The sequence below is a fragment of the Equus przewalskii genome, chromosome X (assembly GCF_037783145.1).
Source record: "Equus przewalskii isolate Varuska chromosome X, EquPr2, whole genome shotgun sequence".
In the NCBI taxonomy this organism is placed as follows: Eukaryota; Metazoa; Chordata; class Mammalia; order Perissodactyla; family Equidae; genus Equus; species Equus przewalskii.
In genome coordinates, this window is record NC_091863.1 from 82575449 (window position 1) to 82719627 (window position 144179).

The 144179-nt window shown below is 39.4% G+C and overlaps 2 protein-coding genes, 1 non-coding gene and 1 pseudogene across 8 annotated transcripts; all 4 read left to right on the forward strand.

The window, feature by feature from the left end:
- Window positions 1–29017: 29017 nt before the first annotated feature.
- On the forward strand, window positions 29018–33285 carry LOC103566147 (uncharacterized). The gene is made up of 2 exons (XR_011535947.1): window positions 29018–29075; window positions 29224–33285. It is a non-coding gene; the product is annotated as an uncharacterized protein (transcript).
- A 1903-nt stretch (window positions 33286–35188) lies between these two features.
- On the forward strand, window positions 35189–36120 carry LOC103566140 (AMMECR1-like protein; annotated as a pseudogene).
- A 20378-nt stretch (window positions 36121–56498) lies between these two features.
- GPRASP1 (G protein-coupled receptor associated sorting protein 1) lies at window positions 56499–102697 on the forward strand. Of its 6 annotated transcripts, none has more exons than XM_070605030.1 (5): window positions 56499–56568; window positions 58334–58390; window positions 97037–97104; window positions 97460–97536; window positions 97849–102697. In XM_070605030.1, exon 5 carries the CDS (start codon window positions 98170–98172, stop codon window positions 102337–102339), a length of 4170 nt encoding a protein of 1389 aa, XP_070461131.1. In that variant the 5' UTR covers window positions 56499–56568; window positions 58334–58390; window positions 97037–97104; window positions 97460–97536; window positions 97849–98169; the 3' UTR covers window positions 102340–102697. The 6 variants fall into 6 exon arrangements, with proteins under 6 accessions (XP_070461131.1, XP_070461135.1, XP_070461133.1 ...); XM_070605032.1 differs by lacking the exons at window positions 56499–56568; window positions 58334–58390 and adding exons at window positions 95615–95872; window positions 96403–96489; XM_070605033.1 differs by lacking the exons at window positions 56499–56568; window positions 58334–58390 and adding exons at window positions 95866–96015; window positions 96403–96489.
- ARMCX5 (armadillo repeat containing X-linked 5) lies at window positions 56562–61192 on the forward strand. The gene is made up of 2 exons (XM_008542434.2): window positions 56562–58390; window positions 60376–61192. The coding sequence occupies exons 1-2, from the start codon at window positions 56945–56947 to the stop codon at window positions 60382–60384; spliced, it is 1455 nt and encodes a 484-aa protein (XP_008540656.2). The 5' UTR covers window positions 56562–56944; the 3' UTR covers window positions 60385–61192.
- Window positions 102698–144179: the final 41482 nt, after the last annotated feature.

Below are 144179 nucleotides of genomic sequence, written 5' to 3' on the forward strand. Positions count from 1 at the left end.
GCAGACTAAAAAAGTAAAATCATATAATTATTTCAACAAAAGCAGTAAAAGCAGTCAACAAATTCCCACATGCAATCCTGACAAAAATTCTCAGTAGGTTAGGAACACAAGGGACCTTCCTTAACTTGATTAAGGGCCTCTATGAAAAACCTATAGCTAATACCATACTTAATAGTGAAAGAGTGAATACTTTCCCCTCTAAGGCTGGGAATGAAGAAAATATATCCATTCTCACCACTTCTACTTAGCATTGTATTGGAGATAAAATCCTGTGTAACAAGGCAAGAAGAAGAAATAAAATGTACCCAGATTTGAAGGAAAAAATATAATTGCATTTATTCAAAGATGATATGTTCATATATGTACAGAATTTTGATTAAGTCAAGACAAGCTCTACTATTCTTAATAAGTGAATTTTAACAAAATTTAAAGATACAAGACCAATATTTAAAATTCACCTGTATTTCTTTATACAAGCAATGAACAATTTGTAACTGAAATAAAAAATCACCTACAATCACATCAAAAATACGAAATGCTTGGGGATAAATCTGACAGACGGTGGGAAAAACAAAGTATGAATCATTGCTGACAGAAATTTAAAAGAACTAAGTAAATGAAGAGTTATACTGTGCTCATAGATCTGAAGATTCAATTTAAGATATCATTTCTCTCCAAATTGATATAAAGATCCAATGCAATCCCAATAAAAAATCTCAGCAGGCCTTTCAATAGAAATTGAGAGCTGATTTTATAGTTTGTACAGAAATGCAAGTAACCTAAAATAGCCCAAAAGACTTGGAAAAAAATTTTGGAGGATGTATACCACCCAATTTCAAGGCTTATTATAAAGCTATAGTAATTAAGACAGTGTGGCACAGGTGTCAACATAGACAAATAGATAAATGGAACAGAATAGGAAGTCCCAAAATATACCCACTAATTGGGTAAATTGATTTTTGATATAATTGAAAAGGCACATTCAACAAATGGTGCTGGAACAATTGCATATCCATAAGAAAAGAAAGGACTCTGATCCATATCTCACACTATATACAGAAATGAACTCAAAATGGATTACAGATCTAAATGTAAACAGTAAACTTTCTAGAAAAGAAACAAAAATATTTTTTGTTTGGATTTGGTTTAGGCAAATATTTCTAAATATGGTTTCAAAACCTCAATCCATAAAAGAAAAAATTGATAAATTGGACCTCATCAATTTTAAGAGCTTAAGCTTTTCAAAAGACAAGCCAGGCTAGGAGAAAATATTTGTAAATAACATATCTGATAAGGGACTGGTATCTAAAATATATGAAGAAATCCCAAAACTCAATAATAAACAAAATAATAAAAATACCAAAGTATTTGAACAGTCACTTCATCAGATATATGGATGGCATAAAAGCACATGAAAAGATGTACAATACTATTATTATTATGGAAACAAAATTAAAACCACAATGAAATACCAGTGCACACCCACAAATGGCTATAATCCAAAAGAGAGATGATACCAAGTATTGATGAGAATGTGGGGAAACTGGGACTCATATACCGCTGGTGGGAAAAAAAATCATACAGAAACTTTGGGAAATAGTGTGGCAGTTTCTTTAAAAGCTAAACATAAACTTACTGGATGACCAGTAATTCTACTCATAGGAATCTATCCAAAATAACTGAAAACATACATCCACACAAAAATTTGCACTCAAATGTTCATAGCAGCACTATTCACAACAGACAAAATTTGGAAAGAATCAAAATGTCCATAAACAGGTGAATGGATAAACAAAATATGGTATAAACATACAATGGAATATTAGTCACCAACAAATGAAATGAAATACTGATACATATTACAAAATAGATGAACCTCAAAAACATTGAGTTGTACAATGACAGTGGGTGAATTTTATGGTTTGTAAATTAAATCTCAAAAGACTGGATTTTTTTAAAGAAAACAAGTTTCCCACATATCGTTCCCTTCCCACATCCCCCTAATCTTCAGCATGCAATTGCCACGAACTATCTTGATATGCTCATCATCTTTTGAATGTTATTGCTTATTCAGGCCTCCAAGCCTTTGTTCAAGTAATACATACTTCTTCCCACACCTCATCCTCCTGCCTATCAAAACTCAAACTCCTGAAAACTTATAGCTAATTTATAAATTTAAAAATAGCTGACATTTATTGACTTCTTCGTATTAGCCAAGTCCTGTTCTCAGAAATTTATATTTGTTAATTTATTTTATTTAATCTTCACATCATCTCCATGAATTGGGTAACATTATTACCCTCATTTTACATATGAGAAAACTGAGACACAGAAAGTCTAAGAATGCTACCCAGGGTTTCACTGCTGACAGGAGTTATCACTGATATTTGAACCCAGTCTGGTTGAAAGCCTCTATCCTTACTTCCAAGACTACTCATCCTACAACGCCTAGTTCCACAACCTTTGAAAATATTGCCTTCTCAACTTGATTGTGAGCTTCTAGGGTGTAGGGACTGTCCTCCTTGTTGTCATTACCACGCTTGGGTAGAAGACAACCCTCTCAACAGAACTTATTAAATGAAAAATGAATTGTCAGGAATTTCCTGTGCAGGAAATAGCAAGGATGCTTGTTGAGCCTTGGATACTCTCTCACAGGAGAATGGGAAGCAGTAGTGGAGAGAAGCTGTCAGCCCTGTGGCAGTGGTTAGAGGACAGGAATTAGAATCAGGCAGACCCAAATTTGATGACCAGCTGCATCACTTACTAGCTGTGTCACTTTAGGCAAGCTGTGTGCCCTCATAGAGCCTCAAGTTACTTCTCTGTAAACAGGGTATGATAAAACTCATATACGAGACTGTTATAAAGCTCAATAAAGGTAATGCACAGGAAAAGTCCAAATTAAAGAAGCATAGTAAATGGTTATTCCTTTTAACTAGGGACCATGAAGCATCCCAAGACTGGCCTCCAATTACCCAAGGCCAGTATAAATGCCCCTAGCCCCACAACACCTACAAGTTATAAGCTTCATTGTCACAGAGGCCCCCACATGTACTTCTACCCTTCTTTCTATGGTTACCCTACTCAGCCTTCATGGTTCCACTTTAATTCCATATCCAGACCTAACCTTCCCTAACTTCTCTGCTTCATGGTCCCTTCTTGCCTCTTTAGACTTCCTCCCACACTTACGTTGTCACTTATGCTCTTTTATATGTCATTATCTACTTCCTAGGATTGTTCTCTGGATGTTTACTGTGAACCCAGATCACTGGCCACACAGTTCCCAATTAACTGGTTAATTTGACTTTGATCATGATAGGCAGGCGCAATCTCAAAGAAGGCCCAGCTTGACTCTGAGCCAAGTAGGTACTAATCAGCTGGCCATTCAGGAGTGACACCCTCATTCTAAGCCACCCCCAATTTTTTCCCCAATCTGGTATCCCAGGGCTTGAACTTCCTATCATAATGGAGATGTTCCTTCTAATTATTCTTACCTTCAAGTGGTTCCTTTGTTAAAATGCAAGTAAGTCCTGGGAGGAGGTCACCTGTGCCAAGATTCTTACCTCTTGTCACTTCCTCCAGGGTCTTACCTATCAACCGTCAACAAATCCCATGGCTGTTGTGCCATACATGTCTCCAAATGATGTAGAGCAGCATATCTGAAAGCGATTTGAACTTTTCAAAGATAAATGTAAAAATAAAGGATTGTTATAATTCATTGCTAGGGGCATTTTGAATTATACCCTCCATGTTATTGCAAATGGCTCTTAAGAAAAATAAAAGACTTTGTAGATCCCAAAGAAATGCATCACTAATGGTGAAATTTCAGATTCCAAGATAACATGAAAGGTGTTTAAGGTGTGAGGGGATGATGCTTTCCCAGAGCCTCTCAAATCCTACTTCAAAGTAGGCTTCAAAGCCCACTTAACCAATTCCTAGGCCAGCTCTGACCACTGGAAACTTGGGGAAAACGTTGGCATGACTGAGATGTAGACTTCCAGAATCTGAGAACCAGGAGACATCGTGGAATTTCCTCATTCTACAGGTGAGAAAACAGAAACCAGAGAGGAAATTGCTCTCCCATTCAAAGTCAAAGAGCCCAAGTAAAATATTAAGGTGTGGTGGGGCTGAGGGTCAGGCAGGATCAGAATGTGGCAGAAGGGAACCTATATTAAGATTCTGCTCTCTTGGCAGCATTGGCTCCTCTCAGGGAACTGCCACTGCACAAGCCCAACCCAATCAGACAGAAATGGCTATTTATCCTCTCAGCCAGCTGTTATATACCCTCCTCACCTGGCGCCACTCCATTCAGGAGAGGCCTCTCCATCCCAGTCCCTTGACCCCGTGAGAGAAAGTCTAGAAACAATACCTCTAAACTGAAAACATTTTTTTCTTCATAAAACAGTAGCCATTAAAAGCCATGAAACTGGAGCAGAAATGAAATGTGAACCCCAAGGTCTTGGAAGCCTAGAGAGGGCATCGAGTGGGAAGAGAATTGAGGAAGAGGCAAGAAGTCTGGGGGGAACCTCTTCCCAAAATCCCCCTCTGTTTTCTAACACTCTACCTTCCTTGCTTACCCTCCTCCCAGGGGCATGAGAAGGAAGTATCTACTTTCTCCATTTGAACCCAACATCATCTCCACTTTATCCTCTCAAGGGATTGCCAAGGGACGATAACTGTAACCTGCTAAATTGATCTACTTTATTTTTGATTTGTGGCATTATGCTGATTTTTAAGACATTTTTATCATGAACTAAATATTCTTAATTCTACCCTAACACATTTTTAGTGCAATAGGATAATAATGAATTTTGTTCAACACCACATTTAACCATTTTACTAAATATTAATTTCCATTAGTTATTTTTATAAGATCCTAATATTCATAACCAACAGCTCTTTTCAGAAGCACCTACATTTTCGTAATAAGAACTGTAGCCTGCTAAATTTTTACCTATTTTATTATTCAGCCTTGTGGCATTACAGTTAAAAAGGTGAGAAGAATACAAAAGAGATTTTATGTGGGTTATATCTCCCAATATTTATTTTATTAATTATTGAAGCTGAAAAGTTTTAATATTTTTGTTAATTCATTTAAAAATTACAATAAAATGTCCATTGTATCATGTAAAAATAAATTTAAAATTTACATGAAAAATATATTTCCTAAAAATAATGAGGAAATAAGCATTTCTTTATGTACTTGAAAGTCTTTTTAATATCTGTACTTATAGAAGCCCACTGCATTCCTATATTTGCTTCTGCACTAAATCCCAGCCATATATGAAAATGCCCACTTTGTAGAAAATGAGAATTAAAAAAGGTAAATAAATTTATTATGGAAATAGTTTATACCTTATAGACCCTTCAAAAAGCTGACCTAGAAAAATATCATAACTGACCATTTAGAAAATCACTATTTAGCAAATCAATTCTTGAGCAAACCCACTATTTCCTTTTGGGCAAATTGAACTACAGATACATTAAAGTTGATAATATTTAGTTCATTGTAAAAGATATTTTTAAAGATATTTTGAAATCATCAAGCCATCATGAGTCCAAAAAATGAAGTATATAAAACTCTACTGGGCTACAGTTCTTATTAGAAAAACTTAGGTGGCTCCAAAAGATTCTTTGGTTTCTGATGCTCAGATCCCTCTGAAGCCAGCTCACTTGCAGCTTTTCTTCTTGGCATTGGACATTTTGCCCTCAGAACCGATGTGGTTGGCCAGTTCTCTGGACTTTAGCAGATGTTCCTCTGCATGGACCTCCTTGAAGGTGATGGTCAACAGCCTTTTGTAATGGGCCAAGTGGAAGGACTTGCCTGAGCTATGCTGAAAGATACCATTAAGGAAAGAGTTCATTATACACATGGACTTTTATAAAATGCTGATGTCAGGGCGTACATGCCTCAGAGCCTTGTAGACATGGATGGAATTAACTGTCTCCATGACATCTCCTTTGCTTCTACTCCTTCAGGGTTTTGGAAGCATTTTCCTTGGAGCCCTTATTGCTATACTGAGAAATTTTAGCAGAAGGTTCAGGCATCATGGAAAAACCTTTTCAGTACGTTGGAAAGACAGAACAGTGGCTGGTGACAGGGTAGGGCCCATTTACAGGCCTTTTATTCAAATGAAGTCTTGGGTAAACTCAATATCGCATTAGATAAAATGCAATGCAAGAAAGCTTGTCAATAAACCACATTATGTTAAATGTTATTGGATAGTCCTCCCATTTGGTATAAGCCAATTAAAAGGCAAGGAATAATCAGACTTCTTGAAGCTTCTTGTGGTCTCCACGAAGGGCACTTTGAATTGACTTCCACCTACAGTACCAAATTAATGCAGACATATCACTAGCTCTATACCTTGTCTGGAGGCTGCATTGCATTGCTGGTCTGCGTGAACCTTCTCCCAGCATTCTTGTGTAAAGGTTCCTCCTCTGAACTGCATTTTTCTTTCCTCTCTTTCTACAAGGCTGCCCATTTCTCAGTGGTAAGCCCATGAGAATGGGAGCATGTGTTTCCTCCATGGACTGCTTATTTCATTGCATCCTCCCAACAACCCTTTGTGGTATAGAATCTTTTTAGCTTCACTTTTTGGATGAGGTAGGAGACAAGACATAGAGAAACTATGTAACCTGTCCAAAGATGATACAGCTAGTAAATGGAAAACCATGTATTCAAATCCAGGTCAGTCTGAGTCCAAAGCCCAAGCACTTGAACAATGCTCTCTGCCATCCTCTCTCAGACTATTGTGATGTCATGGATACCCAGGCAGTCTGAAGTGAACCCTTTACGGCAAGCCCTTCCATAGCTTGATCTTTTCTTTGAAGGCTTTATGATGAGCTCAGAGGTGTAAAAGCAACAGCATCAAGTCAGCCTTCCTGAAAAAGTATACAGTAAACCTGATTTTCTTGTGCAACCACTGGAGAAGTTTTTTAAGCAGCAGTTAGCAAGTTCAACACTTTCTGTGCTCAATTATGCATTGCAATAGCTGTCTCAAGTATATGCAAAGCCATTCCATGTGCCATAATTGTGTCCATTATACTGTGTTGCAAATTGGTGGGGGAAAGGATGAGAAGCAGAGAATGGGAAAAGATTTCATGTTGGGATAAAACAGCCATTACTCGATGATTCACATGCAGCTCTCTATATGTAAACATTGCTGCAGAAACCTAAATACTGCTCCCACATGTAGAATATCCAGTTATACGTCAGAGGAATTGGTGATCTCATCAATCAATGCTCTTATCTCTAATTAGTTTCCACACAATTCTGCCTGCATTCTTTTCTGGCTCTTTAGAGATGTTTCCTTACCATTTGGCATTACTGGGGAGAACAAAATATTCAGTGAAGGGCTTAATTATAACTATTATTACTGAAAATAACAATTTCTTGAACATTGGTAATCCATGTGGCACCTATTAACCAGAAGATTGAATGAACTGGAACTTACTCTACCTCTAACATTGCAGTTTATTGGACTCCCTTTCCTCACCATCCTTATAGCTGACACTCCTGTGTCAGTTGGTATTGTTTAAACCAGGCATTTTTGAAGTACTAAGAGTCACCATCGACTAAATGGCAACTGTGCAAGGCACTGTGTTAAGCACTAAATGGAGAATATCTCAATTACCTTTCATGACACCCCTGTGAAATAAATAGTATTATCTCCATTTTTATGAGTGAGGAAACCGAACCACAAAATATCATCGTTTGCTCAAGATCATACAGATAGGGAGTTGGAGAGCCAATAATCAAATATATTTTAATGCATTTAAGAGACCAGGGCAAGATATTCCTGTTAGGTGTGAATGTGCATTAGTTAAACTCTAGGGTATTTATAAAACTCACGTGCCTGTGCCATTTCATAGAGATTTTAAGTCATGATACTAAACGAGATTTTTTGATCTTTTACAAAGATGAAGCAGACATGAAATTGTTTGATTGCTTTTTCTCCTTTGGTTAACTTCCAGAATATTATTTCTTTAAGACATTTTACCCTTTTATGTTCTTGGTAACTAAGTCCAGTTCTCTCAGTGTAAACTGATGGGATAAATGTGTAAAATCACTGCTCAAGTAATTCAGCTACCTTTGCAAAGGACGCAGATGAGAAGATAAGCATTTAAGCTGTGGAAGTTGCTATCAATTACAAGGCAGACCACAGAAATAGAGGTGGTGAGCTGAAGCCTGGCAAACGTACTGTGCACAGATACAGTCTGAGCTGGGCTGAGGGAAGGAGACTGGATTCCAATCGTTGCTCCAATGCTGTCTCTAGGTTCACAGAAAACTAGACCTAAACTGTCATGTGTGCAACAGGATGATCAGAGTGAATTAGGTTCAGGCCACTGGGACAGCCAAGTACCAATAAAAAGCCTTTACATCCACGGGCAATTCTAACAAAACCTACTTCAGAGTGGGAAACATAGGGCTCTGAAGTAGGTAGAAAAGCTCAGGGCTTGATTCAGAAGACAGAACCACATCATTCCTGCCTGGCCCCACCCTTCATGTAAAGCAAAGAGATCAAAGGAAGGAATGTTCATATTCTTTTTGTTTATGTAATAATAATGATGATGATGATGCAGCTCCTTTCTATTCTCCCCCACATCTATTTCTGCCTCCGCTAGTTCTCTGTTTACCTATTCCTTGTCCCCTTACAATTCAGGTCCAGCCTTTGTGAAAATACATCTGAGTTCGAAAACCTAGCTGTATAGAAACTCGTGACAGTTGAAGCATGTGCAATACACATTTTCCCTCTGATGACCCACTAAAGAGTTTATTAATTTTTACTTCACTTCTCCCCTCTAACAAGGGTACTCTGCCCGTGGATCGTTCTAGGTCAGTGCACCTTGTAGGATCAGGAGAACATTACAGCACAAGGACCTGCAAAGGCTGAAGGCACACCCCAAAATGTGGCTCTCCCTCCTTTGAGCCCACTTTCCTTAAGATCTTCACACACTCTTTTTGATCACTAAGTCACTCATTTGCATTCTTATTTTATCCCTTCTGTGAGACTTTAGGTCCCTGAAGGACAAGATCTCGCTCTTATTTATCTCCCATGTTCCCTACACAGACCCTTAGATTTAATAGGCTCTTGACAAATGTGAGCTGAATTGAAGAATCCTTTCCCAAGAGTCTGTCCTATCCTAGTCCTGAAAGCATATTCAGTGGTGAATAATTTATCTGCAGCAGTGATTCTTAAATTTGAATGTGCATCACAATCATCTGGAAGGCATGTTAAAACACAGGTTACTGGGCCGCTCCTCCAGTTTCTAATTTAGCAGATCTAGGGTGGGGCCAGAGAGTTTGTATTTATAACAAGTTTCCTGGTGACGCTGATGCTGCTAGTCCAGAGACCACATCTGGAAATTAAGTGATCTAAGGTAAAGGCCTGCAGACTAATTACTCCATCAGTTTCCTCTCAAGACATCAATAATATTTGCCAATTTCCAGGAAGCAAAGATTCTACATGAAAGAGACTCAGAACATAGATGTTGGAAACAAAACATTGAGTCACACATCGTAAAAGGAGACAAGTGGTCATATATACACCATCACTTTGCAAGACTATGACACAAGGACATCCCTCGGCCTCACTGAATCTAAATCTCTGGGGGTGAGGCCCAGGAATACTCATTAATCACTAGGAGTGATTCTCATGCTCATGGCTCAGGGACCACACTTTAAAAAGTTCTACTACATATATTCGCAAATAATAATCAAACACCTGAGTGAAGTCTTGTACATTGTCCTAAATTACCTTCTTTTCCTATTGAGTGGCAACTTTCCCTGTGTGATCTCAAAAAATGTCTCTTTTCCTCTCTGGGTCTTAAGTTTATTCACTTAGCAAGTGTAGCTCCTCCATGCAGCATGCTCTAGTTCTGCTCTAGGCTCTGCCATCAAGTTAACTTTTTTCTTTCCCATAAATGTAAGTGCTACAATGAGGCCTTAGTAATGTCAGTTCTGCAATTTTTCCAAGTTTATTGAGATATAATTGACATAAAATATTGTGTAAGTTTAAGGTTTACAATATAATGATCTGATATATGTATATATAGTGAAATGATTACCACCGTACTGTTAGTTAACACAACCATCACCTTGCATAGTTACATTTTTTCCTGGTGAGAAGTTTTAAGTTCTACATTCTTAGCAACTTTCAAATGTACAATACAGTATTTTTAACTAGAGTTACCATGTTGTACATTAAATCTTCAGAACTCATTCATCTTATAAATGGAAGTTTGTACCCTTTGACCACCTTTACTCATTTCTCCCACATGCCACCCCAACCTGGCCCCTGGAATCATCAATCCATTGTTTTTGTATGAGTTTAGTTTTTTTAGATTCCACATCTAGGTGAGATCATACAGTATTTGCCTTTCTCTGTCTGACTTATTTCACTTAGCATAATGCCCTCAAGATTCATCCATGTTGCTACAAATGGCAGGATTTCCTTGTTTTTATGGCTAAATAATATACTATTGGGTATCACATTTTCTTTATCCATCCATCTATCGATGGACACAGGTCGTTTTCAGGTCTTGGTTATTATAAGTAATGCTGCAATGAACATAGCGGTGCACATATCTCTTCGAGATTGTGATTTCATTCTCTTTGGATATATGCCAAGAAATGGAATTGCTGGATCATATGGTATTTCTGTTTTTAATTTTTTGAGAAACCTCTATGCTATTTTCCATAGTGGCTGTACCAATTTACCTTCCTACCAACATGAGCAAGGGTTCCCTTTTCTAGACATCCTTGCCAATACTTGTTATCACTTGTCCTTTTGATAATAGCCCTTTTAATGGGTATGAGGTAATATTGTGGTTTTGATTTGCATTTCCCTAATAATTAGTGATGTTGAGCACCTTTTCATGTACCTATTGACCATTTGATTATGTTTTTTGGAAAAATGTCAATTCAGGTCCTTTGCCCATTTTTTTTCAGTGGATTATTTGCTTTTATGCTATTGAGTTGTATGAGTTCTTTATACATTTTGGACACTAACCCCTTATCACATATGCACTTTAAAAATATTTTTTCCAGGGGCTGGCCCCGTGGCCGAGTGGTTAAGTTCGCGCGCTCCGCTGCAGGCGGCCCAGTGTTTCGTTAGTTCGAATCCTGGGCGCGGACATGGCACTACTCATCAGACCACGCTGAGGCAGCGTCCCACATGCCACAACTAGAAGAACCCACAACGAAGAATACACAACTATGTACCGGGGGGCTTTGGGGAGAAAAAGGAAAAACTAAAATCTTTAAAAAAATATATATTTTTTCCAGTTCTCCAGTTCTGTATGTTATCTTTTCATTTCGTTGACCATTTCTTTTGTTCTTCAGAAACGTTTTAGTTTGATGTAGTCCTACTTGTTCTCTTTTGTTTTTGTTGCTTGTGCTTTGGTGTCATATCTAGGAAATCTTTGCCAAGATCAATGTGAATAATATTGCTCCCTATATCTTCTAGAAGATTTACGGTTTCAGATTTTACATTGTCTTTAATTCATTTCAAGTTAGTTTTTGTAAGTGACATAAGATAGGGATGTAATTTCATTCATTTCCACAGGATTATCCATTTTTGTTAATGTCATTTATTGTAGAGACTACCTATTTCTTATTTTATATTCTTGGCTCCCTTGTCAAATATTAGTTCACAGTACATGCATGGGTTTTTTTCTTGTATCTCATTCTGTTCCATTGGTCTATGTGTCTGTATTTGTGTCAATACCAACTGTTTTGATTACATAGTTTTGTAATATACTGTGAGATCAGAAAGTGTGACGCCTACAGCTTTGTTCTTTCTCAGGATTGCTTTCATTATTTGGGGTCTTTTGTGGCTCCACATGAATTTTAGAATTGTTTTTTCTATTTCTGAGTAAAATGTCATTGGAATATTGATACAGATTGAATTGAATCTATAGATGGCTTTGGGTAGTATCAACATTTTAATAATATTGATTCTTACAATCCACGAACACATGACATCTTTCCATTTATTTGTGTCTTTGATTTCTTTCATCACTGTATTTTAGTGTTAACTGTATAGATTTTTCATTTCCTTGTTTAAATTTAAGTATTTTATTGTTTTTGATGCTATTGTAAATGTGATTGTTTTCTTTTTTTCAGATATTTCATTGTTAGTGTATAGAAAAACAATTGATTTTTGTTGTTGATTTTGTATCCTGAAACTTCACTGAATTTGTTGATTAGTTCTAACAAGTTTTTTTTTTTTTTTTTGGTGGAGTTTTTTGGGTTTTCTATGCGTAAGATCATGTCATCTGCAAACAGAGATAATTTTACTACTTCCTTTCCAATTTGGATGCCTTTTATTTCTTTTTCATGACTAATTGCTCTGGCTAGGACTTCCAGTACTATGTTGAATAGGAGTGATAAGAGTGGGAACCCTTGTCTTTTTCCCCAATCCTAGAGGAAAACCTTTCAACCTTTCACCATTGAATATGATGCTATCTGTGGGCTTGTAATATATTTGACCTTTATTATGTTGAGGTACTTTTCTTCTATACCAAATTTGTTGAGAGTTTTTATCATGAATGGATGTTAAATTTTGTCAAATGCTTTCTGTGCATGTATTGTGATGATCAAGTGATTTTTATCTTTCATTCTATTAATGTGATGCATTACATTTATTTATTTGCATATATTGAACCATCCTTACATCCCACGGAAGAATCACACTTGATCACGGTGTGTGATCCTTTCAATGTGCTGTTGAATTCAGTTTACTAGTATTTTGTGGAGTATGTCTGCATCTATATTCATGAGGGATGTTGGTCTGAGGTTTATTTTCTTGTAATGTCCTTATCTGGCTTTGGTATCAGGATGCTGGCCTCATAAAATGAATGTGAGAGTGACCATCCTCTTCTATTTTTTGGAAGAGTTTGAAAATAATTGGCATTCATTTTTATTTAAATGTTTAGTAGAATTAACCAGCGAAACCATCTGTTCCTGGGATTTCTTTTTTAAAGAGGTTTTTAATTACTTATTTATTCCCCTTACTCATTGTTGGTCTGTTCAGATTTTCTACTTCTTCATGATTCAGTATTGGTAGGTTGTATGTTTCTAGGAATTTTACCATTTCCTCTAAATTGTCCAATTTTCTGGCATATAATTACTCATAGTAATCTCTTATGAACATTTGTATTTCAGTGATATCAGATATATTGTCTTCCCTCTAATTTATAATTTTATTTATTTGAGTTCTCTCTCTTTTTCTCTTGGTTAGTCTAGCTAAAGGTTTGTCAAATTTGTGCATACTTTCAAATAACAAATTCTAAGTTTTGTTAATCTTTTCTATTGTTTTCCTATTCTCTATTTTACTTATTTCTGCCTAATCTTTATTTCCTTCTGCTAACTTTGGACTTAGTTTGTTTTTCTTTTTCTAATTCCTTGAGGTTTAAAGTTAGGTTGTTCATTTGAGATCTTGCTTTCTTCTTGATGTATGCATTTATTGCTATAAAGTTCCCTCTTAGAACTCCTTTTGCTGCATCCTATAAGTTTTGGTATGTTGGATTTCCATTTTTGTTTAAGTTTTTTTTAAATTTTACTGTTGATTTCTTTTTTGATCTGTTGGTTGTTCAGGAATGTGATATTTAATTTCCATGTATTTGTGAATTTTACAGCTTTACTCCTGTTATGCATTTCTAGTTTCATACCATTGTAGCTGAAAAACTTACTTCATATAATTTGTTTTTTCTTGAATTTGTTGAGACTTATTTTGTGGCCTAACATATGATCTAACCTAGAAAATGTTTCATGTGCAGTTGAGAAGAATGTATATTCTACTGCTGTTGGATGGAATGTTCTGTATATGTCTATTAGGCCTGTTTGGTCTTTAGTGTTCAAATCCCCTGTGTCCTTATTGACATTCTGTCTGGATGATCTGTCCATTGTTGAGAATGAGGTATTAAATTCTCCAGCTATTATTGTATTGCTACTTATTTCTCCTTTTAGTTCTGTTAGCATTTGCTTTATATATTTAGGTGCTCGTATGTTAGGTGTATAAATGTTTAGAATTGTTATATCTTCTTGACAAATTGATCATTTTATCCTTATATAATGCCCTTCCTTTTCTCTTTTGACCATTTTTGGCCTGAAGTTTATTTCATCTTATATAACTATGCTTGCTTTCTTTTGGTTGCCATTTGCTTGAAATATCTTTTTCCATTCCTTCACTTTCAGTCTATGCGTCCTTAAAGCTAAGGTGAATCTCTTGTAGGCAGCATATCATTGGATCTTGTATTTGTTGTTCTTGCTGTTGTTGTTTGCTTTTGTTTTTGTTTTTGCTGAGGAAGATTCACCCTGAGCTAACATCCACTGCCAATCTTCCTCTATTTGTATGTGAGCTGCCACCACAGCATGACCACTAATAGATGAGTGGTGTAGGTCCATACCTGGGAACTGAACCCAGGCTGCTGAAGTGGAGCATGCCAGACTTAACCACTAAGCCACTGGGGCTGGCTCACTGGATCTTGTTTTTTATCCATTCAGCCATTCTATGTCTTTTGATTAGAGAATTTAATCATTTAAATTTAAAATAACTATTAATAAGTAAAGACATACTATTGTTGTTGGTGGTGCCATTGAATCAATTCTCATTCCTAGCAACCCTGTGCACAGCAGAGCAAAACCCTGCCAAGTCTTTTTGTGCCATCCATTCATCTTCCGGTGCTGTACCAGACATGCTCCACTGCTATTCCTAGGGTTTTCATGGCCAATTTTTTGGAAGCAGTAGCCAGGCCCTTCTTCCTAGTCTGTTTTAATCTGGAAGCTCCACTGAAACCTGTCCACCATGGATGACCCTGCTGTTATTTGAAATACCAGTGACATAGCTGTCAGCATCACAGCAACATGCAACCACTACAGTATGACAACTGACAAATGGGTGGTGTAGTTCTCCAACTGAGAAACAAACTCAGGCTGCAGTGGTGAGAACACTGAATCTTAACCACTTGACCACCAGGGTTGACTAAGGATGTACTATTATCATTTTGTTAATTGTTTTCTGACTGCTTTGTAGATCCTTTGTTCCTTGCTACCTCTCTTGCTGTCTTCCCTGGTGATTTGATGACTTTGTGCAACATTATGCTTTGATTCCTTTATCATAATCTTTTGTGTATCTACTGCATGTTTTCCATTTGTTGTTACCATGAGGCTTTCATAAAATATCTGCTGATATTCATAACATCCTATTATAAGTTGATAACAACTTAACTTCAATAGCATACAGAAACTTTCTACTTTTACTTCTCCTCCCTTCACATTTTAGTTTATTGATGATACAATTTACATCTTTTTATACTATGTGTCAAATAAAAATTATTGAAGTTACAGTTATGTTTAATATGTTTGTTTTTTAACTTTTAAACTATAGTTGTAAGTGAATTACAAATCACTCTCACAATATTGGAGAATCTGACTTTGACTGTATATTTACCATTACCAGTGAGTTTTGCACATTCATGTGTTTTTATGATGTTAATTAGTATCCTTTTATTTCAGCTTGAAAAACATCCTTTAGCATTTCTTGTAAAGCAGATGTAGTGGTGATGACCTCCCTCAGCTTTTGTTTGTTTGGGAAAATTTTTCTCTCTCCTTCATCTCTGAACTACAGCTTTACCAGGTGTAGTATTTTTGGTTGACAGTTTTTTCCTTTCAATATTTTGAATATATCATCCCATTCTCTCCTGGTCTGCAAAGTTTCTGTTGATCTGCTCATAGTCTTATAGGGGCTCCCTTGTATGTGATAAGTCTTTTTTCTCTTGCTTTTTCAGGATTCTTTCTGTTTTTGACTTTGACAAGTTAATTATAATGTGTCTCAGTGTAGCTCTTTTTGAGTTCAACCTTTTTGGGATCTTTTGGGCTTCATGAATCTGAACGTCCATTTCTCTTCTCAAGTTTGGAAAGCTTTCAGCCATTACTGCTTTACATAGACTGTCTGTACTTTGTCTTTCTCTTCTCCTTTTGCAAACCCCATAATGCATATATTGTTTCCCTTGATGGTGTCCCATAAGGCCCATAGGTATCTCCATTCTTTTTTTATTCTTTTTTCTTTATGCTTCTCTGATGGGTTAATTTCAAGTGGCTTATCTTCTGGTTCACTGATTCTTTCTTTGGCTTGGTAAAGTCTGTTGTTGAAGCTCTCTATTCAATTTTACAGTTCAATTATTGTATTCTTTTGTTTGATTTTTTTGATGGTTTCTATTTTTGTTGTTGTTGTTGAACTTTTCATTTTCTTCATTCATTGTTTTTCCTAATGTCACTTAGTTGTCTGTCTAGGTGTTCTAATAATTCACTGAATTTTTTAAAGAGGATTATTCTGAATTCTTTGTCAGATAGTTCATAGTTCTTCATTTCTTTTGGGTCACTTATTGGAGCTTTATTAGTTTCCTTTGGCAGTGTCATGTTTACATGATTCTCTGTGATGCTTGATTCTTTTCACAAGTATCTGCACATTTTGGTAAGCTATCTTCTCTTCCAGAATTTACAGTTCACTTTGGCAGAGAAAGACCTTCACCAGTCAGCCAACTTGGGGCACTGGATGGGTCAGCTGGCAGCATCCATGAGAAGGTGAGTCTTGCTATCAGGGTCTCTAGTTGGGTGAGGCCACTGCTCTTGCACTGAGGCCAGGAAAGGTGTTGCTGCCTGGGCTCCACATTTGGTTGAGACTGCTTGCTGGGCTCCACATTCAAGCAGTGCCACTGGGTGGACTTCCTGGTTGGGTAAGAATGCTGACTGTGCTCTGCAGTCAGGTAGGGCCACAGGCTGAGCTCCGCAATCACCTCTGGTTGGGTGAGGCCACAGGCTGTGTTCCCTGACACAGGTTGTGGTGCCACTGGTTGGACTCTGCAATTAGGTGGGGCTACAGGCTGGACTCCACAATCACTCCTGGTTGGGTGGAGTCTCAGGCTATCCATTCATGCTTCTTGACCGGATGGTGCCACTGGCTGAACTCTGTGTTTAGGAATAGCCACAGGCAGGGCTTCATGGTCAGACAGGGCCTCTGGCTGTGCTCTGTGATCAGTCTGGGCTGCAGGCTGTGTCCCAAAGTTAGGTGGGGCTGCAGGATGGGCTTCATGACCAGGAAGGCTGCTGGTGTGCTCCACTGTTGGGTAAGGTCACTGGCTTGGCTCCCTGCCTGGTTGAGGCTGCAAGCTGTGTTCAAAAATTGGGCAGGACCATAGGCTGGGCTCTGACGTAGGGCAGGACTGTAGGCTGGGCTCTGCACCTGGGCAGTACCACAGGCTGGGCTCCAAGACTGCCCAGGTTAATTGTTCTGGTTTTGTGAGACCAGAGGCTATATTTAGCAATTGGGCAGGGCTGCTGGCTTGACTCCTCAATCAAGCAAGGCTGTAGGATGGGCTCTACTGCTGTCCAGCTTCTCTAGCCAGGCCTCTTGGTCAGATGGGACTAGAGGCTACACTCAGCAGTTGTCTAGGGCTGCAAATTTTCTTTCCTGCCCAGGAAAGGCTATAAAAGGGCCTCCACATCCCATATGGCTCATTGGCTGAGGACTCAAATCAGGCAGAACTGCCAACCAAGCTCCTTGGCCAGAAATGGCCACCAGCTCAGCTCTACAGATGAGCAGAGGCACTGGCTAGGATCTCTACTCAGGCACCACTGTAAGCAGGAATGCAGTCTGCCTAGAGCTGAGCACCCGTTGTTGTAAGCCCTGCTTCCCTTCTCTGTCTCTATCTGCCCTTGAGTGGTGCAGCCCTGCAGATTTCACCAGTGATCCTTATGAGGTGAGACCCATGTTGGCCTCCTAGGAAGTGTTCCCTGACACTGGGGAAGCTGGATGTCCATCTTTGGCTCTCTTTTTCCCTGAAGGGAAACTGTAAGCCCAGATGGTCCCTCTTGGTGTAGCACTTTACCAACCTGGGGGAGGGACTCTGCAATCAGAGTGTAGCTGCTCCTCTTACCCTTCTAATGCAGTCCTTTTTGGTCACTGTGGCCCAGGTGTGGCTTCAGCCTCATCCCCAGTTCTGGGATTTTTCACACTGGTGTCTTGTCTGTGGATAGTTGCTAGTTGGTCTTCTTATGAGGGGGATTGATGATGACATTGCTCCTCCAGGTTTGCAATTCATAAATTGATTCAGGACCCTAAATCTCAATGCTTATAGTGGGCTTATTGGTAAAAAATCCACCCCTTGTTGGACAGACAAGTGAATCTAGTGATTAGAAGAGCATCCCTATATTATATATTTAGGAAATGCAGGGTAAATATTTCTTCAAGTGGGTAATTATTTCTCTCATCTTATATCTGTACGAGTACTCACTTAGCAGCTACAAGTCTTTCATCTCCTGCCATGTATCTCTCGTCTGCTCCGACTCAGTTTAGCACTTACACCACTCAGGGTGGATTAATCAATACATTAATGAAAAGAATGGTTACCAGATGCAACTGAACAACAGGAGTTACTGTCCAACCTCAGGATGGTTCCCCATGTGTGTAACCTGGGTCCAAAGGATTGGAGAAATGTCATCAGAAGACTTAAAAAGGTGTCGGAGCAGGCATTCAACAGTTAACTTCAAATACTGGAGGAGGGATTAACTATGCTGTGTGAGTTTCCAGCATACAGTTGTAGGACTATTAAATAGAAGCTACAAGGAGGCAAGTTTGGGCACAGTCACTGCAGGTCACTGCAAGGGGCTAAGTAACTACTGGACAATTATTTCAAGCAAGAGGTAAGTATTGGTGACCAACATTATTCCAAATCTCAAATCCTTTAGCTACACTAAGCCCTGTAATTGTGTCACCTCATTGACAATTGATCAGAGTTGTCCCACCTACTGTTTTGCTTGTGGAAGTTTATGCTCTAGCAAAGAAAACAGCCTCCACTTCCTGTGGTTACCTAAATATGTAAGTCATTAGATAGGGGGTAGTAAGATAATATTTAAGGTTCCAAATAGGTACAAACAGCATTTAACTCCTTTTGTAGGAAAAGATATGTATATTAATAGATCACAGTCTGGATGGTTATACATACAAAATGCTAACACTTCTAATTGGTGGGCTTATAGGTGATTGATTTTTATAAATTGAAATTGATAAAAGTATTATTTAAGGGCAAGGATGGAGACACTCCCATTTATATGTGTTCCTTGTGCTCACCATGAACTCCAAAAGTAAATTGGTTCATAAGACAGTGAACTCTGTTCAGGAGAAGAACAAAACAAGAGGTTCAGTACTGCAGCTCATTAGCAGATATTAGATATCTGAGTTTATTATGTTCAACAGAAGATGTGATGTGCTTAGTACAGTGTGTGTTAGCAAGTGCCTCCTGGGCCCTTCCCTATCCAACCCCAGCCTTGGGTGTCTCCTCCCGTTAAGTTGAAAACACTTTCCAGAAAACAAGAGAGCCCAGATTAAATTCCAGACCTTATTCACCTTAGAAGATAACTTCAGACCCTGTGTTTTCATTTCCTCATTTCTGAGGTAAGGTCCACATTACCTCCTCTCCCAAGGTTCTCTAATTCTATGATTCCATCATTACAGAAAAAGCACCTAGCATACCCAAGTCAGAACCCACTGGACCTAGACAGAGGGGAGCCTTTCCCATGTGACTAATCTGCTAAAGTGGCTTTCCTGCAACCCTTTTGTTTGGCTGAAAAGAGTTCCCTTGTGTACTTTCATTCCTTAGAAGACCAAGAATGGACCACAGGAGTCTCAATGTAATGATTATATTTATTATTTTATTTCTATATTAGAAATGAAAATAAACTGTGAGAAACTGCAAATACATGCCACTCCATGAAGATTATGAACAATGGATACATGCACTGTAGAAATTTTAAAGTGGCTAATCCTTTGGGGATTCAAGGACTACACAAACAAAGGTCATCGATGGTGAGAATATTGACAGCATCTTCCAGCTGCAATTTATGCACCAATGGAAAGTTTTAAAATGAACTTAAGGGAACACTAGCTACCCCTGACCTCTTAGCCAGGGAGTATAGGTGAGAAGACAACAGAAAAGTTCACAAAAAAATAAGCTTAAAACCAAGACACTCAAGCAATGTTGAAATTTGACCTTGGGAGATGCCCATTTTATGATGTCTGAACACACTTTTTCTCCTGCTGGATAGCTGGGAAAAAAACAAACATAACAAATCATTAAGAGGGTATTTTACTAAGATTAAACTCAGTTTCTTCCAAAGGAGCTCTTTGCCAGTTCATCGAAGGCTGCCATAACTGCTTTAACTTTCAAATGCCAAAGCACTAACCATAAATCCTCCATCGGGTGTGTGTGTGCATGTTAACCAACTGAACATTCACTAGAATCTACATCAACTGTGTTTTTTCCCATTTGAGACATAGAGATATGCTGTTGCCATTTTTTCCATAAATTATTCTGGGACTGGGGAGCAAGAGAAGTATTTTCTTCATATTTATCTATAACTATATAATTAGGAAGTTACACTCTTTCCATTTTGACTAACTTTGGAACTCTCAAATAACACTGACATGACAAAAGCTGCCCCTCGGTTTGGTGAATATGCTTGGAGTTTCTCCCTCAGGCTGTAACTCCCAAAGGCAAAACTCATCTTCTGAGTGAGGGAGCCTTGAACACACCCAAGATCTAAACTTTTTCTCTGCTTTATCTTGTTATGAGGTAGAGAAAGCCAAAACTTCAGTTTATGTGGTTCTTTAGGAATGAAATCATGGACCCAAATTGCTAGATGCAGAAAATGCCAAATAACCATAAAAAAGGACAAAATTAAGATTTTTCTAAGGCTAAATCCAATATTCCAAAATTGGTTGTAATGTGAATTTTAGTTATTTTCCAACAAGAAACTAATTTTTCATTCCCCCGTTACTTCTTGGGTCTATCATGTGAGAACCATTTATATAATCTAAGAAGTCAAGTTTTTGATATTTTTAACTGTTGCACTAAATACAGTGGTACCGTAATTATTGCTTACTTTGTGTCATAATTCACTAGAAGAGTTAATGTACTGAACCTATGAATGTTCACCATCGTTTTTCTCCACTAGAAACTCCTTGTCCCAGGACTGACTTTCTTTCAAGGGGAGAGCATTTTTTCCTTCAGTATTAGCTTTTTTCAGTTTTGACCTGTCAAACTTCTCCACTTCAGACAAGTCTGGCTTAGCACTAATCTTGACTAAAAGAAAGACTGAAAAAAAATTTTTTTTAACTTAACTGGCAGAATAGTTGACATACTAAGGGATCATAGGCAAAAATTCTCACATTTAATAACAATGTGTATTTTACCTGCTGATTTTCATCAAGAAAACAGTACACATATTAGAAAAGTTATGTTTTTATTAGAATACTTTGAATTCCACATCATTACCCCATTTCTGATAGGTAGTAAAAGCCATTGAATTAGGATGCACTAGAAACCAAGATGCTCCAAAACCCAGTCAATATGTCCGATTCTTTTAAAATCACAGCAAAAGTCAAATGAAGGTGATAGAAGCACAAGAACAGATAAGATAGGCAAAAAAACAAGGACTGGGTTGAAGCAGCTAATGAATTTGTAACAGTAGATAGCATTATTTGAGCACCTTCACGTTGTATTCAACTACTTTTTGGAAGCATTTTTCTTGGGGGGGTTGGGAGCAGCACACAAAAAAGGGTGGCATAAGTTGTACTACTTTCTTTGCATTTCATCAGCCGAAAGACAGTAGATCAAGGAGCTACAATAGGAGAGAGAGGGATTTAATCTGGTATTAGCTCCCATGGCACTTACAGGTTTGTAAACGCCGTTAAGATGGCACAGCTAATTAGTATCAGACCAAGGACTTCAGCAGAAAGGGATAAACCAAATAGAGTTGAGTTTTATTTCACCATGTTTTCTCTGCAAGGGGAGAGGACAGAAGATGAGGAGCCCTATGACCATTTCCGGGTTTGTCCAGAGGAGCCAATGGGAGACCCAAGAGATTGGAAAGCAGGGCTCTCACGCGCGCGCCTGGCCCCACCCTGGCGGGCTAAGACACTTCTAGCGCTCAGAGTATAACAGAGAGGCCCCCTAAAGCAGCCAGAAGTCCCCAATATGCACCCCTTCCGTCGAGGTCACCCTAAAACCCTCCTCTGACAAGAGATCGGACGCCGACCTCCAGAGGTGGGGAAACCGGGACTAATAAACAATAACACGGTTGGGTGCAGAGGCCGGTTTTCTCAACGTTGTAAAATAAGCATCATCGTTGACCGGCGCGCAGCTTAACCTATCGGCCCAGGGGGAGAGCGCGCAGGGCAGCCCCAGAGGGCCCACTCCGGGCGGCTGCCCCACTCCCCATCCTCGCAGCCTCAGACCAGCAGCCACCGCCGACGGGCCGCTCCGGGGGCCGCGCCCTCGGGCCTTCCGGGGACCGACCCGGGAGCCCCGGCGTGGCGCGCAGAAGGCGGCGCCCCGCAGACAAAGGGGCCGACTGGCCAGGAGGCGCCGCTACGAAACGCCAGTCCCCAACCGGCCCTTCCAGTTCCTGAAGGCGCGACACCCCCGCCCCGCGGCCGCCGCGCCCTCCCGTCCCCACAGTCCTCTGGCTCGGGCGGCGCCGCCTGTCCTCACCCGAAGGCCTGAAGACGCGCGACAGGCAGACGGCCGGGCTGAGAACGCTCTGCACACTGGACGAGTTCGCTTTCCCGCGCGGTACCTCTAGGGCTCCGCCGCGCAGCAGGGCCCCCCCCCAGGCCCCGCCCCAGCCCCTCCGATTGGCCGAGGGGCCTCAGGCCCGCCTCCTCGCCCTCCCTCCGTTGTAGCCTTGTCGGCCCGAGTCACTGTCTCCCTCTATTCGGGAAGTCAATGGCTGCGGCAGGGTCTTGATGACGTCACACCAGACCCGCCTCCCCAAGACTCCATCCCAGCCTTCCCTGATTCGCCGAGGGATCCATCTGCAGCATGTCTCCCCTGCCAAGGTACATTTGTCTCACACAGAGAGAGCCCTTGTAAAGTAGTGTTTGGCCGCTAGGTTTGTAACTGGACTCTTTCATAGCAGTGTAACCTTGGGAAACTACCTCAACTTTCTTCATCTGTAACATGGGGACATTAATGAAGTACCTAATTCATAGGATAATTATAAGGATTAAAGGAATTTATGAATGACACTTAAAATAGTGCCTGGTGTGTTAGCTATTATTATTCTCTTAACTGTTTCTTCATCTCAACTGGACCTCTTTGAGAGGACTATCTAAACTTGACTCTGGCTACCATTTTTAATGTTAATTTTTGTGTGTATTGGGTTATCCAAAGCAACTCAGGAGTTCTGTGTTGGAAAGAATTTAAGATGGGCTTAGATTAAGAATTTAGACTGAGGGGGCCAGCCCTGTGGTGTAGTGGTTAAGTTCACACACTCTGCTTCAGCAGCCCTGGGTTTGTGGATTCGGATCCCAGGCACGGACTTATAAACTGCTCATTAAGCCATGCTGTGGTGGTGTCCTACATACAAAGTAGAGGAAGACTGGCACAGATATTAGCTCAGGGACAACCTTCCTCAAATAAAAAAGAAGAAGATGGACAACAGATGTTAGCTCAGGATCAATCTTCCTCATCAAAAAAAAAAAAGAATTTAGACTGAGGACAAATAAGAATTTTCATTAAAACTACAACTAAAATTCATAGAACATTGGATTTCATTCCTTACACTAGGCTGAGGTGAAGAGGGTTAGTGAATTTTTATCATTACATTTTAATCATTAAATGATAAATGATAACATTTTATCAGCTAGAAACATTTCACCAATATCGTGAACCTAGGTTAAAAATGCCAAAGGCACACTCCTTTAAAGATGCTTTACTCCATGGATTAGGTACAGATGGTCCCTGACTTACAATGGGTCAAGTTTTTGACTATACAATGGTGTGAAAGCAATACACATTCAGTAGAAACCTTACTTTGAATTTTGAAATTTGATCTTTTCCCAGGCTAGCAATATCCAGTATGATACTCTCTCATGATGGTGGACAGTGGCAGTGAGCTACAGTTCACAGCCATGTGATCACGAGGGTAAACAACCGATACACTTACAGCCAATCTGTATCCATACAACCATTCTGTTTTTCACTTTCAATATAGTATTCAATAAATTACATGAGATATTCAACACTTTTTTATAAAATAGGCTTTGCGTTGGATGATTTTGCCTAACGTAGGCTAATATAAATGTTCTGAGCACGTTTAAGATAGACTTGGCTAAGCTATGATGTGCAGTAGGTTAGGTGTATTAAATGCATTTTCGACTTGTGATATTTCCATCTTAAGATGGGTTTATTGTAACATAACTCCATCATAAGTCTAGGGAGATCTGTACAACTTAGAGCTTTGATGAATACTGAAGGCATAAATGAATACCTTGAAATGAATTTCTAAAGGACAGATTAAGGTTTTATTTACTGCTAATATCATTAAAAAGCTTAATCTCTTAATAAAACTTCATTCACTTTAAATAAAGAAATTTTAGAACCCAAAGTCACCTTTGAGATAATTATTTACTCACTTAATAGGCAAGGACTTGTTGGTAATTAGGTCAGAGGTATAAGCAAGTTCTGAACTAGCCCATGGAATTTTCTCAAATGTTCTTAGGCTTTCAGCTTTTCCCTCCATCAAGTGAGTTTTCTGAATGGATTTTTTAAATTTGCTGAAAATTCCTGCTAAGCACACTCTGAACAAAGGGAGACTTAGTGAACAGGAAAACAAAGGAAAAATAAAGGAAGATTATTTCTAAATTACCATCATTGGACCAGCTTGGAAATGCCCTCCTGCAGCAACATAGCTTATGAAATTCATGTAGGATTCAACTTCAAAGCAAGTTGTGGTCAGCGTTAAGTGATAATGAAAGATCCAGCTTGTATAGATGATCCACCATCCCACAGCTCTTTTAGACTGAAAACTGTTTACAGTGGAAGAAACAGGATAAAATTACTGTATAGGCTAGTAAACACTGTAGCAATTGTACTACCGGACTTGGACATTTTACTCTGTGATTTATAAATCAGGATTTTCATCTTCTTAAAAGTATTTTTAAATTCCAAAAATGCTGTGAAATATCAGGGAGAGAAAGGAAGAGAACCAACATTTTTTTAAAGTTCTTATTGTGGGTAGTAATTTCCATATGTTCTCATATGAAGCCTCATGACAACTATGGAAGTTAGGTTTCATAATTAATTAAAGTCTTAGGATTAATACTTCATGAAACTGTTTTACATACTTCGATCTGACTCCAAAATTCTTGGCCAATATTATTAGACTCATGCTGCAGATGAAAATTCAGGATGAATGCAGTATTTCTATAAGGGCATTACCTATTTAGGTATCTGCCTTGTGCATGCTTTTGTAAGCTCCACCAACAGTAGAAATCACATCATATTCATCTTGATGTCTATCACTAAGCATTATCCCCTGAAACATAAATGTGCTTGTAATAGGTCTGTTGACAGAACTAGTGGCATCAAAGGAAAGCTTTAGGTCTGGAGTAACCAGAAATATTCTGACATTATGATATGATTATATAATTATAAGCCCTATCAGGCTTTCAAAAACTGGATTTTCAAAACTCATACCAAGTTAAGTAAAAGTTAATATACTGCACCATCTCAGCACTTAGTAGGTGCAAAATAAGTGCTAGTTTCTTTATGGTGGGTGTTTTACACTTAAAACACATCTCAATCTAGATAAGATAAATTTCAAATACTCAATACCCACATGTTACCAGCGGCTACCTTATTGGATAGTGTAGTTCATATTATTTGGTGCATATTAAATTGTTCACAACATTTTTATTAATAAAATTCAGAAAATAAGAATTTACATATGATGTCCCAGAAATGTTTCTGCAAGTGTGGAGGTTTGTAAATTATATAAAGTTTAAGTAGTGGGATATTTTTCAAGTATAATTGATATCATGAAATTGAAATACAACAAACTTGTAAAATTTATAAGGCAAATAAAAACATAAAGAAGCCAATCATGATTACTCCCCTACTCAGCAATATCTGCAATTTTCTACATCTTTATTCCTAAACACACGCACACAAATATAGTAGTATGTCTTGCCTATCCTATGTAAGCCTGGAAGGCACGAGAGGAAAAGAGATCTACCCAATGCTCTATAAAAAGGGATAGGTCTAGCTTTCATTCCAGTGCTCTCTCTATAAGACTCACATTTATTATTTATTCTGCTGAATACTTTTCTTAATCATCCTCTAGAGAAATAAAGACATTATTTTGCTTGACATTGCCAATGTTCTTCATAGGGTCAAAGAATGGGAAAAAGCCAATGAAAACACCAACGAAATGCAAAAGAAAGAGGAGAGATTTGTCTCCAAGGTCCTAGATGGTCACCATCACTCTAACTCTTCTTCCCCAAAAGCTGTTGTCCTTGAACTTGTGCAACAACAAACTGTACCAGCTGGATGGCCTGTCTGACATTATACAGAAGGCCCCGACAATCAAGATCCTGAACCTCTCCAAAAATGAGGTGGGAAGAGGGAGCCAACCAAAGTTGGTTGAGAGTGGGTGGTGATGCTCATCAGAGTGATGACAGGAGGCAGGTGAAGGTACCTGTGGGGGAGGGTGGAGGCTGGGGATGCAGGGGCCCAAATGTCTCTCTTTCCCTGAGAATCCTTTTCCAGTTTCCTCCCCATATGTCTCAGCTGAAGTCAGCACAGGAGTTGGGCAAGATGAAAGGGCTGAAACGTGAAGAGCTGTGGCTGGAAGGAAACCCCTTGTGTGACACCTTTTGGGACCAGTCCACCTACATAAGGTCGGTGTGAACCCCTGTCACCCTTCTTGGGGACTTTCACGCATGGGAGCCTGAACAACCCCTGACAATGCCCCTCTGCAGTAAGCGGCAGCCCAGGTCCTCTGGGAGGACCACAGGCCCTGCCTTCTCTTTTCTGTGTCCCTCATCTGTGCTTAGAGGGCTACTTTCCTTCCTCTGACCAGCTCACCTCTTCAGGTGCTCTGGGCTCTGTTTCCAGACTCTGCACCTAGCTTGCTCTAGCGTGCTGTCACAAGAGTGTGTTCCAGGTGGCAGGGCTCCCCCTACTCACCAGGACCAGGACTCACCAGCCTTGAGCCAGATGCTGGTGCCCTGGACTGAGAGGGGCCCTCCGGACCAAGGTCTCATGCTGAGACAGGCCTTCTTGCTTCTGAGCCAATATGGAGTTTCCCTCTCGTGCCCTGAGAGGGATCCTCTTTCCCTTGGTTCAAATGGGTCTCCCCTCCAATCCCAGGCTGCCATGGGAGCTTTCTTGCCCCATGCTGAAGTCCGAGGAACTGGGTGGCTGTCATCATGACATCCGTTCCTCTGGCACAATGCCAGGAGCTGGGCACTCCTTGGGAGAAAGCTGGGTTCCCTGAGTCAAGGGGCCAGAAGTGAGCTACTGCCACTGGGAGGGCTTCCTGAGGCAGGAGTGGAAGGCAGAGGGCAGAGATGGCTGAGGAGAGAGAAGGAAAGGCCTCTCGCGGGCACGGCCCCTCCCTCCATCCACATGTCACATCATCCTGCTTGGACCTTCAGAGTATCCCTGGATCATCCAAGATGGGTGTGATTCCTCAGACAAGGACTCGACTAAGACAGGCACAGGTGCACAGGGGCCATCAGGAGAGAAGTTGGTGGTCATAGAGGGGGCCACAGACCCTCAACCTCATGCTGAGCTGGGGCCTGACCATTTACTCTTTCTAAGGAAGGTCTCCTGCCCCTGTGGCTGCTCCATTTCCCATTCCCAGCTCAGACTGAGCTCACACAGGTTACAAAGTGTCAACCAGCATCCAGTGGGCCCCCAGCCCAACAACTGCATGTTTTCCACTCCTACCTCAGGTCCAGGGCCAGCCAGAGCGGATGAAGGAATGGGCTGCAGCAGGGAAGTCATTGCCCCTTTCTTCTCTCTTCTTCCCGGACCCCCACCAGCAGGGCAGAGCTTCTTTCTCTTCCCTTTGGTTTGCTTCCTGTCTCTCTCCCTTGTCTCTACTCCCCTATGTCTCTCTCATCTCTGTCCTCCTACCTTCACTCCCTCTCTGTCCTCATCCCTTCCTTTTCCCTCCCTGCCTCCTAAGCCCAGTGTCACTCACCTCCATGCCTCAGCATCATGGGTCGTCTCTGGGGGTGTCCGGGTCCTCGCAGAATGCTGGACCCCAGTGAGGTAGCAGAGCCCTGGGCTCCCACCCCATTCCCTCTCCGCTCTGGAGCCTTCAGTGGGGTCTTGGAGGAAGGAAGGGTGAGGAAGGAAGCCCTGGAGCCTGGGCTCCAAATGTTATGTTGTGGCACTGGAGAAGGGAGTAAGAGCAGTCTAGGTGGGGGCCACCCAGGAGGAAAAAGGAGGGGAGAAAGAGGGAGAAACAGAGTGAGAGAGGCTTCACAACTCTGAACTGTCAATCACTTCTATTTTTGGTTTCGGGCAGTGCCATCCGGGATTGTTTTCCCACATTGTTATGCCTGGTAATTGCCTACATTCATCATTGTCTCATCTTACTATCATTGACGACCTCCACACCAGCTCTGAAGCTTTTTTGGACTTGTCTATGTTATGCTTTTGTACGTAACCCTTAGCCAATTAGAGTACATAGACTTCTGACAAAAGCATGGCTGTTCTTCCTGGAAAAAAAATGCCCATAAACACAAACTCATACACACACACCCCCTCACTAATTCACTCACTCCTTTACCCAAAAGTTGCATTTAATAATACAGGCTCCAGGACACTCTGTCGAAGACTCCTACTGTAGTCTTGCTGATAGAATTTCAAGGGCCATTTCACACCTGATCTCTGACCATTGTTTCCCCTGGACTTACTCATCTCCCTATTTATCCAGTGCCTGGATAACCTCCAGTGCCTTGTTTAACCTCCCTGGTATGCACTGCTGACTTCCTTTTCCCTTCCCCAAGATGGCCAGGAGTTACTACCACCAAATGTAATTGACACTGAAGCCCCTGAGATAATAAAACCTTGTAAGGTGAGGACAGACCAAGCAAGATTTGGAGTATTTCAAGGGAGGCTTTGTCTACCATATAGTTTCAAGGTGTCTTTTGATTTCAGGAAAGCTATAAAGGATCTGAGACCCTAAAGGATCTAGTCCTTCAATTCCTGCTTCAGTAAGTACCCCTGGGAATATGAGGCAGATGAGGGCCAGGACAGGACAGATCACCAAAGCACAGATCTGCTCATGGGTTGAGGGGAGCTTTCAAGACCCGTTGCAGGCCAAAACTACAGAGATAGTCTGTCCCCTTTGCCCCACCACAGGTATTACTTCATCTACGACTCTGGTGACCAACAGGGCCTTTTTGGTGCTTACCACGATGAGGCCTGCTTCTCCCTGAGCATTCTCTTCACCCTCAAGGACACAGCCACGTGAGTATCACAGCTGAGACTCTGCTCCATGGCCATGTGCCTGCCCAGCAAATACAGGCCAGCTCCTGGAAATACCACACAGGACGGACCACCAGCTCCTGTTCCTCTTTCTCTCCTAGAAGCAGCTTGTGAGAGTACTTCCAAGATAACAAGAATATAAAGAACCTCAAAGATCTTGGTAAATTCGTGATGCAAGATGATAAGCATGGGAAAGGGGGTGAGAAGAGGTCAATCTAGGGATCAAGGGCCAGCCCTTCCCTTTTTCTCTTGCCACAGACCTGCAGGTTCAGCTGCTGAAGTATACAAAGTGTAACACTGTAGACTCCCTCAATATGTTGCCTAAAACTCAGCATGACTTTAACTCCTATGTGATAGACCTGTGTATTCAGACAGTTCGCACCTGCTTCCTCCCTCAGGCAAACCAAGAAAGTCAAGAGGTCAGCAGGAGGTTTAGAAGGATACTGAGAACTCTAGTAACTCTTCTCCCCTTTCGGGAAAGGATGCTCTGTTTTTCGGTCAATGGGGGTCTCTAGGAGGGTAAGTGTCTGTGAGTCCCTTCCCCAGGTCCCGCAGTACTCCTGTCTTCTGGTGGGCTCCCTCCCAAACCCTCCCATCTTCCCAGGTTGCTTCCTTTCCTTCCCTTCCCTTCCCTTCCTTTTTGATTCCCTTTGTGTTCTCCCATCCCCTCAAACTATGCTGGTCTGATGTACAGTCATGTCTTTCTGTCCCAAAACAGCTCATATGTTAGGGACACAGGCTGTGAAGTTTTATAGCTCTCATCTCAGTTTCATATTCTATGACCTTGGGCCCATTATCTAATCTTTTAGTTTCCTAATTTGTAAAATAGGCTGGTAATACCGTTGTCTTGGGCTGCTTTAAAAAATTAATCAAGTGAACATGTATGTGCCAGAGGACCTGACACATGTTAGGGATCTGGAAGCCAGACAAGGAAAAATTTTTACTGGAAGTCAGGAGTGGGTTTCAAGGACTGAAAGGGCATTAATAGGGATAATCAACTCCCAGTGATAGGATCCCTAACGTGTCATTTTTAAAGCAGCCCAAGAGAAATGACGTATTTCTCTGAATCTGTGGGTTGTCTTTTCTCTTTATTGTTAGTGCTTTTGGCATCATATATCAGAAACAGTTGCTGAGAGGGAGGGCGAGCCAGCCTGTCTGCCCAGTGCCTTTCTCAGGGAGCTGAAACTGGGTGCTCCAGGTCCGTGTGTTTGAGGGGGTTCAGTCGTTTATTTTCACTTCCAAACAACAATAGCACGTATGTCACATTCTGGTGAGTTCTGTAGGACCTTTCTCATCTACTAGCAATTAATAGTTCAGAATTGCAGGCAAGAGTTGAAAGAGACACTTACACAATTTATTTTCCACACTTCTGTGATGTTTGCACTTTAGAAGGCAAAGAGGCATAGTTTTTGAAATTAAAATAACAGCAGTACCAAATTTCAACTTACAATCCTATAAATGATGACATAGATGAGGTGCCACCTGTAAACAAATTATGCTTCTATTTTTGGGTCTCACACACAGTATTTCCTACCACTTACCACTTTTCTGTTCTTTATGTATATTTACATGAGGGATCCATATATTGGCATGCACATGTCTTAAAAATATGAACTAAGGGGATAATTGCCATTACATAAGGAATAATTCCACGTTATTCCATGTAGTGCCTCAGTGATCAAAGTCTAGTCTCGGCCTTCTCACCTAGAGTACAGAGACCGCAGTGCACACTTCTCAGCTGCACCCTGAGGAATAGAGACAGTCTCACGCATTAGCGAACAGTCGCAGTATCTGGCTCAACCCAGGCTCTCCGAGCTGTCTGAGTTCCCTCATGGGCAGGGGCATTGGAAACCATTGCATGGCCCGTCTACTTCGTCTCTTTACATCCTCAGGCTTCCACATCCTCAGATTCCTTCCCTAGCCAGTTCAGATGTCATGGTCTTCCAATTCTCTCAATTCCCTTTGGTCCCAGGCTCCTGGGAAAATGCGAATCCTGAAGTCTTCCTCTTACACGTCTGTATGCCCAAGGTTACACAGTTTCTAAGTAGCAGAACTGGGATATGAAACCAGACACTGAGGCCCCAGAGCCTGAGCATGGAATGACTGCATTTAACCACTAGTTCTTACTTTAATCTTCAAGGCAACATGTTGCATGAGCATTAGTGTGATTTTCATTTGAAAGAAGAGAAAAACTGGCTCAGAGGAGTTAAATAGTTAATAAAACTCAGGATTTTGGTAAGTAGTCACCTCCCCTGTGCCACTCTCAACTCTAACACAGATTCACATTCAATATTAAAACTATAGTTAAAGCTGAAGGCAAGTGACTCAACCACGTTTCTGTGGTCAGGGATGGGTCTGCTCTTAGGACACACCTTTCCTTACTCTGATCTTCACTTCCTCTGTACTGTCTCTTCACTCCTGGACACATCTCTTCACTCCTGGACACAATAGGAAAACTTCTGCTTTGATTTTCAACTATAGGGTGAAGTAGCAGAGAGAGGAAAGAACATAGAATGAAATGAAGGTTTCCAGATAGACAGATTTTGCCAAGATTAATTCTGTTCCCGTGGTTTTTCACGTTTCATTTAATTATTAATGCTGCCACACTAACCTCCTATCCCTTCATCCCTCTAATTTTCTCCCATTTTCAGGCCTTCTGACATCTTCTTTCCCTTCCAAACTTGACTGCAAGCTCCATATTTTCATGCATACTCTAGGCAAAATTCCCAACTTCCTTGAAATGTCTGCAGGGTCACTAAATTTTCTTCATGGCATGCCCTGGGCAATCAGTGTGTGATAAGTGAACACTGGTGCTGGTTCAATTTTTCCTACAGTGAATTGCTTTGAGTTTAATTGGAAATATTAAAGTTCAAAAGATATGTCCTATCCCCACCAAAAACCAACCAGAAATTAATAGCAAGTGAAAAATTGGAAAAAAATATTTGCAACATGTTTTAGTGACAGAAGATTAATGTGCTTGACATATAAATAATTTTGACTGCAAGAGTGATGTCTGTAGCCAGGCGTTATATATTTCAAATAAATATTAGCAACACTAACTCAAACATACAAAAATTTTAAAAGTATATGTAAAAATTGAGATAAATGAAAACAAGTTCAGAAAAATATGTATAATGAAATCCAACTAATTAATAAGAATACTTATTTACACATTAACATGCACATATAATATTAAACACACAACTATATCTGTGGGATATAAACTAAACTCTTGAGTGAACATCTTGGCAACGTGAGGGATACTAGTACTGATGGAACTTCTCTGTATCTTTACTATATCAATGTCAACATACTGCTTGTGATAACATACTAAAGTTCTGCAAGATATTACCATTGGGGCAAACTGGGTAAAGGGTATAAGACATGTCTCTGCATTATTAATTACAACTACATGTAAATTTACAATTAGCTTAATACAAAATGTTTAATTTAAAAAAGTGAAAGGAAAATAAACATGTTTTTACATTTTTAAAAAAACACAGAGTGAACATCTTGTGGTGGGAATGGGATGAGAGAGAGATAAATGATGCTTTTCTTTTATGAATACCTATTTATTGCATGAGGGGTTATATCTGGAACAAATATATGAATTTTGAAATCAGAAAAAGTAAAAGAGATTATATTTTGACAATCCTGGATACTCCTGCTTGGAAATCACATCCCTAAAATGATTTTAGCTATGTATTTGTTAATTAAAAAAAAATATGGCAATAAGCTTATCCAGACTATATATCTGTATATATGAATTATATATATATATATCCTTGTATATAATACTATATACACCTTTAACATTATAGAAGATGTCCTAAGTAACCAGTACTTTCCATAGATGACTTTTTTCCTTACTACGACCTGTTAATCAGGTATTGTATTTAATTGCTCCCTCATTAACAATAAATCCATTCCTTTGTATTTATTGCATATTTTTGAATTTATTATGTTACAAATATACATACGTACATTTCATTTTTCTTGGACAGATTCCTAGGAGTGGCATTGTAGGGTCATACGATAAGTTTATATTTCACTTTTCATTTATCTTTTCAATACTTTTATTTTTAAATATATAAATAATTTAATAAAAGTGGTATCTATTGTTTTACTTTGGATTTTTGAAAAGTTTCTAACAAGGTTAAGGTTTTTCTCATTTGTTAACTTGTAATAATTTCTCTTTAGTAAATTGTCTATTCACATCCTTTGTCTAGTGCAGACTTCATATTTTTAATTATCAATCTATACTAGCTCTTTATTCTGACTACTTTTATATTGTTTTCCCAGTTTATTTTCCTTTTATTTTACTTTATTTTTTGAGGAAGATTAGCCCTGAGCTAACTGCTGCCAATCCTCCTATTTTTGTTGAGGAAGACTGGCCCTGAGCTAACATCTGTGCCCATCTTCCTCTACTTTATACGTGGGATGCCTAGCACGGCATGGCTTTTTGCCAAGTGGTGCCATGTCTGCACCCAGGTTCTGAACCGCTGAACTGCGGGCCACCGAGGAACAGAACATGCAAACTTAACCACTGTGCCACTGCGCCAGCCCCTGTTATTTCCCTTTTAAATTTGCTTTTATTTTTGATGTACCAGAAAGTAAGAATTTTAAGAAATAGTAATCTTTGCCTTTGTGGATTTTTTCACTTTTTTCAATCTTAAAAATTTTTCATCCCTCTAGATATTTAATACATATTCACTGTTATTTAATTCTACAATTTTATCATTTAAATTTAACTCTTAAATTCACTTGGTATGTGTTTTGTGAAATGTCATGAGCAAAGGATTATAAGCAACAGTCCTACCGCCTCAAAATAATCAATTGCCCAAAATCTTTTACTGAATAGTTATGTATCTTAATATTTGAATAAATATTTTCCCATTTCAAAACTCACTGCAAAGCTACATTAATCAAGACTGTTGGTACCGGCATAAGAATAGACATATAGATCAATGAAATAGAATTGAGAATTCAGAAAAAAATCTATACATTTATGGTTATTTGATATGAGAGAGGAGTGCCAAGACAACTCAATGAGGGAAATCATTGTCTTTTCTTCAAGTGGTCCAGGGACAACAGGATATCCACATGCAAAAGAATGAAGTTGGACCTCTGCTTCACATCACATACAAAACTTAACTCAAAATGATCAAAGTTCCAAATATAAGAGCTAAAACTATAAAACTCTTAGAAGAAAACATAGGATCCTCTCTTCAATATTTCTGCACAGTTTTCCTAAGGTAGAGTTCTGATCTCGTTATCTGAACACTCTGAGGCAGTCCCCTTCCTACCAACAGAAGTACAAACTCCTTGCCTTGCAACTTTTTGGTGTCTTGAACCCTTTCTCTATTTTATATGTAAACTATATGTAAAATATAGTGAAAGTGAAAGTTAAATTTTGCCTTAACTTGTCCAAGCAGTATTGTGTTGTGATACAACTCACTAAGTTGATAAAAGGAGTTGAGGCAACAAAGGAGGAAAAATGCCTCAGTGAATAATTTCTGGTAGGATACAGAGATGAAACAAATGAAAGTATAGAGCTAGCGCTAACACATGAGGAAAGTGCTCATGTGGTTAAGAATGTGACTCCAGGGGAGCCCCCACCCATGCACATGGCTCCATGAAGCAGGAGGAGAGAGAGCTCGAGAGGTTTTGACTGCCCTGGCTGCAGCTGGGCCAGGAAAAAAGGTGCAGGAAGAAGGAATAGAATTGGAAGGAAGAAAATTCATTTCAGAGACAAAATAGCTCCCCTCAGTTGTAGCTGTTCCCCTGGCAATACAAACTTTCCGATTGCAGGCTCTGCAGCATTCCAGACCTTGAGCACTGAATAGGGATGGGAAAAAGACATCGTGTTTCTCCACTCAAGCCCAAGTTGGCAGAATGCTGTTGTGGGGTCAAGAAGCTTAAATTACCTGGAAATAGAACACACAGTCACAGGAACCAGTCCACAACTGTCCCCGGCTCTAGTTCAGGACATTTTCAAAACCACAAGCACGTGGGTGGCAGCAGTGGTCAGGAGAATGTGTTGGACTTAACTCTGGGATCCAGAAATTCTCCCTATTATACAAATGAATCCCTCATCAGGAGCACTGAGCCCTCTCCTCGGGCCCAATGGAACTACCAACAACACCAAAAATTTGGTGGTGACTGCAGAGATGTGCTGCTACTGCTTTGACATCTTCTATTGTCACCTTTATGGCTTCCCACAGTCACAACTTCCTAGATTCACCAGTGATCCCTATCTGCCTTTGGTGACATGGAAGACAGGGTAAGACAAGAAGTTTTCTGGCTATACTAGGACCTTCTCAGCCATAAATCTTTATTCAGGACTCAGGGAATATATGTTAACCAGTGCACTTAAGGACAGTTGATCTCCCCCTTGACCTGAGAGGAGCTGCCTAAACTTTTCTGCTCTATCTCCTTACTAACTTCGAAGACGCCAGTGATTACTTGAACTGGGAGGTAGGGGTCCATGGGATTTGAACTGAATTCATCAATGAAAAAGGCATCAAACATAAAGTTACATATTTACCTGAGGTTGCTAAGGAAAAACTTTGATCAGATTCAGACAATAGACTCCTTGCTCTGGAAAGGTAGCTTTAAGGCTTCAATTACCAGTGAATTCAGAAAAACCATCAAACTCACCAGGTACCGAAGTGAGGTGACAATCAGTTATGCAGGATATATTGCTTCTCGACAGCATTGTTTCCAGAATGGCCTGCCTCGTGTCATGCCCCACCCCTATACAATCATTAGTCTTGACACATGGGCTGCAGGACCAGTCCCACCCCACTGTGGCCACCAATGGCTATGACATCATTGGAGAAGATGCTTCCTCTTCCTGGTCCAGTTATTTCTATTACCGTACCATTTTATGACTTCTGTTGCCAAGTTGGCCTCCAGCTGACTAAGGTGGGGCAGGGTTATATTGAATGAAACAGAACTCGAGGGGCCCAAGCCTTATCTCAGCCTTTCCTCAATATGGAGTTCCATTGGATTGGGCCTCCTCCATGACTAGTGAGAATTACTGCGTGGGATCAGAAGACCCTTAGCGTGCAGGTGCCACGGGTGATTTGCTGCCTGTGTGTCTGCCATACAATGGACGCTGGAATCTAAGACATATAAAAGCTTACACCATATACATTCCTACAGCCTCCCCAGATCAAGTAGGTATATTCCCCCTGGTAGTCTGAGCAATGGGGACCAACAAACATTTTTAGGTTGCTTTAAGTTCCTTTTTTACAAGTCCAGTTTATTGCCTACCAAGAATTAATCACAACCTCCATGTTTCATAAGTAGAAGCCACGTTACAGTTGAATGTGGGCACCATGAGTCCTTCAGGGCTCCTGGACAGAGACCCACATCAAGGTCAGAAGCCCTTTGGAGGGTGTTGCAGATCTCATTGCTCAATAAGCCTCAAAAGTTTTAATTCTCATCCCACTATCAGTTGGATTTTCTTACACTCTTCTTGCATTGAGTTTCCCGATATTGAACAGAACTCTGTGGTATGGCCTGCTGAGGAATGGACAGGGATGCCCACAGGAGGTCCTGAGGTCATTGCTGCATGCAGCATGAGAGACTTCTTCCATGCCACCCAACTACTTCAATCCTCTACTGGTAGCGGTGCCTATAGCTAGATCTAGGTTATCGGAAGGCAAAGATGTTCAAACAAGTACTTGGGTTGGGCTTTAGAAGGACACGTTCTCATAGGAGAGAATCCAGGCTCTCCAAACTGTTTTTCTTTTCAGGCATACATCCTGAGGGACCTTTAAGCAGAGGAGTTCCTTTTTCTAGTTTTCTTGTAGCAGTGAAAAGACCGTTAATGTTTCAGTCCTTTACAGGACTTTAGAACAAGGCTGTGTAATTAAACAAGGTAAATCTTTGTCTTGCCTAACATGCTGGGAATCGCCACTCTACCAAGGCAAAGTTCCAAATAGCTCATTTTATTCTAGGTCATTCAGACTTTCATGTGGCATATCTCCAGTTCTCTTTTTTGCTGATTCCAAATAGCTGTCAGCAAGTTTCTCCTTCCTTTTGCCTATTCTTCACTCATTTGGTGGCAAAGTTCATAGAAGTTGGAGTCTTGGAAGATGTTTTGAAAACATTGTCATGAAGGCACTGCTGAAACGATTCACAGGGAGAGGTAGCTAGTTGGGAAAAAGGACCCTAAGAGTGATACACTGGCTTTCAACAACATGCTTAGAGAACTCTTGAAGTGGAATGGGTATCAACCTGGTGAACACAATGTTTTGATTTCATTTATTTTTTAAGATTTATGTGGTGATGGTGTGGCTTTCCTAAATGGGCAAATATTCAAGTCAAAAGATCTTTTGAGTTTTCTTCTGCCAGGAATGGGGGAGGAAGAGCAGGGACACATTCTAAGAAACAACACACATACTATTCTAGGCATTGCTGTCTCATTTCTTGGAAAAAAATGTTTAAGATTTGCTTGGCATGATCTTCTGCTGTTCATGAGGATATGGAATGTGCAAGGGAAGTGTGGGGCTGACATCAGCACGTCCAGGCCAGGACACATTATCTCATCTCACTGTTGTGTCACTTTTCCCTCACAAAGTTAATGAAAAAAAGCTTTTGAGGGGGAAGAGATTGTTTAATGATTTTCTGATGCTGAGAATAATGAATGTTTTCTTACAAATAAATGTGACAACAGTTACTCTTAGCTACCATGGATTGACATCAGGGTGGTCAGCTCTGGATTAAACCACCCACTTCCAATTTGTGCAACAATATTGACACATAGGCCTATACTCATTACTGTTCAAGTGTTGTATGTTAAAAGTTGTGTTTTTTAAAGATTAAAAAAAGCAAAAAAAAATCGGTGCTAAACTTTCACTCCTAAGCATGCTCAATGAGACTCATCATGCAAGCATTTACAATGCCATGCTTTTCAAGGCTAGTTTTTCTTGTAGAAGTGTTGCCCTATTTGTCTTCCTCAATGAATAGTATGTTTTTAAATTTTATTGTATTGAGTAAGGTGTAGGACATCTGCCATTTAAGAAAATGAGCATAAATTTTAAAAACCCATGAAATATACAGGCAGAAGCAGAGAGAGAATAAACAGATGGAAAATACAGACAATAGCATAAAAGCCAAGTTAAGATATTATAATATATGGGTAATTGGAGTCACAGAAGACTGGGGAGGGGATGGAGATTGAATGGAACAGAAGCAATATTTGAAAAGATATTTGATAAGGAGTTTTCAAACCTGATAAAAAATATTAAGCCACATATTCAAGAATCTCTATGAAATCTATGTAGGATACACACACACAAAAACACATGGGATAATCATCTTAATAAAACTGCTAAAAAATAAATTAAAAAGAAAATCTTAAAATCAGCCAGAGGAAAAAAGTCCAATACTATTACAAGAATAACCAATAAAACTGATAGAGATTTTTTTCAACAAAAAACAAAGGAGGTCAAGAGATAATAGAGTGACATTTTTAAGTGGTGAAAAGAAATGAGTACCAACATAGAATCTGTGCAGAGCAAAAATAATCTTTATATGCTATGGTAAATGAAAGGTTTTCAGACAAACAAAACAAGAATTGATTTCCCACAGATCCACATCAAAAGACAAGAATTATTCAAGCACAATAAAAATGATCCCAGACAGAAGCAGGAATAGATGAACAGTACTACAACAGGTAAAAGTGTAGGCAAATCTAAATGAATACTGATTGTATAGAACAATAATAATAATGTTTTCAGGGGTTTAAATAATATATAGAGATAAACTTCATTGAAACAGTAGCAGAAAAGACCAGAGGGATGTAGTGTTAAAATGTCCTAAGGTCTTGACATTGAGAGAGGAGTGCTTAAAAAACACTCATTTATCATAAACTCCAGTAGACCAAAGATGCATGTTGTAAAATATAGGATAACCTAAAAGAATGATAAAACAATGTATAATTAACAACCTAGTAGAGGGAGAAATTGAATAATAATTTTAAAAATAATCAATTTACCCAAAATAATAAAGCAAATGAGAGAAAAATGGACCACACAACAAGTGGGACAAATAGAAAATAAATACAAAAATGGTAGATTTAAAACCAATTACATCAGTAATCACATTAAATGAAAAGGAACTCAAAGGAATGATTGTGAGGCTGAATTTAAAAAGAAACTATTAGGCTGCATCAAAAGACATAACACAAAAATTAAAACAGAAATTTTGAAAGTTAAAGGGGAAAAAAGGAATGTACCATGCAAACACTAACCAAAGGGTAACTGATGAAGCTATAATAATATTAAAAATGTAGACATACAGGGAATAAGCATGAATAGAAATAGATAGGGAGCTTTCATAATGATTAAGGGTCAATCCACCATGATATTACAATCCTAAATCTGCATATTCCAAATAACATACTTCCAAAAGATATGAAGGATAAATTGTAGAACTAAAACGACAAATACAAAACACACAGAGTAGGAGGCATTAACGTAAGTCTCTTGGTAACTGTTAGAACAAACAGAAAAATCCAGTTGAGATATAGAAAATTTGAACAAAATGACTAATAAACTTAACCTCATTGATATAGACAGAATACTAAGATGAACAAAGTATATGCATTCTTTATTATATACATTTATATATAATATTATATGCATTTTTTCCAAGTGAACATGGAACACAGAATGTTTACAAAAATTAAAATAAATTTCTCAATACATTTCAAGCAATTGAAATCAGCAATATATTCTCCAATAACAGTGGAATTATGCTAAAAATTCAAAGAAAAATACTACTAGAAAATCTCCAAATAATTTTGACATTAAACAATACTATTTTGACTTTTAGAACAAGCTTACCAAATACAATGCCCTCCAGCCAAAGAACACCAGGAATATACTTGTAGTTGAATAAGTTGGATCTATTACTCACGGTAGTGAGATAGAATGTACATCATGGGGAACCATGGACTGTCTTAGTTAAAGGGCATTAAAAAGATTTATTGTTGAATTTGGTGTGGTGTTAATTATTTTATGGAAAGTTTAAGGAAGTTAAGAGTTTTCTCTGGATCGGATGCCATCAGGAAACAGGGGTAATTCTATTATTGGATATCTTAGTAAATCTACCAAGGCTAAAGCTATAATTGGTCAAGAAGCAACAATCTTATCTTTGCCAGGAGAGGGGACTGTTTGGTAGTTTGTGGCTTAGACAATATTCATATCCTGTCTCTTGCCACACATGATTACATAGTGGTCTTGTTTTGATTCACTATGGGCACTCAGTGACCTTATCTGATATTGGTGTTCTATGAAATTGTTTGTGTTTAACAGGAGAACACCAAGGTGTATATGTAAGGACTAGGCCACTGGTAGCAACACCAATGTCTAGCTAATAGTACTTGGCAACCTCCGAGAGGTCAGGACCTGCTTTTCTCTTTCTAGGGGAATTGCAATGAAACTATACATCAATTTAGGGAGAAGTGATATGTTTACAATACTGAGTTTTCCAATTCATGAACAAAGGTATAGCCCTCCATTTATTCAGCTCTTCTTTAATTTTTCTCAATATTTTTTTTCTTTTTGTCTTTTTTCATAGAGAAGTCCTGTTCATATTTTGTTAGATGTGCTTCTGAAAATATGACTTTGTGTGATTCTATTATAAATGGTTTCATTTTAAAATTTTCATTGAAATGTTTCTTGCTGTATATAGAAATAAAATGGTTTTTTAAAATCTACCTTGGATCAGCAAATGTTCTAATTTAACTTTTCAAGAAGTCAAATTCATTGAGGTACAATTTATATCCAATAAAATGCAAGCATTTTAAGTATACAGCTAAATGAGTTTGGCAAAGATATATATCCATATGACCACCATCAAAATCAAAATATAGAACATTTCCATTATCTGAGACAGTTCCTTCATGCCTCTTTGCATTCACACTTCCTCCATTCCATGCTCAGAAAAACACTGATCTGTTTTCTGTCACTGCAGATGAGTTCTAAGCTTTCTTTTTATATATTCTGCATACAAGTCCTTTGTTAGATATCTCTGACAAGTCTTTTTATTATCATATTGTTGTCTTTCTAAGAGCAGAACTTTTTAAGATGTCTAATTTAATTTTTGTTCTCTATGGTTCATGCCTTTTTGTCCTAAGAAATCTTTGTCTACCTAAAGATTACAAAGAATTTATCCTATGTTTTCTTGTAGATACTTTCTAGTTTGAGCTCTTATGTTTAGGTCTATGATAAATTTCAAGTTAATTTTTGTGTAATATGTGAGGTAAAGGTCTAGGTTCATTTTTTTTCCCCAAAATGCATATCCAGTAGTAGCAGCACCATTTTTTTGGAAGGACTATCACTTCCCTTGATCCCTCAAATTATCTGAATACCTGTTTCAAAAATCAATTGACCACTTATTTATAAGTCTATTTCTAGACTCTATTCTGCTTTATTAATCTATATTTATGTCCTTACACCAGCGCCTCACTTGTAGCTTGAAATCAGTAGTATAAGTCCTCCAAAATTGTTTGTCCCTTTCAAAGTTGTAATTGCTATTCCAGGTGCTTCGAATTGTAAACAAATTCGAGAATCTGGTTCTCTATTTATATGAAAAATACATCTAATAAGGAACTTGGATCCAGAATATATAAAGAATTCTTACAATTCAACAGCAAAAAGACAAAAAAATCCAATTAAAAATGGACAAAGGACTTGAATAGGCACTTCTACAAAGAAATATATAAATGACCAATAAGCATATGAAAATACGATCAACATCAGTAATCATTAGGGAAATGCAAACTAAAAAATACAATGAGATACTATTCCCTATCCATTAGGATAGCTGTATTCAAAACAAAAACAAAAACAGAACATAGCAAGTATCGGAGAAGATGTGTAAAAACCCTTTGTGAATTGCTGGTTGGAATGTAAAAATGGTGTAGCCACTCTGGAAAATAGTATGGTGGTTCCTCAAAAAATTTAAGATAGGATTACCATATAATCCAGAAATTCTACTTCTAGGTATATCTCCAAAAGAAAAGACAGCAAGGACTCAGATATCTGTACACCAATGTTCACTGCAACATTATTCACAATAGCCAAAAGGTGGAAACAACCCAAATGTCCACTGACAGATGAATGGATAAACAAAATATAGTATATATATGAGGTGGAATATTATTTAGCCATAAAAAGGAATGGAGTACTGATACATGCTACAACATGGATGAACCTTGAATACATGCTAAGTGAAAGAAGTCAGTCACAAAAGACCACATATTGTAAGATTCCATTTAAATGAAACATCCAGAATATGAAAATCCATAGGTATAGAAAGTAGATTAGTGTTTGCCAGGGGCTGGGGCAAGGGGGAAATGAGGCATGACTGCTTAGTAGATGTGGGGACACCTTTGGGAGTGATGAAAATGTTCTGGAACTAGATAGTGGTGATAGTTGTACAAAATTTGATTGCACTAAATGCCGCTGAATTGTACACTCTAAAATGGTTAAAAAGGTGAATTTTATGTTATGTAACTTTTTCCATAATAAAAAATAGCTAAAGCATGGATGAACCTTGAAAACATTTTGCTAAGTGAGAAAAGTCATTTACATGAAATATCCAGAATAGGTAAACCACAGTGACAGAAAGCAGATTAGTGGTTGCCAGGGGCTGGGTGGAGGGTGAATGGGAGTGAATGGTTAAGAGTATGAGGATTTTGAATAATTTCTGAAAATAGATAATGATGATGGTTATACAACACTGTGGATGTACTTATTGCCACCGAATTTTACATTTTAAAATGGTAAATTTTACACTATCTGTATCTTTCCATAATTTTTAAAAATCCACAGTAGGGGGAGTGATGTCAGCATCATGGCAGAATGGGCAATTCCCTTAGTCTCTTTCTCCTAAGATACAACATAAAGGACATTCATAAACCAACAGAGGACATTCACACAACACAATAGATGTCAGAGAGATCCACACAGCCATACATGTGAAGGTGGGGGTGCTGGACTCCCCGGGAGGCAGTGGAAGGAGGTAAGTGGATCTCATCTCCCTCCCTAGTGGTGGTGATCTAGGGTGCAGGACCTTCTGCAGCAGCCAGAGTGTGACTCTGAGAGAAGGGGGAAAAGGTAGCCCTCCGCAGGAACACTTTCACTCTTGGAGTTGCCTCCCAGCCCACAGGAATGCTCCACACTGAGGTGGCTAAGAAACCATGGGGGTGTCCCCAGCAAGATGAGCAGCACAGGTGAACAGACAGTGACTGCAGAGTGGGAGCACACGTAGGAAAGAAGGTGCCCCCCATCCTGCACCTATGTGTGTAAAGCAGCAGTGGCCAGCAGGCAAATGCAGATGGAGCCTATCAGCACAGCTTCCAATGGACGGGCACAACAGCCAGGGGTCACAGCAGGCTCAGAAAACACAGCTCCTGCCCCTCCCCTAGGGGTGGCAGGTAGAATCTGTGACCAGAAACTACCACTATGTGATGGCAAAAGTCAACTGCATCAAACAGCCTGGAGAATTATATTAACATTCAAGACCAAAAGGAAATGAAAAGTACCCAGAAACCAATCCTGAAGTCACAAAAATTTACAATCTAAATGACAGAGAATTCAAAATAGACATCATAAAGAAACTCAACAAGTTACAATAAAACTCAGAGAGACACTTCAATGAACTCAGGAATAAAATTAATGAACAGAGAGAATTCTCCACAAAAGAGATTAAAACTATATATAAAAAAAATCAGAGGGGCTGGCCCCGTGGCCGAGTGGTTAAGTTCACGCGCTCCGCTGCAAGCGGCCCAGTGTTTCGTTGGTTTGAATCCTGGGCATGGACATGGCACTGCTCATCAAGCCACGCTGGGGCGGCGTCCCACCTGCCACAACTAGAAGGACCCACAACGAAGAATATACAACTATGTACTGGGGGGCTTCGGGGAGAAAAAGGAAAAAATAAAATCTTTAATAAAAAAATAAAAAATAAATCAGAAATGTTAGAGATGAAGGACACAATGAATGAGGTAAAGAAAAATCTGGAATCCTTAAAAAGCAGAGCTGATATTATGGAGGACGTAATTAGTAATTTAGAGAACAGAAATGTAGACATGCCTCAGATGGAGGAAGAGAGAGAAGGAAGACTAAAAAGAAATGAAGAAATTCTCTGAGAAATATCCAACTCAAGCAGGAAATGCAGCACAAGGATTATAGGTATTCTAGAGGGAGAAAGGAGCAGCGAGTTTGTTCAAAGAAATAATAGCTCAGAACTTCCTAAACCTGGGGAAAGAGCTGGAATTACATGTAAATTAACTAATAGAACTCCTAATTACATCAATGTAAAGAGACCTCCTAGGCACATTTTAGTAAAACTGGCAAAAGTTAATGACAAAGAAAAAATATTTGGGGCAGCAAGGCAGAAGAAAATAAACTACAAAGGAACCCCCATCAGCCTGTCAACAGATTTCTCAGCAGAAACCTTACAGGCTAGGAATGATATATTCAAAATTCCAAAAGACAAAAACTTTCAACCAAGAATACTCCATCCTTCAAAAATATCCATCAGATACAATGGAGAAATAAAAACATTCCCAAACAAACAAAACCTGAGGAGTTCATCACCACAAGACCTCCCCACACACAAGAAATTATCTAGAAGGCCCTCATACCTGGAAAAAAAAGACAGAGTTTACAAAGCTTTGCTCAAGGAGATAAATAGATACAAAATAAGAAAATTGCAGTTCTCTATCAGAACAAGTTAGCAAACAATTATAACATTAAAGATAAAGGGAAGGAATGCATCAAAAATAACTATAACCACTTCACTTTAATCACAACCTCACAACACAAAATGAATGAGTTGTGATAACAATAACTTAGGGAAGAGGAAAGGGGTGGAACCTGCTTATACTAAGGAAATAAGAGGCTATCAGAAAATGGACTGTCTCATGCATAATATCTTTTATACAAATCTCATAATAACATAAAACAAAAAATCAGAACAGAGACACAAATGATAAGTAAAGAGAAAACTGAGAAAACCATCATAGAGAATCACCAAACTGAATTGGCAGTCAGAAATACATGGGACAAGAAACAAGGGAAATATAGAACAAGCCGAAAACAAGTGACAAAAATGGCAGTATTAAGCCCTCATATATTAATAATCACTCTAAATGTAAATGGATTGAATTGTCCAAACAAAAGACTCAGAGTGGCTGGATGGATTAAAAAAAAACAAGACCCAACCATATGCTGACTCCAGGAAACACATCTCAGCTCTAAAGACAAACACAAGCTCAGACTGAAGTGATGGAAGATGATACTACAAGCTAATGGCAAACAAAAGGAAGCAGGTATTGCCATACTTATATCAGACAAAGTAGACTTCAAGATAAAAAAGGAGATGAGAGACAAAGGGGGGCAGTATATAATGATAACAGGGACACTCCACCAAGAGGACATAACACTTATAAATATATATGCACTTAACGCAGGAGCAACAAAGCACACAAAGCAAATATAAACAGACCCAAAGGAGAAATTTAAAGCAGCACAATAAGAGTAGGGGACCTCAACACCCCAGTTACATAAATGGATAGATCATCCATACAGAAAGACAACAAGGAAATAGTGAAATTAAACAAAAAGCTAGACGAGATGGACTTAATAGAAATATATAGAACACTCCATCCAAAAACGACAGAATACACATTCTTCTCAAGTGCACATGGAACATTCCGAAAGATACACCATATGTTGGGAAGCAAGGCAAGCCTCAATAAATTTAAGAAGATTGAAATCCTATCAAGTATCTTTTCCAATCAAAATGCTATGAAACCGGAAATCAACTACAAGATGTAAGCTGGGAAAGTGACAAATATGTGGAGAATACGCAACATGCTACTGAACAACCAATGTATCAGTGAAGAAATTAAAGGAGAAATCAAAAAATATCTGGAGATGAATGAAAATACACCATACCAACTCATATGCAATGCAGCAAAATGGGTCCAAAGAGGGAAATTCCTACCAACACAGGTCCACCAGAACAAACAAGAAAAATATCAAATAAGTAATCCTAAACTACACCTAACGGAACTACAAAAAGAAGGACAAACAAAGACCAAAGTCAGCAGAAGGAAGGAAATAATAAAAATTAGAACAGAAGTAAATGACATAGAATCCGAAAAAAACAGTAGAAAGGATCAATGAAACTAAGAGCTGGGTCTTTGAAAAGATAAATAAAATTGACAAACCCTTAGCCAGACTCACTAAAAGAAAAAGAGAGAAGATTCAAATAAATAAAAATAGGAAAGAAATAGGAGAAATTACAATGGATATCACAGAAATACAAATTGTTATAAGAGAATACTATGAAAAACTATATGCCAAGAAAATGGACAATCTAGAAGAGATGGATAAATTCTTAGACTCATACAACCTCCCAAAATTGAATCAAGAAGAAATAGAGAACCTGAATAGACAAATCACAAGAGATTGAAACAGTAACCAAAAACCTCTCAAAAAATAAAAGTCCAGGACCAGATGGCTTCTCTTGAGAATTCTACCAAACATTCAAAAAATATTTAGTACCTATCCTTCTCAAATTAGTCCAAAAAACTGAAGAAAAGGGAACACTTCCTAAGTCATTCTACCAGGCCAACATCATCCTGATCCCAAAGACAGACAAGGACAACACAAATAAAGAAAATTACAGGCCAATATTGCTGATGAACATAGATGCAAAAATCCTCAACAAATTATTGGCAAACTGAATACAGAAATATATTAAAAGGACCATACAGCATGATCAAATGTGATTTATACCAGGAATGAAGGAATGGTTCAACATCTGCAAATCAATCAATGTGATACACCACATTAACAAAATGAGGAATAAAATCCACACCATCATTTCAATAGAAGCAGAGAAAGCATTTGACAAGATCCAACATCCATTTATGATAAAATCTCTCAATAAAATGAGTATAGAAGGAAAGTACCTCAACATAATACAGGCCATATATGACAAACCCACAGCAAACATCATTCTTAATGGTGAAAAACTGAAAGCCATCCCTCTGAGAATGGGAGTAAGGCAAGGGTGCCCACTCTAGCCACTCCTGGTCAAACCTCCTGGAGGTTTTGACCAAAGCAATTAGGCAAAAAAAAGAAATAAAAGGAATCCAAATGGGAAAGGAAGAAGTGAAACTTCTGCTATTTGCAGGTGACATGATTCTCTATATAGAAAACCCTAAAGAAACCACCAGAAAAGTATTAGAAATAATCAACAACTACAAGAAAGTTGCAGGGTACAAAATGAATTTTTATAAATCAGTTGCATTTCTAAACACTAACAATGAAATAGCAGAAAGAGAAATCAAGTATACAATCAAATTTACAATCACAACAAAAAGAATAAAATATCTAAGAATAAAATTCACCAAAGAAGTGAAAGACTTGTACACTGAAAACTATAAGACATTATTGAAAGAAATTGAAGAAGACATAAAGAAATGGAAGGGTATACCATGTTCATGGGTCAGAAGAATAAACATAGTTAAAATGTCCATACTACCTAAAGTAATGTACAGATTCAATGCAATCCCAATCAGAATACCAATGACATTCTTCACAGAAATAGAACAAAGAATCCAAAAATTTACATGGAACAACAAAAGACCCTGAATAGCCAAAGCAATCCTGAGAAAAAAGAACAAAGCTGGAGGAATCGCAATCCCTGACTTCAAAACACATTACAAAGCTATAGTAATCAAAACAGCATGGTACTACACAAAAACAGACAAACATATCAATGGAACAGAACTGAAAGTCTAGAAATAAAACCACACATCTATGGACAGCTAATCTTCAAAAAAGGAGCCAAGAACATACAATGGAGAAAGGAGAGTCTCTTCAATAAACGGTGTTGGGAAAACTGGACAGCCATGGCAAAAAAATGAAAATAGACCATTATCTTTCACCATACACAATAACTAACTCAAAATGGATTAAATATTTGAACGTAAGACCTGAAACCATAAAACTCTTAGAAGAAAATATAGGCAGTACACTCTTTGACATTGGTCTTAGCAACATCTTTTCAAATACCATGTCCTTGGGCAAGGGAAACAAAAGAAAAAGTTAACAAATGGGATTACATCAGACTAAAAAGCTTCTGCAAAGCAAAGGAATCCATGAACAAAACGAAAAGACAACCCACCAACTGGGACAAAATATTTGCAAATCATTTACCTGACCAGGGATTCAACTCCAAAATATATAAAGAACTCATACAACTCAACAACAACAACAACGAAAAAACAAACAACCCGATCAAAATATGGGCAAAGGATATGAACAGACATTTTTCCAAAGAAGATACACAGATGACCAACAGACACATGAAACAATGTTCAACATTACTAATTATTAGGGAAATGCAAATCAAAACTACACGAAGATATCACCTGACACCTTTTAGAATGGCTATAATTACCAAGAGAAAAAACAACAAATGTTGGAGATGATGTGGGGAAAAGGGAACCCTCATACACTACTGGTGGGAATGCAAACTGGTGCAGCCACTATGGAAAACACTACGGAGTTTTATCAAAAAAGTAAAAATAGAAATACCACATGACCCACCTATCCCCCTACTGGATATTTATCCAAAGAACTTGAAATCAACAATTCAGAGACTTATGCACCCCTATGTTCATTGCAGCATTATTCACAATAGCTAAGATGTGGAAGCAACCTAAGTGCCCTTCTACCAATGAATGGATAAAGAAGATGTGGTATATATACACAATGGAATACTACTCAGCCATAAAAAAGACAAAATCATCCCACTTGCAACAACATGGATGGACCTGGAGGGTATGATGTTATGCAAAAGAAGCCAGACAGAGAAAGGCAAACACCACCTGATTTTACTCATACGTGGAATATAAACAAACACCCCGACAAGGAGAACAGATTAGTGGTTACCAGATGGGAAGCAGGTTGGGGGCTGAGCATAAGGGGTAAAGGGTCACATTTATATGGTGACTGACAAATAATAATGTACAACTGAATTTTCACAATGTTATAAACTATTATGACCTCAATAAAATAATTTTAAAAATCCACAGTGGGGTCCTTTAAAAAATCATTCTGAATTCTTCATGAATATAATACACTTGCTATAGAAATGTGGAAAATACAGAAGAGTATAAAACCATAAGGGAAAAATCTCACATAATCCAAATCATAAGCATAATCACTATTACTAATTTTTGCTTTTCTTTGCACAAACTCTTTCCTTACATAACTTATAGTCTGGATAAAACTGTTTTAGAGAATATATTTTTTCACTTGGCATCACTTCATGGGAATTTCCCCTATGTCACTAAAATCTTCCCAAACATTTATTTTAAAAAAGAAAATGCAAAATACTATAAATAAACAAATAGAAAAATCATTGAAGCAAGAAATGGCAGGGGCAGAAGCTTTTAGGGGAAGAGATGTCAAGAGAGTACATCTTTAAAATGGGAGAAATAAAAGCATGCTGTATGCTGGAAAGATAACTGATTACAATGAAATAAGTATAATGAAATATTTTTGTGAAGCTTTTTTTGTGAAACTATACATTTTGTGAAAAATATATATATATTTTGTGAAGATGTGTGTGTGTGTTCTACTGTGAATATATATAACTTAGGTAATAAAAATAAGTTAAAGGATGGGGAAAATAGACATTCCCAGCAATTTCAATGGAAGAAATTGCAATAGAAAAGAAGCCGAACCATTTTCAGAACAAGGGACATTTTTAAAGCACCATATGAATTCAGTTAAGAGCATGATCACGAGACTATCTCACTGTTCTGCTTCCTCCAATGGAAAGGTCAAAATCTGGGCCCTCTCCCAAAACAATAAAGATGCCTAAGAAATAGAAAGCATGTCTCCCATAATCTTTATTTTCAATGGCTACTCATTCTTTCTTTCTTTCTTTTTTTTTTGGTGAGGAAGATTGGCCCTGAGCTAACATCTGTTGCCAAGCTTCTTTTTTTTCTCCCCAAAGCCCCAGCACATAGGTGTATATCCTAGTTGTAAGTCCTTCTAGTTATTCTATGTGTGATGCCGCCACAGCATGACTTGAAGAGCTGTGCGTAGGTCTGTGCGCAGGATCTGAACCCGCAAACCCTGGGCCGCCAAAGTGGAGTGTGTGAACTTAACCACTACGCCACCAGGCCAGCCCCCAACAATGGCTACCCTTTCTACTCTTTGGGTGTTTTATGAGTATCAATAGTGCTGTTTCACATCACACTTCTGTATGGATTCAAATGCAGTCTCCTGAATGGATTATCTTTAATGGCAGTAGTAGTACTAGTACAGCATTTATTGTGGACTTACCTAGTAAACTAGACTGTGAATCACAAAGGAGAAACGTGTAGTTAAGGAACTCTTGAAAGCTTGTCCTTCAAATCTGGAGGGTAAGCTATCTACCCTCATTAATGCCATTTCAGAATTGTAAACACTCCTAAACCAATAAAAGGGCCTCTCTCTCTGACTTTTACTACCATGGTGGCCCAGCTCAGAGTCCAGGTGTTTAGCCCTGAGGAGTTGGAGCATTTTGAAGAACATGTGGTGTAAACGTTTTTTGGTTTTGTTTTGTTTTGTTTCGAGGAAGACTGGCCATGAGCTAACATCTGTGCCCATCTTCCTCTGCTTTATATGTGGGATGCCTACCACAGCATGGCTTGCCAAGCGGTGCCATGTCCACACCGGGATCCATACCGGCAGACCCCAGGCCACCGAAGCGGAACGTGTGAACTTAACTGCTGCGCCACTGGGCCAGCCCCAGTGTAAATGTTTTAAATATCCTCTGATTCTAAGGCTTATTTTATCTAAATTAAAATTTATTTTTGAATAGTTATTACAAACATGAGGTTCAAAACTCAAAAAGTACAAAAGTTCATACAAGTAAGTCTCTAAGTCTCCTTCTCGTCTTTGACTGTCTGGCAATAGGTTACCCTCCCAAAAAGGCAAGGCTTATTACCAGTTATCTATTGATGTTAACAAAGATATTGATATATACATATATGTAATAAATTATTATTAAGCAAATGATAGCTCACTAAACATTGTTCTGCACTTTGCTTTCTTCACTTAAAAATGTGTTTTGGAGATCGTTCTATATCAGTATCTATAGATAGAGCTGCTCTTTGTAACAGCTGCATATTGCATGGAGATACACCATAATTTATTTAATCTGCTCCTACTAATGATTACTTAGAATCTTTCCAATCTTCTACTATTAAAAACAATGAGTATCCTTGTACACACAGCATTTTTCAATGTACAAATATTACTTTAGTATAGATTATTAAAGTACAATTGCTGGTTAATGGCTATGTGCATTTGCATTTTGATAAATATTGCCAAATAACCTTCACAGAGGGTGTAACAATTTATGCTCCCACTAATAATGTATAAGAACGCCAGTTTTCCCATCCCTTCTCCAATACAATTTGTTTTCAAACTTTTTGTTCTTTGCCAATATGATAGATGAAAAACAATATATCATTGTAATTATAATTTATACTCTATTATCAGTGAGATGAAACATTTTCTCATATATTTAAGAAACAGTGATTTGTCTTTTTTGTGAATAATCTGTTCATATAGTTGTCTATTTTTGTACTGGATTGTTAGTCATTGGTCTTTTCTTCATGAATTCATACGAGTTTGCTACGTATTAAGGAGCTTAGTAAGGTATAGTTTTAAGCATAAATAGAAGACAGGAAAAAAAACCCAAATCATTAATATCAAATCCAAATTACAAATAGCTCCCAAAATGTTCTTTACAATAGGAGATATTAAGATACCCTAGGTTTCTTGCCAAAACATATTTTTAAAAATCCTTGCTTCCTTTCTCTATGGAAAAATTATATAGAGAGCATCTCCTGTGTGGAAGACTCTGGGCTAAGCCCTGGGGTTACAGACATCAAAGACAAAGACACACCTATAGGTAGACATTGATCTGCAACCAACAGAATGGATCATAGAATTCTCATGATTCAATGGCCCCTCACTTCTTTCAGCTACTCACAGACCACTCTGTCTTCTATGTGTGGCACTGAGGACACAGTGGTGAACAAGATTGAGAAAAGAGCCCTTCCTTCATGGAACTTACAGTCTAATTCAAACTCCCTCCTGCCACTACTTCAAGTGGAAAGTCAAAAGATTTTATATATTCAGGGAGAAAGAGAATTCGTTAGGTAGAATTTAATGGTGAGAGAAAAGGAGTAAGGAGAGCAGCCAGGATCTGCCTTGAGAAGTGTAGGGATAGTGCTCCTTTTCCTTAGAGAGAACAGCGGATGAGGAGCCAGGAGAAGCCCTATCTGGTGCCTGACACTTGGCTGTGGGGCAACAGAGAAAGAAGCTTGTACGACCCGGTGTGGGTCCTGTCAGGGAAAGGCCTCTTTCTTGGGCAACTGTGGGGACCGTGAAATCGTCCAGTGTGTTACCATTTCGAATGAGAAAGAAAGCAGTGTGGCAGAAAGAATGAGTGACTGTGGGCGCAGACCAGCGGTTTGTTCGTTCGGGTTAAGGGTCAGGGTCTGCCTTCTTCTGGAAGTGGGCAATGGTGAGGCCTCCAAGGGACCCCCTTCCACCTCTCTCCAGAAGCAATGAAAGAATAACTTGGGAGGGCATCCCCCGCCGAACCTCGGGGGGCGGTCTGGCTTTAAATCACCTTTCCTCTCCCTGCCTGCTTTCCTGACACCTCCTCTACCCACCTGACTTTTCGTGCAGAAAATATGGTAGGTCATGCCTGGAAGGGGCTCGCAACAGGATAGTTTGGCGTTTAATCCGTTCTCACTTTAGTGATGCTTTCCTAACGCTGTTCCTCTTCATCCTCCATTTTAGGGGGTAGTGGAGACAGAGCGGGAGGTGATTCACGGGTACAAAGATATTTGAGTACTAATCCTCTCCCATGAGCACGGAGATTTTTCCTCATGTCTACGCTCAGGCCTCTGCATATTTAGGTGAGGAAAATATCGTGGGCATCAGCAGGGGAAGCAGGGCCTAAGAAAGGGTCACGTACACACAGGGGTAGTTTGGTATTAACATGTGTCTCTCCATCCATCTCTGCTTTCCCTATTTCCTTATCCCACATTACCTTCGATTATTTCAGTGCAACAAATATGGTAGGCAATAAGGACAAGACACTTTGAGGAGAGGAACAAGAAAACACCACGGTGTTTAATATTGACCAACAAGTCAAATTAGAGCCGCTTTCCAGACGCCCCGCGCCAACACTGCCCATTTCGTGTAGAAAACTGAGTGCTTGGAAGGCGGCTTGGAGGGGCTTCTCTCAGAGAGAGGACACATAATTTTGGAGATAGATTAAAATTTATCCTCCTCTCTCAGTCTTGTGCCTCTTTCCTGACCTTCTTACCTGGGCGCCTTCCTCCAACCCGCCCATTACGCTGGGCCTAAGGCTTTGGAGAGGGGAGTGTGTAAGCGAAACGCTTTGGTATCCGTCCGCCTAGTCAGACAAGCCGATTCACTGCCGCCACCGCCTGAAGCTCGTAAACACGTCAGGGGGAAAAATCCTGTAGGCTTGGTGGGGGGAGATCCTAAAAGAGGGGAACTAATACCTTTGTTATTAGTCTGCTTCTCTCGGTCCAGCCCTGCTTCCTCTATATCCAGATCCCGCCCCTGCCCATTCAGTATACTAGAAACAGCCAGGGTGGGCGGGGCGGAGTTCAGCGACGGAGGGAAAAGCGGTGCTATGCGAAGCGCGGTATCACTCCGCTTCCAGGAGGCCGGATCCCCTTAAACCACACTCTAGCTCCTCCCGCTGTCGATTTTGGTACTGGGGACGTGGCAAGGCAGAGTCTGCGGAGCAAAAGGTAGCTGTTAGTCACCAGGAGCAGGTCCCTAAGGAGCCCTGGGAACGTAAAGAAGGGAATATCAAAAAGTGACAATCGTTTGCCAGTTACGGCCCTTAAACTGATAAAGCGGGTATCTCGTCCTAAATCTCAGGTGCCGGGCCAATCCCTAAACACAGTCGCCGCCATTGTCTCGTGTCCTTCTGCCCATCTGACTGTCCGTCCCTCTTTCTGTAGGGCACGGCACCCCTTGAGGCAAGGAAATGAGAAAACTGCCTCTGATCCAAGCAGAGCAGGTCAGTGAGAAGGCGGGCATTGCTTGGGAGTGTGGATATGGGTATCAGAGATGAACGTGGGATAGAGGACCTGGTCATGGGGCGCGGACGGTGAGAGGGAGAGAGGGACGGGGGTGATTTGAGTGGCATACAACGATGAATTTAAAATGATCTGCCTTTCGCCAGCTTGATTTCCAGACACTCGCCCCACCTCCGACCATGTTTGGGAAGGGAAAGGAGTATAGTAGCGGCTTCTAGCGGAGAAATGGCGGATTATATAATAGGAGGAGGGGCTGCTTCTTTCCGGGAGAATAGTTGTCTGGAGAGCTCTGAGAGGGAGGTTGTAAGTGTTTGATAGTCAAGGCTGTGGATTAGAAAAGGGTCTCGTCCTGGTTACTAGTCTGACCATTAATAACCAAGTCTCTCCCTCTGTCTTTTCATTTGGTCTTTTGGGTGTGTATCATGCGTTAATTTGTGTAGGTATGTTCCTAAATTTGCGGTACTCCACGTTTCTGTAAAGATCTGCAGGGGGCAGCGGACATCAAGGGGAGGGGATAAGAAAAAGGAAGTTAGCCTAATTTCTGTAGAGTGGGCAGTGCTTGGAGATGGTAAATAGCTAAGAATAGAGCAGGTAAGGGTCTAGGGGGAACTTCAAATCTTTTTGCCAGCTTTCCAAACAGTCCTCCCTTACTCCCCTTGTGTTGCAGAGAATGATAGGTTTTGGGAAGAGGAAGGAAACATAAGGAATTAGATGAAATTTGGAAATAATACTTTCTAGTGATTTCCCAGCTCGCTTCCATGGCTTGTCTGAGCGTTCCATCCTTACTAACACCACCACTATTTTGCAGGGATATTTGAGTTGTCTCTGCAGGGGAATTGTCAGACTTTGGGAATGGAGCAGAGGAACTTGGAGATTGGGGGGGAAGGGAAGGTAGAAAATTTTGGCATAAAGCTACGTGTATCTACAAAGGATCGGTGTCCTAGGTGCTGATCTCCACCAGGGACTCCGTCTCCGTTGTCTCCTGTGTCTCTGTTTATTTATCTCTGTGTTTGTAAATCTCTCTCTAGATCTGTCCCTAGGTCTGTGCAACTCTCAGGTGTTGTGAAGGTTTGTAAGTGGCAATCCAAATTGAAGCTAGGAAATAGTAAAGAAGAGAAAAATGCCCTGTGTCTAAGTTTGGTGTGAGGGTAGAGGGATGAGGGATAATTGACACTAGAGAGTTCTATCTCCTCTTTTGCCAGTTTATTAACACATGTTTGATCCCCTCCTGATTTAGTTTGGAGTCTTTGTAAGCTTTAGGGGTATAGAAGGGTGACACCTGCTTTTCTCACTTGCCACTTGCTTTTCCTATTCTTATGCTTTACCCCAGTCCAATTCTGAACTAAGCAAGAGAGGACGAGGAGCAGCCTTGAAGCAGGGCAATGGGGCAAAGCTACCAGAAGGAAGGAAACACCAGACAAACTACAAATATAGGGACCAGGGACCAAGGTCTGTCTATCAAGAAATCAGTTTCCATATCCTCCTGTTTATTTCTCCATAGATCTGCCTGTAGGTTGCCATAGGGCTTGTCATCATTGGAAGCAAGGAAGGGAGAAGAAAATTACTCCAGATTAGTTCAGGTTGGTATGAATGAGTGTGGAGACTTCCTCAGTAGACCTGTAGAATGAGTTAGTGGAAATATGCTTGGGTCCAGCAGGGGTACAGAGCCAGACGAAGGATTCCTCAGTCTCTCTCATTCCCATTCGGCTTTCCCCCTTTCCATACTCCTATTTTATGTCTGGAAAGAAGATTAGTAGTACCTGGAGTTGTAGGGAGCTGAAATGAAGGGAGAATTTGCTAAGTGTCTACCTCTCCCACTTAGCACTGAATTTCTATACTCTCTTGCCTCTCTGTGCTAATCAAAATGAGAAAAAAATTGGAAGAGACTCAAAGCCCCATTTTCTTTCTCTACCCCTAGGTCCAACTTCAGTGGCAGATCTGGTGGCCTTGGAGTGGCTGAAGACCACCACCCTCCACAGAGCTGCACTCAGGCCCACAGCTATTCTTCCCTTCCCTGAGTGAGCTTCTTCTGCACGTTGTTTATATTATTGGCAGAGCCTATAGTTGAAAAGAGAGCTGAGTGACTACGGGACTTTGTAGGAAAACATCAACCTGGCACAGACCTTCAGTCAAAGCTGAGACAGGGGTTGGGGTATATAACTTGCCTTTAACTTGGATCATGACTGGCTCCAAGACTATGGCAGTGGCAGAGGAGGGACTAGGGCTGGCTTGAAATCTAGAATCAGTGGCCCTGCCAACACTAGAGCCAAGGCTAAGATCCAGGACAAGGCAGTGGCTGAGGCAGAACCGAAAACACAACCAGTGACCCAGGCCAAGGCTAGAAATGGAGCAGTGGCCAGGACACAAACAGTGACCTACACTGAGGCTGTGGCTATGACAAAGGAAGTGAGCAAGATGGAAGCTATGACTAAGACTAGAGTGATGGCTGAGGCTAAGGCAAAACCCCTGGCAGAACCTGATATAGTTCCCCAAACCAAGTCAAAGTTCACGCCCATGTCCAGTGCTGTGACCAAGTGTGAAGTTAAGGCTGGTGTTGGAAGTGAAGCCAATATCAGGTCCTTTGCCAAAGCTGGTGATAAGGCCAATAATGAGTCCAGGCCCCAGAGAAGGAGAGAGGCCAGCCTCAAGTTCAGGGCTGGGGACGGAGCTGATGTTGTAATCAAGTCCGGTGATGAGGATGAAGAAAACGTCTGCTCCTGGTTCTGGAGTGGAGAAGAGCCTAGTGTAGGATCCTGGTTCTGGCCTGAGGAAGAGACCCCTTCTCAAGTTTATAAGCCTCTACCTAAGATCCAGGAAAAGCCCAAGCCCACACCCAAACCCGAACTTACTATAAAGCAAAAAGCTGCAGCGTGGTCAAGAGCCAGGTATAGTGTCCTGGTCCCAATAGAGGGAGGGGAGCGATCCTTACCTCCAGAAGGAAATTGGACTCTGGTTGAGACTTTGATTGAAACTCCTCTGGGGATTCGGCCTCTGACTAAGATCCCACCCTATAATGGGCCTTACTTCCAGACCTTAGCTGAGATAAAAAAACAGGTTAGGTATAGGGAAAAATATGGGCCCAATCCAAGAGCCTGCCGCTGTAAATCACGTGACTTTAGTTTAGAGCCTAAAGAGTTTGATAAACTCGTTGCCCTACTTAAGTTAACTAAGGATCCTTTCATTCATGAAATAGCTACGATGATAATGGGCATCAGTCCTGCTTATCCATTTACCCAAGATATAATTCATGATGTAGGTATTACTGTTATGATTGAAAATTTTGTCAATAATCCAAATGTTAAAGAACGCCCTAGAGCTTTAAATATGGTGGATGACAGCTCTGAGTCTTCTGAAGAACCAAACACAGAAAAGTCATACATACGTCAAGTTTGTAAGGACATAATCTCTTATCCATTGAACTCCCCTGTGCAACTGGCTGGACTAAAATTATTAGTGCACCTGAGTGTGAAATTTGAGGACCACCATTTGATTGCCAATTACATTCCAGATTTCCTCATCTTGTTAAACAAGGGGAGTGTCAAAACCAAGTTTTATGTTTTAAAAGTGTTTTTGCGCTTGTCTAAAAATCAAGCCAATACAAGAGAACTGATCAGTGCCAAAGTACTGTCATCGTTGGTTGCACCATTTAACAAGAATGAGTCAAAGGCCAATATTCTTAACATCATTGAAATATTTGAGAATATAAATTTCCAGTTCAAAAAGAAGGTGAAGCTATTTACCAAGGAAGAGTTCACTAAATCTGAGCTTATTTCCATATTCCAGGAAGCAAAAGAGTTTGGTCGGAAACTCCAAGACTTAGCAGAGCACAGTGATCCTGAGGTGAGAGATAAAGTTATACGATTAATACTCAAACTCTGAATAGCTGTATGTTCTCACAAAGGCTGGAACAATTTTTTGGTGTTGTAATATGAAACCAATGCATATTGTAACTGTAAGTTCAATATTCATGTTATCTGTGTTGATTGAAGGAGTCACTTTTATGGATACCAAATGATCTTGAGAGCTTAAATATTTGTTGATATTTATTGTGCTATATAAATTGGGGTATTTTTAGTATTTCTGCAACATGACCTGATAATGAACATATTCGTCCTGAGAAAGCTATATTTGTCCTTTTTATTGACATGTGTATTCATTTGAGACTTCATTTAAATGTTAATAAAGTTGCATGCTAAAATTGTTGAAAACATTGTCCTAGTTCTTCAGTTGAAATCTAGTCAGAGAGATAAAGCACAAATAACACAAAGATGATAAAGAGCCCTGTCTGTCTGTAGAAGGGTACAAACAAACAAGTTCACATTGATGGTTCCTTTAGTTTCAACATGTTCAAGGAGTAGAATCACTCTGTGTACAAGAAGACAGGACTGTGCTACTAGCTGACATCTGGGCAGATCTGGGGAAAGGGGTGAGGACACAGACTTAGGAGTAAGAGAACACAGATGCTTTCATTCCAGTTTGAGTTCCAGAACTTGTGCTCAGCCTTTCACATAGGATGTCTCATCAGGATACCTTGAATCTTTTTAACCTCCAAGAGGATTCCTAGTTCTCATCCCTATTAAGCAAAGCCATGGAAGTGTGATTCTGAAAGGACCCAGCCCCACGGTGCCCTCAACATCCAGGGTAGATGGTTTACTGCTTCATCTGAGGTTCCCTCCCCCATAGACGTGGGCCTCAGAGGATGGTCTTTCTGGGAGCCAACTGCAGAAACTACGTCATGGATAGTCTCATTTATCCTGCTTTGGTGACCATTTACTCTCATACTTGCTTTTGTTTGCTGGACAATGCTTTGGACTTGGTGTCTAAAGGATAGGTGCCACCTATCCTTGGTGGCAGCCCCTTGTTTATGCTGTTCCCTTCTGGTCAGAGATCAGTTCTGTGAGACAGCCACAGGATACCAAAGTTCTTTAGGAGTGTGTGATTTGGAAGGAATTAATTCCCCTAATCCCACTATCCTGACTATTTATTTTACAGAACTGAAGCCATGTTGTCTATACTACCTCAGCTGCTCCTGTTTATACTTAACGAAAGCTAGATTCTGGTCATGGGTTTCTGCCATAGAATGCCAGAGTATAGATTGGGATCTGGGTCACCTCTGCATCTCCTATCCTCTTCCTACTTTGCTGTAATTATCCTCTTTCCTTTACTGCCCAGAATTGGTAAATATGGATATTAGAATCGGTATACAAATACAGGTCTTTCTATTGAAATTCCTCTCTCCTAACTTTTTATGTATTTAGGGGAAGGCCTAAAACTGAAAAATCCCAACAAGGTGTCATGTACCCCTAATTTTAGCAGCTCTCCCTAGTTTAATTTCTATTAAGGCTGGGTCTGAACCTATCTTTCATGCATATAGGAGTTAAAATGAAGGACAACCAGCCACACTTGTGTATTAAGGGTAAAAAAAAGCAGGTAGACTTTTTGCAAAATGAAGTTACAACTTAGATGACTTTTGAAGTTCTTTATGACTTATTTTGTAATCCACAGAACTCCCATAGCCTCGCATTCAGCTGTGGGTACTGCTTTCAGAGTTGGGGATCATCACAATACAATTGAACCAGCCCCTTTGGAAATATTCTGTGTCTCAAATGCCCTACGGAGCACACAATCAGTTGATGGCTATGGAATTTTCTGTCAGCTAAAGAAAAGAGTGATTTTGGAGTATGTAGGTATTTTTGTCAAAGCAAGAAGCTGATGGTCTCTCCTTGGGTAGGAATTATGGGAGACAGAGTCATTTGTCAAATTGTTCCTGGGGTGTGCTTGAAGTCAAAACCCTGTTACTCATCTCTTGTTTCATCTCTTTTCAGGAAAAGTAATCAAGATAAGCCCATGCAGTATCAGGGCTCATCCAGATGTTACTTGTCTTAAAATCTTGCTGCCTGGGGGTAAAAATCATTGTGGATTTCTCATCTTTCCTGTCGTGAAGCAAAGCAAGTGATCTTCCTACAGCACAGCTGAACTATTAGCACCCACTGACCCTCTACCATGCCCTCAATTTTGAAAGAGGAACTTTCAGTGGGAGTTCATCTATAAAATATTACCAGATTCCCTAGCAAGGCTTTCAAGGCTCTGTACCCTTCAGCACCTTTCCATTTTCCCCCTTGTATCCCACCATGTGACCTATGTTCAAGCCACACTGGACTGTTTGTTGTTTCCTGACTATTTTATGCACTTCTTTACTTTTGTGCATTTTCTCATGCTGTTCACTCGTCCTGCAATGCCTTTGAAATCCTTTTCCCGCCTGTAGGAAAACTATTCATTCTTTTAGGCTCAGCTCAAATGCTGGGTCCCTTTGAAGTCTTCCCTCACACCCTTATCTTCCCTGTCCATATGTTGGAATTAATAGCTCTTTCTTCATTTCCATAGTTTTTTATTTACTCCTCTGTTTTATCATTTGTCTTTATACCACACCTTGGAGTCTTATTAGTAAGTTAGAGCTTGTGTTTAGGGACAGTTAGCATAGAAGAGGAAGCTTGGGTTTTGAGAGTGTCTGACTTCAAATCTGAACTTTTTATTATGTATGGTAATAATAATTATTAACATTTATACATTTATTAAGTGCTCACTATGTACCAGATACTGTTCCATGTGCTTTACTTGTATTAACTATTTAATTTCTGAAACATCCCCATGGAGTAGGTACCGTTATCCACTATTTCTCACTTTTTACATGTGAGAAAGCTGAGATACTGATTGGTTAAATAACTTGGCCAAGCTCATTGAGTTGGTTAGTAGCAGAGCTGAGATTCACACCTTTGCAATTTGAATCAGGAGCTAGCATATGTAACCATTTTGTAACTCTGTACCCCCGCACAACTTCTACTAAAGTACATTGCCCATCCCCAACTTAAATTTGAGTGTTATTAGTCACCCCTGTCCCTTACTTCTTCTGCTTTTTCCCTTTGTGTTGGCCACTTCCTGCTTTATCTTCATTCCCTACCCAACTAAGCATTCATGGTCCATCACTTTCAACATGTTTTTAAGTATTTTTTATTGTGGTAAAATATATATAACATGAAAGTGGTAATTTTAATGATTTTTAAGTATACAATTCAGTGACATTAATTGTATTCACAGTGTTGTGCAGCCATCACTACTATCTATTTCCAAAACTTTTTCATTACCCAAAGGAGAAACTGTGTAACCATTAAGAAATAACTCCCCATTCCCCTACTCCCTCCAGCCCCTAGTAATCCAGTCTACTTTCTCCGTGAACATGCCTATTCTAAATATTTCTTTTAAGTGCAATCATACAATATTTGTCCATTTGTGTCTGGTTTATTTCACTTAGCATAATGTTTTCAAAGTTTATCCACGTTGCAGTATGTATCTGAGCTTCATTCCTTTTTATAGCTGAATAATATTCCACTGTGTGTGTGTGTGTGTGTGTGTGTGTGTATACACCACATTTTGTCTACCCATTCATCTGTTTATAGACACTTGAGTTGTTTTCACTTTTTGGCTATTTTGAATAATACTGCAATGAACATTGATGTACAAGTGTCTGTTCAAGTCCTTGCTTTCAATTCTTTTGAATATATACCTAGAAGTACAATTGCTGGGCCATATGGTAATTCTATGTTTAGCTTTTTGAGGAACTGCCAAACTGTTTTCCACAGCAGCTGCAGTATTTTATGTTCCCACCAGCAACGTACAAGGGTTCCAGTTTCTCCACATCCTTACCAACACTTGTTATTTTCCATTTTTTAAATAGCTATTCCTAGTAGGTGTGAAGTGGTATCTCATTGTGGTTTTGATTTGCGTTTCCATAATGACTAATGGTGTTGAGCATTTTTTTATGTGCTTATTGTCTATTTGCATAGAAGATCTTTGGAGTAATGTCTATTCAAGTTCTTTGCCCATTTTTTAATTGAATTGTTTGTCTTTATGTTGTTGCATTGTAGTAGATCTTTATATATTCTGGATGCAAATCCCTTATCAGCCATATAATTTATAAACGTTTTCTCCTATTCTGTAGGGGTTTTTTTATGATATTATTGATGTCCTTTGATGCATGAAAGTTTTTAATTTGGATCATGTCCATTTTATCTATTTTTTCTTTTGTTCCTTGTGCTTTTGGTATCATATCTAAAAATCCATTGCCAAATTCAAAGCCAGAAAGATTGATTCCTGTTTTTTTCTGAGTTTTTTTCTTTTTTAAGATTGGCACCTTAGCTAACAACTATTGCCAATCTTCTTTTTTTTTTTTATTCTTCTCCCCAAAACCCCACAGTAGATAGTTGCATATTGTACTTGTGAGTGCCTCTGGTTGTGCTATGTGGGACGCCACCTCAGCATGGCCTGATGAGTGGTGCAATGTCCGTGCCCAGGATCTGAACTGGTGAAACCCCGGGCCACCAAAGCAGAGCACGCGAACTTAACCACTTGGCCATGGGGCCGGCCCAAGAATTTTATTTTATAGTTTTAACTTATATTTAGGTTGCTGATCCATTTTGAGTTGATTTTTGCATATGGTATGAGGAAAGGGTCCAACTTCATTTTTTGCATATAGGAATCCTGTTTCCTCAGCACCGTTTGTTGAATAGTCTATTCTTGGCACCCTTGGCAAAATCAATTGGTGATAAACATGTTGGTTTATTTCTGGACCCTCAATTCTATTCCGTTCATCTCTATGTCTATTTTTATGCCAGTACTACAGGGTTTTAATTACTGTAGCTTTGTGGTAAGTTTAGAAATCAGGAGGTGTAAGTGCTCCAACTTTTTCTTCTTTTTCCAGATTGTTTTTGTTAACCTGCATCCCTTTCCATTCCACATGAATTTTAGGATTAGCTTTTCCATTTATACAAAAACATCCACTGAGATCTTGATAGAGATTGCACTCACTCTGTAGACTGCTTTGGGGATATTGCCATCGGAACAATATGAAGTCTTGCAATCTATGAACACAGAATACCTTTCCATTTATGTAAATCTTTAGTTTCTTTTAGCAATATTTTGTAGTTTGTGTACAAGTCTTTCACACCTCCTTGGTTAAATTTATTCATAGATGTTTTATTCTTGTAGATACTATTTTAAGTAGAATTGCTTTCTTAATTTCCTTTTTACATTATTCATTGCTGGTATATAGAAACATGACTGATTTTTGTGTGTTGATCTTGGAACCTGCAACTTTGCTGAATTTATTAACTCTACCAGCTTTTTTTATGGATTCTTTGGGAATTTCTATATATAAGATCATGTCATCTACAAATAGAAATACTTTTCTTTCTTCCTTTCCTATTTGAATACCTTTTATTTCTTTTTCCTGTCTAATTGCTCTGGCTAGAGCTTCCAGAACAATGTTGAATAACAGTGGTGAAAATGGGTATGCTTGTCTTGTTCCTGATCTTAGAGAGAAAGATTTCAGTCTTTCACTATTGAGTATGATGTTAGCTGTGGGTTTTCGTAAATGCCCTTTATCGTGTTAAGGAAGTTTCCTTCTCTGCCTAATTTTCTGAATGTTTTTATCATGAAAGAGTGTCAGATTTTGTCAGATGCCTTCTTCTGCATCAAATGAGGTTATCATGTGGGGGTATTTTGTTGTTGTTTTTCTATTAAAGTGATGTATTACATTGTTGTATTAAAGTGGTATTTTACATTGATTGACTTTCATATGTTGACCACCCTTGCATTCCTTGGATAAATCTCACTTGGTCAAGGTGTATAATCCTATAAATATGCTATTGGATTGGATATGCTAGTGTTTTCTTGACAATTTTTGCATCTAGGTTTATAAGGAATATTGATCTCTAATGTTCTTTCCTTCTGATATCTTTTTCTGGCTTTGGTATCAGGGTAATGCTGGCTTCACAGAATTTGTTGGAAAATGTTCCCTCCTTTATTTTTGGGAAAAGTTTGAGGATTGGTGTTAATTCTTCTTTAAATGTTTGGTAGAATTCTCTAGTGAAGCCATCTGGTCCTGAACTTTTCTTTGTTAGAAGGTTTTTGATGACCGATTCAATCTCTTTACTGTTTATGGTTCTGTTGAAATTTTCTATTTCTTTTTGAGTCAGTTTAGGTAATTTGTGTGTACTTAGGAATTTGTCGATTTTGTCTAATTTGTTGGCACACAGTTATTCATAGCGTTCTCTTTTAATCTTTTTTTATTTCTATATAATTGGTAGTAATGTCCCCACTTTCATTTCGGATTTTAGTTATTTGTGTCTTCTCTCTCTTTTCCTTTGTTAGTCTAGCTAAAGGTTTGTCAATTTTGTTGACTCTTTTCAAAGAACCAACGTTTGGTTTTATTGATTCTCTCTACTCTTTTTCTAGTATGTATTTTGTTTATCTTTACACTAATCTTTATTATTTCCTTCCTTCTGCTAGGTATGAGTTTAGTTTTCTCTTCTTTCTCTAGTTTCTCAAGATGTAAAGTTAGGTAATTGATTTGAGATCTTTATTTTTTTTTTCTTTTTTTGGTGAGGAAGATTGGCCCTGAGCTAACATCTGTGCCAGTCTTCCTCTATTTTGTATGTCAGTTTCTGCTACAGCATGGCTTGATGAGTGGTATAGGTCTGTGCCTGGAATTTGAACCTGCAAACCCAGGCCACCAAAGCAGAGTGCACCAAACTTAACCACTACCCCACCAGGCCAGCCTGAGATCTTTCTTATTTTTTTTTTAGGAAGATTAGCCCTGAGCTAACATTCATGCCCATCTTCCTCTATTTTATATGTGGGACGCCTGCCACCGCATGGCTTAATAAGTAGTGCATAGGTCCGCACCCATGATCCGCACCTGGGATCCAAACCAGCAAACCCTGGGCCACGAAGCAAAACATGTGAACTTAACCACTTCGCCATTGAGCTGGCCCCGATCTTTCTTATTTTTTAATTCAGACATTTACAGTTACAAATTTCCCCCTGAGCACTGCCTTGGCTGCATCCCATAAAATTTGATATATTATGTTTTTGTTTTCTTTCATCTCTAAGTGTTTTCTGATTTCCCTTGTGACTTCTTCTCCAACCCATTGGTTGTTTAAGAGTATGTTGTTTAATTTCTGCATTTCTTAATTTTCCAGTTTTCCTTCTGGCGTTGGTTCCTAGCTTTATCTACTGTGGTCGGTGAAGATACTTCATGTGATTTCAGTCATTTTAAGTTCACTGAGACTTGTTTTGTGCCCTAACATGTCTGGAGAATGTTCCACATGCACTTGAGAAAATGTGTATTCTGCTGTTGTTTGGTGGCGTGTTCTATATATGTCTGTTATGTCTAGGTGATTTATAACACTGTTCAAGTCCTCTATTTTCTTTTTGATCTTATGTCCAAATGTTCTACCTATTATTCAGTGTGACGTTGGAAGTCTCCGACTGTTACTGTAGAACAGTCTATTTCTCCTGTCAGTTCTGTCAATGTTTGCTTCTTCTTAGAGACTTTGCCTTCCTGATTATCCCCACTCTATTTTTAACTCCACTCTATCTATAGGTTCCTCCGTATCTGCGTGGGAAATATACTTATTTTTCCCATTAGAAGGAAAATAATCATTTCCCCAACTCTATCTCCACAAAGTTTTCTAACTACCACCCTATCTTTCTCTACCCTTTCACAACAATGCTTTCTACTTTTCCACATTTGTTTTTCTGCTTTCTCATGTTTTTCTCAGTCCTCATACAATTGCAATCTAGTTTCTTTCTCTACTACTCTACTGAAACTCTGCTCTCAAGGTAACCAAAACCCCCATCTTCCCTAAGGAAAAAGGACAATTTAAATTTTCTAAATATTTTATTTACACATGTTCTTACAGAATAATGCTCCTTTTCTACTTTTGATGTATTCTTCCATGCATTGGGAACCTTCATTAGAATAACAACTCTGACATTTCTGTGCCTTCACCCTTACTCTTGTCTTTCCCTCTTCTGTTTCTCTTTGGAAGAATGTCTTCCCACTAAGGATTGTGTCCTACTCTGCTTCTCTATAACATAAGTTTTCAAGTGTAGGTTGGAATAGGTGCACAGTTTCTAATTGGGTAGGATATTTTATCAAATTCTGGGATTTATTTTGAGGAACACTATTGCCCGAAATTCTAAGTCACATTCATCTGTATCAGATTTGTCAGTAACAAAGATTATATGTTTATCTCTCATCTGCTTTATTATTATTCCCCCAGATTTATGGAGATATGATTTACATATTACATATGTAAGTTTAAGGTGTACATGACGATTTGATACACGTATATATTATGAAATGATTACCAAAATAAGGTTAGTTAACACCTGCATCCCCTGACATGATTACCATTTTTTTGTGTTGATAATATTTAAAATTTACTCTCTTAACAACTTTTATATTGTTAATTATAGTCACAATGATGTATTTTAGATCCCCAGAATATATTCATCTCATAACAGGAAATTTGTGCCTATTGAGCAATATCTCCCAATTTCACCCACCCCCAGTTCCTGACAACTACCATTCTACTCTATTACTATGACTTCAGTTTTTTTAGATTCCACACATAAATGAGAACATACATTGTTTTTCTCTATCTTATTTCTCTTAGCATAATGCCTTCAAGGTCCATCCTTCTTGTTCCAAAAGGTGGGATTTCCATTTTTATGGTTGAATAATATTCCATAGTATATATACCACATTTGTGTTATCCATTCATCTGTTGATGGACACTTAGGTTGTTTTCATGTCTTGGCTATTGTGAATAATGCTGCAGTGAACTTGGAGATACAGATGTTTCTTCAAGATAATGATGTCATCTCCTTCAGATATATACCCAGATGTAGGATTGCTGGATCATGTGATAGTTGTATTTTTAATTTTTTGAGGAACATCTCTACTGTTTTCCATAGTGGCTGAACCAATTTACATTCCTACAAACAGTGCACAAGGGTTTATCACTACAAATTTCCCTCTGAGACATGCTTTTGTCATATCCATAAGTTTCAGCAGGTTGTGCTTCCATTTTCATTTGTTTCAAGATATTGTTTTGATTTCATCTTTGTTCTATTGGTTGTTCAGGAGTGTGTTGCTTAATTTCCACATATTTGTGCAATTTCAAGTTTACCTCCTATTATCTTCAGCTTGAAGAACTCCTTTCATTATTTCTTTTAAGGCAGGTGTAGTGGTGATGAACTGCCTCATCTTTTGTTTTTTGGGAAAATTCTTTATCTCTCTTTCATTTCTGAAAGACAACTATGCTGAGTAATGTATTCTTGGTTGGCAAGTTTTTTTTCTTTCAGCACTTTGAATATATCATCCCACTCTCTCAAGGCCTGCTAGATTTCTACCAAGAAATCCTCTAGTAAGTATTTCCCTTCAAGAGTCCCCTTATAAGTTACAACCTTCTTATCTCTGCTGCTTTTAAGATTCTCTCTTTATCTTTGACAAAGACAAAACATCTTTGACTTTAGACAGTTTTGTTATAATGTGTCTTAGAAAAGCTCATTTTAGGTTTGAATTTTGAGTTGACCTATGAGGTTCATGAACTTGTATATCCTAATCTCTCCTCAGATTTGGTAAATTCTTAGCCATTATTTCTTTAAACAAGCTTTTTACCTCTTTCTTCCTCTCTTCTTTTTCTGGGACTCCAGTAATGCAGCGATTTTTTTCTTTTAATGGTGTCTCATAATTCATGTAGTCTCTTCATTCTTTTTCATGGTTTTTTCTTTTTACTCTTCCCAATGGAAGATTTCAAATGACCTGTCTTCTAGTTCTCTAATTCTTTCTTCTGCTTGGTTGAGTGTGTCATTGAAGCTCTCTTTTGAATTCTTCAGTGCATTCAATATCTTCCTCAATTCTAGGATTTCTTCTTTTTATTTTAATGGTGTCTATATCTTTTTTGAGCTTCCCATTTTGTTTATGCATTTTTTTCCTAATTCCATTTACTTGTCTATGTGTTTTTGTGTAGTTCACTGAATTTTTTTAAGAGGATTATTCTGAATTCTTTGTCAGACAGTTCATAGATCTCCATTTCTGTAGGGTCAGTCATTGGTGTTTTATTAGTTTCTCTTGGTGAAGTCAAGTTTTCTTGATTATTCATGATCCTCATGGCCTTGATTTGGTGCCTGTGCATTTGAGGAATTAGAACCGCTTCCAATCTTTATAGACTGCTTCTGCAAGCAAAGCCCATCACCAATCAGCCTGCTCAGAGATTCTAGGTGGGCCATCTGGTGGTGTCCATAGGAGGGCTTTCTGCTGGATTCTTTGAGTGGGTGGGTCTGGTGCCTGGGTCAGCAAGTGGGCAGGCCTGGTGCTTGGGTACATGGGGACCAGTCTGCTGTCTGGGTCCAGACCCAGGCATGGAGCCTGGGTTCACTGGGACCTGCTAGGTGCCAGGAACCACTGGAGTGAGCCAAGTGTCTCAGTCCATGGGGGCTAGTCCTGTATTAGGAGGAACCATGAGCCTGGTTTCATAGGAACCAGCCTGGAGGCTGGGCCAATGTTTACTGCTCTGGTGCTGGGGCAAGACAGGTGCTTGAGTCTGTGGGAGCTGTCCTTGAGGCTGGGCCAGAGAGGCTGGCCTGGTGCTGGGGCAGGCTAAGAGCCTGGCTCTGTAGGAGCTGGTCTGGAGTCTAGGTCTGTGGGGGCTGACCTGGCCCTGGGGTGGACTGGGGGACTGGGGTTGCAGGAGCTAGTCTGGTGCTGGGTAGGTCAAAAGTCTGGGTCTGCAGTAGTCAGCCTGGCACTGGGCCCAGCCAGGAGCCTGGGTTCACAGTGTCTGATTGGGAGCCTCAAGTGGTAGGAGCCACTGAGGGCTGCAGGAGCTGGCAAGCACAGGGATGTGTTGAGACCCTGGGTTCACAGGAGTCTCTTAGGAGCCTGGGCCGTGTAAGCCACTCGGGGCCACAGGAGCTGGCCTGCACTGAGGTGAGCCAGGAACCCAGGTTTGCAGGAGCCTGCCATGAGCATGGGTCTACAGGTGCTGCCCCGGGCCATTGAAGCTTGCTATCACTGGGGTGGAACAGGAGCCTAGGTTCATGGAAGCCCTATGGAAGCCTTGTGCCACAGGAGCCACCTAGGGCTGTGGGAGTTGACAGGCATCAGGGTGAGTCAGGGGCCTGTGTTCATAGGAGCCTGATGCTTTTGAAGCTGCCTGTGGCCATGGGAGCCACTTGGGGCCACTGTTGCCAGCAAGCACTGGGTTTGCAGGAGTTGCCTGGAAGTCTGGTATCATGGGAGATGCCTGGAGCTGTGGATCTGGTAGGTGCCACAGTGATCTGGGGGCCTGGGTTTGTGGGAACCTGCAGAGAGCCACCTAGAGACACAAGAGTCAGCCTTGTGCTGGAGCAGTCTGACTCTGGAGTCTATAGTGAAGTCAGATACCTTCCATGGGGAGGGTGTCTTTCTTCATGTTGGGCTGACGGGTCTTGAGGGGAGAGGTGATGGGAGTAATATAAATCTACCTTTTCTACCCTCCTCAATATGCCTTTTTTTTATTTCTGTGCTTCACCCAGGTGTTGTAGCCTTTCACCTGGAATCCTTGGGTCTTATAAAGGTACTTTTGTGCATGGATAGTTATTCAAATTGATATTTCTGAAGGGGTCAAGCACTAGAAATTTCTATGCTACTATGTTGTTGACATCACTGCCTGCTTTATTCTTTTTCCTCATTTTGGCCAGAACATGGGTGGGAGAAGAGAATTGATATTTATTTGGCCTCTCAAGTCGAAACTAATATAATAACTTAATATGTTCTGATTTCAAAAAAAAATGAACATCATAAATATAGTTAAAGACCCCTTTGAATGCAATTCCTATCCCAGTTGCCTTCTTAGAGGCAACCCATATTGCCAATTTCCATAGAAAAGTTCTATGCTTTGCCTACATACAAATATATTCAAGTGTTCTGAGGGTTTTTTAAAATTTTAAATTTTATCACAGTATATGTGTTATTCTGCAACATTTTTTCTTAAAAGTATGTCTTAGACATTTTCTCATCTAAGTATATATATCTCTTTCTTTCTTCTTAGTGCTGTATTGTATTTCACAGTATTGCAATATCGTTTTTGTTTCTGTCGGTGGTTCTGAGAAATAGACTCCTGGGTCATAGGGATTTTTCATTTTAATAGATATTTGAAATCTCCTTACAAAAGGATTATATTATTTTATGTTCTATCAGTATATCAGAGTTCTTGGTTCCCCACACATCCACGAATAGTTCTGAGTATTTGCATATTTAAACATATCTGCTATCCTGATGGATGAAAAATGGTATCTCTTTGTTTTAATTTACCTTTTACTAATGTTGAAGAACATATATAAGCTCCCTTAACTCACCGAAAAAAATCAGATCAGGAATATGAATTTCTCCTTTAAGAATGCAAATCAATTTGTAGGCAGCTAAATGCATGTTATCAATCTGTGGAGGCTAAGGAAAAGTCTGAAGAGAAAAGCATGTTTTTTTGCATGAACTTAATATTCACAAATCCCTGATATGTAAAGAAAAGATAAGAATTCTCACAGTGCAAATAAATTTGAGTTTACTATTACAAGATCTTATAGTCTTTTGTTTCAAATATGTTAAGACACTGTTCAGATTATATAAATCATCAATAATTAGTGTGATAATGAATGATAATTTAAAATTCTGTTAGATGATTAAATTCAGTTGTAAGTTTACCAAGCTTTTCTTAAAAGCTCAATTTATCTTTGTGATGTTAAGAACAACTTAGTTGATCATCTTCATACTACAGGATAATTCCTTAGAAAAATGAAATTTCACAGTTTATTTTCTAAAAATATACTCAACACATTTTTTGTTGATGTACTCATTCGTAATTAGTGGTATCTTATCATTACCAACACAATTGAGGACCCGCAGCTCTGGGAGCAGGCTCTTTAAGTATGAAATTTCATTTTCTTGGGTAAGAAAATTTCTTCTCTCTCTTTAAAGTGAGATTTGAAGAATTTTCAAACATGTCTAGACCTGGCTAGTGTTAATGTCATTTTGGGGGGTTGATTTATTCACCAGAGAAGAAAGTCGGGCACACAGAACTCCAGGTTGAAAAGGGAGAAAATGGATGAGTGCAAACATGTGATCTGATCTCTAGATATTAGAACTATATGGTGCTACATCAAATTCCACAATCTGATTGCACTAAGATGACCCTATGTTAAATTAGAAATTCTACAACAGTAGTTTTTATTCTCCAGGACAGATTTATTTCGCTGAGATAACACAGTTTAAGTGACTTATACTCTCTGAAGCACCTTACGTGAGAAATCCTTGTCCAGAGCTAATGATTCATTCCTCAGTGAGCCAGTGACCAAGTACAAAAAAGCTCCTAGAGAGGGGCACACTATCATCCTTCAATTTTCCTAAATAGATAGTAATTTCTTCTGAGTCAAAACCTGTCTGAGATGAAAAACAAAAACTTACTTGAATGTCATTCCTTGGTGTGTAAATCCCTACTGGGTAAGAAACAGGAAATGGCTCAAAGGTCGTGCCTTTTTCATTTGAGACTCCTTTTAAAATAATGTGATTTTTCTGGTATACGAAGAATGATGGAACTTTTATGATTTACATAAGTCCATTAATGTCATTATTTTGGTGTATATATAAATTGTAAAGTCTTGAAATATATCATTAAAATTTCCAAAGATAGCCTAGGTGAACAACTCTATTGATTAAATAACTTTACAATTACAATCTCTCTCCCTTTCTCTTCATTCTACAAGAAACAGTTCTATGCCTGTATTGTGCAGAAAAGAATATTTTCTTCTGGGGACTGTTGTGGCCACCCCTCTGAGACAGAATACACTATCACCCAAAATTTGATTCAGATGTCAGACTGATTATGGCACACATACACACACCAAGACAGTATGAAAAGTTTTATTACTCACATAATGAGACTTTCTGGGTAGAGCAGAATGGCTTTCAGACAGATCCAAAAATGGCTTGAGGGGCTGGCCCCGTGGCCGAGTGGTTAAGTTCACGCACTCCGCTGCAGGCGGCCCAGTGTTTCGTTGGTTCCAATCCTGGGAGCGGACATGGCACTGCTCATCAAACCACGCTGAGGCAGCGTCCCACATGCCACAACTAGAAGGACCTACAATGAAGAATATACAACTATGTACCGGGGGGCTTTGGGGAGAAAAAGGAAAAAAATAAAATCTTTAAAAAAAAATGGCTTGAAAGAGTGGGACAAGGAGGCATCCTTGCGGTTTTATGGTGGCTAGCAGATGGGTCCAGGGTGAGGGTTCCTCCATGTGGTTTAAACTTCCCACCAGTGCCTAAGGAGGGGGAACATTGGTTTTATGTTCTGCTTGCCCATTTGTGGGGCAGAAGGGAAAGTTATCAACTTACTTATATGTGGGACAGAGGAGAAGGAGGGGTAAGGCTTAAAAGCTTCAAAGATCAAAAAGTAGTCAAAGATCAAAAAATGGAGTCAGCCTCTTTATTCCAGAGTCTTTAAAATATCTGCTTCATTTACCAGTCTAGAAGCATATGCAGATAGGTTTCCATTGTGACTGAAGCAAAAAGTCAATTTTGATCAATCAAATTTCTGTGAAATATATAATTTTGTTCTGGAATCTTTGACCCAAAAGCTGAATCTACCGGCATACCTTAGAGTTGCAGGGATTCACTCAACCAATGGCATGGATATCTTGAGTAACCTAAGTTTTGGTTCCGTTACATCAATAACAGGGTTTGACGATTAATATAATGAATAACAAGTATTTTCCTTCAGTGCTTCTCAGAGCAAAAACATTAGGCTTACTCAATTTGGCTTTATAATTAGCAACATGGTTCAAATGATATCATCAATAAAGGGAAAAGACAACTCACAGCATAGGAGAAAATGTTTGCAAATCAGACAAATGTTACAGATTCCGTATCCAGAATATATAATAAACTCTTACCACTCAATAAAAAGGCAAATAGAACAATAAAAAAATAGGGAAAGGATTTGAATACACATTTCTCCAAAGAAGATATGCAAATGACTGATGAACACATGGAAAGATTCTCAACATCATTAGTCTTCAGAGTAATGCAAATCGAAACCACAATTATACCACTTCACACTCACTAGATGTCTATAGTTCTTTATAAATACGGATAATAGTGTTAGCAAGGATGTAGAGAAACTGGAACCCTTGCACGTTGCTGGTGGGAATGTAAACTGGTACAGCCATTATGCAAAACAATTTGGCATTTTATCTAGTGTACCATTTTAATTTACTTGTTTCCTTTTCTGTATGTATTTTAGTTTTCTCTCTTAGTGGCTACTCTAGGGATTATATGTAATATCTTAAGTATATAACACTCAAGTTTGAATTAATGTCAACTTAATTTCAATAGTATACAAAACTCTGCTCCTTTACAACTCTGCTTTCCTGTTTATGTTGCTACTGTCACAAATTCGATCTTTATACATTGTGTGTTCGTTAACATGCATTTATAATTATAGTTTTATGCATTTGGCCTTTAAAATACAGCAGAAAAAACAAGGTTTAACAAAACAAAAATGCAGTAATACTGGCTTTTAAAAGAATTATTTGACTTTATGTTTTAGAGCAGTCTAGATTTACAGAAAAATTGAGTAAAAAGTACAGTGAACTCCCATATACTACTTCTTCTCCCCCACCACCCGCCTTCCCCGCTCACAGCTTTCCATATTATTAGCATCTTGCATTAGTGTGGTATATTTGTTAAAATTGATGTATGAATATTGATACATTATTATTAACTAAAGTCCCTAGTTACATTAGGGTTCACCCTTTGTGTTGTACATTTCTATGTTTTTTTAAATTGTGCTAAAATACACATAACATAAAATTTGCCATCTTAACTAATTTTATGTGTACAATTCAGTGACATTAAGTACACACATTGTCATTCAACCATCACCACTATCCATCTCCAGAACTTTTTTATCATCTCAAACTGAAACATTATATCCGTTAAACAATAACTTGGCACTCCCCACAGCCCTTTGTGAGCACTATCCTAATTTTATCTCTATAAATTTGACAACTCTAAATACATCATATAAGTGGAATCTTGCAGTATTTATTTTGTGACTGGCTGTTTCACATAGCATAATGTTTTCAAAGTTTATTCTTATTGTAGCATGTATCAAAATTTCATTTCTTTTTAAGACGGAATAATATTTCTGTAATATGTCTGTATATACCATATTTTGTTTATTCATTCATCTATCAATGGATATTTTGGTTGTTTCATTTTGGCTATTGCGAGTAATGCCACTAAGAACACTGGTTGTACAAATATCTGTTCAAGTCCCAGCTTTCAATTATTTTGGGTGTATAACTAGAAGTGGAAGTGTTACAACATATAGTATTCTATGTTTAATTCTTTGAGGAACCCCCATACTGTTTTCCAAAGCAGCTCCATCATTTTACATTCCCACCAGCAATGCACATGGGTTTCAATTTCTCCACATCCTTCCCAACATTTGATATTTTCTGTGTTTTCATAATAGCCATCTTAGTGTGTGTGAAGTTGTATCTCATGTTTTTGCTTTGTATTTCCCTAAAGTCTAGGGATGTTCAGCATCTTTTCATGTGCGTATTGACCATTTGTATATCTTCTTTGAAAAAATGTCTATTCAAGGCCTTTACCCTTAAAAATAGGGTTGTTTGGGGCCAGCCAGGTGGCACAGCAGTTAAGTTCACACATTCCACTTCGGCGGTCCAGGGTTCACCAGTTCAGATCCAGGTGCGGACATGGTACCGCTTGTGAAGCCATGCTGTGGTAGGCATCCCACATATAAAGCAGAGGAAGATGGGCATGGATGTTAGCTCAGGGCCAGTCTTCCTCAGCAAAAAAGAGGAGGATTGGCAGCAGATGTTAACTCAGGGCTAATCTTCCTCAAAAAAAAATAGGGTTGTTTGGTCTTTTGTTGTTGTTTTTAGGCATTCTTTATATAGTCTTGATATTAGCTGTTTATCATATATATGATTTTCAAGTATTTTCTCCCATTCTTTGAGTTGCCTTTTCACTCCCTTGAAAGGATCTGTTGATGTACAAAAGTGTTTTTTTTGTTTGTTCATTTTAAAAGTTAAAGGTGTACAGCATGATGGTTTGATTTACATGTATTGTGAAATGATTACCACAATAGGTTCAGCTAACATCCATCTTCTCATATAGATACACTAAGAAGAAAAGACAGAAGGAAAGAAAAAAGGAAAAAAAATTCTCCCTGTGATGAGAACTCTTAGGATTTACTCTCATAACAAAGTTCCTATATATCATACAGCAGTGTTAACTATAGTCATCATGTTGTACATTACATCCCTAGTACTTATCTTATAACTGGAACTTTGTATCTTTTGACCATCTTCCTCCAATTTCCCCTTCCCCAACTCTCTGCCTCTGGTAACCACAAGTCTGATCTCTTTTTTATGAGTCTGTTTGTTTGTTTTTTAGATTTTACATATAAATGAGATCATCCAGTATTTGTCTTTCTCAGTTTTACTTATTTCACTTAACATAATGCATTCAAAGTCCATCCATGTTGTCACAAATGGTAGGATTTCCTCATTTTTTATGGCTGAATAATATTCCATTGTGTATATATATATACACAACAACTTCTTTACCCATTCATCCATTGATGGACACAGATTGTTTCCATGTCTTGGCCATTGTAAATAATCCTGCCATGAACAAGGGGGTGCCAGTATCTTTTTGAATTTGTTTTTGTTTCCTTTGGATATATTCCCAGAAGTGGAATTGCTGGATCATATAGTAGTTATATTTTTTAATTTTTTTAGTTTCTCCATACTGTTTTCCGTGGCTGTACCAATTTACAATCCTGCCAGCTGTGCACAAAGTTTGCCTTTTCTCCACATCCATGCCAGCTTTTGATGATGATGATGACCATTCTAACAGGCATGAGGTGATATTTCATTGTAGATTTGTTTCTTTTTCTCTTGAGGAAGATTGACCCTCAGCTAACATCTGTGCCAACCTTCCTCTATTTTGTATGTGGTACCCCGCCACAGCATGGCTTGATGGGCAGTGTGTAAGTCTGCCCCCAGGATCCAAATCCCCGAACCCCAGGCCACTGAAATGGAGTGCACGAACTTAACCACTACTCCGCCAGGCTGGCCCCATTCCATTGTAGTTTTAATTTGCATTTCCCTAATGACTAGTGATGTTGAGCACCTTTTCATGTACTTGTTGGCATTTGGTATATCTTCTTCGGAGAAATGTCTGTTCAGATCTTTTGTGCATTTTTTAATTGGGTTACTTGGTTTTTTGCTGTTGAGTTGTATGAGTTCTTTATACATTTTGGATATTAACTCCTTATCAGATATATGGTTTGCAAATATTTTTCCCATTCTGTAGGTTGTCTTTTCACTTTGTTGATGGTTTCTTTTGCTGTGCAGAAGATTTTTAGTTTGATCTAGTCCCACTTGTTTATTTTTTGTTTTGTTGCTTGTGCTTTAGATGTCATATTCAAAAAATCATTACCAAGATCTATGTCAAGGAACTTTACTCCTATATTTTCTTCTGGGAGTTTCATGGTTTCAAGTCTTACACTTAAGTCTTTAATTCATTTTGAGTTTATTTTTCTAAGTAGTGTAAGATAGGTGTCTAGTTTCATTCTTTTGCATGTGAATATCCAATTTTTCTCGCACCATTTATTGAGGAGACTGTCTTTTCTCCATTGAGTATTCTTGGCTCCCTTGTCAAATATTAGTTAACCAAAAGTTTTTAATTTTGACAAGTCCAATTTATCTATTTTTTTTATGTTTTAGGGTTTTATCCAAGAAATAATTGCCAAACCCAATGCCATAAAGTTCTTGCCCATATTTTCTTCTACAAGTTTCAAAGTTTTAGTTCTTAAGTTTGTCTTTGATCCCTTTTGAGTTAATTTTTGTACATGGTTTAAGGTAAGGCCAAAATTCATTCTTTTGCATGTGGATATCCAGTTTTCCCAGTACCATATCTCGAAAAGACTGTGTTCCCCACTAAATGGTCTTGGTACCTTTGTCAAAAATCATTTGGCCATATATGCAAGGGTTTTTTTCTTGGCTTTCTATTCCATTTCACTACTTCATATGTCTATCTTTATGCCAGGGCCATACTGTTTAGATTACTGTAGTTATTGTAGCAAGCTTTGTATGATATTGTGATTTATAAGAAATATAAATATTCAGATGACCAAAATATATTTCTCATGTATATTTTGTCTTTGTCCACAATTCCTTCACAGCTCCCAAAACCCTTGAAATTTCCTCAGTGATAAGAGCAATGGGAGCATGTTTTGTCATAATATTTGGTCTCTTGTACTCAGTTCCTAAAATCTACCTCAGAGCCATTAAGGTGAAATAGATGTCTTGTTATTTATAACAAGCCCCTTCCCATCCCAACTGGATTTATGTTAATGAGGTGACTTCTCAAAAGCACCTAAGGATGGTAGCTGGTTGCCAGGGCAACCAACCATGTGGTTAGAGGGTTGGAACTTTCAATCCAACCTCTCACCACCTCCCAGAAGGGGAGAGGTGCTGGAAGTTGAATCAATTGCCAATGGCCAATGATTTTATCAATCATGCCTATGTAGTGAAGCCTCCATAAAAACCCAAAAGGTTTGGGTTCACAGTGCTTCTGGGTTGGCAAACACATGGAGATTCTGTGAGATTGGAGCTCTGGGAGAGAGCATGGGAGCTCTGCACCCTTTCTCCATACCTTGCCCTATGTATCTCTTCCATCTGGCTGTTCCTGAGTTATATCTTTTTGTAAAAAGCCAGTAAACTAGTAAGGAAAATGTTTCTCTGAGTTTTGTGAGCTGCTCTAGCAAATTAATCTAACCTAAGGAGAGGGTCATTGGAAACTCCCATCTACAGCTGGTAGATTAGAAGCACAGGTAATAACTTGGATTTGACATCTTAACAATGTTCAATCTTCCAATTGATGAACAGGAATAGAGTTCTTGTAAGCAAGTGATGTTAAGTTGGTATAAATTCAAATTAAATTTTTATAGATTTATGATGTTATATGTAATCCCCATGGTAAGCAAAAGAAAAATAATCTATAGAATATACAAAAAGGAAATGAGACTGGAATCAAAATGTGTCCATGCACAAAATCAACTAAACACAAAAGAAGATAGTAATGGAGGGAATGAGGGACCAAAAAAAGTGATAAAACATATATTTAAAAAATCAAAATCACGAAAGTAAGTCCATCTTTATCAGTAATTTCATTAAATGTAAATGGATTAAATTCCACAATCAAAAGGCATTGATTGGCAGAAGGAATAAACAAACATGAGTGAACTATATGCTACCAGCCTGAGATTTACTTTAAATCTAAAGAAACAAATAGGTTTAAGGTAAAAGGATGGAAATAAATATTCCATTTAAATAGTTGCCAAAGAGAGTTGGTATGGCTATATTAATATCAGAAGAACAGACTTAAAAGTCAAAAATTGTTAGAAGAGACAAAGTACGTTATATATTGAGAAAAGGGTCAATTCACCAAGAAGATATTAACAATTATAAACATACACATGAAACATCAGCTTTTCAATATATGTGAAGCAAAAATTTACAGAATTGACAGGAGAAATGGATGGTTCTACACTAACAGAGATATTAGTACCGCAATTTTAATAACGGATAGAAAATCAGACAGAAGAGCAATAAGGAAATAGAGGACTTGAACAACACTATAGTCCAATTGGATCTAATAGACATATACAAAGCATGCGACTCAATGACAAAAGAATACACATTTTTCTCAAGTGCACAATGAACGTTCTCCAGAATAGAGCACATGTTAGACCATAAAACAAGCCTTGATATTTTTTGAAAGGATGAAATCATACAAAGTACCATTTCTGATCACATTGAAATGAAGCTAAAGATCAATAGGACAAGGAAAATTGGAAACTTCACAAATACATGAAAATTAAATAATACACTCTTCATTTTTGTTTATTTTCCTTAGACTTGGTCATTTCAATTGTGCTGCCTTTAAGTTCACTGATTCTTTTTTCTGCCTGATCAGATCTGCTGTTGTGGCCCTCTAGTGACTTTTTAAATTCAGTTTGTTTTTCAGCTTCAGAATTTCTGTTAGGTTCCTTTTTATAATTTCTATCTCTTTGTCAATATTCTCATTTGTGCTTATAGTATTTTCCTTAGTTATTTGTCCATGCATTCTTTTAGCTCTTTGAGCATATTTAAAATACTGTTTTAAAGTCTTAGTCTGGTAATCCAGTGTCTGTGTTCCCTCATGGATGGTTTCTGCAAGTTTATTTTGTTCCTTTGAATGGATCATGTTTTCCTGTTTTTTTTTTTTTATGACTTTTTGTCATTGAAAATTTGGCATTTGAATAAACAGCTACCTCCCCAGACTTTGCAGACTGGCTCCATGCTTCAGAAGTCTTTCACTGATTACTGGGTTTGCTTTGAGCCTAGCCATCAGAACAAGGTGAAAATATATGGTTTTCTCATGTCTTTTCTATGTTTGAATCTTGTCTTGGCCTGCATGTGGCTTTCTTGATTTCCTGGTATACATAGCTGCTTTTAAAAGTTTTAATTTCCCCAAAATTCATACCCATATCTTCTTAAGGCATTATATGATATATTGTATGTCTCCACTGCGACCTCTTGTCCCAGGTGTCTGTTGGTCTGCAGTCTCCCTGTGGCTTGTATGAGCAGTTCCCACTGATTTTTCCTATTTGGGATCCAAGTTAGATGAGGCAGAGTCTAATCAGTCCTTCAGGCAGCCCTCATACAGGTTTGAACATTAAAAATAAATTCTGCTCTGCTCCCTCCAGTTTGATGGAGGGAGCTAGGAACTGGACTGCTTACTCTTACAGATCAAGACCACACTATGTTGGATAGCGTATTGAGCATGGACAAGTAAAAATGCCACAAAATTTCCTAATATTTTGAAGGTGAATTTTTGTTGCTTGAATGTTTTCTTGGTGCTGTAGAATTTGGACTGCTTTTCAGAGCTCTTATAAGGTTAGTTCAGCCAGATTTTGGTTGGTTTTTGATATTTCCATAGCAAAAAGAGAACTTTGAGCTTCCTAGTCTGGTATTTTGCTGACATCACATCACATATTTGGAATTATATAGTACATGGCCTTTCAGAATGGCTTCTTAAATTTAGCAGTATACATTTAAGGTCCCTCCATGTTACTTTGTGTCTTGATAACTCATTTCTTTTGATCACTGAATAATATTCCAATATATGTATGTACCACCATTTGCTTATCCATTGACCTTTTGAAGGACATCATAGTTCCTTCCAGGTTTTGGTAATTAGGAATAAAACTATTATAAACTTTATGTGCAGGTTTTTCTGTAGACATGTTTTCAACACATTTAGATAAGCAGGAGCACAATCCTGGATCCTATGGTTAAGACTATGTTTACCTTTGTCAGGACTGCCAAACTGTCTTCCACAGTTACTGTACCATTTTGCATTCCCATCAGCAATGAATGAGAGTTTTTGTTGCTCCATATTCTCACCAACATTAAGTGTTGTCAATGTTTTAGATTTTAACCATTCTTATAGGTGTGTAGTGGAATCTCATTATTTTAGTATGTAATTCCCTAATGGCATATGATGTTGAGCATTTTTTCATATGCTTATTTACTATCTGTATATCTTCTTTGGTTGGGTGTCTAATCAGATTTTTTGCCCATTTTTTAAGTGGATTGTTTGTTCTCTCATTGTTGAGTTTTAAGACTTCCTTGCAGACGCAAAGAAATGGAAAGATATTTGTTGCTCATGGATTGGAAGAATTAACATAGTTAAAATGTCCATATTTCCATAAGCAATCTACAAATTCACTGCAATTCCTATCAAAGTTCCAATGACATTTTTCAGAGAAATAGAACAAAGAATCCTAAAATTTATATGGAACAATAAAGGACCCTAAATACCCAGAGGAATCCTGAGAAAGAAGAACAAAGCTGGAGGTATCACACTCCCTGACTTCCAAATATACTACAAGCCTATAGTAATCAAAACATCATCGTACTGGCACAAAAACAGACACACAGACCAATGAAAAAGAATTGAAGGCCCAGAAATAAAACCACACATCTATGGATAGCTAATTTTTGACAAAGGAGCCAAGAACATACAATGGAGAAAGGAAAGTCTCTTTAACAAATGGTGTTGGGAAAACTGGGCAGCCACATGCAAAAGAATGAAAGTAGACCATTATCTTTTGCCATACACAAAAATTAACTCAAAATGGATTAAAGTCTTGGATGTAAGACCTGAAACCATAAACTTCTAGAAGAAAACTAGGCAGTGTGCTCTTTGACATTGGTTTTGGCGTCATCTTTTTGAATACCTTGTCTCACCAGGCAAGGGAAACAAAAGAAAAAATAAACAAATGAGACTGCATCAAACTAAAAATCTTCTGCCTGGCAAGGGAAATTATCAACAAAATGAAAAGACAACCTAACAATTGGAAGAAGATATTTTCAAACCGTATATCTGATAAGGGGTTAATATCCAAAATATATAAAGGACTCATATATCTCAATAACAACAACAACAACAAAAACAAACTAAAAAATGAGCAAAAGGTCTGAACACACATTTTTCCAAAGAAGATACACAGATGGCCAAAAGGCACATGAAAAGATGTTCAACATCACTAATTATTAGGGAAATAGAAATCAAAACTACAATGAGATGGGCCCAACGCTGTGACCTAGTGGTTAAGTTCAGTGCGCTCCACTTCTGTGGCCCAGGTTCAGTTTCCGGGGGCAGACCTACACCACTCATCAGCAGCCATGCTGAGGCAGAAACCCACATACGAAATAGAGGAAGATTGGCACAGATGTTAGCTCAGGGAAAATCTTCCTCAAGCAAGAAGAGGAAAATTGGCAACAGATATTAGCTCAGAGAGAATCTTCCTTAGTAGGAAAAAAAAAACTACAATGAGATATCACCTCATGCCCATCATAATGGTTATTACTAACAAGGCAAGAAATAACAAGTGCTGGAGAGGATGTGGAGAAAATGGAACTCTCATACACTGCTGGTGGGGATGTATACTGGTGCAGCCACTATGGAAAATAGGATGGAGATTACTCAAAAAATTAAAAATAGAACTACCATATGATCCAGCTATTCCACTTCTGCGTAGTTATCCAAAGAACACAAATGTGTAAAGATACATGCACCCCTATGTTCATTGGAGCATTATTCACAATAGTCAAGACTTGGAAACAGCTTAAGTCCCCATCAATGGATGAATGGATAAAAAGATATGGTATATACACAGTGGAATACTACTCAGCTATAAAAAAGATGAAATCATGCCATTTGTGACAACATTGATGGGCCTTGAGGGTATTATGCTAAACAAAATAAGTCAGATGGAGAAAGTCAAATACCATATGATTTCTCTCATAAGTAGAAGAAAAAACCAACAACCACCACAAACAATCATATAGATAAAGAGATTAGGTTGATGGTCACCAGAGGAGAAGGGGTGAGGGAGGTGGGTGAAGGGCACATGTGTACGGTGATGGCTGATAATTAGACTTTGGTTGGTGAACATGATGTAATCTACACAGAAATCTAAATATAATGATGTACACCTAAAATTTATATAATGTTATAAACTAGTGTTACTGCAATAAAAAATAAAAATTAAAAAATGTAAAATAAAAGAATTCCTTGTATATTTTGGATATCAGTCCTTTATCATATACGTATTTTACAAAGATTTAGTCCCAGTCTGTGGTTTTGTTTTTTATTATCTTAAATGTATTTTTTGGATAGCATAAGTTTTTAATTCTAATGAAGTCCCACTTAACAGATTTTTCTTTTATGGATCATGCTTTTTGTGTTGTGTCTAAAAACTCATTGCCAGAAGTGATGTTAGCAAAATGGCCAAATAAGATATCCCTCAAATATATCCCCCACTTAACAATAACAATTTGGCATCCATCCACAGACAAAATACCTTTGTGGGAGTTGTGGGACCCAACATTATATGCCAAGGGACCAGGGAGGAGTCTCGTCCATTCATGACTCAGGCAATAACCATATAGACATCTCGGTCCCAGCTGTAGACCCTGCAGTGACTCATGCACTGGCTCCAGACCCTCTCAGCCGTGGTCTGGGATCCCCTGGAGAACACTGTCAATCACCCGTGGATGAGACAATCAGCCATGGTCAAAAGACCTTTTGTGGAAGTCCACGTTTGCAACAGAGAAGTTCCAGCACACCATTAGAGCAAAACAATATGAGTTTGGATGCATTAGGGAGAGAAAGAGTAACATTTTGACTTTACCTGCATCACCCCTGCCCCAAAGCAGTACTCCTCAATTCCAAGAGAGGCCTTCTTGGCCAGTCATTTCTCCTGTAGGGGAAAGTGAGAGGATGTTAATGAGTGCCTGGCTTCCCCAGCTTTGTGAGACACTGCCAAAGCTGGCTTCTCTCTTGTCCCATCCAGAATACTGAGTCATGAGCTGGATGACTGGGAGGTGGGAAGAGATTGGGAGAGCCACACATAGGACTCTTGGAGGGCATGAAAGGGACATAGATCCTACTAACTACTTCATGGACTCCATCAAGAAGACAACCCACAAGCTACTTGGGACATCTCACCTGAAGATCCCCACAACTGGCCCACTGACACTGCAGCACTCTGCTTGCTTCACCCACACAAACCCCACCCTGTGGCCCACTCTCTTTGTGCTGCCAAAGGTGGCGAGAGTGAACTCTGGCAGATGGCTATTGAGCATACACAAAAAGCCAGCCTGAATCTGTGGGCCAGGGAGAGACCACAAACTTGAGATTTAGCTTTGTCCTTAGGAAAGCAAAAGGGAGACTGTCTGGTGCATTGCAGGACTGAGAAAAGACATACAAACTTATGAATTCTGCCACAAGAGGGAGCAAGAAGTGAGGAGCAGGTGTATCCGTAGAAGGTCAGAAAGTTTCAGAATCCCTAGGAGGACTCACAGAAAGTGTTCCTCCCTGAAGTCAGTTAGTAAAGACTGAAGGAGGTGACTATTACTTTAAATACAAAGACAGCAATGCAAGACTTCAAGGAACATAAAAAAATCAAGGAAACATGATGCCAGCAAAGGAAACATGACACCACCAAAGGAAAGAGATTGAATCAATAAACAAAAAATCTGCTCATAAAGAAAAGCCCAGGACCAGATGGTTTCCCTGGTGAATTCTACCAAACATTTTAAAAAGAATTAATGCCAATCCTTCTCAAACTCTTCCAAAAAAATAGAAGAGGAGGGGACATTTTCAAACTCATTTTATAAGACCAGCATTGCCTTGATACCAAAGTCAGACAAGGATACTGCAAGAAAAGAAAACTACAGACCAATATCCCTGATAAATATAGATGCAAAAATTCTCAACAAAACTTTAACAAACCAAATTCAATACCAACTAAAAGGCTCATAAACCACAATCAAGTGGGATTTATCCCTGAGGTGCAAGAATAGTTCAACCTATGCAAATCAATAAATGTGATACACCACATTAATAGAATGAAAGATACAAATTATATGATCATCTCAATAGATGCAGAAAAAGCATTTGACAAAATTCAACTTCCATTCATATTAAAAACTCTCAACAAATTGAGTACAAAATGAACATACATCAACATAATAGGAGAAACCCAGGGCATCCTACTCCATGATGAAAGGTTTTCCTCTACGATTAGGAACAAAATGAAAGTGTCCACTCCTATGCAACACAGCACTGGAAGTCCTGGCCCAAGCAATTAGGCAAGAAAAAGAAATAAACTCATCCAAATTGGAAAGAAAGAAGTAAAACTGTCTCTGTTTGCAGATGATATCATCTTATATATAAAAAATCCTAAAGACTCCACCAAAAAACTGTTAGAACTAGTCAACAAATTCAGTAAAGTTGCAGAATACAAAATCAACATACAGAAATCAGTTGCATTTCTATACACTAACAAGAAAGTATCTGAAAATGAAAGAAAGAAAATAATTCCCTTCTCAATAGCAGAAAAAAAATTAAATACTTGGCAATAAATTTAACCTAGGAGGTGAAAAATCTGTACACTGAAAAACTCTTAAGACTTGATGAAAGAAACTGAAGAAGACACAAATAAATGGAAAAATATCCCATGCTCATGGAGTGGAAGAATTGATATTGTTAAAATGTTGATACTACCCAAAGCCGTCTATAGATTCAGTGCAATCTCTATCAAAATTCCAATGTCATTTTTCACAGAAATAGAAAAAATTATTCTAAAACTTGTATGGAACCACAAACAGCCAAAACAGTCCTGAGAAAGAAGAACAAAGCTGGAGGCATCACATTTCCTGATTTCAAACTTTATTATAAGGCTATAGTAATCAAAACAGTATGGTCCTGGCATAAAAATAGATACATAGACCAATGAACAGAATTGAGAGCCCAGAAATAAACCCATGAATATAAGGTCAACTGATATTTGACAAGGAAGCCAAGAATATTCAATGGAGAAAGGATAGTCTTTTCAATAAATGCTGCTTGGAAAACTGGATATCCATATGCAAAAGAATGAAATTGGAGCTCTATTTTTCACCACTTGCAAAAATTGCTTTGAAACGGATTAAAGGCTTAAACATAAGACCTGAAACTGTAAAACTCCTTGAAGAAAACATAAAGAAAAAGCTCCTTGACATTGGCTGGGCAATGATTTTTTAGCTATGACACCAATAGCAAAAGCAACAAAAGCAAAAATAAGCAGTGGAACTACTTCAAACTAAAAAGCTTCTGCACAGCAAAAGAAACAATCAATAAAATGAAAAGGCAGGGGCCGGCCCTGTAGTTGAGGGGTTAAGTTTGTGCACTCCACCTCCACGGCCCAGAGTTTCGCTGGTTCGGCTCCTGCGCGGACCTAACACTGCTCATCAAGCCATGCTGAGGCGGTGTCCCACATAGCAGAGCAGTAGCATACAGCTAGAATATACAACTATGTACTGGGAGGCTTTGGGGAGAAGAAGAAAAAAAAAGAAGCAGATTGGCAACAGATGTTAGCTCAGGTGCCAACCTTTAAAAAAAAAAATGAAAACGCCTACAGAATGGGAGAAAATATTTGCAAACCATATATCTGATAAAGGATTAATATCCAAAATATATAAAGAACTCATACAACTCAATAGCAAAAACAAAACAAAACAAATAATCCAATTTAAAAAGGGGCAAAGAAACTGAACAGACATTTTCCAGAGAAAACATACTAATGGCCAACAGTTATGTGGGAAGATGCTCAGCACCACTAATCATCAGGGAAATGCAAATCAAAACCACAAGGAGCTATCACCTTACACCTGTTAGAATGGCTATCATCAAAGCAATGAGATAACATGTCTTGATGAAGATGTAGAGAAAAGGGAAGCCTTGTGCATTTTTGTTGGGAATGTAAATTGGTATAGCTACTATTGTATGGGGATTCGTCAAAAAATTAAAAATTGAACCGCCATATGATCCAGCAATCCCACTAAAAATGTATATATCTAAAGGAAATGAAATCAAGATCTTGAAGAGATCCTGCACCCATATGCACCCTCATGTTCATGGCAGCATTATGCAAAATAGCCAAGATAGAGAAACAACCTAAGAATCTATTGATGGGTGAATGGACAAAGAAAATGTGAGAAAGAAGGAAATCCTGCCATTTGTGACAACATGAATGGACCTTGAGGGCATATGCTAAGTGAAATAAGTCAGACAGAGAAAGGCTAATACTATACAATCTCACTTATATGTGGAATTTTAAAAGTTGAACTCATAGAAACAGTGAGTAGATTTGTGGTTGCAAGGGGCTAGGGGTTTGGGGAAATGGAGCGATGTCAGTCAAAGGATACAAACTTCCAATTATAAGATTAGCAAGTCCTGAGAATCTAATGTACTGCATGGTGACTATTGTTAACAATACTGTATTGTATACTTGAAAGTTGCTAAGAGAGTAGATCTTAAATGTTCTCACCACAAAAATGAAATGGTAATTATGTGAGGTGATAGAGGTGTTAACTGACTCCACTATGCTAATCATTTCACAATATATGCATATCAAATTATCACATTTTACATCTTAAACTTACACAAGATTGCATGTCAATTATATCTCAATAAAGCTTGAAAAAAAATCTCAAAACCTAAAGTGATCCAGATTTTCTCTTACATTGTCCTCTAAAAGTTTGTACTTTTATTTACATTTAGGTCTATGATCCATTTTGAGTTCATTTTTGTGAAATGTGTAAGCTCTGTATATAGATTCACTTTCTTTACATATAGATGTCCCTTTGTTACACACAATTGTTGGAAAGAACATCCTTTCTCCATTGAATTGTCTTTTCACCTTTGTTGAAGATCAGTTTCCCATATTGTGTATGTATATTTCTGGGCTCTCAAAATGTTCTATTGATTTGTTTGTCTATTCTTTCACCAATACCACACTATCTTGATGATTGTAGCTTTGTACTAAGTCTTGATGTCAGGTAGTGTCAGTTTCCGACTTTATTCTTGTCCTTCAGTATTGTGTTCGCTATTTTGTAGGGGTTAGTTTGCCATTCCATATAAACTTTTGAATAAGTTTTTCAGTATCCACAAAATAATTTGCTTGGATTTTTTGTTGGAATTGTGTTGAATCTATGCATCGAGTTGGGAGGAACTGATGTCTTAACAATACTGAGTCTACTTATTCATGAACATGGAATGTCTTGGTTACCGTAACTTTATAGTAAGTATTGAAGTTAGGTAATATAAGTCCTCTGACTCTGTTCTTCTTCTTCAATATTGAGTTGGCTATTCTGGGTCTTTTGCCTCTTCATATAAACTTTAGTATCAGTTTGTTAATATCTACAAAATAAATCACTGGGATTTTGATTGTGATTGCATTGAATCTGTAGATCAGATTGGGAAGAACTGATATCTTGACAATATTGAGTCTTTCCATGAACATAGAATATCTCTCTATGTATTTAGTTCTTCTGTGATTTCTTTCATCAAAGTTTTGTAGTTTTCCTCATATAGATCTTGTACATATTTGTGAGATTTATACCTATGTACTTCATTTTCAGGGGTGCTAATATGAAGGGTATTGTGTTACTAATTTCAAAGTTCACTTGTTGATTGCTGGTATATAGGAAAGCAATTGACTTTTGTATATTAACCTTAGCCTCTAACCTTGCTGAAATCACTTACTAGTTCCAGGAGTTTTCTGGTCTATTCTTTCAGATTTTCTACATAGACAATTATATCATCTGTGAACAAAGACAGTTTTATTTCTTCTTCCCAATCTGTATCCCTTTTATATTCTTTTCTGATCTTAATGCATTAGCTAGGAACTCCAGTACAATGTTGAAAAGAAATAGTGAGAGGGGATATTCTTGACTTTTTCCTGACCTTAACATAAAGCTTCTAGTTTCTAACCATTAAATATGATGATAGCTGTTGGGTTTTTGTAGATGTTCTTTATCAAGTCAAGGAAGTTCTGCTCTATTCCTAGTATGCTAAGATGACTTTATTCTTTTGCATGTGGATATCCAGTTGTCCTAGTATAGCTTGTGAACAGATAGGATTTTCAATAAGTGGTGATTGAATTCCAGTCAGTGGAATGTGAGTGGAAATAATAACTTTTCTTGACCAAGGATTTTAAGAAGCAGGCAGACTACCTCTACTCTTTTCTTCCAATTTTGCTGGCTGGACACAGGCTATGATGATGCCCCATCCATCATAGTGAGGGAGTAAGTGATGGTTAAGTAATGAGAAACATAAAAAAAGGTACTCTGGACTTCTCATTTTTTTTCTATTTTGAAAAGCAGTTTGACATTCAATTAGTGGTCAGTATTTGCTGGAATTGTGGAAATTCAAGATTTCTTCTCCCTGCAAGGCTAATAATCTTACCTCAACAGTCTTTTTAGTTCTAGAAATCCTCAAGGGGTATTTCCCAAGTCCTGAGTTTTGATAGTTTTCACATTATTTTTCTGGGTATTGTTGCCATACTAAGCTTTACTGTCAAGCACTTAAGTCTTTCCAACTGCTCCCTCTAATTTTCCCAACCACTACCCATACTCAGAGTCTTCATGATGTCAGAGATGAGTATAGTCCAAACTTTAAAGCCCAAACTTTAAAGTACAAACTTTAAACTTAAAGTGGGATCTGCATGCCAGAGAGTTACAGAATTTATTTGCAAATAGTTCTTTCTGGGATTCTTTATGAACGTGCCTTTGCTGCGAGAGACATACAGTTGAGGGCACGTGTTAGAACAGGAAAAAACAGGAGTCCTAATCCCACTGCTGCCATTAGAATAGTTATATTCCTCTAAAGACAAAGCATTGTTCCTGGGCTGAGGTCATTGCACTTGGCTCTTTTTTCCCTCAGGATGAATTTACTTAAAGCAGAACCCACTCCAAATGTGACTTGAGAATATTCTTGTGTCATGCCTCCCCATGAGTTCTCCAGATGTGCCTTGTCTCAAGTAGTAGACACAGGTTGCAATCTTTCCCAGAGGCTCTTCAGCCTCTACTGAAAGTAGACATCTGTTGAGCCAATTTTCATGAGTTAGTTCACAAGAACCCAACCAGCCTACCTGGTCCCAACTGCAAGAGACTTGAGTTACTGTGTAAAGCTCCTGACACTCAGGGATAGGAGAATGAATACATTCTAAGAATGCACAGAGTTTGGCTCAACCTTGGACAAAAAGGAGATCCCAGAAGGAAAGTTTGCCTGAGGCATATGAAAGAGAGGAGAGAGGCAAATTAAGCTAAATGGGCAAAAACAGGTCCATGACCAGGGTGACTGAGGTAGACAAGAGGAGAACATTCAAGCTGCACAGGCAAGGGATATGCCAGTGTGAAAGTTCATGTACATGTATGTGGGAGGTGGGAGTGGGGTTGGGGCAGAGCTGTAGGTATGATGAAGGAGCATAGCTGTTTCTGTATCCCAGGCTTAATGATTAGGGGTTATTTGGTTCTGAAACTGTTCCATAGGTCCCGAGTTTATTGATGGTAATGCCCTCAGTTAGGAATGCCTGTTAGGGGGGTTAGGGAGAAAAGGAACCTGAGGCTCTGCCTTTATTAGGGTCCAAGGGTAGGGAGCCTAGAATTCCACAGATTCACTCTTTATTGGCTAATTTAAAGCATAAAAGCTGGAAGTAGGGTGCAGGAAGGAAAAAGCAAGTGGAGTCACCCAAGGGCTCAGTTATTTAGGTTATGCAGGGCTTTCTGAAAGAGGGAACTTCATGGGTGGGGGTGGCCTAGTTCTTTATCTGGTTGTTTTGCTAGTAGCTATGTCTTACAGCTGGCAATATGTCTATTCAAGATGGATGTCTTTTGAAATGGATGCCTTGGTAATCAAAAGCTTAATGTCAGGCAAAAGCTTAATCTACAGAAATGTAGATTTCAGAGATTACTCAGGGTTACACAGGTGCTAGTGGAGACACTGGGGAATGGAACTATGGCTGTTGCAATCATACAGGAATCCATTTTAGGATGAAATAAATAGACTATTTCTTAGCGGTCAGACAGACATAGGTCAGCATCCTCTTTTAATATTTTATTTGCTTTCTGAATTTAAAGATGACACTTAACCTATCTGATATATACAGTTAACACATAAAGAGCTTAAAATAGGATTTTCTCCATTCAATGAATGTTAATCAGTAATAGTGCCTGTTCTGTAAATGAATTGAGAACAAATTATTCAACAGATATTTCAAAGTCTCACAGTAAAATCAGTCAACTTTTAGTAGGTCCACTCCCCTGTCAGCAAATATCTTGGAATCAATATCCCAGTACTTCAAGAATTACCAAAGAAGCTTGAGTTGGTAAGACTGTAAACTTTTAGGATAGGAAATTTTAAAAAATAGAAACCATAAGTGAATGTAAGCTCCACAAGAATAGAAATTTCTTTCTGTTTTGTTTCTACTGCATCCTCAGTGCCTAGAACAAAACAGGTACTAAATATATACTTGTTGAATGAATGAAAAACACAAGTAACTTTAAGAAAGAGAAGGAGCAGTTCAGGGAGCCAAAGAGATTCACTCACCACAGATCCCAGCAGTGCTCAGACTCCGTTCTTCAAGCCTGGCATTCACCCAAGAGAGTATACTGTGGAATAGAGAAAAAAAAAAGTCAACAATTCAGCTAAGGCTACTTAAGCAGCACAGTAAAAGAGGTCTTCCTCTGAAAATTGACATCCATTCTCACCACATATTGTGTAGAGTCATCTCCAGATGGTGTTTTTTCCTGTCAGCTAAATATTGCACAGTTATAATAAATACCTAAAACTAATAATGCTGATATGAAAATTCATGGTAAGAATATGATTCCCTTTTCATCTGGAAAACATCAGTGATTTTCAGGTAATAGAGATGATACCAGCTCAACACAAGGTTGACATAAGGGAAGCCATATTGTAGAAAAGAAACCATATTGTAAATTTGAATGACCTCTGACTAACTAACCCAGACATGCTCCATAGATTTTACGGTCCCTCCCAGCTGCTATAAGTTGGTGACTTTGTTCTTTTGAGTTCCTTAGGAATGTGATGACCCCTAGGCAGAGAGTCTATGCTGATAGCCATCAACAATGACAACTGAAAGATCAGGGTGTAGGGCATTGCTCTGGTCTCTGATGCATATCCAGTAAAACAAAAGACTATCAGGAACTGAGACCAGATGTCTGCCCCCACCTGGAGACCAGATGGAGGCCCCACTGGGTTTAGGTCTATTTTTCATGGACTGTTAAAATTTGGGTTGTCTATACTTCTTATCCTTGTGGTCCAATACTTGATTATAAAATGTGACTTTAGATGTTCTTCCAAAACTGTTGACCAAGGTACAAAATTCTGATAACACAAAATGGCAATCTGAAGCCGGGAACAAGAGAATATTTCAAAATGAGTGCTAGACAGTTTCATTCCTCTAACCAAAATCTATGCCCCAATTCAGCAGGAAGCAGCTAGATAGGTCATCACCCTGAATCCCTCAAGAATCAGAAATGACCAAAGAATAGGAGGGATTGAAACCAGCAAACCAGTTAGCTATTGCTGATCAAGTAGGTAATAAATAAAGTTTTTTTCCTTTTTGCAATTACTGATTACAACTTTTAATTGTTCCCCCACCCATTATTAACTGTGCTGTTTAGGCACTATGCTATCTGATTCCCACTAGGTTCCTATAGATAATGTCTCCCTGGAGCCTGGGTCACCATGGTAACGGGTGTGTAAGCTGTTTTTTTCAGGAATTAGAACCCCTTTGTCCACTTCAGGCCGGTTGAGACCACCAACTCATCAACTGAGCCCGTGCAGATGTCCAATAGGCGACCTTTTGACATCAAGAGGCTAAAAACTCCACACTCGGATCATGCTAACACTGACATTTTGTGAACTTGCATCCTATGAAGAGGCATGAAGTCTGCTTGCACACATCATTAGTTACCTCACCTCTCCTCACCTCCACATCTCCTATCTCCACATTTCAGACAACCTTGCCCCCCCATCCCATAAATATCCCTGAGTCCCTATTTTCAGGGAAGCAGATTTGAGACTCATGCTCTCACTTCCTTACATGGCTGCCTTGTGATTAATACCCTCTCACTGCTATAATCTCAGCGTCTCAGTGTTTGGCCTTCCAGGCAGCAGGCAAAAACAAACCTGGTACGGTAACAGAGACTTTCTCCAAGTAAGCCTCAAAAACCACTGCAAAAATCACCCTTCTTTGGAAAACAGAGAGAAGAGGATTGCTGGAGAGGGTGGTCATAGTGGTGAGAGATGAACCCCAAAATTGATCCACCCAGGGGCTGAAGCCCCAGTAAATAAAGCCAAGGGGAATGGACTTTATGAGGATGGTGAGTGAATTCGGTCCTGGAGGTTGGACATCTGAAAAAGGGTCTCACTGGTCTAAAATAAAGGTGATGGCAGGGCTTCATTCCTCTGAGGGGGTCTGGGAAGAATGTGTCTCCTTGCTTTTTCCAGCTTCTGGGGCTGCCCGCATTCCTTGGCCTCTGGCTTCCTTCCATCTTCAAAACCAGCAAGGGGCCTGTGGGCCTGTGAAGTCTTTATCATGCTGCTTCACTGTGACACTGATTATTCTGCCTGCCTCTTCCACATTTAAAGTACCCTTGCAATTGTGTTGGCCAGGAAAAGCAAGTGCATTCTTATTTTAAATTCAGCTCATTAGCAATGTTAATTCCTTCTGCAACCTTCATTCTCCTTTGCCACCAAACATCACATATTTACAGCTTCTGGACAACAGGACAAGAACATCTTTGGGGGAGCTTTATTCAGCCTACCTCAGTGAGAGGGCCATTTACTTGGGTTTGAAAACAGGCAACAGTGCCAGCAGGTTTGTACTCATCCACAGTTGTGCTTAACCACCTTTGCTCTGTTTGCCCCATGGAGCACAGAAAGGAGGGGTCCAAGACTAGAGGAAGGATGTAGGGGTGAAGGAATCAGGATTCAAGAACCACCAGGTTTCTGTCTTGGGGAAGTGGGTGCATGATGGGGCCTTCTCCAGGAATGATTGGGGAAACTACACAGGTGTGTAGGGCAGGTGGCTGAGATCCAAGCTAGTTGTAAGCTCTGCCCCATTTCCACACTGCCAAAGATCAGGAGAGCTAGGATGTGACTGCCACAGAAGACCTGACAGAACAGTGGAAGAGGAGACAGGCGCAGCCCTACCTGGTGCCTGACAACGGGGTTGTGGGGCAACAGAGAAAGAGGCTTGTATGACCCAGTGCAGGTCCTGACAGGGAAAGGCCTCTTTCTTGAGCAACTGTGGGTGATGCGGGGTCAGTGAGCCAAGGAGTCGAACGAAAGATTTCTTGGACCCTCAAGATGTGGCAGTAGTGCTCTTTAGAGAATAGTGTGGAATAGCATGGGGACAGGACCCATGGGCAGGCAGAGCTGGTGCTGGCATGCTGCTGCTGCTGCCTCTGCTGCTGGCATGGGGAGCTGCTGCTGCTGCCAGCATGGGGACAGGACCCATGGGCAGTCAGAGCTGCTGCGTGGGGACAGGACCCCCGGGCAGGAGGGGCAGCTACTGCTGCCACTTCTGCTGCCAACACGGGTGGAGAGTAAGGCTAAATTTAAGGCATAGGTACGTGAGTTATCTCTTTACAAGACAAAGGAAAGAATATGTAAAAAAGTTAAAATGGTATCAGTGCCCATAGGGTCTGCCCATTGAGCGGTCCCACAACTTTTAGATAAGAATCAAACTGGATTGCATAAATGGCAGAAGTCACGGCTTAAATATTATATTCAGCTAAAAACAATGGGAGGGGGTGCAGTTACATGAGGTTGCCAGACAGTAAACAACTTAAGTCCTTGCCTTCCCCATTAAGAGTTTCCAGAGATAAGGCCATCCCGCCTTCTTCCTGGCACAGAGAGGGAGGCATCTTTACAGATGGAGGTTTCCCTTACAGATGTAAATGTTTCTCAACAAAGAGCAAGCAAACTCTGCTCCTCGGAGCCTGCTTCTCATCTGCAGTTTTAATTAACCAGCCTAAAAATCCTCATCACGGGGACCGCGAAATGGTCCAGTGTGTTACCATTTCGAATGAGAAAGAAAGCAGTGTGGCAGAAAGAATGAATGACTGTGGGCGCAGACCAACAGTTTCTTCGCTGGAGTCAGAGGTCTAGGTGTGCCTTCCTCGGGAAGAGGGGCAGTGGTGAGGCCTCCATGGGACCCCCTCCCACCTCCCTCCTCTCCGCAGCCGCCAGAAGCAATGAAAGAACTTGGGAGGGGCCCCCAGAACCTCGGGGGGCGGTCTGGCCTTAAATGGCCTCTCGCCTCCCCACCTGCGGTCCTCAGAGCCCCTCTCCCATCAGCATCCCAGAAGGATGGCGGGCGCGAGGGGAGGGGGAGGTGGGCAGCCAGAAAGCAGGCTGGGGGATCACACACACACACACACACACCCACTCCCACACCCCCCCCCCCCGAGGGGCTGTTTGTGTCCATCCGCTGCTCCCTGCGGCGCGGCGCCTCCCTACCTCCCCATCCTGGCCCCCAGCGCCACCCACCCGCCGGTCCCCTCTATTGTAGTGGTGGAAAGGAGGGGGTGGTCGCCACTTAGGTGGCCCTGGAGGTGTAGTGAGGCGGGTTAGCCTCGGCCCGCCCCTTGGCGGGAGCGCCTCCCGGCCCCGCCCTCTCTGGGTCGGAACTATGGTGGGCCTGGGAGGGGCGTCGAGTCCGTTGGTGCCATATCCCTCCGCCCCCTTACCCGACACCCCTCCCCGCGAGCGGTTCGTGCCGCTGCCTGCGCAGCCCCCTCCCATTTTGGGGCAGCGGCGCAGGGGGCAGGCAGCCTGTGTGCGAGTCGGCCACACGGAGGGCGGTGGGCAGGTGCGCGAGGCGCTCGGAGAGGAGGGCAGGCCGGCGTCCTGCGCCGGAGTCGAGAGAGGCAAGTGGGGGTGTGGTGGGGGCGCGGGGGTGTGGTGGGGGCGCGGGGGTGGCCCCGCCGTTACTCGGCGTGCAGCCCGCCCTCCAGCCCCCGGCAGCCTGGCGAGGAGCCGCCGAGGCGGTCGGAGCCGGTCGCGGAGAGCGGTGCGCAGCGCGCCAGCGCTGGGGGAGCCGTGGCGCTGCGGCGGCGGCGGCGAGTGGCGCGGGCCGGGGCGCGGGGGCGCCGGAGAGGCTGCCGAGAGGCTCCCGGGGCTCCTCTGGAGTCGCCTCGCGCCAGCGCCCCGCCCTCGGCGGTGTCTGTGCGGGGAGAGGGCTGGGGGGCTGCTGCGGGAGAACGGCGGGGCGGGGGCGGGGGGCGCGGGGAGGCCGCGGGGCCGGGGTGGGGGGCGCGCGAGCTCGGCGCCATGCCGGCGAGAGCGGGCCAGTGGCGCTGGGTCTTCTGGGCCGGGATCGTGGAAAGGGCCGCGTCCGGGGTCCTGTCGCTTCCCACTGGCGCCTCGTTAATGCCGAAGTCTCCTGTTTGCACGGTAGGTCTGGCGACTTGAGGCTGCAGGGTGCATCTCTAGAGGAGAGGCTTGCGACAAAGGAGGAGCAGGAAAATAGCCTGGATTTGTGGAGGTGTGTGGGGATTGGACGGTGGGCAGATGCCATTGACTGGAGACCCGAATGGGGGTGGGCTGACTGCGACCAGAGCAGGTCAGGCATCCAGGAATACCTCCTAGAAGTTCTCTCTCTACCAGATTTCTAGGCACTTCCATTGCCTTCCTTCCCCTCTCTCCTCAAGTTGGAGGCGTGAAAAGATGGTTTTGGAAGTTGATGTGACAAGGGAGTCATAATTACAAATACCAGTTCAAAATCTGTTTTCTAGAATATGCTGGGTATTCCCCCCAATTTATGTTGTGCAGCACAAGGGATTGTGAACACCTAGTGGTGAATCCTCAGAATTGGAGAAGAGGGTGATGAGAAGAGTGTGATGTGAAGAGGAGGAGTTATCCAGAAACCTGAAACAGAGGGCCTACGTTAAAGAACATTCTACCAACTGGACACTAAATGTTAAAAAATCGATAATATGAGTAGTCCTGTTCTTTCTGTTGGTCTATCTACCAAGCAGTCAGTTGCTGCTGTTATTTCCTGTCTGTCTTATTTTTCGCTTCTTTGTCCATAGGCCTGCTTTAAGGCTCATCGCCGCTGCAGGGAAAGAAAGGAGGAAGAGACTGGCTCAAATCGCTGGAGGTTGGTGTGAAGAGGGGCAATGCAGGGGACAGCTACAGAGTAAGATCGTGGCAGGTGTCTTTGATCCAGTTTGGTGGCTTTGATTCTCCTCTCCTGCTGTGTGGTAGATTTGCACAATGCTGCAGCATCCCTTGTCCATTTCCTGCAGGAGGTATTAGGAATATTGGGGTGGGTGTGGATTGGGCTGTGAATGGGAGCAGAAAACCTGAGAGCAGGAACCAGGAGACAGGAAACATTAGACAAACTGGACCCTTAAACTGAAAGGGAGATGTTTACAAATGTCAGGGGTCAGGGTGTCTGCCTGTCAACCAAGCATTCAGCCTCCATTTTTTCCTGTGTGTTTATGTGTCTGTAGGGTGGCCTGCTGTCTGCTGTAGAGCTTAATATCACTGGAACAAGGCAAGGAGGGGGAATTGCCCCACATCAGTGCAGGTTGGTATGAGAGTGGGTACAACTTTGGGCCAGGAGTGGAGACCAACGCAGGCCCCGGAGTGATTAGGCTCTAGTCTGGAGGTTCTCAGCCTCTCCCATTGCCCATTTCTCTCCAACCTCACACATGTTTTGTAGCAGGCAAAGTACTGTGGCAGCTCTAGGGGTGAAGAGTGTAGGCCAAATAAGGGTGACAGAAAAACTTTGTTATAGTCTGACTGTCTCACCAAGCATTCAAGGTCCAGTCTCTGAGTCTCTGCATGGAGTGACACAATTGGAAGAGACTCAAAGTCTCATGTCATTCTGTCTCCCCAGATCCACCTCCAGTGGCAGCTCTGGTGGTGTTGGAATTGCTGCTGACTACCGTCCTCCAGAGGTCTGCACCCACCTGGGAACCATCCATCCTCCCCCAGCTTGGTTGTGCTTCTGCTGCACTGTCTGTAATATTGGCTGAGGCTGGGCTTGAGGAGGAGGCTGGTTGACGGCTGGACTGGTTTGACTCTAACTCGTTTCCTACTGTATCATTTCCTGAATCGCTGAAGGATCAGAGTGTGAAGATACAAAACTCACAGATCTGTGGTAGAGGCTGAGACTGGGGTAGGAGTATTTAACTGAGCCTTTTCTGTAACTTGTACTATGACTGGGGCCGAGATTGAGCCTGGTGCCCAGGCCAAGCCTGGAAAGAAGGCTGGAGAAGAGGTTGGGGGTGGGCCTGAGAGAGAGAATGAAATCCCACTGGTGGTCAGACCCAAGGTTAGGACCCAGGCCCAGGTGATGCCTGGGGAAAAGCCCAAAACTGAGTCCAAGGGTATGTCTGGGGCAAGGCCAAAAACTGTGGCCATAACAGGAGGTGGGACACATCCTAAAACTGAGGCTGGGGCAATGCCCAAGCATGAAGCTCATTCACACATCCAGGCTGAGTTTGATGCTGAGGCAATGTTGAAGACAGAGGGAGTGTCCCAGACCAACGCCATAGCCTGTGCATTCGTCAGTACTGAGTCTGAGTCAGTTGCTACAACTAAGACCTTGTCTATGGATAGGGAATTGTTTAATGTGGATACTGAGTCGTTTCCCGGCACTAAGGTCAAGTGCCAGTCAGGAATCCAGCCTTTGTTCGGGTCAGAGGAGACCAATGTCGGGTCCTGGTGCTGTCCTAGGCCTACATACAAACAAGAGGCCTCTCACAATTGTAATTTCAGATGGGTGGATGGATCTTCTCTGAGTTCCTGGTTCTGGAGTGGAGAAGATGTGAGTACAAGGTTTCATCCTAGGGACAGGATAAAGGCCAGTACCAGGTCGAGGCACATGGCCAAAAAAGAGGTTTTGTCTAGGCCCAAAACCAATCAGGAGCTCTATGTTGTGTCCAGTTCTGGTTCTGAGGATGAATCTTTTAAGACATCCTTGTTCTGGGCCAGAGGAAAGACCAGTATCTCGTCCAGGCCCAGGGAAGAGACCAATAGCAGGTCCAGGTTTAGGTCCAAGAAAGAAGACTCTGAGTTCGGTTCTGGGTCTGAATGTGAGAACAATTTGAAGTACTGGTTCTGGCCTGGAGAAGAGGCCAAATCCGGGTCCAAACCCAGAGCTAGGAAAGGGGCCAATGTGAGGGTCAGGCACAAGGCCAAGCGAGAAGCTTCTGTTAATTTCATGCCTGAGTCTATAGATGTCATCAAAAAAGAGTCCTGGTTCTGGCCTGGAGAAGAGGCTAGTAACTTGTCAAGGCCGAAGTCCAAGAAAGAGGCCAGGACCAGAGCAATGGCAAAGGAAGAGGCCAAAACCAAGGCCAGAGCCAGGGACAAGCAAGAAGCCGGGTCAGAGGATCAGTTCCTCATTGGGACCTGGTTCTGGGCTGCAGAAGAATCCAGCATAGTGGGTGGGGCCAGCGTCAAGTCCAGTTTTCAAGTGGAGGATGAGTCCATTGTTGGCAGTTGGTTCTGGGCTGAAAAAGAGACCAATATGGGGACTGAGGCCAGCAGTAAATCCAGACCAAGAACTGAGCAGGAACCTATTGGCAATTCTATGCTTGGGGCTGGGGAAAAGACCAGTATGGAGACTGGGGTTGAGGCCACTTCCAAATCTCTGCTAGCAGATGAGAAAACAAAGGTCATTGCCAGTTCCTGCTTTTGGGCTAGTGAAGAAACCAACCTAGAGGCTGAGGAAGAGACCATTTTTGGGTCATGGTTTTGGGTCAATGATGAGGACAGTGTGAAAGCTGCTGTTGGGACTAGGTGTGGGTCCAGGCCTAGGTCTGAGGAAGAAGAGGTCACTGGTCCCTGCTTCTGGGCTAGAGAAGAAGTCACTATAGAAGCTGAGTTTAGAGAAGAGGCCAGTCCAGGAGCTGAAGAAGAGACAATATTTGGGTCCTGGTTTTGGGCTGGAAACCAGGCCCAGGTGGATTCTGGGGCTGAAGTCAGCAGTGACGCCATGTCAGGGGCTGAGGAGGAGGAACCCATGATTGGATCTTGGTTCTGGGCTGGAGTAGACACTTGTGTGGAGGCTGAAGTCAGCAATAAGTCTAGCCTGGAGGACAAGGAAGAAATTATTTCATCATCTTGGTTGGGGACCACAGAAGAGGTCAGTGTGAAGTATGGGGCTGGTACCAGATGCAAATTTATGACAGAGCCTGAAGAGATCAATATTGAGTCTTGCATCTGGGCGGAAGAAAATCCCTGTATGTATCCTGCCAATGGAGGCAGGTGGAAGTCTAGGTCAGAGGAGGAACAGGACACTGTTGAGTCATGGTTCTGCTCCAGAAAATACACAAGGCCAGAGACCATTATAGGACCCTGGTTATGGGCTACAGAAGAGGATAGTATAGATGATTGGACTGGAGAAGAGGCCAAGCCGCTGACCAAGGGAGAGACCATGATTACGTCCTCGTTCTGGAAAGGGGATGAAGCCATTATAGAGGCTATAGACAGAGAAGAATCCAGGTCGTATGCTGAGGAGGAAGACATTGATTCTTGGTTCTGGCCTAGGGAAGAGGACAAGCTCAGGATGGCAGCTGAGGCTAGAGAACAGGACAGGCTCACAGCTGAGGAGGAAGCTATTGTTGGGTCTTGGTTCTGGGCCAGGGAAGGGGCCCTTAGAAAGGAGCCTGGCTTTTGCAGCAAATCCAGTCCAGAAGCTGAAGAGGAGGAAGTCATCTTTGGGCCCTGGTTCTGGGCTGAAGAAGAGGCGAGTCTGGAGGCAGGGGCCAGTTTTGAGTCCAAGCCTGGAACCGAGGTGGAGGAAATCATTGTTGGGTCTTGGTTCTGGGCTGAAGAAGAAGACAGTATAGAGGTTGGGCCTCAGGCAATAGAAGACACCAGGTCAAGGACTGAAAAGGAAACCGTTTTTGGATCCTGGTTCTGGCCTGCAAAAGAAGCCATTGTAGAAGCAGAGACATACTGTGCATCCAAGCCAGAGGATGATGAAGAGATGATTGTTGAGTCCTGGTTCTGGTCTGGAGACGAGGCTGTTAACAAAACAGGAACTGTGGCCACCTGTGAGTCCAGGCCAGAAAATGAGGAAGGGGCAGTTGTTGGATCTGGGTTTGGAGCTAAAGATGAGCCCAATAACAGGACTGGCAGTGGAACCAACTGTGAGTGCAAGACAGCAGCTGAGGAAGATGAGACCATAGTGGGGTCCTGGTTCTGGGCAGGAGATGAGGCCCGTTTTGAATCAAATCCTAACCCTGTGTTCAGAGCCATTTGCAGGTCCAGGTATTCAACTGAGCAAGAGCCTGATGCTTCACACAGGCCCCAGAGCTGGGAGGAGGTCACTGTTAAGTTCAAGCCTGGTCCATGGGGTAGGGTTGGCTTCCCATCCCCAAGCCCCTTTAGATTTCCAAAAGAAGCAGCATCTCTATTCTCTGAAATGTTTGGAGGAAAACCCAGGTACATGAAACAGGGTCTAGAAGGGAAAGAGCAGGAGTCTCTGCTTCAGTCTGATCAGCCTGAGTCTGAGTTCCCATTTCAGTATGATCCGTCCTACCGGTCAGTCAGGGAAATTCGGGAGCATCTTAGGGCCAGGGAGAGTGCAGAGCCTGAGACTTGGTCCTGCAGCTGCATACAGTGTGAGCTTAAAATTGGTACTGCAGAGTTTGAAGAACTCCTTCTATTAATGGACAAAATTCGAGATCCTTTTATTCATGAAATATCTAAAATTGCAATGGGTATGAGAAGTGCTTCTCAATTTACCCGAGATTTCATTCGGGATTCAGGTGTTGTCTCGCTTATTGAAACCTTGCTCAATTATCCCTCCTCCCGAGTTAGGACAAGTTTTTTGGAAAATATGATTCACATGGTTCCACCTTATCCAGATCTAAACATGATTCAGACATACGTATGTCAAGTATGTGAAGAAACCCTTGCTTGTATTTTGGATTCCCCTGAGCAGCTATCTGGAATAAAAATGCTTAGACATCTCACTACAACCACTGACTATCACATGCTGGTTACCAAATATATGTCTGGGTTTCTTTCCTTACTAGCCATGGGCAATACCAAAACAAGGTTTCATGTTCTGAAAATGCTACTGAATTTATCTGAAAATCCTGTCATGACAAAAGTACTACTCAGTGCTAAAGCAATGTCAGAATTTATGGAGCTTTTTAAGAGGAAAGAGACAAATGACAATATTCAAGTTGTTCTAGCAATGTTTGAAAATATTGGTAACAATATCAAAAAGGAGGTAATGTTGTTCACAGATGATGATTTCAGCCTTGAGCCACTTATTTCTGCCTTCCATGAAGTTGAGGAATTTGCTAAGGAACTGCAAGGCAAAACAGATGATCAAAATAACCCTGAGGAAGACCAAGAAAATTAGTATGATTAGTCACTTGCCTCTGATTGTCCTTATGTTCCTGAGTTAATGATCCTTGAATAATGCTTTGGTTTTCACAGTTGGTTCTGTGTTGTAATATACATCTTTAATGCTGATACTAACTTTGCCCAACTCTGTATGAGCCGGATCATTCTTCTGATGCCAAATGAGTATTAGAACTGTGAAAACAGATTTGTTGATATTTGTCTTTTTGTCCAGATTGTGACATTTGGTGTTTAAGCTTATAGTGAACTGAGCCATCATAAGTAAGCTACCCTTCTGATTGTTGTTCTAGTGTAGTGAATTCTATTTGAGTCTTGTATGTGTTTTCAATAAAGTTCTTTGTTAAAGTTGGCAGAAATCACCCTTCTCCTTGAACTTAAAATATAGATGCAAAGATAAAATATGAACACATAGAGATGATTGCTGTATGAATAATATACACCTTGAAAAAGCCTATTCCCATAGCTTTAAATGCAAGGATTACCATGGGCTGCTACTCAGAGCACGCTTCAAAGAAAAATGACCCCATTAAGTTGGGCTGTGAAATGTAGGAAATAGGTTGGGTGCTATGAAGAAAAGCATGGAGCTGGCAAAAGTGTTCCCATGGTAGTGAGGTATCCGGTCTGCCTGGAGTGGCTGGGAGGAGTGTATTAAGGAATATAGAGGATGAAGTAAGTTTTGAAGAGTTGAGAAGTTGCATTTTGCAGATCAAAGTCTGGGTGTTCTTTCGATGCTGCCTAAAGGTTTAAAGACTAAGACAGGAAAGCACACCAGTTTGAGTCAGGAAGACCATTTCTTCATAGTGGTTCCCATGGAAAGTCTTAAGGTAATACCATATGACCACTAAAAGTGATGATGTATAGGTTTTTTAAATTGACTAAGAAAAGCTCTGATGCTTTCTATATTTGGTGAGATAGAAAAGACTGGTATCGTATATGGAAAGTATGATCCTGTTATAAAAGTAAATGTGCGTAAATGGACCACAGTTATGCAAATTTTTAGTATCTGGTTATGGAAAATTCTTCAACGATATAAGACATGTCAAGCTAATAAGGAAGCGTGAGAGACTACAACTTTGGAAGGACTGGTGTGCCAAATGAAAATGCGTAATTATTTAAAGGGAATAAACTAAAATTTCCAAAGTTCCTGAATTCATGCTACACATTTTTTGCATTTACAAAGGTAATAACATATCTTCAGACAGGGGCGAAAGTCAGGGATAAAGTTGGTTTGAGGGGGCAGGAGTCCAGGCTAAGGGGAAATATACAAAGTTTTATTATTTTCAGGGAAAGAACCAGACATGGTGACCCTGTTATTTTGGTTTGTATCAGGGTGCAAAGTACATTTTTCCTACCCGGTTCTAGTAGTCAAGGTTTATGGAAGTAGGGCAAAGTGGCACTTTTGCCTCCTCCTTTCACAAAGGGCAAGTGTTAACAGGGATCATCCTGGTGGTAGAAATTGGAGTTTGAATGTTTGGTTTGCCTATCAGTATTTTTCAAGACAGAGCGTGTGTGCATGTGTGTGTGTGTGTGTGTGTGTGTGTGTGTGTGTGTGTCCGTCCCAAGTTTATACAGGATATTAAAAGTCAGTTGTCTCCAAACTCCTCATGGAGTGTTCCTCGCCAGCCCTGTGCTCCTGCAGAGCAAGGCCTAGGGCTAGAAGCTTTGGCTCCAAATCCAGCCTGCCTTCCAGCTCTCTGTCTTCACCGTGGTCAGGAGCTTCAGGTTCTTCTAGCAGGCAGCTCAATCCCAGCGGCAGAAGATTCTACTGTCCCGCGCTGCAGGGCTGCAGCACCCAAGCTGAGCGCTGGGTCATGTGGGGCTGACGGCGGGTCATGTGACCACGCCCTCACTTGGGCGAGCAGAGAGGTGCGTTGCTTGGAAAAGGGAGAGGAAGGACACACACCTGATGACTGGCCAACTGCCATGGGAGGAGTGGTAGGATGTTGTGGTGGATGGGTGCGTCTGTGTGCTGCACTAGGCTGAAAACTAATGTCTCAGTCCACCAGAATTAGGGCATCTGTTAGTAGAGGAAACAATCCCTCAGCCCATTGCGAGCGTCTTAGCCAGGGTCTGCCTTTCGTCCAGGAGCTCAAGAGGCAGGAAGTCTGCGGGAGGCATCCGTGGAGAGAAGCAGCGGCCACTGTTGGAGGAGGTGGGTGCGAGGCCCAGAAATGGCATCCGTGGGAGGTAGGGGCTGAGACCAGATCCGGGTGCAGGAGGTGCCTGGGACCCTCCTGCTCCCTCCTGCCTTCTGAACACCCTTTCCCCCACCGCCAGGCTCCCAGCTCAGCGCTGTGTGACTCTGTGTTTCTATGTGTGGGTGGGAGTGGTGGACACCTGGAGGGAGTTGGCTTCAGGGGAGCCCAGAGAGAGGAGACGGTGAAGTGACAATTCGTGAACACCCAATTCGAGTACGCGCGTGGCGCTGGCTCTGGAAAGGCAGGAATGGGGACAGAAGGGATCTGTGAGCTACACTACTGCTCCCTTCCTCCCACCTAGTTGGCCCTCACTCTTGTCTGTCTGTCTGCCAGACAGTGGGGATGGCTGAGCTCCATATTGTGGGCGTAGGGGGTGATGAGGGGAACAAGACTAACTTTTACTCCAGGGCTCCAGTTGCCTGGAGATGCAAGAGAGGAATGAACCTCAGTCTGTCCAGCTGTAGGGAGGGAAAGAGGCGACAGATTCAGGAGGAGGGAACCTTGATGCTTTGGGCCCTTCACATAGGATTTCTCATTGGATACTGGGAAGCTTCTCAACTCCCAAAGGGATTTCTGGATCTTATCCCAGGCACAGCATCCTGGGGGGCTGCCCTGGATCTGAGGTTCTGAAAGGACGTGGTCCCATTGTGCCCTAAATAGCTCCCTCCCATCTATGGACACTCCATCTACTCCATCTGAGCCTCTCTCCCTTTTCAGTCTTAGGCCTCAGAGGAGGGTCTTTCTGGGAACGACCTACAGAAAGTGCTTTATGAATAGTCTCATAAGTTTCCCTTTGCGGACCTTTTGCTCTTTTATTGTTTGTGTTTTCTGGCCAATGCTTCAGACTTCGTTATTTGCAGCTATCCTTAGTGACACTCCCTTATTTGTGCTGATTCCTTTGGTCAGAGCTCAGCTCTATGAGACAGCCACAGAATACCAAAATCTTCTTAGTAGAAGATAGTTAAGAAAAATAAATTTTGCTAATCCTATTAACCTCTCTATTTATTTGCACATTTTACAGATTTGAAGCTAAGTAGTATATAGAGGTCTTTCTCTTTTTTATAGCTGCAAAATACTACATAATACTCCCTCCTGTCACTACCGTAATTTGTTCAATTACTCTCATATATGGCCATTTGTTTTCAATATTTTGCTGTTACAAACGATGCTGGAAGGATAACCTTGTGCAAATGTATTTTTGTCTGGTTAGAGGTATATCTTCAAGGTAGATTCCTAGAAGTAGGGATGGTAGGTCAAATGAGAAGTGCATGTATAGTTTTATTAGGTATTCTCAAATATCCCTCCGTAGGAGTATTACAAATTTTCATTCCCACCAGCAACATTTAAGAGTACCTTTTCTCTACAGCCTTGCCAATCAATTTCTTATTATTCTTTTGATATTTGTAGGCTATCTAGTGATGTCACCTCTCTTATTCCTGATGTTAGTAATTGTGTCTTCTCTTTTGTTGTTCTTTATCATTATGGCTAGAGGCTCATCAATTTTATTGACATCAACAAACTAGCTTTTAGTTTTATTGATTTTCTTTATTATTTTTCTGTTTTCTATTTCATTGATTTCTACTCTCATATTATTATTTCCTTTCTTCTGTTTACTTTGTGTTTGTTACTCTTCTGTTTCTAGCTACTTAGAAGGAAGGTCATTGATTTGAGACTTTTTCTCATATAGGCATTTTAGTACTGTAAATTTCCCTCTAATTCTGCTTAAGTTGCACCCCACAAATTTTGATATGTTGTGTTTTCATTTTTATTCAATTGAAATTACATAGTAATTTCTCTTTTGGTTTCTTCTTTGGTCCAAGAGTTATTTAGAGGTATGCTATGTAGTTCCCAAGTATCTGGGGCTTTTCCAGATGTTTCAGTTATGGATTTCTACAGTACTGACCACAATTCTGGTCAGAGAACATACTTTGTGTGACTTGAATCCTTTTAATTTATTGAGACTTCGTTTATGGCCCAGAACATAGTCTATCTTGGTAAATATTCCAGTTACACTTAAAGAAAATATGTATCCTTCTGTTGTTATATGAACTGATCTATAAATGTCAATTAAGTCTAGTTGGTTCATAATGTTGTTTAGGTCTTCTGTTGTATATCTTTACTTATTTTGTCTCTACTTGTTATTGAGAGAGAAGTGCTGAAATCTCTATGATTGTGGATATGCCTATCTCCTTGACATTCTATCACAGTATTTTTATTGTTGTTAGTGTTTTTTAATATATTGCTAGATTCAACTTGCCAGTTTTTTTTTTCATTCTTGTTCATGAATGAGGTTGTCCTATAGTTTTATTTTTTATTCCATAGTTTTTTCATCACAGATTCAAGGTTATGTTAGCCTCATTAGATAAGTTTGGATGGCTTTTGTTCTTCTAGTCTCAGGAAGAGTTTGTATAACATAGAATATGTACATTAAAGATACCTTAGTGCTTATCTCTAAAACCTTTATACCTTAAGCCTTTTAGGGCAGTACATACATTGTATAACATTTTACAGACAAAAATAGGCTTTTAATAGTCTTTATCTGCACCACAGCTTATTCACACAGTTCCTGGCACCTGGAGGGGTCACCTTTCTCACTCACTTGTCCCTTCCCACCAGTCATCTCCAGCCCCCTATAATCTCTGTCAAAGGTCTGTCCATTCTTCAAAGATTCTCTAGAAGGCCATCTATCCCCTTCATGGTGACACTCCTGATCCCTTTCACCAACTCCATGCACTCTCACCTTCAGCTGTCCAATGCTGGTCCAGTGGTCTTGCCTTACTCAAGAGTCAAGCAAGGACTTCTTCCTTTGGGATGAGGCTGTAGGCCGGACAGTTTGTCTTAGAAATGTAAGATGAGCTTGGTAGATACAGTTTGTAATGTGTCTCTTATCCTAGCAGCATAATTTTTAAGTCTTTTAGTAATAGAATTGAAGAACATGGTATTGCATTGTTGTTTTGACATTATTGATGAGGTTAAACCTATTTTCAGATGTTTATTAGCTGGTTGGATTTACTTTTTGTAAGCAGAGTATTTGTAAGTTTTTCCCATTTGCCTTTTGGAGGTCCTTGGTTTAGAGGTTCTTAGCGATTCAAGAACTATTTATGGATTTCTCTATATATACTATCCTGTGAATAGTCCAGAGAATTTGGAAGTGAAAATAATTTGAAGATTGGAAAGTATTTGCCCCACCAGGAATTAAAAAAAATTGTATCGACCTATAGTTAGTAAAACAGAGTAGCACTGACTCAGGAAAAGATAAATGGAATACAAATAGTGAGCCCATAGATTGCCACATGTATATGGACGTTTATATTAGGGTGACAGTTCAGATTCACGGAGAAAAGTGGAATATTGAGTGTGCTACGGGTCCTCGAGACTATCCACAGGTCAAGTGATTTGCTAGCAGGACTCACAGGACTCTGTATCGTTGTACTCACGGATATGATTTGTTAAAAAAGAAAGCAAAACCAAATCAGTGAAGGAAAAAAGTACATGGAGCAAACTCCAAAAGAAACCAGGTGCAAGCTTCCAAGTGTCCTCTCCTGGTGGAGTCACACAGAATACACTTAATTCCTCCAACAAGAAATCATGACAACATGTGTGAAATGTTGTTTACCAAGGAAGCTCCTTAGATACTCAATGCCTAAGATTTGGGGGAGGGCGGAGGACTGTTCATGTAGGTACACTCTGCTTAGCATATACCAAAATTCCAGACTCCCAGAAGGAAAGAAGGTATTTAGCATAAACCATATTGTTAGCACAAAGAGTTTAGGCACAGTGAGCCAATCTTATCAGTTCTGGGAAGGGTGGGAAGCCTCTTTAAATCTAAGTTACCAGTATCTAGCAAGGCCCAACCTTGCAAGCAGGCCTTTCTAAGGCTAGCAAGCAGTCTCAGGTCTGCTATGCTAACTCTTCTCTACACATTTGGGAAATGGTGTTAGAATAGTTAGCTAGTCATTTGGGTAAACAAAGTTAGATCCCAATACACACAAACAAATTCCAGGAAGATTAGATATCTTAAATATTTCAAAAGGAGTGGGAAGATAAAGAGGAGAAACACTCATTTACTTGGAATGAATTTTGGCTTGTGATATGTAGAAGAAAATGGAAATGGATTCTTTCCACCTAATACTAGTATCACTTATTAAATAATTTGCCACTACGCCAACAATTTCTTGTGTCTCCTTTGTAATATATGAAGTTATCATCACATATGTTTCTGAGATAAATTTTCTCTGATGTTAGAAACATACAGGTTTGCTTATTGCAGTTTATTATAAGCCTTGTGGGTTATCTGAAATGTTATATATCCATCATTCACATACATGGTCAGACTCTCCAATTAATTTTATCATTTTATCTTATCTTTAATATATAATTATATTGATTGGGGCTGAAGGTACTTATATTCTCATAAAGTCCTTTGAAACTCTGTTGGAGTTTAAAACTGGAAAAGTGTGTTGGCCAGGCCAGAGAATATGTCTCTGTGTTGCCAAAGCCTGCTAGATGTCTTCAAGAGATGCAGTGTATATACGCAATGGAACACTATTCAGCCAGATGAAATCTGGCCATTTGTGACAATGTGGGTGGACCTTGGGGGTATTATGCTAAGTGAAATAAGTCAGAGGGAGAAAGTCACATACTGTATGATCTCACTCATAAGTAGAAAATAAAAACAATGACAAACAAACACATAGCAACAGAGATTGGATTGGTGGTTACCATAGGGGAAGAGGGGAGGGCAAAAGGGGTGATTAGGCTCACATGTGTAGTGATGGACTGTAATTAGTTTTTGGGTGGTGAACATGATGTAATCTACACAGAATTTGAAATATATGACCATGTACATCTGAAAGCTATATAATGTTATAATCCAATGTTACTGCAATAAAAAAAAATTAAAAGAAAGATGCCCTCCAGGATGGTGCTCATTACCTCGATGACCTTTTTTAAAAGAGTCCACAATATCTGTCCCTTAACCATACAAGCTCAGAAACTGAGTTTCCTCATACAGAAAAATAACATCCGTTTATCTAGGGTGAGCTCATAATTAATAGAGTCACAAGACTTACAGAATCCAGAGTATCAGTGTACCAATTTGTACCGGGAAATAGCAATGTCAAAGGAACTAAAATAATAGCATCCATTAGATTCCTCACAGCATATAGACCTGTAGGAAATTAAAATCAAAATCAGAACGCCAATTAATTTGGATTGAAAAACAAATAATATTTCATATAAATTTAAATGTGTAAAATTTTGTTATAAAGTTGGAAGATATGATTACTCTTTAAATTTTTCAAAAAAAATTTTCCACATTTATTGAGATATCATTGACGAAAACATTGTGTAAGTTTAAGATGTACAATATGATTTAGTGTGCATATATATTGTGAAATGATTACTGTAATAAGGTTAGTTAACATATCCATCACCTCACATATTTACTTTTTGTGTGTGTGTAGTGAGAACATTTAAGATCTACTTTTAGCAAATTTCAATTTACAGTACAGTATTGTGAACTACAGTCACCAGGCCGCACATTAGATCCCCAGGACTAACTCATGTTATGACTGAAAGTTTGTACCCTTTGACCTACATCTCGCATTTCCCCCACCTACCTGGCAACCACCAATCTACTCTGTTTCTATGAGTTTGACTCTTTTAGATTTTACATGTAAATGAGAACATACAGTATTTGTCTTTATATGACTTATTTCACTTAGTATAATGCCCTTAAGCTCCATCCGTGTTGTCTCAAATGGCAAGATTTCCTTTTTTCTCATGGCTGAATAATATTCCATTATATACATATATACACATACATATGTATACACACACACATTTTCTTTATCCATTCATCTGTCAGTGCACACTTAGGTAGTTTCTATGTCTTGGCTATTGTGAATAATGCTGCAATGAACACAGGGCTGCAGATATCTCTTTGAAATAGTGATTTCATTTCTTTTGAATATATACCCAAAAGTGAGACTGCTAGATCATATGGTAGTTCTATTTTTAATTTAAAAAAAGTTTTTTTAAAAGCCTCCATGGTGTTTTCCATAGTGCCTGTTCCAATTTACATTCCCACCAACAGTGCATAAGAGTTTCCTTTTCTTCACATTCTCATCCACACGTGTTATCTCTTGTCTTTTTGGTAATAGCCATTCTGATAGGTGTGAAGTGATATCTCATTGTGGTTTTGATTTGCGTTTCCCTGATGATTAGTGATAGTGAGCATCTTTTCATGTACCTGTTGGCCAACTGTATATCATCTTTGAAAAGATGTCTATTCAGGTCCTTTGCCCATTTTTCTTTTTGAGGAAGATTAGCACTGAGCTAACATCTGCCAGCAATCCTCCTCTTTTTGCTGAGGAAGACTGGCCCTGAGCTAACATCCGTGCCCATCTTCCTCTACCTGCTATGTGGGATGTCTGCCACAATGTGGCTTGATAAGTGGTGCATAGGTCAGTGCCCAGGATCTGAATTGGTGAACCCGGGGCTGCTGAAGTGGAGCATGCGAACTTAACCATTACACCACGGGGCCGGCCCCTCCTTTGCCCATTTTAAAAATCAGATTACTATTGTTATTATTATTATTATTACTATTCAGTTGTATGATTTCCTTATATATTTTGGATATTAAACCCTTTTCAGATATATGGTTTGCAAATATTTTCCCCCGTTCCATAGGTTGCATTTTCATTTTGTTGATGGTTTCCTTTGTGGTGCAGAAACTTTTTAGGTTGAATTAGTCCTGCTTGTTGACTTTTGCTTTTGTTCTTTGTGATTTTGGTGTCATATGCAAAAAAATCATTGCCAAGACCAATGTCAAAGGGCTTTTTCCCTATGTTTTCTTCTAGAAGTTTTATGATTTCAGGTATGACATTTAAGTCTTTAATCCATTTTGAGTCAGTTTTTGTGAGTGGTATAAGATAGGGGTCCAATTTCTTTCTTTTGCATGTGAATATCCAGTTTTTCCAGCACAATTTATTGAAGAGGCTATCTTTTCCTCACTGAATATTCTTGGCTCTCTTGTCAAATATTAGTTCACCATATATGTGTGGGTTTATTTCTCGGCTCTTGATTCTGTTCCATTGGTTATGTGTCTGCTTTTACACCAGTACCATAGTGTTTTGCTTATATAGCTTTGTAATAAAGTTTTAAATCAGGAAGTGTGGTGCCTCCAGCTTATTCTTTCTCAAGATTGCTTCAGCTGTTAAGAGTCTTCTGTGGTTCCATACGAATTTTAGAATTGTTTTTTCTATTTCTGTTAAAAATTCCATTGGAATTCTGATAAGGATTGCGTTGAATCTAAACCATTTTGGGCAGTATGGACATTTTAACAATATTAATTATTTTGATCAGTGAACACAGAGTATATTTCCATTTATTTGTTTCTTCAATTTCTTTCATCAGCATCTTATAGTTTTTAATGTGCAGATCTTTCACTTCCTTAAATTTATCCTAAGTATTTTATTGTTATTGATACTGTTGTAATTGGGATTGTTTTCTTTATTTCTTCTTCAGATAGTTTGTTGTTAGTGTAAGGAAATGCAACTGATTTTTCTTTGTTGATCACGTGTCCTGAAGCTTTACTGAATTTATTCCAACAGTTTTTTGGTTGGTCTTTAGGATTTTCTAAATATAAAGTCATTTAATGTGCAAACACAGACAATTTTACTTATTCCTTCTGATTTGGGTGCCTTTCGTTTCTTTTTCTTGGCTAATTTCTCTGGCTAGGACTTCCAGTACTATGTTGAATATGAGTAGTGTGTGTGGGCACCCTTGTCTTGATCTTAGAAGAAAAGCTTTCCGTTTTTCACCATTGAGTATAATGTTAGCTATGAACTCCTTATATATGGCATTTTTATCATTGAGGTACATCTTGTATTCCCAATTTGTTGAGAGTTTATCTGAAAGGATGTTGAATTTTTTCAAATGCTTTTTCTGCGTATATTGAGAAGACCATGATTCTTATCCTTCGTTCTGTTAATGTGATGTATCTCATTTATTGATTTGTTATGGTGAACCATCTTTTAATCTCTGGGATAAATTCTCCTGGCATATCATCCTTTTCTTTTTGGTGACGAGGATTGTCCCTGAGCTAACATATGCTTCCAATTCTCCCCTTTTTGCTTGAGGAAGATTGTCCCTGAGCTAATATCCATGCCAGTCTTCCTCTATTTTGTATGTGGGATGCCTCCACAGCATGGCTTGATGAGCAGTGTGTAGGTCTGCACTCGGAATCTGAACTGTGAACCCCAGGCCACCAAAACAGAGTGCGCAAACTTGACCACTACCAGGTCGGCCCCGGTATGTGACCCTTTTAATGTGCTGTTGAATTCAGTTTGCTAGTATTTTGTTGAGAATATTTGCATGTATATTCATCAGGGATATTGGCCTATAATTTTCTTTTTTGTTTATTGAGTTCTTAATAGTTTACAACATTGTGAAATTTCAGTTGTACGTTATTACTTGTCTGTCACCATATAGGTGCTCCCCTTCACCCCCTGTGCCCTCACCCAAGCCCCCTTCCCCTGGTAACCACTGAACTATTCTCTTTGCCCATGTGTTTCTTTATCTTCCACATATAAGTGAAATCATATGATGTTTGTCTTTCTGTGTGGCTTATTTTGCTTAACATAATACCCTCCAGGTCCATCCATATTGTTTCAAAGGAGAAAATTTTCTTTTTTATGGTTGAGTAGCATTCCATTGTATATATATACCACATCTTCTTTATCCAATCATCAGTTGGAAGCAATCATTGGTTGTGTCCAAGTCAACCAATTGTGAACAATACTGCAGTGAACATATGGGTGCATAAGTCACTTTGAATTGTGGATTTCATGTTCTTTGGATAAATACCCAGTAGTTGGATAGCTGGGTCATGTGGTATTTCTATTTTTAGTTTTTTGAGAAATCTCCATACTGTTTTCCATAGTAGCTACACCTGTTTGCATTCCCACCAGCAGTGAATGAGGGTTCCCTCTTCTCCACAACCTCTCCAACATTTGTTATTTTTTGTCTTAGTGATTATAGCCATTTTAATGGATGTAAAGTGGTATCTTAGGGTAGGTTTGAATTGTATTTCTCTGATGATTAGTGATGTTGAGCAACTTTTCATGTGCCTATTGGCCATCTGTATATCTTCTTTGGAAAAATGTCTGTTCATATCCTCTGCTCACTTTTTGATTGGTTGTTCATTTTTTTTGTTCAGTTGTATGAGTTCTTTATATATAATTGAGATTGACCCCTTCTCAGCTAGATGATTTGCAATTATTTTCTCCCAGTTGGTGGGTTGTCTTTTTGTTTTGATTCTGGTTTCCTTTGCCTTGTGGAAACTCCTTAGTCTGATCAAGTCCCACTTGTTTATTTTTTCTTTTATTTCCCTTGTCTGAGAAAACATGGCATTCAATAAGATCCTTTTAAGATCCATGTCAGTGTGTACTACCTATAGATTCTTCCAGAAGTTTTATGGTTTCAGGCATTACCTTCAAGTCTTTGATCCATTTTGAGTTAATTTTTCTGTATGGCATAAGATAGTGATCTGCTTTCATTCTTTTGCACGTGGCTGTCCAGTTTTCCACCATTTATTAAAGAGACTATCTTTTCCCCATTGTATGTTCTTTACACCTTTGTTGAAGATTAGCTGTCCATAGATGTGTGGTTTTATTTCTGGGCTTTCAATTCTGTTCCATTGATCTGTGTGCCGGGTTCTGTACCAGTACCATGCTGTTTTGATTACTATAGCTTTGTAGTACATTTTGAAGTCAGGGACTTCATTTTGAAGTCAGGGATTATGATGCCTCCAGCTTTGTTCTTTTTTCTCAGGATTGTTTTAGCTATTTGGGGTCTTCTGTTGCCCCATATGAATTTTAGGATTCTTTGTTCTATTTCCATGAAGAAAGTCATTGGGATTCTGATTGGGATTGCATTGAATCTGTAGATTGCTTTAGGTAGTTTGGACATTGTACCTATGTTTATTCTTCCGATTCATGTGCATGGAATATCTGTCCATTTCTTTATGTCATCATCAATTTCTTTCAATAATGTCTTATACTTTTCATTGTATAGGTCTTTCACCTCCTTGGTTAAATTTATTCCTAGATATCTTATTCTTTTTATTGCAATTGTAAATGGGATTGTATTCTTGAGTTCTTTTTCTATTAGTTCATTATCAGAGTATAGAAATGCAACTGACTTTTGTAAGTTGATTTTGTACCCTGCAACGTTACTGTAGTTGTTGATTATTTCTAATAGTTTTCCAATGTATTCCTTAGGGTTGTCTATATAAGATCATGTCATCTGCAAACAGTGAGAGTTTCACTTCTTCATTTCCTGTTTGGAATCCTTTTATTCCTTTTTCTTGCCTAATTTATCTGGCCAAAACCTCCAGTACAATGTTGAAGAAAAGTGATAAGGGTGGGCACCCTTGTCTTGTTCCTGTTCTGAAAGGAATGGCTTCCAGTTTTTGCCCATTGAGTATGATGTTGGCTGTGGGTTTGTCATATATGGCTTCGATTATGTTGAGGTGATTTCCTTCTATCCCCATTTTGTTAAGAGTTTTTTATCATAAATGGCTGTTGGATCTTGTCAAATTCTTTCTCTGCATCTATTGAGATGATCATGTGTTTTTTATTCCTCATTTTGTTAATCGGGTGTACCACATTGATTGATTTGCAGATGTTGAACCATCCCTGTGTCCCTGCAGGAAATCTCACTTGATCATGGTGTATCATCTTTTTGATGTATTTCTGTATTCAGGTTGCCAATATTTTGTTGAGAATTTTTGCATCTATGTTCATCAGTGATATTGGCCTGTAGTTTTCCTTTTCTGTGTTGTCCTTATCAGGCTTTGGTATCGAGGTGGTGATGGCCTCGTAGAATGTGTTAGGGAATATTCTATCTTCCCTAATTTTTTGTAATAGTTTGAGAAGGTTAGATATTAAGTCCTCTTTGAATGTGTGATAGAATTCTCCAGAGAAGCCATCTGGTCCTGGGCTTTTGTTTTTGGGGATGTTTTTGATTACTTTTACAATCTCTTTACTTGTGATTGGTCTGTTCAGATTATCTATTTCTTCTTGATTCAGCTTTGGGAGGTTGTAAGAGTCTAAGAATTTACCCATTTCTTCTAGATTGTCCATTTTGTTGGCAAATAGCTTTTCATAGTATTCTCTTATCATCATTTGTATTTCTGTGGTATCTGTTGTAATTTCTCCTCTTTCATTTATAATTTTATTTATCTGAGCTTTCTCTCTTTCTTTGCAAGTCGGCTAGGGATTTGTCAATTTTGTTTATGTTCTCAAAGAACCAGCTCTTTGTTTCATTGATCCTTTCTATTCTCTTTTTTGTTCCCATTGCATTTATTTTTGCTCTGATCTTTATTATTTCTGTCCTTCTGGTGACTTTGGGTCTTGTTTGTTCTACTTTTTCTAATTCAGTTAGGTGTAGTTTGAGATTACTTATTTGGGATTTTTCTTGTTTGTTAAGGTGGGTTGTATTGTGATGAATTTCCCTCTAGGACTGCTTTTGCTGCATCCAATATGAGTTGGTATGGGATGTTTTCATTTTTATTTGTCTCCAGATACTTTTTGATCTCTCCTTTAATTTCTTTTGTAATCCTTTGGTTGTTCAGTTTCATCTTGTTTAGTCTCCACATCTTTGTCCCATTCTCAGCTTTTTTCTTGTAGTTAATTTCTAGTTTCATAGCATTGTGGTCAGAAAAGATGCTTGTTATTATTTCAGTCTTCTTAAATTTATTGAGGTTTGCCTTGTTTCCCAATATCTGGTCTATCCTTGAGAATGTTTCATGCATACTTGAGAAGGATGTACATTCTGCTGGTTTTGGATGAAGTGTTCTATATATATCTATTAACTCCATCTGGTCTAGCTTTTCATTTAGTTCCACTGTTTCCTTGTTGACTTTTTGTCTGGATGATCTATCCATTGATGTGAGTGGAGTGTTGAGATCCCCTGCTATTATCATGTTGTTGTTAAAATCTCCAATTAGGTTTGTTAATAGTTGCTTTATGTACTTTGGTTCTCCTATGTTTTATGCATAGATGTCTATATGTGATATGTCTTCTTGGAGCATCCCTTTGATCACTATATACTGTCCTTCTTTGTCTCTCTTTACTTGTCTTATCTTGAAGTGTAGTTTGTCTGATATAAGTATTGCACACCTGCTTTCTTTTGTATGCCATTTACTTGAAGTATTGTCTTCCATCCCTTTACTATGAGCCTGTGTTTGTCATTGGAGCTGAGGTGTGTTTCTTGGAGGCAGCATACAGTTGGGTCTTGTTCTTTAATCCATCTTGCCACTCCATGTGTTTTTTTATTGGAGAGTTCAATCTATTTGCATCTAGAGTGATTATTAATATATGAGGGCTTAGTGCTACCATTGTACTATTTGCTTTCTGGTTATCCTGCATTTCCTTTGTTTGTTGTCCTGTGTATTTAGGAGTACCAATTCAATTAGGTAGTTTTTTTCATGCTGGATTTCTTAGTTTTCTCCTTATTTATTATTTGTGACTCTCATCTACTTTTTTGTTCAGTGGTTACCCTGAGGTTTGTATGCAAAATCTCATCGATGAGATAGTCCATTTTCTGATGACATCTTATTTCCTTAGACTAAGCCAATTCAGTCCTTTTCCCTTTCCCCACCTAAGTTGTTTTTGTTGCATCTTATTCTATTTTGTGTTGTGAGTTTATGGTTAAAATGACAAAATTATCTTTTTTTTTCGTGTTTTCCTTCCCTTTATCTCTAATGTTTTCCCTGAGTATTTGCTAACCTTTTCTGCTGGGTAGCTCCAATTTTCTGATTTTGTCTACCTATGTATTTCCTTATTCAGGTGTTTGTAACCCCTTCTTTTTTTCAAATGTGAGGGCCTTCTGGAGGATTTCTTTTAGGGGTGGTCTTGTGACCATGAACTCCCTTAGCTTTTGTTTGTCTGGGAATGTTTTTATTTCTCCATCATATCTGAAGGATACTTTCACTGGATAGCGTATTCTTGGCTGAAACTTTTTGTCTTTCAAAGATTTAAATATATCATTCCACTCTCTTCTAGTCTGTAAGGTTTCTGCTGAGAAATATGCTGAAAGCCTGATAGGGGTTCCTTTTTAAGTTTTCTTCTACCTTACTGCCCTTAGTATTTTTTTTTTTTTGTCATTGACTTTTGCCAGCTTCACTACTGTATGGCTTGCAGTAGGTCTTTTTGCATTGACAAACTTAGAAGATCTTATGGCCTCCTTCACGCGACGTTCCATCTTCTTCCCCAGGTTTGGGAATTCTCCACTATTATTTCTTTGAACAAGCTTTCTGCTCCATTCTCCTTCTCTTCACCCTCTGGAATACCTGTAATCTATATTTTGCATTTCCTAATTGAGTCTTATATTTCTTGGAGAGTTTCTTTATTTCTTTTTAGTCTTAGTTTTTTCTCCTCCTCCATCTGAAGCACTTCTAAATTTCTATCCTCGATCATGCTGATTTGTTCCCCAATGATAACCTGCTCTACTGTTCAGGGAAGCTATATTCTGCTTTATCTCTTCCATTGTATTTTTCATCTCCAATATTTCTGCACGGTTTTTCTTTACAGTTTCAATCTCTTTTGTGACGTAGCTCCTGAACTCATTGAATTGTCTATCTGTATTCTCTTTTAACTCATTAAGTTTTCTAATGATAGCTATTTTGAATTCTTTGTCATTTAGGTTATAGATTTCTGTGTCTTCAGGATTGATTTCTGGATATTCATCATTTTCCTTCTGGTCTGGATGTGTAATATAATTTTTCATACTGCTCAACGCCATAGAGTTTTGCTTCCTTATTGTGGTAGTCTTTGATTGCAACTTCCACCTTTTGCAACTAGGTGGGGGTCAAGAGCTGCATATTCAGAACCAGCTGCAAACCAAGGGGATAACTCCAAGATCCTGGGCTATGGCACCAGGGCTCGGGGGGAGGAGTGCCTTCTTTTCCTGCTCAATCTCGGAGGCTTCTTGCTCTGCCCTTGCTATGTGATCTCCTGGGTGTTAGTTTGATGCAGACACCCCCCCCCCCCTTGATATCTAGTCTTTTCTGTGAGGGGCTTTTCCCTGGGCTGTGAGGGATTTCAGGGATCTATGGTGTTCCCTCGGAGGGCCCCTCCTCCCTCCCCGCTTTCTTCCCCGTGGTGTGCATAATCCCTCGGTAGCTGTCCTTCTGTGAGGAAGGGAAAGGTTCTCTTACCTTGATCCACTTCCTTGGGGGTGGGGGTGGGGGTGGCTGCAGTTCCTCCACCTTCTGACTTTTGTCTGAGTGGGTCTCTCAGACGTCTTTTGTGTTGTGTGGATGTCCTGTGTTGGAATATGTATGTCCTTTTCATTGTATCCTTGGGGGCAGAATTTACTGGGAGAGCTCACTCCACTGTGATGCTGACGTTACTCTGTAATTTTCTTTTCTTGTAATGTTCTTCTCTGATTTTGGTATGAGGGTGATGCTGGCCTCATAAAATGATTTTGGGAGTGTTCCCTCTCTTCAGTTTTTTGAGGAGGATTGGCATTAATTCTTCTTTAAATATTTGGTAGAATTCACCAGTGTAGCAGCTGGTACTGAGCTTTTATTTGTTGAGAGGTGTTCGATTACTTATTCAATCTCCTTACTCATTATTGGTCTGTTCAGATTTTCTATTTCTTCATGATTCATTCTTGGTAAGTTGTATGTTTGTAAGAATTACGCATTTTTTCTAGGTTATTCAATTTGTTGATGTATAGTTGTTCATAGTAGTCTTTTATGATCCTTTGCCTTTTTGTGGTATCAGTTGTAATATCTTCTCTGGTTTATAATTTTATTTGTTTGAGCCCTCTGTTTTTTTCTTGGTTTGTCTAGCTAAAGCTTTGCCAATTTTGTTTGTCTTTCCAAAAACCAATTTGTAGTTTTACTGATATTTTCTATTGTTTTCCTTTACTTTATTTCATATATTTCTGCTCTATATTATTTACTTCTTTTAGCTAATGTTGGGCTTAGTTTGATCTTCTTTTTCTAGTTCTATGGGGTGTGATTTTAGGTTGTTTATTTGAGATATTTCTTTTTATTAAAATAAGCATGTATAGATATAAACTCTCCTCCAAGAAATACTTTTGCTGCGTCCTATAAGTTTTGGTATGTTGTGTTTCCATTTTAATTGATCTCAAGATATTTTTAAATTCTTTTTTGAGTTTTTCCCTTGATTTATTGGTTGTTCAGGGCTGTATTGTTTAATTTCCACATATTTGTGAATTTTCCAATTATCTTCCTGTTACTGATTCCTAGTTTTATACAATTGTGGTAAAGAAAATATTCTTGGTATGATTTCAGTCATTGTGAATTTGTTCAGACTTGTTTTATGGCCTAACATATGATCTGTCCTGAAGAATGTTCCGTGTACACTTGAGAAGAATGTGTATTCTGCTGCTGTTGGATAGAATGTTCTGTATATGTGTGTTAGGTCCATTTGGTCTAAAGTGTTGTTCAGATCTACTTTGTCCTTATTGATTTATCTTCCTGGATGATATATCCATTGTTAAGAGTAGGGTATTAATGTCACCTACTATTATTGTATTGCTATCTATTTCTCCTTTTGGTTCTGTTAGTATTTGCTTTATATCTTTGGTGCTCCAATGTTAGGTGTGTAAATGTTTATAATTGTTAAATCTTCTTTATTAATTACCCCTTTATCATTATATAATTATCTTATTTTTCTCTTGTGACCACTTTTAACTTAATGTCTGTTTTATCTGATACGTATATTGCCACCCCTGTTCTTTTTGGTTACCATTTGCTTGGAATATCTTTTTCCATCCATTCAGTTTCAGTGTATGCATATCCTTAAAGCTAAAGTGAGTCTCTCATAGGCAGCATATCATTGCATCTTGGTTTTTTTTTTTTTTTTTTTTTTTAAAGATTTTATTTTTTCCTTTTTCTCCCCAAAGCCCCCCGGTACATAGTTGTATATTCTTCGTTGTGGGTCCTTCTAGTTGTGGCATGTGGGACGCTGCCTCAGCGTGGTTTGATGAGCAGTGTCATGTCCGCGCCCAGGATTCGAACCAACGAAACACTGGGCCGCCTGCAGCGGAGCGCGCGAACTTAACCGCTCGGCCACGGGGCCAGCCCCGAGCATCTTGGTTTTTTTTTAATCCATGCAGTCACTCTGTGTCTTTTGATTGGAGAATTCAATCCATTTATGTTTAAAATAACATTGATAGAACCAATTCTGGAGGGAAGATCCAAGATGGCGGCGTGAGTAGTCTTCTTTTTCTCTCCCCCTTCGAATCTACAACTAATTGGACATTCGTTGCTTAACAAAGGATATCCAGATAGCATCTCAGGACACCTGAGAGACCCACGCTGCTATACATGGGGAGGCGGACGGACTTCCCTCCGGGAGGAGGAGAAGATAGGTGAAAACTCTCCGACCCTGAGCCCGAACAGCCTAGTACCTGCAAGCGGCTTTCTTCCAGCGGATGACCCCAGAACATCGACACACACCTAGGGCATTAGGGAGCGCACACCAGAGGAGCGATGGTGGAAACAGGTGACCAGAGCCCTACCTAAGCCCCCCGCAATTACACCTAAGCCCAGAGGGAAGCTCCAGAGTTACACAGCTGAGTCAGCAGGGAAAACCTCTACCCGCCATTAGCGGGGAGGCCCCGCCTAGCATACACAACGCCAGGAGGGTCCCAGAGAGAATCCCAAATGGCACGGCAGCCCGCCAGCTGCCGCTGCCAGCCCCACTGACTGCCGGGTGGGGCTCGGGACTACTGGAGATCTCCTGGACGAGGACTGGGGCTGGGTGGAGCTCCAGCAGCCACATCAGAAGCTCCGGAGTTCTGCCCAGGCAGCAGGCAGAGTCTCTACCTGCCATTAGCAGAGAGGCCCTGCCTAGCATCCACAAAGCTGGGAGGGTCCCGGAGAGAATCCCAAATGGGGTGGTGGCCCGCCAGCTGCCGCCGCCGGACCCACTGACTGTGGCTATCATGGCTTGGGGCTCAGGGCTAACGGAGATCTCCTGGGAGAGGACTGGAGCTGGGTGGAGCTCCAGCAGCCAGCTCCATGGCCTGGGGGGGATACTCCAGAGTTCCACCCCAGCAGCAGGCAAAGTCTCTACCTGCCATTAGCAGAGAGGCTCCTCCCAGCATCCACAACACCGGGAGGGTCCCGGAGAGGAGAATACCAGGCAGGGCAGCAGCCGGCCAGCTGCCACTGAACTCAAGGTCTCCGGCTATCCCCCAGACAGGGCAAGGGGCTCCCCGAGATCCTGGGGGAGAGGACTGGGTCTGGGTAGAGTTCCAGCGGCCTGGCTCCATAGCCCAGGGGGAAACCCTACAGTCTCACAGCAGCCTCAGTGAAAGCCTCTGCACAGCACTAGTAGAGAGCATCCATCCGGCAGCCACAAGGCTGGAAGACCCTGGGACAAAAGTAGCATAGCTAGGTGAGCTAACCACAGACTGCAGAAGATGCCAACAGCTCTGCTGTGACCCATAGTGGACAAGTGAGATTTTGTGGGTGCTGACAGTGACAGAGCTGCAAATATAAATGATCCTGCCCCTGGCTGCTGGAAAACCCCATAAAACCACTGCAGACCCCAAGGAAGGAGCACGTCTAGGTGGTCTGCAACAGTAGGCACCAGCAGCCTGAAGCCCCCCTGTGACGGCCCCCACAGCTGAAGAGGGAACCCACAGGACCACTGTGACTACGAGGAGGGGCCCAGGCCCAGTTAGCAACAGCTGATAGGGTTCCTGGTTGGTGCAGTATAAACAGCTGCTCCCCCACCACACCAGTAGAAACAAATGGAAGCAGTAACTAAACTCTATCTCTATGTGGAGGCACAAATCTACAACATCAAGCAATATGAAAAAATTTATTAAATCTCCAGAACAGAAGGAAAATAAATACACAGAAAACAATCCCAAAGAAAATGAAATATATAACCTAAATGACGATGACTTCAAAACAGCCATCATTAAAAAACTCAATGAGTTAAAAGAGAATTCAGATAGGCAACTCAACGAGTTCAGGAGCTATGTCACAAAAGAGTTTGATACTATAAAGAAGAAACAAACAGAAATACTGGAAATGAAGAACACAATAGAGGAGATTAAGAAAAATCTAGACACACTGAACAGTAGGGCCGATAATATGGAGGAAAGAATTAGCAATTTGGAAGATAGGAATATAGAAATGCTGCAGGCAGAGGAGGAGAGAGAAGTAAGACTAAAATAAATGAAGAAACTCTCCAAGAATTATCAGACACAATTAGGAGATGCAATGTAAGGATTATAGGTATACTAGAGGGAGAAGAGAGGGAGAAAGGGACAGAAAACCTATTCAAAGAAATAATGGCTGAGAACTTCCCAAACCTGGTGAGAGAGATGGACCTTCATGTGACAGAAGCCAATAGATCTCCAAACTTTATCAATGCAAGAAGACCAACCCCATGGCATATAGTAATGAAGCTAGCAAAAGTCAACGACAAGGAGAAAATACTAAGGGCAGCCAGGCAGAAGAAATTAACCTACAAAGGAACCCCCATCAGGCTATCAGCAGATTTCTCAGCGTGAAACTTTACAGGCTAGAAGACAGTGGAATGATGTATTCAAAAATCTGAAGGACAAAAACCTACAGCCGAGAATTCTCTACCCAGTGAAAATATCCTTCAAATGCGATGGAGAAATAAAAACTTTCCCAGAAAAACAAAAATTAGGGGAGTTCATTGCCACAAAACCTCCTCTTCAGGAAATGCTCAGGAAAACCCTCATTCCTGAAAAATCAAAAAAAGGAAAGGGGCTACAAAACCAAGAGCAAAGGAGATAAGTAGAAGGACAACAACAGAGAGTAGCAGCTCTCCATCAGAACAGATTAAAGCATGGGACGAGAAACAAAGGAAATTGAAGAAAACCGGAAAACAAGACATAAAATGGCAGCGGTAGGCCCCCACATTTCAGTAATCACTCTAAATGTAAATGGATTGAACTCTCCAATCAAAAGACACAGAGTGGCAGGATGGATCAAAGAACAAGACCAAACAATATGCTGCCTCCAGGAAACACACCTCAGCCCCAAAGACAAACACAGACTCAGAGTGAAGGGATGGAGGACAATACTCCAAGCTAATAATGAACAAAAGAAAGCAGGTGTCGCTATACTAATATCAGACAAAGTAGAATTCAAAGAAAAACAGATAAAGAAAGACAAAAAGGGACAGTATATAATGATAAAAAGGACTCTCCACCAAGAAGACATAACACTTATCAATATATACGCACCCAACACAGGAGCACCAAAATTTGTAAAGCAACTCTTAACAGAACTAAAAGAAGACATCAACAACAATACAATAATAGTAGGGGACCTCAACACACCATTAACACCAATGGACAGAACATCCAGACAGAAAATCAACAAGGAAATTATAGAATTAAATGAAAAATTAGACCAGATGGACTTAATAGATCTATATAGAACACTTCATCCAAAAACAGCAGGTTACACATTCTTCTCAAGTGCACATGGAACATTCTCAAGGATAGACCATATTTTGGGAAACAAAGCAAGCATCAATAAATACAAGAGAGTTGAAATAATATCAAGCATCTTTTCTGATCATAATGCTATGAAACTAGAAATCAACTACAAGAATAAAGCACAGAAAGGTGCAAAAATGTGGAGACTAAACAACACACTTCTGAACAAACAATGGATTATTGAAGAAATTAAAGAAGAAATCAAATATTATTTGGAGACAAATGAAAATGAGAACACAACATACCAAATCATTTGGGATGCAGCAAAAGCAGTCCTAAGAGGGAAATTCATTGCAATACAGGCTCACCTCACTAAACAAGAAAACGCTCACATAAGCAACCTCAAACGACACCTAACAGAATTAGAAAAAGAAGAACAAACAAAGCCCAGAGTCAGTAGAAGGAGGAAAATAATAAAAATAAGAGCAGAAATAAAAGATATTGAAACAAAAAAGACAGTAGAAAGGATCAACGAAACAAAGAGTTGGTTCTTCGAAAAAATTAACAAAATTGACAAACCCTTAGCCAGACTCACCAAGAAAAGAAGAGAGAAATCTCAAATAAATAAAATTAGGAACGAGAGAGGAGAAATCACAACAGATACCAATGAAATACAAGGTATCATAAGAGAATAATATGAAAAACTATATGCCAACAAATTGAACAACCTGGAAGAAATGGACAAATTCCTAGACTCCTACAACCTCCCCAAACTGAATCAGGAAGAAATGGAGAATCTAAATAGGCCAATCACAAGTAAAGAAATAGAAACAGTAATCAAAAACCTCCCGAAAAATAAGAGTCCAGGACCAGACGGCTTCTCTGGTGAATTCTGCCAAACATTCAAAGAAGATTTAATACCTATCCTTCTCAAACTATTCCAGAAAATTGAGGAAGATGGAGTACTCCCTAACACATTCTATGAAGCCAACATCACTCTGATCCCCAAACCTGACAAGGACAACACAAAGAAGGAGAACTACAGGCCAATATCACTGATGAACATAGATGCAAAAATGCTCAACAAAATTCTGGCAAACCAAATACAGCAATACATCAAAGAGATTATACACCATGATCAAGTGGGATTTATACCAGGGACACAGGGATGGTTCAACATCTGCAAATCAATCAATGTGATACACTACATTAACAAAATGAGAAACAAAAACCACATGATCATCTCAATAGATGCAGAGAAAGCATTTGACAAGATCCAACATCCATTTATGATAAAAACCCTCAATAAAATGGGTATAGAAGGAAAGTACCTCAACATAATAAAGGCCATATATGACAAACCCACAGCCAACATCATACTCAATGGACAAATACTGAAAGCCATCCCTCTGAGGACAGGAACAAGACAAGGGTGCCCACTTTCACCACTCCTATTCAACATAGTACTGGAGGTGTTGGCCAGAGCAATTCGGCAGGAAAAAGAAATAAAAGGAATCCAAATAGGTAATGAAGAAGTAAAACTCTCGCTGTTTGCAGACGACATGACCTTATATATAGAAAACCCCAAAGAATCCATAGAAAAACTATTAGAAACAATCAACAACTACAGCAAAGTAGCAGGGTATAAAATCAACATACATAAATCCGTAGCATTTCTATACAGTAACAATGAACTAACAGAAAAAGAACTCAAGAACTCAATCCCATTCACAATTGCAAAGAAAAGAATAAAATATCTTGGGATAAATTTAACCAAGGAAGTGAAAGATTTATACAATGAAAACTACTAGACTTTCTTGAAAGAAATAGACGACAACATAAAGAGATGGAAAGACATTCCGTGCACATGGATTGGAAGAATAAACATAGTTAAAATGTCCATACTACCTAAAGCAATCTACGGATTCATCGCTATCCCAATGAGAATCCCAAGGACATTCTTTACAGAAATTGAACAAAGAATCCTAAAATTCATATGGGGCAACAAAAGACCGTGAATTGCTGAAGCCATCCTGAGTAATAAGAACAAAGCCGGAGGCATCACAATCCCCGATTTCAAAACATACTGCAAAGCTACAGTGATCAAAACAGCATGGTACTGGTACAAAAACAGGTGCACAGATCAATGGAATAGAATTGAAAGCCCAGAGATAAAACCACACATCTATGGACAGCTAATCTTCGACAAAGGAGCGGAGGGCCAATATTGGAGAAAAGAAAGTCTCTTTAACAAATGGTGCTGGGAAAACTGGACAGCCACATGCAGAAGACTGAAAATTGACCATTCTTTTTCACCACACAGCAAAATAAACTCAAAATGGATTAAAGACCTAAAGATTAGGCCTGAAACAATAAGTCTTCTAGAAGAGAGCATAGGCAGTACACTCTTTGACATCAGTTTCAAAAGAATCTTTTCGGACACTATAACTCCTCAGTTGAGGGAAACAATAGAAAGAATAAACAAATGGGACTTCATCAGACTAAAGATCTTCTTCAAGGCAAGGGAAAACAGGATGGAAACAAAAAACAGCCCAGTAATTGGGAAAAAATATTTACAAGCCACTTATCTGACAAAAGGTTAATCTCCATAATATACAAAGAACTGACACAGCTTAACAACAAAAAAAGAAACAACCCAATCGAAAAATGGGCAGAGGACATGAACAGACATTTCTCCAAAGAAGATATAAGTATGGCCAATAGACACATGAAAAGATGTTCATCATCGCTAATCATCAGGGAAATGAAAATCAAAACTACAGTAAGATATCACCTTACACCCGTTAGATTGGCAAAAATATCCAAAACCAAGAGTGACAAATGTTGGAGAGGTTGTGGAGAAAAAGGAACCCTCCTACACTGTTGGTGGGAATGCAAACTAGTGCAGCCACTATAGAAAACAGTATGGAGATTTCTCAAAAAGTTAAAAATAGAAATACCTTATGACCCAGCCATCCCACTACTGGGTATCTATCCTAGGAACCTGAAATCAGCAATCCTAAGAGTCCCTTGCACCCCTATGTTCATCTCAGCATTATTTACAATAGCCAAGATGTGGAACCAACCTAAATGCCCAGCAAGTGATGATTGGATAAAGAAGACATGGTATATATACACAATGGAATACTACTCAGCCATAAAAAAGGACAAAATTGTTCCATTCGCATCAACATGGATGGACCTAGAGGGTATTATGTTAAGCGAAATAAGCCAGACAGAGAAAGACAAATTCTATATGACTCCGCTCATAGGTGGAAGTTAACATATAGACAAGGAGAACTGATCGGTGGTTACCAGGGAAAAGGGGGGGTGGGGGTGGGCACAAAGGGGGAAGTGGTGTACCCACAACATGACTAACAATAATGTACAACTGAAATCTCACAAGGTTGTAATCTATCATAATCTTAATAAAAAAATAGAAAAAAAATAATAACATCGATAGGTAAGGACTTACTATTGCCATTTTGTTGTTTTCTGCCTTTTTGCAGTTCCTTTATTCCTTTTTACTCTTGCTGTCTTATATATGTTTGTTTTTTAACTTCTAAATTAGAGTTGAAAATGTTTTATACACCACCATTACAATATTAGAGAAACTGTCTTTGCTCTATATGTATGATCAGTTTTGCTCACTCATATGTTTTTATCTTGTTAATTTGTGTGTTTTCTTTTCAGCTTGAAGAACTCCCTTTAGCACTTCTTGTAAGGCAGGTATAATGGTGACAAACTCCTTCACCTTTTGTTTGTTTGGGAAAGTCTTTATCTCTCCTGTATCTGAAGGACAACTTTGCTGGGTATAGTATTCTTGGTTGACATTCTTTTTTCAATATTTTGAATATATCTTCCTATTTTCTCCTGGCCTTCAAGTTGTCTGCTGCAAACTCCACTGATAATCTTATGGACTCCCTTATGTGTAACAAATCACTTTTCACTTCCTACTTTCAAAATTCTTTGTCTTTAACTTCTGACATTTTAATTATAATATGTCTCAGTGTAGCCCTTTTCACATTCAACCTATGTAGGGAATTTTGGGCCTTATGAGTTTGGATGTCCATTTCTTTCCCCAAGTTTGGAAAGTTTTCAGCCATTATTTCTTTAGATAAATTTTCTGTCCTTTTCTCTCTCTCTTCTCCTTCTGAGATTCCCATAATCCTAGATATATTATTTTGCTTTAAGGTGTCCCTTAAGTCCCATATGCCCTCTTCACTCTTCTTCATTATTTTCTCCTTTTGCTTCTCTGACCAGATAACTTCAGACGTCTTCAAGTTCACCAATTCTTTCTTCTGCTTGGTTGACTCTGTTATTGAAGCTTTGTATTGAATTCTTCAATTCAGTTATTGTGTTCTTCAGCTCTAGGATTTCTGGGTTATTTTTCATTGGTTTCTATTTCTTTGTTGAATTCCTAATTTTTTTCATTCATTGTTTTTATAATTTTGTTTAGTTGTCCATTTGTATTTTCTTGTAGTTCAGTGAACTTCTTTAAGAGGATTATTCTGAATTATTTGTCAGTTCTTACGTCTCCATTTTTTGGGGTCAGTTACTAGAACTTTATTTAGTTTCCTTTGGTGATGTCATGTTTACCTGATTCTTCATGATCCTTGTATTCTTGTATTGGTATCTGCAAAATTGAGGCAGCAATATCCTGTTCAGACCTTACAGATTAGATTTGACAGCAAAATATGTTCATCAGTCAGCCTAGGTTGGGGTTCTAGATTATCATCTGTAGTGTCCATGGGCATACAGGGCTTACTATCAGGGTCTCTGGTGGTGTGGGGCCACTTCCCATGCTCTGAAGTCAGGGGAGTAGTGGCCAATGGCTGTGCTCCATGGTCACTTGGGTCTCTTGGCTGGGCTCCATGTTCAGGCAGGGCTGCTGTCAGGTCTTCCTGGTTGATCATGCCTGCTGGCTGGGCTCCACAATCCAGTGAGCTTGGAGTCTGGGCTTCATGATTAGACCAGGCCTCAGGCTTTGCTCTACAATCAGGAAGAGCCATAGGCTTTACTTAGCAGCCACAGCCATAGCATAAGATCTCCAATTGGGCAAGCCATTGTCCACTGTTGGGCAAGGTAGCTGCCCAAGCTCCCTGGTCTGGTGTGGCCACCAGCTATACTCTGCAGTTGAGTGAGGCTGTAGGATGTGCTCTTCAGTTGGATGGGGTTTCTTTCTCTTCTCTCTAGTCAGGTAGGCCTGCATTCTGTACTCCATGATTAGACAGAGTTGGTGGTTAGGCTCCCTACCTGGGTGAGGCAGTAGGCTGTATTCACCAATTGGGTAGTGCTATAGGCTGAACACCATGGATGAGTGGGGTTGCTACCTGTGCACCCTGGTTAGGTAAAGTTGCAGGCCTTGCTCCACAGATGGGGCTGCTAGTTTGGCTACCTGCTCAGGTAGGGCTATAGGCTGGGCTCTGAGGCTGCCCAGAGTTGTTATTCAGGTTCCCTTGTCAGGGGGGCCAGAGGCTATCCTCCACAGTTGGGCAGGGTTACTTGCTTGGCTTCCTGCCGAAGTGGGGCTGAAGGATGTGGTTCACAATTTCCCAGGACCTCTGATCAGGCTTGATTGAACAGGGCTGGAGGCTATGCCCAATAATTTGACAGGGAAGTTGCCTTGGATCTCTGTCTGGGGTGGAAGGGCACCCACACTGTGTTCTATGGCTGCATGGCATCAGTTTGAGTTCCCTGGTCAAGAGGGACCAGATTCTATGTTTCACAGGTTGACAGGGCTATTGGTTTGGCTCCATGCCTGGATGGAATCATGGACTCTGCTCTGAGGTTGCCTGGGGTCGCTGTTTGGGCTCCCAACTCAGGAGAGGCTGGAGGCTATGCTCCACACTGGGCAGGGCTGCTGGCTTGGCTACCTGCCTGGGTGGGCCATAGGATGAGCCCTGCTTTTGCCCTGCATCTATAGACAGGTTTCCTGGTTGGGCAAGCTGGAGGCTATGCTCAGCAGTTGAGTGGGGCTGCTTGCATGACACTTTGTCCAGGAGAGGTCACAGGATGGACTCCATGAGACAACCTGTTGGCTGAGGACCCAACCAGGCAGAACTGTCAACTGAGCTCCCTGGCCACTTGGGTCCACTGGCTTGGTTCTGCAGATTATGGGGCTCTCTGTATGGGAGCTTCTGCCGGTAAGAAAACAGTCTGCCAAGATCTGCAAGCTGGTTGCTGTGAGCTTCACCCCCTTTTCATCTCTAGGAGATCATTCCCTGTGGTCTGGCCCCACTTGTTCCCATAGTGATCCCCATTAAGTAAGACTGAAGTGATACTCCCAGGAATTGTCTGAGAATGCTGGGGAAGCTAGATTTCTTTTTCCCACTGAAATAACCATAGTCCCAGGGTAACCCTCTCCACGTGGCACTCTACCCGCCTCGGGAATGGACAGTGGGGTGAAAGTGCAACTGGTCATCTAACCCTTCTAATGTGGTTTTTCTCAGTTTTTGTGGTCCAAAGGAATGCTTTGGCCTCACCCCCAGGTTCTGGGATATTCACAAAAGCATCTTGTCTTTGGATAGTAGCTAGTTGGTTTCTGTGAGAGAGACTGAATTTGGGGACTAACCTGTTCCAACATCTTGCTGATGTCACTCTCATATGATTGCTTTTGAATGATGCTACCCAAAGTGCCAGTCTGAAATAAAAACAAAGAATTTGTGCCCAAATTTGAATGGGCTACATTAAAGCACACATTATTTTTGTAGCAAGATTTTTTGATGAAAATAGCTATGAGTACATTTACATTTTGATGAAAGCTACTTATGTCTTTACAAATCGGTAACAAATGGTTTGCCACCTATGGCAAAACAATCCATATATTTACTTTACTAAGAGCATTCCTGTGGAATATTTCATTATAGGATATTCGGACAAAAATCTGATCCCTTCAGAGGAAATTAAGTAACTCCATTTAAGTCCACTAGCTCTGATATTCTTAAGTCATTAATTAGAAAGATTGTTCCCAATATATGGAATAAAGTAAAGAATTTAAATGGAGGAGTCATGAAAATATAGGCTCATTTCAGAAACAGTAAGTAAAGGTGACATTTTATTTTTTTTTCATTTTACTTATTTTTATTTATTATTTATTTATTTATTTTGCGAGGAAGATTAGCCCTGAGCTAACATCTGCCAGTCCTCCTCTTTTTGCTGAGGAAGACTGGCCCTGAGCTAACATCTGTGCCCATCTTCCTCTACTTTATATGTGGAACACCTACCACAGCATGTCGTGCCATGCGGTCATGTCCGCACCCAGGATCTGAACCGGCATACCCTGGGCCACCGAAGCAGAACATGCACACTTAACCACTGTGCCACCGGGCCAGCCCCCCGAAGGTGACATTTTAAATGAAAGGAGAATAGAATGAAATATCCTAGACATGTTTTGACAACAGATTATTTATAGGAAATAAACTCAAGTTATCACCCGAAATATACACCTAGAAAAATCAGGCGGATTAACTTTTAAAAAAAGATTTTTTATTGTTATAAACTATTTAGTAGTTATGACACAATTAGAAATTGTGAAATTTCAGTTGTACATTAATATTTGTCAAACACCATATAAATGTGCCCCTGCACCCCTTGTGCCCACCCTTCCCCCAGTAACCACTAAATTGTTCTCTTTGTCTGTAAGTTTGTTTATATTCCACATATGAGTGAAATCATACAGTGTTTGTCTTTCTCTGTCTGGCTTATTTTGCTTAACATGATGCCCTCAAGGTCCATCCATGTGGTTGCGAATGGGATGATTATGTCTTTTTTATGACTGAGTAGTATTCCATTGTATATATATACACCACATCTTCTTTATCCAATCATCAGTCGAGGGGCACTTGGATTGCTTCCATGTCTTGGCTATTGTGAATAATGCTGAGATGAACATAGGGGTATATAAGTCTCTTTGTATTGTTGATTTCAAGTTCTTTGGATAAATACCCAGTAGTGTTATAGCTGGGTCATACGGTAATTCTGTTTTTATTTCTTGAGAAATCTCCATACTTTTTTCCAAAGTGGCTGCACCAGTTTGCATTCCCACAAGCAATAGATGAGGGTTCCCTTTTATCCACAACCTCTCCAACATTTATTATTTTTTTGTCTTGGTGATTATAGCCATTCTAATGGGCGTAAGATGATATCTAAGTGTAGTTTTGATTTGCATCTCCCTGATGATTAGTGATGTTGAGCATCTTTTCATGTGCCTATTGACCACCTGTATATCTTCTTTGGAAAAATGTCTGTTCATATCCTCTGCCTACTTTTTGATTGGGTTGTTTATCTTTTTGTAGTTCAGTTGTGTGAGATCTTTCTATATTATGGAGGTTAACCCCTTATCAGATATGTGATTTGCAAATATTTTCTCCCAGTTGGTGGGTTGTTTTTTCATTTTGATCTTGGTTTCCTTTGCCTTGCAGAAGCTCCTTAGTCTAATTAAGTCCCACTTGTTTATTTTTTCATTTGTTTCCCTTTTCTGAGTGGGCATCATATTTGTAAAGATCCTTTTAAGGCTGATGTCAAAGAGTGTACTGCCTATATTTTCTTCCAGTAGTTTTATGGTTGCAGGCATTACCTTTAAGACTTTGATCCATTTTGAGTCTATTTTTGTGTATGGAGAAAGATAATGGTCTACTTTCATTCTTTTGCATGTGGCTGTCCAGTTTTCCCAGCACCATTTATTGAAGAGGCTTTCTGTTCTGAATTATATGTTTTTGGCTGGATTAACTTTTTTAAAACCCTTTTCCACTTTGTTACAAATGGAAATCATGATCTTTATACAAAAAGTTGTGTTCTGTGACTAAGTGGGAGTTTTCCCAGGTATGAAAGGCTGATTCAGTATTCAAAAATCAATTAATGTAGTCCATCACATCAACAGGCTAAAAAAGAAACAACACATCATCATATCAATAGATACAGCAAAAGCATTTGACAAAAATCTAACACCCATTCATGATAAAAACTTTCAAACTAAGAATAGAGGAGAACTTCCTTAACTTGCTAAAGAACATTTACAAAAAGCCTACAGCTAGCATCATACGTAATGATGAGAAACTAGAAACTTTCCTACAAAATCAAGAACAGGTCAAAGATGTGTACTCTCACCACTGCTTTTCAACATTGTATTGGAAGTCCTTGCCAGTACAATAAAACAAGAAAAGGAAATAAAAGTGATACAGATTTAGAACAGAAAAATAAAACTTTGTTCATTTGCAGGTGCCATCTTTCCCTATGTAGAAAATCTGAAGGAATTGACAAAAATAAACTCCTGGAAGTAAGAAGTGATCATATAAAATTTGCAGGATACAGGATTAATACAAAAAAGTCTATTGCTTTCCTGTATACCAGCAATGAAAAAGTGGAATTTGAAAAGACCCAATATTGTCAAAATGTCAGTTCTTCCCAACTTTGTCTATAGATTCAGTGAAATCCCAAGCAAAATCCCAGTAAGGCAATTTGTGGACATTGACACACTGATTCTAAAGTTTATATGGGAAAAACAGACTCAGAATATCCCACACAATATTGAAGGAGAAAAAAGTTGGAGGACTGACACTCTCTAGCTTCAAGACTTACTATAAAGCTGTGGTAATCCACTGCAGTATTGGTGCAAGACGAGACAAATAGATCAGTGGAAGTGAATAGAAAGCCTAGAAAGAGACCCACGTAAAAATAGTGAACTGATCTTTGACAAAGGAGTAAAGGCAATAGAATGGAGAAAAGTTAGTCTCCTCAGTAAATGGTGCTGGAATAAATAGACATCCGCATGCAAAAAACTGAATCTAGACACAGACCTTACATCAAAAATTAACTCAAAATGGATCAAAGAGCTAAATGTAATATGAAAAACTATAAAACTCTTAGAAGCTGACATAGGAGAAAATCTAGATGACCTGAGTTTGGTGATGACTTTTTAGATACAACACCAAAGGCACAGTCCGGGAAAGAAATAATTGATAAGCTGGAATTCATTAAAATTTAAAAATTCTGCTCTGTGAATGATGCTGTCAAGAGAATAAGAAGACGAGCTACAAACTGAAAATATTTGCAAACGACGTGTCTAATAAAGGATGGTTATCCAAAATATGCAAATGACTCTAAAAACTCAGCAGTAAGATAGCAAATAACCCAATTAAAAAATGGGCCAAGGACCTTAACAGGCACCTCACCAAAAGATATACGTGGCAAATAAGCATATGAAAAGATGCTCAACATCATTTGTCATCAGGGAAATGCCATCTAAACCATGAGATTCTACTACACACCTATTAGAGCGGCCAAAATTCAGAACACTGACAAAACCAAATGCTGGTGAGAATGTGGAATAGGAGCACTCATTCATTGTTAGGGGAAATGCAAAATGGTACAAACACTTTGGAAAGCAGTTTAACAGTTTCTTACAAAACTGAACATACTCACCATGTGATCCAGCGTACTCCTTGGTATCTGCCTAAAGGAGGTGAAAACTTGTGCCCACTCAAAAACCTGCACAAGATTATTCATAGCATCTTTATTTATAATTGCCAAAACTTGGAAACAACCAAGATGTTCTTCAGCAGGTGAATGGATAAACTTTGGTAAATCCAGACAGTGGAAAATTATTAGCTCTTAAATAATCTATTGAGACATGAAAAGATATGGAGGACAGTTAAATGTGTAGTACTAAGTGAAAGAAGACAATCTGAAAAGGCTCATAATATAGGATTCCAACTATATGACATTCTGGAAAAAGCAAAACTATGGAGATGGTAAAAAGATCAGTGGTTGCCATGGGTTAAGGGGGAGGGAGGGATGAATAGGTGGAGTACAGATGATTTTTAAGGCAATGAAACTACTCTGTATGATACTATAATGGTGGATACATGTCCAATATACATTTATCCAAACTCATAAAATGTACAACTCTGAGAGTGAACTTTCATGTAAACTGTACTTTGGGTGATAATGATGTGTCAATGTAGGTCCATCAGTTGTGACAAATGTACCACTTTGGTGGGAGATGTTGATACTGGGGTAGGCTATGCATGTGTCGGGGAGAGAGGCATATGGGAAATCTTTGTACCTTCTGGTCAATTTTGTTGTGAACCTAAAGCTACTCTAAAAAATTAAATCTATTTAAAAAGTTATATAATATTGGCATGGTAAAGGCCTTCCTATATATGACAACAAAGGGGGAAAATATAAAAGAGATTAGGAGGTTTGGCTGCATAAAAAATTGTCCATGTGAAAATATGTATGTGAAACTGTTAATACACCTAATATATTATATAAAAGCCCTTGTAAATCAATAAACACTACTACCTCCAAAAATTTTATAAGGGATTTTAAAAGCCATATAACTCATTCAAAAATATAATAATGGCCAATAAATACATGAAATTGTGAGATACCATTGTTCACCATCTGCTGGTCTAATTGAAAAAGACACTTTGAAATTATAATACCTGGTATTTCTCATCCTTCTAAGGGGGCTTTTTTACAAAATATTTTTTCCCAATCACCCATTCCCCATGAAATTTTAATCCCTCAGATATATTGAGGTCATATGCTGGGTTGTGTGGTAATTTTGTGTTTAGCTTACTGAGGAACGGCCAAACTGGTTTCCGCAGTAACTGCACCATTTTACATTCTTACCATCAATGTACATGGGTTCCAGTTTCTCCACGTTCTCACTAATACTTATTAAATTCCGTTGTTTTTTTAAAAATTATTACTATAGGCATCTAGTTGGTGCAAAGTGATATCTCATTGTGGTTTTTGTTTCCATTACCCTAATGACCACTGATGTTGATCATCTTTTTATATGTTTGTTGGCCATTTGTATATTTACTTGAAGAAATGTCTGTTCAAGTACTTTGGTCACTTTAAATTGTTTGTGTATTTGTTTTTGAGTTGTAGAATTTCTTTACGTATTCTGCGTACTGAACCTTTATCAAATATGTGACTTACAAATATTTTCTCCCAACTGTGAGTTATTTCACTTTTTTGATAATGTCCTTTGATGCACAAAAGTTTTTAATTTTGATGAAGTCCAGTTTATTTTTTCTTTGAAGCTTGTGCTTTTCATGTCATATCTAAGAAACCATTGACAAATCCAAGGTCATAAAGATTTACAACTATGGTTTCTTCCAAGAGTTTTATAGTTTTACCTCTTACATCTAGGTGACTGATCCATTTTGAGTTAATTTTTGTGTATCATATGAGGTAAGGGTCCAAATTCATCCTTTTGCACGTGGATATTCAGTTGTCCTGGCATCATTTTTTGTGTACAATAACGCTTTTCCATATTAATAATATGTTAGACTACACAGTCTATGTGATAGCATTTTAAATAATAAAATAAGATTTATTTATGCTTCTTTATCAGTAGTACATCTGGATAAGGTTGCCAGACTTAGCAAACAAAAAGAAAGAACACCCAGGTAAGTTTGAACTCCAGATGAACAATGAATACTTTTTTAGTATTAATACTTCCCATACAATATTTGGGACATAGTAATACTAAAAAAAATTGCTGTTTTCCTGAAATTCAAATTTGAATGAGCTCCCTGCACTTTAACTTATTGAGGTCACATTGGTTTATAACATTATATAAATTTTAGGTGTACGTGATTATATTTTGACTTCTATATAGACTGCCTCATATTCACCACCAGTCGAGTTGCCATTCATTCATCACCGTACACATGCTTAACACCATTTTCTGAAGAGACTATTCTTTCCCCATTGAATGGTCTTGGCACTATTCTTCAAAATGAATTGGCCATAAATGTGTGGGTTTATTTCTAGACTCTGAGTTTTATTCCATTGGTCTATATGTTTATTCTTATGCCAGTACAATGCTGTTTTAATTGCTGTCGCTTCGTAGTAAGTTTTGAAATTTGGAAGTTTAAGGCTTCCAACTTTGTTCTTTTTTGGGATTGTTTTGGCTATTTGAGGACCCTTGCTACTGCACAGGATTTTGGGGTTCAGCTTTTCTATATCTTGAATAAAAGGCCATTGGAATTTTCTTAGAGATAACATTGAATTTGTAAATCAGTATGAGTATTGACATCCTAAAAATATTAAATCTTACAGTCATAAACATGAGAATTCTTGCATTTATTTGTCTCCTTTAATTCCTTTCTGCAATACTTTTTAGTTTCCAGAGTACGAATCTTACATCTCTTTCCTTAATTTCTAAAGGTTTTATTGTTTTAGTTGCTATTGTAAATGAAATTACTTTCTTAATTTCCTTTTCAGATTGTTCATTGCAGATGTGTGGAAACACAACTGTTCTTTGTGTGTGGATCTTATGCCCTATAACTTGGATGAATTGATTTATTAGCTCTGGTAACTTTCTTCTAGATTCCTTGTATTTTCTTATGTATAGGATCATTCATTAGCATAAAGGGATAATTTTACTTCTTCCTTTCCAATCTGTATGCCTTTTATTCCTTTTTCTTTTCTTTTTTTTGAGGAAGATTAGCCCTGAGCTAACATCTGCTGCCAATCCTCCTCTTTTTGCTGAGGAAGACTGGCCCTGAGCTAACATCTGTGCCCATCTTCTTCTACTTTATATGTGGGATGCCTGCCACAGCATGGCTTGACAAGCTGTGCATAAGTCTACACTTGGGATCTGAATCAGTGAACCCCAGGCTGCTGAAGCACAACATGCGAACTTAACCACTGCACCACTGGCCTGGCCCCTTTTTATTCTTTTTTCTTGCCTAATTGCTTTGGATGGAACTTGCAGTACAATGTTGAATTGATGTGGTGAAAGTAAGCATTCTTCTCTTGTTTCTGATCTTAGGGGGAACGCTATCAGTTTTTCATCCTTAAGTATTATTTTAACTGTGGGTTTTTCATGAACGCCTTTATCATGTTGCGGAAGTTCCCTTCTGTTCCTAGTTTATTGAGTGTATTTATCAGGGAAGTGCATTGGATTTTGTCAAATGATTTTTCTCTGTTAATTCATAAGATCGTGTGATGTTTTTCTTTCTTTTAATGTGGTGTATTACATTAAGTGGTTTTATTTTTTGAGGTATGATTGACATAAAAATTGTACATATTTAATATATACCACTGTATAAACTTGGAGATAAGTATACAGCTATGAAACCATCACCACTATCTATGCCATAAACATATCCATCACCTACAATAGTTTCTTCCAGCCCTCTTTATTTGTCATTATTTTTTGTGTGATAAGAATGCTTAAGATTTACTGTCTTAGAAAATTTTTATGTATACAATACAGTATTTTTCACTATATGCACTATGCTGTTCAGAAGATGTCTGGGATTTATTCATCTCGTATATTGGAAACTTTCTACCCTGTGACTAATACCTCTCCATTTCTCCCTCCTGACAGCCTCTGGAAACCACCATTCTACTCTCTGCTTCTATGAGTTTGACTTTTTTTGTTGTTAAAGATTGGCACCTGAGCTAACAACTGTTGCCAATCTTTTTTTTTCTTCTTCTCCCCAAAGCCCCCCAGTACGTAGTTGTATATTCTGGTTGTACGTCCTTCTGGTTGTGCTATGTGGGACGCCACCTCAGCATGGCCTGTTGAGCAGTGCCATGTCTGTGTCCAGGATCCAAACCGGAAAAACCACGGGCCACAAAAGCAGATCGCGTGAACTTAACCACTCGGCCATGGGGCTGGCCCTGTGTTTGACTATTTTATATTCCTCATAAAAGTGGTATCATATAGTATTTGTCCTTCTATGTCTGTCTAATTTCACTTAGCATAATGTCCTCTGGATTCATCCAAGTTGTTGCAAATGGCAGAATTTCTTTTTTAAGGCTGAACAATATTCTATTGCATCATATACAACATTTTCTTTATCCATTCCTTCATCGATGAACATTTAGGTTGCTTCCATGTCTTGACTACTGTGAATAATGTTGCAGTGAACATGGTATTGCAAATATTTCTTTGAGATTCTGATTTCAGTTCTTTTGGACATGTACCCAGAAGTGGGATTTCTGGATCATATGACAGTTCTATTTTTAATTTTTTGAGGAACCTCTATACTGCTTTTCCATAGTGGCTGCACCAATTTATATTCCTATCAACAGTATACAAAGGTTCTCTTTTCTCCACATCCTCACCAACACTTGTTATCTGTTGTTGTTGTTGTTGTTATTTTATAATAGCCATCCTAACAGGTGTGAGGTTATGTCTCTTTGTGATTTTGACTTGTACTTCTCTCATGATTAGTGATATTGAGTGCCTTTTCGCGTATCTGTTGCCCATTTCTATGACATCTTTGGATAAATGTCTATTTGAATTCTTAGCCCAATTTTTAACTTTTTTTTTTTAAAGATTGGCACCTGTGCTGACATCTGTTGCCAATCTTCTTCTTTTTTTTTCTTTTCCCCAAAGCGCCCCTGGTACATAGTTGTATATTCTAGTTGTGAGTGCCTCTGGTTGGGCTATGTGGGATGCTGCCTCAGCATGGCTTGATGAGTGGTGCCCTGTCTGCACCCAGGATCTGAACCAGCAAAACCCTGGGCCACCTAAGCAGAGTGCATGAACATAACCATTCGGCTATGGGGCCAGCCCCTGGATTGTTTTTTTTGCCATTGAGTTGCATAAGTTTCTTATATATTTTAGATATTAACCTAGTATCAGATACATCATTTGCAAGTATTTTCTCCCATTCCATAGTTTGCCTTTTCATTTTGTTGATTGTTTGCTTTGCTGTGCAGTAGCTTTTTGGTTTGGTGTAATCTCACTTGTGTATTTTTGCTTTTGGTGCCTGTGCTCTTGGTTTCACATCCAAGAAATTATTGTGAAGACCAATGTCAAGAAGCTTGTCTCCTGTTTTCTTTTAGGAATTTTACAGTTTAAGGTCTTATATTTAAGTCTTTAACCCATTTTGGGTTGATTTTATGTATGGTGTGAGATAAGGGTCCAATTTAATTCTTTTCCATGTAGATATCCAGTTTTGCTGACACCACTAATTGAAGAGACGAACCTTTCCCTACTGTGTATTCATGGTATCGTGTCAAGGATCAACGGACCATGTATGTTTGTGTTTATTCTGGGCTGTATTTTCTGTTCCATTGGTCTATCTGTATTAATGCTGATACCATACCATTTTGATTACTGTAGCTTTGTAATATACTTGGAAATTAAGAAGTGTGATGCCTCTAGCTCTTTTATGCTTGCTCAAAATTGCTTTGGCTAGTTGGAGTTCTTTGTAGTTCCATATGAATTTTAAGATTGTTTTATCTATTTTTGTAAAAAAAAAATTGCCATTGGTATTTTGATGGGGATGGCATTGAGTCTGTAGATTGCTTTGGATAGTACGGACCTGTTAACAGTACTAATTCTTCCAATCTGTGAACATGAGATGCTTCTCCATTTATTTGTGTCGTCTTTAATTTCTTTTATCGTTGTTTTATAGTTTTCAGTGTACAAGTATTTCATCTTCTCGGGTAAGTTTATCCCTGAATATTTTATTCTTTTTGTTGCTATTGTAAATGCTGTTAGTTTCTTAATTTCCTTTTCAGGTAGTTCATCATTAGTGTAGAAAAATGTAGCTAATTTTATGAGAAATGTATATTGACTTTGTATCCTGAAACTTTGCTGATTTTATTAGTTTCAACAGAGGTTTTTTTGAGGCTATAGGGTTTTCTACATATAAGATCATGTCATCTGCAAACAGAGACAATTTTATGTCTTCCTTTCCAAATTGGATACTTTTTATTTCTTTTTCTCACCTAATTGCAGTGGTTAGGATGTCCAGTACTATGTTGAATAGGAGTGGTAAGAGTGAGCACTCTTGTCTTGTTTCTGATCTTGGAGGAAAAATGTTCAGCCTTTCACCATTGGGTGTGATGTCAGGTTGGGCTTGTCATATATGCCTTTTATTATGATGAGGTAGGTTCCTTCTATACCTAATTGTTTTATCATGAAAAGATGTTGAATTTTGTCAAATGTTTTTTCTGCATCTATTGAGATGATCATGTGATGTTTATCCTTCATTCTGCTAATGTGTTGTATCACATCAATTGACTTGTGTATGTGTTAAACATCCTTGCATCCCAGGGATAAATCCCACTTGGTCAGGATGAATGATGCTATTAATATGCTGTTGAATTTGGTTTGTTAATATTGTGTTGAGAATTTTTGCATCCATGTTCATCAGGAATACTAGCCTGTATTTTTCTTCTCTTGTGATGGCCTTGTCTGGTTTTGGTATTATGGTGATTCTGGCCTCATAAAACTTTTCTTGAGAAGTGTTCCCTCTTATATTTTTGTAAGCATTTAAGAATTGATGTTCATTAAATTTTTGGTCGAATTCACCTGTCAAGCCATCTTGTCCTGGGCTTTTAATTTTTAAATTTTAAAAGTTTTTTGATTACTGATTCGGTCTCCTTTTTTGTTACTGCCCTGTTGAGGCTTTCTGTTTCTTCTTGATTCAATCTTGGTAGTTGTATGTTTCCAGGAATTTATCTGTTTCTTCTAGGTGATCCAATTTGTTGCTATATAATTATTTGTAATAGTCTCTTATGATCTTTTCTATTTCCATAGCATTGGTTGTAAGTCTTATCTTTTCTACTAGTCTGGCTAAGAGTTTGTTGACTTTTTTTAATGTTTTCAGAAAATCAACTTTATTTTTGTCAATTTTTTCTACTCTTGTTCTATTCTCTATTTCTTTTAGTTCTTCTCTAATCTTTATTATTTCCTTCCTTCTAGGTTTGAGATTAATTAGTTCTTTTTTTTCTAGTTTCTTGAGGTATATTGTTAGGTAGTTTATTTGAGATCTTCTTTTAATGTAGGCATCTATCACTATAAACTTCCCTCTTAGCATCCCATGAGTTTGGTTTTTTTGTTTCTTTGATTTTGCTGCATCCCATAACTTTTGGTTTGTTGTGTTTTAGTTTTGCACTTGTCTCAAAATACTTTTTTGATTTTTCTTTTGGTTTCTTCTTTGACCTAGTGGTTGTTCAACAGCATGTTGTTTAATTTACATGTATGTGTAAATTTTTCCACTTTTGTCATTGATTTCTAGTTTTATTCCATTGTGGTTGGAAAGAATCTCAGAATTAGTTCAGTCTTCTTAGGTTATTTAACACTTTTTTTTTATCTAGCATGTGATCTATCCTGGATAATGTTCCATGTGTGATTGAGAAGAATATGTATTCTACTACCGTTAGATGGAATATTTTGTATGTGTCTGTTAGGCCCATGTGGTCAATATTGTTCTTGAAGTCATCCTTTTCCTTATTGGTTATCAGTCTGGATGATCTATCCATTATTGTAAGTGGGGTGTTGAAGTCTCCTACTATTCTTTTATTGCTATCTATTTCTCCCTTCAGATCTGTAAATGATTGTTATATATATTTAAGTGATCTGATGTTGTATGCATGTATATTTATCATTGTTATATCTTCTCATTGAATTCACCAATTTATCATTATGTAATGACCTTCTTTGTCTCTTGTGACAGTTTTTGACTTAACGTCTATTTTGTCTGAAATAATAGAGCTGCTTGTGCTCTCTTTTGGTTACCATTTGTATGAAATATCTTTTGTAGGCCTTTCACTTTCGATCTATGTGTGTTCTTAAATCTAAAGTGAGTCTCTTATAGACAATATATAGTAATAGGGTCTTGTTTATTTATCCCTTCACCAACTCTACATCTTTTGACTGGTGAGTTTGATCCACTTACATTTAAAGCAGTTATTGATAGGTAGGAAATTACTATTGCCATTTTATTCATTGTTTTCTGTTTTGTTGTTTTGTTGTTCCTCTTTCCCTCAGTTGCTGTCTTCCATTGTGATGAGATGGGTTTTTTTATAGTGATATACTTTGATTTTTGTGTCTTTATATTTTTGTATATAGTGTAGGTTTTTTCCTTGTAGTTACCATGAGGCTTATATAAAATGTTATAGTTATATCAATCTATTTTAAGCTAAAAAACTTAACTTCCATCTCAGATAAAAATTGCACTATTTTCCCTCCCACTTTGTTATTGATGTCAGAATTTACTTCTTTCTATATTGTGTATCTATTAACAAATTTTGTGGTTTTAGTTATTCTTCATACTTTTGTTATTTAACTTTTTACTGGGGTTAAAAGTGATTTACATGCCACCATTACAGTATTACTTTATTCTGTATTTTTCTATTCATTTACCTTTACCAGCAAGAATTACATTTTCATATGTTTTTGTGTTGCTCTTGAGAGTTATTTTGTTTCAACTTAAAGAACTCTTTTTAGTACTTCTTGTATGATAGGTTTTGTGGTGGTGAACTTTCTCAGTTTTTGTTTGTCTATGAAGTTCTTTATCTCTCCATTTTTAAAAGACACTTTTCCCAGTATAGTATTCTTGATTGGCTTTATTTTTCTTTAGCACTGTGGATTGTATCATCCAACTCTCTCATGGCCTGCATGTTTTTTGCTCAGTAACTGCTTATAGTATTATAGGATTTGCTGTGTATGTTATGAGTTGCTTTTCTCTTGCTGCTTTCAAATTATTTATTCATCTTTGACACTTGAAAATTTAATTATAATGTGTCTCAGTGTTGACTTCTTTAGATTCAACCTCTTTGAGAATCCTTTATGCTTCATGAATCCATTTTCTTCCCCAGGTTTGGGGAATTTCCAGCCATTATTTCTTAAAATAAGCTTTTTATTTCTCTTCTCCTGGGACAACCATAATGCATATATTAGTTCACTGTTTGTTGTCCTATAAGTCCTATAGGCCTTCTTCACTCTTTTTCATTATTTTTTTGGTTGTTGTTCCTCTGACTGGATAATTTTAAGTGACCCATCCTTGAGCTTGCTGATTCTATATTCTGTTTGATTAAGTCTGATGTTGAAGCTCTGGATGGGATGTTTCAGTTCAATCATTGTATTCTTTAGGCCAAAATTTCTGTTTGGTTCTTTTTTGTGGTTTCCCTGTTAAACTTCTAATTTTGTTCATATATTGTTTTCTTGATTTCTTGAATTGTCTATCTGTGTTCTCTTATAGCTCACTAAGCTTCTTTAAGATTTGATTTGAGTTCTTTCCCAAGAAGTTAGTAGATCTTTTCTTTAGGGTCAGTTACTAGAACTTAATTTTGTTCATTTGTTGATGTCATGTTCCTTGATTCTTCATGATCCTTGCATTTCTGTTTCTGCATTTTTAAGTAATTATGTCTTCTAATCTTTACAGAC

Coding starts and splice junctions, on each gene's coding strand:
- ARMCX5 (XM_008542434.2), top strand. CDS start 56,945: ATGACAAAGGAAGTGAGCAAGATGGAAGCTATGACTAAGACTAGAGTG.
- GPRASP1 (XM_070605030.1), top strand. CDS start 98,170: ATGACTGGGGCCGAGATTGAGCCTGGTGCCCAGGCCAAGCCTGGAAAG.